Raw genomic sequence first — 144,179 nt, 5'->3', positions numbered from 1 at the left:
AGGATGACACCGGGGTAGGTAGCAAAGTCTTTGCTGATCCCAGCTCTGTTCATCTTGGCTTCTTTTAAAAACACATCAAGCAAGGGTTACTCCAAGCGGAGTCTCCCTTTTTTTCCAAAAATTGGGCCACACAGACACCCACCCCATCAGTGGCAGCACTTGGGCCCTAGTTGCAAACAGGATGTTTTGATTTGCATCAAGCACATTCAAAAATACGCCATTCTTATCCGTCCCCAGGATGACACCGGGGTAGGTAGCAAAGTCTTTCCTGATCCCAGCTCTGTTCATCTTGGCTTCTTTTAAAAACACATCAAGCAAGGGTTACTCCAAGCGGAGTCTCCCTTTTTTTCCAAAAATTGGGCCACACAGACACCCACCCCATCAGTGGCAGCACTTGGGCCCTAGTTGCAAACAGGATGTTTTGATTTGCATCAAGCACATTCAAAAATACGCCATTCTTATCCGTCCCCAGGATGACACCGGGGTAGGTAGCAAAGTATTTGCTGATCCCAGCTCTGTTCATCTTGGCTTCTTTTAAAAACACATCAAGCAAGGGTTACTCCAAGCGGAGTCTCCCTTTTTTTCCAAAAATTGGGCCACACAGACACCCACCCCATCAGTGGCAGCACTTGGGCCCTAGTTGCAAACAGGATGTTTTGATTTGCATCAAGCACATTCAAAAATACGCCATTCTTATCCGTCCCCAGGATGACACCGGGGTAGGTAGCAAAGTCTTTCCTGATCCCAGCTCTGTTCATCTTGGCTTCTTTTAAAAACACATCAAGCAAGGGTTACTCCAAGCGGAGTCTCCCTTTTTTTCCAAAAATTGGGCCACACAGACACCCACCCCATCAGTGGCAGCACTTGGGCCCTAGTTGCAAACAGGATGTTTTGATTTGCATCAAGCACATTCAAAAATACGCCATTCTTATCCGTCCCCAGGATGACACCGGGGTAGGTAGCAAAGTCTTTGCTGATCCCAGCTCTGTTCATCTTGGCTTCTTTTAAAAACACATCAAGCAAGGGTTACTCCAAGCGGAGTCTCCCTTTTTTTCCAAAAATTGGGCCACACAGACACCCACCCCATCAGTGGCAGCACTTGGGCCCTAGTTGCAAACAGGATGTTTTGATTTGCATCAAGCACATTCAAAAATACGCCATTCTTATCCGTCCCCAGGATGACACCGGGGTAGGTAGCAAAGTCTTTCCTGATCCCAGCTCTGTTCATCTTGGCTTCTTTTAAAAACACATCAAGCAAGGGTTACTCCAAGCGGAGTCTCCCTTTTTTTCCAAAAATTGGGCCACACAGACACCCACCCCATCAGTGGCAGCACTTGGGCCCTAGTTGCAAACAGGATGTTTTGATTTGCATCAAGCACATTCAAAAATACGCCATTCTTATCCGTCCCCAGGATGACACCGGGGTAGGTAGCAAAGTCTTTGCTGATCCCAGCTCTGTTCATCTTGGCTTCTTTTAAAAACACATCAAGCAAGGGTTACTCCAAGCGGAGTCTCCCTTTTTTTCCAAAAATTGGGCCACACAGACACCCACCCCATCAGTGGCAGCACTTGGGCCCTAGTTGCAAACAGGATGTTTTGATTTGCATCAAGCACATTCAAAAATACGCCATTCTTATCCGTCCCCAGGATGACACCGGGGTAGGTAGCAAAGTCTTTCCTGATCCCAGCTCTGTTCATCTTGGCTTCTTTTAAAAACACATCAAGCAAGGGTTACTCCAAGCGGAGTCTCCCTTTTTTTCCAAAAATTGGGCCACACAGACACCCACCCCATCAGTGGCAGCACTTGGGCCCTAGTTGCAAACAGGATGTTTTGATTTGCATCAAGCACATTCAAAAATACGCCATTCTTATCCGTCCCCAGGATGACACCGGGGTAGGTAGCAAAGTCTTTGCTGACCCATGACTTGTTCATCTTGGCTTCTTTTAAAAACAATGTAAGCAAGGGTTACTCCAAGCGGAGTCTCCCTTTTTTCCAAAAATTGGGCCACACAGACACCCACCCCATCAGTGGCAGCACTTGGGCCCTAGTTGCAAACAGGATGTTTTGATTTGCATCAAGCACATTCCAAATCCACAAGCATTTACTCTCCCCAGGATGACACAGGGGTAGTAAATTCCTTCTGGATCCATGACTTGTTCATTTTGATGAACGTCAGTCTGTCCACATTGTCACTGGACAGACGCGTGCGCTTATCTGTCAGCACACACCCAGCAGCACTGAAGACACGTTCAGAGACAACGCTGGCAGCTGGACACGACAAAATCTCCAAGGCGTAACTGGAGAGCTCTGGCCATTTTTCTATGTTTGAAGCCCAAAAGGAGCAAGGCTCCAGTTGCACAGTCATGGCATCGATGTTCATTTGGAGATACTCCTGTATCATCCTCTCCAGCCGTTGAGTATGTGTCAGACTTGTTGTCTCTGGTGGCCTTGCAAAAGAGGGTCTAAAAAAATTATGAAAAGATTCCATAAAATTGCTGTTACCGGCACCAGATACGGTCCTACTGGTACGGGTAGACTGGTGAAGATGACGAGACCGTCCCATGTTTGTCAAGTTACAACTGGGAGATTCCCTCCCTGCACCTGCACGGTTGTTTGGTGGAAAAGCCGAGCTAAGATCGAGTAACAGCTTCTGCTGATACTCCTGCATACGTGCGTCCCTTTCTATGGCTGGAATTATGTCACAAAATTTGGACTTGTACCGGGGATCTAATAGTGTGGCAATCCAGTAGTCATCATCACTTCTAATTTTGACAATACGACTGTCATGTTGGAGGTAGTGCAACAAAAAGGCACTCGTGTCTTGCGCAGCCATGCGGACCAAGTCCACGCTGTGTTTGTGGCATAGAGGTGCTACCCGTTCTTTCTTCCTCTGACATCTCCCCCCAACCTCTTTCAACTGAAATTTGACCAAGGTCTCCCTCATCCGCTGAGTCTTCCATGTCCATGGACAGTTCGTCCTCCATTTCTTCATGTTCTCCTGCACCTTGCTCAACATTTCGCCTGCAACTATGCGCCCTTGTCGATCCCTGTTCCCCATGGTCCCATGCCTGCTGCGTTGGTGATGATGAACGTCTGGACCTTGGTGATGTTGTTGTCACTTGCACATATGAATCCTCCTGTAGTTCCTCCCCTTCATGTTGTCCCACCCCCTGACTCCGAATAGTGTTTAGCGTGTGCTCCAGCATGTAAATGACTGGAATCGTCATGCTGATAATGGCATTGTCAGAGCTAAACATATTCGTCGCCATGTCGAAACTGTGCAGAAGGGTGCATAGGTCCTTGATCTGAGACCACTCCATCAGGGTGATCTGCCCCACCTCTGCATCTCGTTGGCCCAGGCTATACGTCATGACGTATTGCACCAGGGCTCTGCGGTGCTGCCACAGTCGCTGTAACATGTGGAGAGTTGAATTCCAGCGTGTCGCCACATCGCATTTCAGGCGATGAACCGGCAGGCCGAAAGACTTCTGTAGCGATGCAAGTCGCTCAGCTGCGGCGCTTGAACGCCGGAAGTGAGCAGACAGTTTTCGTGCCCTGTTCAGAAGGCCATCTAGGCCGGGATAGTGTGTTAAAAATTGCTGCACGACAAGGTTCAACACGTGAGCCATACAAGGTACGTGTGTCACCTTGCCCAGGCGAAGGGCCGCACCCAGGTTTGCAGCATTGTCGCACACGGCCTTACCAGGCTGCAGGTTGAGTGGAGACAACCATTTATTAAACTCGGACCGCAGAGCTGACCACAACTCCTCAGCTGTGTGACTCTTATTACCAAGACATGTCAAGCTAAAGACCGCCTGATGCCGTTGCGCTCGGCTGCCAGCATAGTAATGAGGCGTGCGTGATTCCTTCTGCGCAGTGAGAACGCTGGTGGCCTGACCAGGCAGGCTTGGGGCGGAGGTGGAGGACCCAGATGAGGTGGAGGATGCAGAAGCTGTGGCGGAACTTGGACAGACAGAGGATTGACACACAAGTCGTGGGGACGGCAAGACTTGTGCAGCAGACCCTTCACCATCTATCACCATAGTTACCCAGTGCCCAGTCAGCGACATGTAACGTCCCTGTCCATGCTTACTGGTCCAAGTATCGGTGGTGAAATGCACCCGTTCACACACAGAGTTTCTCAAGGAAGCGGTGATGTTGTGTGCGACATGCTGGTGTAGCGCGGGCACACCTTTCTTAGAGAAGTAGTGGCGACTAGGCATCTGGTACTGGGGCACAGCGACAGACATAAGGTCTCTAAAATCCTGTGTGTCCACTAGGCGGAAAGGCAGCATTTCGGTAGCCAACAGCTTACAGAGGGATAGAGTCAACCTCTTAGCTTTGTCATGGGTCGGAGGAAGTGGCCTTTTATTTGACCACATCTGAGGGACAGAGATCTGGCTGCTGTGTGTAGACGGTGTTGAGTAGGGTGTCCCTGGAAAAGTGCAGGTTTGTGAGGAAAGTGCAGGCGGAGACATGATGTTGCCTTCATCCAACGTTGGTGCTATCGATGTCTGAGAGAGCTGTACACACTCACTTGTTTCCCCTTCCAAACCAACTGACGACCTTACAAGCAAACTGCCTGTTGCGGTTACAGTGGTGGAAGTTTTGCGTGGAAAAACAGGTGTGACAGCTGTCCCCACAGTCCTAGAAGATGAAGAGCGCGCGGATGCACTGGAAGGGGCGGGCGGTGGATGGTTCGCTCCGCTAGCCGGCATTGCAGCACGGTGAGCTTCCCACCGGGACTTATGATATTTATTCATGTGACGATTCATGGAAGAAGTTGTCAAACTGCTGAGGTTTTGACCTCTACTAACAGAATCATGACAAATGTTACATATCACATGAGTTGGGCGATCTTTTTCGATGTGAAAAAAGGCCCAGGCTAGGCAAGGCTTAGAGGCCATGCGACCTGTTGATCCACCCCGAATAATGCTCATAGGCAGAGTGGTGGCTGAGGATGCAGTTGTAGACGTGCTACCAGTGCTCCGACTCTGTCCAGGAAGGCGCAAGGTAACTTCGTCGTCGGTTGCATCCTCCTCCACCGCCTCTGTTGACCTCCTCGAGTGCCTGACTGGGGGTTGACAGTAGGTGGGATCTAGAACGTCATCATCAATTGTTGTGTTCGCACTCCCCTCCCCCTCAGACCGAGCCTCTTCTTGCCCTGACCGAATATTTAAGTTGTCATCCCAATCGGGTATCTGCGTCTCATCTTCATCAGTATGTTCCTCATTGTCTATAACCACAGGTGTTACAGTTTGTGACAAAGGGTCAACATTATGCTCAGAAACTTGGTCCTCACGGCCTGAATCTGAGTCACAAAGGTTCTGGGCATCACTGCAGACCATTTCCTGTTCTGTACTCACTGTAGCTTGGGAGCAGACCTCTGATTCCCAGGCTATAGTGTGACTGAACAGCTCTGCAGACTCAGCCATCTCAGTTCCACCATACTGTGCAGGGCTGATGGAGACTTCAGAGCTGGGAGAAATCAAGTGTGATTGGGATGACAACTCAGAGGAATGGTGTTTTTTGGATGCGGTACTTGAAGTGGCTGAGAGGGCACTTGTTGGACCACTTGAGATCCATTCAAGCATTTTCCTTTTTTGCCCATCATCTACCTTTGTTCCTCTTGTTCGTGTCCGTAAAAAAGGGAGCACATCGGATTGTCCACAATAAGTAGTAGACATCTTACTTTTGCTAGTAGATGGTCTATCTTCAGCAGATGATAATGGAGCTTTGGCACCTTCCCCACTGACAAAACCTTTTTTGCCTTTTCCACCACGCCTCTTCCCCTTTCCACCAGCATCTGTCATTTTGCCACTCATGTTGATTGCGACAAGATTGTGGACTGAAAATGTGGTAGTAAAAATTGAGAGGTGGTGAAGATTGCAGTGGTGGTCTAGCTTTATTAACAGCAGAATAATAAAGAATAAATATCCCTGACAATGTAACTTAGTTATAATTCGTTGGAGTGTGCAACGCAGGCAGACGTGCTGCAAATGTCTTGGCACTAGTGGGACTATAGCAAAGTCCAATAGCCACGTATAGGATGCCACTAGGTACACTGAGTGTGTGCTAGTATAATGGCTTAGTTATAATTAGTTGGAGTGTGCAACGCAGGCAGACGTGCTGCAAATGTCTTGGCACTAGTGGGACTATAGCAAAGTCCAATAGCCACGTATAGGATGCCACTAGGTACACTGAGTGTGTGCTAGTATAATGGCTTAGTTATAATTAGTTGGAGTGTGCAACGCAGGCAGACGTGCTGCAAATGTCTTGGCACTAGTGGGACTATAGCAAAGTCCAATATCCACGTATAGGATGCCACTAGGTTCACTGAGTGTGTGCTAGTATAATGGCTTAGTTATAATTAGTTGGAGTGTGCAACGCAGGCAGATGCGCTCTGCAAATGTCTTGGCACTAGTAGGACTATAGCAAAGTCCAATAGCCACGTATAGGATGCCACTAGGTACACTGAGTGTGTGCTAGTATAATGGCTTAGTTATAATTAGTTGGAGTGTGCAACGCAGGCAGACGTGCTGCAAATGTCTTGGCACTAGTGGGACTATAGCAAAGTCCAATAGCCACGTATAGGATGCCACTAGGTACACTGAGTGTGTGCTAGTATAATGGCTTAGTTATAATTAGTTGGAGTGTGCAACGCAGGCAGACGTGCTGCAAATGTCTTGGCACTAGTGGGACTATAGCAAAGTCCAATAGCCACGTATAGGATGCCACTAGGTACACTGAGTGTGTGCTAGTATAATGGCTTAGTTATAATTAGTTGGAGTGTGCAACGCAGGCAGACGTGCTGCAAATGTCTTGGCACTAGTGGGACTATAGCAAAGTCCAATAGCCACGTATAGGATGCCACTAGGTACACTGAGTGTGTGCTAGTATAATGGCTTAGTTATAATTAGTTGGAGTGTGCAACGCAGGCAGACGTGCTGCAAATGTCTTGGCACTAGTGGGACTATAGCAAAGTCCAATAGCCACGTATAGGATGCCACTAGGTACACTGAGTGTGTGCTAGTATAATGGCTTAGTTATAATTAGTTGGAGTGTGCAACGCAGGCAGACGTGCTGCAAATGTCTTGGCACTAGTGGGACTATAGCAAAGTCCAATAGCCACGTATAGGATGCCACTAGGTACACTGAGTGTGTGCTAGTATAATGGCTTAGTTATAATTAGTTGGAGTGTGCAACGCAGGCAGACGTGCTGCAAATGTCTTGGCACTAGTGGGACTATAGCAAAGTCCAATAGCCACGTATAGGATGCCACTAGGTACACTGAGTGTGTGCTAGTATAATGGCTTAGTTATAATTAGTTGGAGTGTGCAACGCAGGCAGACGTGCTGCAAATGTCTTGGCACTAGTGGGACTATAGCAAAGTCCAATAGCCACGTATAGGATGCCACTAGGTACACTGAGTGTGTGCTAGTATAATGGCTTAGTTATAATTAGTTGGAGTGTGCAACGCAGGCAGACGTGCTGCAAATGTCTTGGCACTAGTGGGACTATAGCAAAGTCCAATAGCCACGTATAGGATGCCACTAGGTACACTGAGTGTGTGCTAGTATAATGGCTTAGTTATAATTAGTTGGAGTGTGCAACGCAGGCAGATGCGCTCTGCAAATGTCTTGGCACTAGTAGGACTATAGCAAAGTCCAATAGCCACGTATAGGATGCCACTAGGTACACTGAGTGTGTGCTAGTATAATGGCTTAGTTATAATTAGTTGGAGTGTGCAACGCAGGCAGACGTGCTGCAAATGTCTTGGCACTAGTGGGACTATAGCAAAGTCCAATAGCCACGTATAGGATGCCACTAGGTACACTGAGTGTGTGCTAGTATAATGGCTTAGTTATAATTAGTTGGAGTGTGCAACGCAGGCAGACGTGCTGCAAATGTCTTGGCACTAGTGGGACTATAGCAAAGTCCAATAGCCACGTATAGGATGCCACTAGGTACACTGAGTGTGTGCTAGTATAATGGCTTAGTTATAATTAGTTGGAGTGTGCAACGCAGGCAGACGTGCTGCAAATGTCTTGGCACTAGTGGGACTATAGCAAAGTCCAATATCCACGTATAGGATGCCACTAGGTTCACTGAGTGTGTGCTAGTATAATGGCTTAGTTATAATTAGTTGGAGTGTGCAACGCAGGCAGATGCGCTCTGCAAATGTCTTGGCACTAGTAGGACTATAGCAAAGTCCAATAGCCACGTATAGGATGCCACTAGGTACACTGAGTGTGTGCTAGTATAATGGCTTAGTTATAATTAGTTGGAGTGTGCAACGCAGGCAGACGTGCTGCAAATGTCTTGGCACTAGTGGGACTATAGCAAAGTCCAATAGCCATGTATAGGATGCCACTAGGTACACTGAGTGTGTGCTAGTATAATGGCTTAGTTATAATTAGTTGGAGTGTGCAACGCAGGCAGACGTGCTGCAAATGTCTTGGCACTAGTGGGACTATAGCAAAGTCCAATAGCCACGTATAGGATGCCACTAGGTACACTGAGTGTGTGCTAGTATAATGGCTTAGTTATAATTAGTTGGAGTGTGCAACGCAGGCAGACGTGCTGCAAATGTCTTGGCACTAGTGGGACTATAGCAAAGTCCAATAGCCACGTATAGGATGCCACTAGGTACACTGAGTGTGTGCTAGTATAATGGCTTAGTTATAATTAGTTGGAGTGTGCAACGCAGGCAGACGTGCTGCAAATGTCTTGGCACTAGTGGGACTATAGCAAAGTCCAATAGCCACGTATAGGATGCCACTAGGTACACTGAGTGTGTGCTAGTATAATGGCTTAGTTATAATTAGTTGGAGTGTGCAACGCAGGCAGACGTGCTGCAAATGTCTTGGCACTAGTGGGACTATAGCAAAGTCCAATAGCCACATATAGGATGCCACTAGGTACACTGAGTGTGTGCTAGTATAATGGCTTAGTTATAATTAGTTGGAGTGTGCAACGCAGGCAGACGTGCTGCAAATGTCTTGGCACTAGTGGGACTATAGCAAAGTCCAATAGCCACGTATAGGATGCCACTAGGTACACTGAGTGTGTGCTAGTATAATGGCTTAGTTATAATTAGTTGGAGTGTGCAACGCAGGCAGACGTGCTGCAAATGTCTTGGCACTAGTGGGACTATAGCAAAGTCCAATAGCCACGTATAGGATGCCACTAGGTTCACTGAGTGTGTGCTAGTATAATGGCTTAGTTATAATTAGTTGGAGTGTGCAACGCAGGCAGATGCGCTCTGCAAATGTCTTGGCACTAGTAGGACTATAGCAAAGTCCAATAGCCACGTATAGGATGCCACTAAAAAACACTTAGTGTGTGCAAGTATAATGGCTTAGTTATAATTAGTTGGAGTGTGCAACGCAGGCAGATGCGCTCTGCAAATGTCTTGGCACTAGTGGGACTATAGCAAAGTCCAATAGCCACGTATAGGATGCCACTAGGTACACTGAGTGTTTGCTAGTAAAATTGCTTAGTTTAAAAAAGTTGTAGTGTGCAATGCAGGCAGACGTGCTCTGCAAATGTCTTTGCACTAGTGGGACTATAGCAAAGTCCAATAGCCACGTATAGGATGCCACTAGGTACACTGAGTGTTTGCTAGTAAAATTGCTTATTTTTAAAAACTTGGAGTGTGCAATGCAGGCAGATGTGCTCTGCTAATGTCTTTGCACTAGTGGGACTATAGCAAAGTCCAATAGCCACGTATAGGATGCCACTAGGTACACTGAGTGTGTGCTAGTATAATGGCTTAGTTATAATTCGTTGGAGTGTGCAACGCAGGCAGATGCGCTCTGCAAATGTCTTGGCACTAGTGGGACTATAGCAAAGTCCAATAGCCACGTATAGGATGCCACTAGGTACACTGAGTGTTTGCTAGTAAAATTGCTTAGTTTAAAAAAGTTGTAGTGTGCAATGCAGGCAGACGTGCTCTGCAAATGTCTTTGCACTAGTGGGACTATAGCAAAGTCCAATAGCCACGTATAGGATGCCACTAGGTACACTGAGTGTGTGCTAGTATAATGGCTTAGTTATAATGAGTTGGAGTGTGCAGAGGACAAGAGGGTACAGTGGCAGGATTGTGGTGCTCTGGGTAGAGGAATGGAAGCCTGCCTTTCTATTCCCTCCTAATGGTGAAATGCAGGGAGGAAATCCCTGACCTGGGCTACACAGACGCTGTTGCTGTTTGCAGGACCTGTCACTTATGGCTCTCTGACCCTGCCGCTTTGAGCCCTTAAAAGGACTGCTAGAATGTGCTCTCCCTAAGCTGTCTAACGCTGTGTATGCAGCGCATACAGCTGTATCGGCTATAGGACTCAGGAGGACGGAGCTGCGACACTGATGTCTGACACCAAAGACGCAGAAGGCAGATAATGGCGTTCGTGAAGAAAATGTCCGGTTTTATAATGCAGGGACATGTGACATGCAGATCCTATCACACATGCCGTTGCTTCTCTGGCTCAAAGTCCACTTAGGTGTGTGTGTGTCTGTGATTGGCTGACATGCTGGCCCGCCCCACAAGACGCGCGCGCTTAGGGAAGGAAGACAAGAAAAAAAAAAAAAAAAATGGCGATCGCCATTATAGAAACAGCAGTGATCTGAAGGCGCTGTTCACGCACACTATACACTGAAATGTGATAATAGTTTGATTCACAGAGTGACTTACACTATTACAGCAGAAACCAAGCTAGGATTTAGCTGTTTTTTGGCTGCTAGAACCGTTCTCGAACGTTTCTAGAACTATCGAGCTTTTGCAAAAAGCTCGAGTTCTAGTTCGATCTAGAACATGCCCCAAAATCACTCGAGCCGCGAACTGGAGAACCACGAACCACGAACCGCGCTCAACTCTACTCGTGACCCTCGAAGGTGAATGTTCCTCGTATCACAGTTGCCACATACAACCCTTGTGGGTTCTCCAGTTTTAGGAACACCATTTAGAGAACTTCCGCAAAGGGGCTATCCAGCCATAGCAGGTGTCCCTGCTCCATCGCAGCTTGCTCAATGAACACCAATTTCTGGGTCCCGATCTTCAAGATGCACCCACGACCACACGGTAAGTTGAAATAAGCCACCTCTCTGGTCGTAACCAATTTCTGGTACCTTGTGGTTGGTTGGTATCAGATTCAGATCAGCACCTTGTTAATTTCGGGCCCACCGCCACTCAGCCCATGTGAGACTGCAACTGGCCAGGTCAACCAGCAGCCGCTGCACTTGAGTCTGCTGTACTTCTCTCTCACTTACATTCTCATGGTCCGCCAGAGATCGCTTCCTCCAACAATGGTGCTTCAGAAGTCTTATAAGAAAAACTGTACCACATCAACCAAGTATCAGAAATTCTCAAAAACCTTTAACTTGCATAAATATATAACAATTGTTAAAATTGTGGAAAGCCAGCAGGTGGCGCCACACTACCACAAATAGCAACCTGCCATTTACACAGCAGTAAAAAAATCAATTCACTTGTGCTAAGGTTAAATGGACAAAATTCCCATATTTAAGAGATATACATGGTTAAGTAAAAATAAATATACAAAAAACCATGTTTTTTTTTTATTTTATGTAGTTAAATAAGATGGTATTATATATAAGCTCCACACAATGTCTACAAAAAAATGCATCTATAAATAGTTATCAAAGTATAATTAATCTTGCAAATATCAATGTATATGTGCAGACCCACTCATAATAACATATAGATAATAACTGACTCTTAAATAGTTATATTGTTACATTTTAGAGACATTAGTACACAAGTGTAGCATGAGGAATGCCAAAATTGGTATGAAAAGCACAATCTAAAATTATTTAAAGGTTATGTTCTGCTGAGTGTGGTGCCCAGGTAAACCCCAGGGTCCCGCATTGTACTCTTTTTCCATTGTTTCATTCATGGGGGTGAACTCATTTTTTGTGCAAGACCATGTACTTTGTTTTTGTGACGCCCTGGCCTATCAGGTCATCACAGGATACTGTGCAATCTGCCCTTCTGCACGGTATCCAATCTTCCTTGGTTACGGGTCCCTGGCCTTTGGTGTTGCTAAGAACAAGCTAATCGAAATCCTAGAAACATGCTGCAACACACTCACTAGACACACCAATGGGTAGCCTGAAGGGAATAGGGCTGCCCACTTGGGGGGTTGGTTAGGGAGGGTCAGGAGTCTCAGGAGCAGTCAGTTGTGTGGTGACTCTCGTGAGGAGAGGTCACAAGTCAGTTGGAGGAGGTCAGGAGCTGGGCTCCTTGTTAATACTAGGTGGCAGACGTTGGTCTGTGCCTGGTAGGAGCTGGAACCCCGGTCGCAGGGGATCATGTCAAGGGGCACGGAACTGCCGAGGAGGGCAGCCGGCGGCTTTGTGCCATCTCCGAGCAGGGGGCAGGGCATGACGAGGTACGTGGACCCTAGACCGGGAAGTAGCTTCAAGCATCCTGGTAATTTACCCGACGAGGACGAAGTCTTCAAGATTCGTTCTCCACCCGCTCCAAAATCGGGGTACTAGCGCAACGAGGGGGATAGGACTCTCTCAATACACAGTCCAGAAAATCCTAAGCGTGAACCCTGAGAGCAAGTTCACTCCATTAGCCATACGGGTGAGCGGGACCTGACTAGTTCTATACTACAGGGGCCAACCAGTAAAGAATGTGCCAAGGGAAAGGTCACAGGCTAACAAGCAACACCATCTGGCACGGGATCCAGGCATGCTCCCTCCCTGCTGCAGCGGTGCTTAGAATTTCGGTTTACAAGTTGTTGGTGTCAGCGTTATTGGACTGAGTGAGTAAGTATTGACCCTTTCCTCTCCAACGGCATCCCCATTGCATCATCACCGAGCTGCGGGGCATTCCCCCCTACCGACGGAGGGGTTAAAAACTTGGCTGCCATCCCATCGCCACCGGGTGCTCCCAACAGCAGCGGTGGTACTCCACCTTACCACACACCGTGGGTGGCGTCACGAACTCTGAACATAAAACCCCCTGTAAATACCCTCCTTTTATTTCGAGTGGCCGCGCGACCCCTCCCGGGTTCGGAGACCCCTCGAGCCACCGCGGATCCGGATCCGAGCAGTCTTGGCTGCTGACGCTGGGGCGGTACATTTTCACTGCCAAAAGTGATTTTGATGCATTTTGGTACAGTTTGTTACCCTAAACTACATGCATTTCCTTCCCTAGCAAAGTCTGAGAATTGAGAAAGGTTGTGCACATGTTGCTTCTTTTTTGCCTGCAGTTTTGGATGCAGATAAAAAGCAGCATGTCAATTCTTTTTTCGTTTTTTCCTGCATTTTTCCATTGAATATAGTGAAAATTGCATGGGCGAAAACGCACTGAAACGTGTCAAAAACATGCCAAAAATGCGTCAAAAACGCCTGCGTTTTTCGGCCAAAGGTGCGGTTTTCTGCTAGAGGGTGCATTTTTTGCTGAAGAAACAAAACTGCAGTGTACGCACATAGCCTTAGGCTTCTTTACTGTGGCCTTTGTTATCAGGTTGTACAAGAAATGACCTTGCTCGCAGTGCCACTTGAAGGAACGTGCAGGCCAGTTTGTAGTAAACAAAGAAATTTGTACACCAAGCGCAGTAAATTGTGCAGGTACATCGTGGTATGGACCTTTTAGCCACTTCCATTTCTTTTAAATAGAATTAACTGTGTCCTAAATATTATCTATATAATATTAATTAATATTAAATATACACTATTAGATGATATTCTAGTTTTATTTCTTTTTCTGGCAGTCAAAAAAGTAAAGTTCTGATTCACTTGTAAATTGCTCACTGTCAAAGCACTATAGTCTCTATCATTTCACCAAATAGAGAGTCCTCACATAGTATAGATATCCACAGTACCCACAGTGCCAGATAGTGCCCTACCAAAATGTGATCTAGCGCTCCAAGACTATGCCAGACAGCACCTCACAGCAATGCCGTATTGTTCCCCACCACAATGCCAAATATGCTTCCCATTGTAATGCCAGAAAGCACCCAACCATATTGCTGTATAGTGTCCCCCCTCAATGCTAGATCGCGACCCACTTCTGTTGTAAACAGGATATGAAACTGCAATGGCGCAATAAAGGTGACTCATTGGTGACTCTACAACAGTTTATTTTATAAAAATAAAGGTTTATTGGCCGTAATGTACAATTACGGAATGTCACAAGTGACAAGTATAAAACAGATGTTTACATGGTAAAAGATGTATAAGCTAAAAATGCGATATTACTACACTTGGTTACACATGTAACACTCAATTACAGATATTACTACGTTATCGTAGTCCTAGTCTATCTGTCAGGAAGGCTCAGTGTCAACCCAGCTTTTGTCACAATTTTCCCAATTGTCTTGATATTTTGGCATGATATTTGTCATGCTTGCTATTTTTGCAATAATCCTTTTGTAGTGTATACACATTACAAAATTATGCTCTAAAAGTTTATTTATATTTAAGTGTACGAGTGTACAGTCTATATATAATGTATATATATATATATATACATATATATATATATAAAAAAATATACTGTATATACTAGAAATAGGCCCGATGCTATCGCATTGGGAGTGCGGTGAAATGAACATCTATCTATGCTTAGTTGTGCTGACAGGAGCAGTGGACATGTGTCACTGTTTGTACTTTCTGGCATATCTGTTGTATGTCATCCCTCCGCATTTGTGTATTGTATGTGTTGTGTTATTTGACCAACCTCTTTCATCCCCTGTCCACTGTCTCTTCCTTGTTGTGTGCTGTATATTAGTATCTGGTGTGGTGTTTCTTGAGCTATGTTCACTATGTGGTGTCTCCCCTGTGTGCTGTGTGTATGTTTACACTATATGGTCTCTTGTTATTGGGGTTCTGCCTGCACTGTTGTCCCTGGTTAGGATGTGGGCACGAACTGCGGCTGCACAGCTGACAGTGCATTGTGGGATACAGTTATATCCGCAACTGGCATTTATGTATATATATATATATATATATATATGTCTGTTTGTGTCTGTCTCTGCCTGTCTGTCTGTCTGTGTCTGTCTCTGTGTGTCTGTGTCTGTCTGTCTCTGTCTATCTATCTTTCCGTGTATGTCTTTTTCTGTCTCTTTCCATGTCTTTCTCTTTCTCTCTGTCTCTGTCTGTCTGTTTGTCTGTCTCTATCCATGTTTGTCTCTGTGTCTATTTCTGTCTGTATCAGTCTCTGTCTGTCTCTATCTCTGTCTCTCTCTATCTTTATGTCTGTCTCTCTCTGTATCTGTCTGTCTCTCTCTCTGTATCTGTCTGTCTCTCTCTAGCTCTGTATCTGTCTGTCAGTCTTTTTCCCTGCCTGTCTCTTTCCCTGCCTGTCTCGTTCCAGGTCTGTCTCTTTCCCCGTCTGTCTCTTTCCCTGTCTCTGTCTATTTCCCTGTCTGTCTGTGTCTGTCTGTCTGTCTCTTTCACTGTCTCTGTCTCATCCCCTGGCTGTCGGCCTCTGTCTGTTGGTCTCTGTCTCTTTGAGTGTCTGTCTCTCTATCTGTCTCTTTCCCTGTCTGTCTTTTTCCCTGTCTCTTTCCATGTCTGTCTGTGTCTGTCTGCCTCTATCTCTTTGACTGTCTCTCTCTATGTCTCTTTCCCATTCTGTCTCTGTCTCTATTACAGTCTGCCTCTTACTCTGTCTGTGCCTATGTCTGTCTGTCTCTCTCTGTTTCTCTATTGACACCTTATTACCTCACACATACGCTTCTTGTACTATGAATGTCTTTTGTTCCTATAGCAACCACTCACAGCTGCTATTAATAACCTATAGATTGTGGCTCCATTGACTTTAATGGAGACAGGTTTGTTGGAGAGTAACTGTAAAGCGTGGGGTTAAATTCTCCCATCAAATCATAGTCTATGATGTTCCCTGAATCACATGGAGTGTCTGTGCAAAAGTTCGTGATTGTAAATGCGACGGTGCAACTTCTTTTAGCGTACATACACACACACACACACACACACACACACACACACACACACATACATACACACACATATACGGTACAGACCAAAAGTTTGGACACACCTTCTCATCTCTAGAACAACTGTTAAGAGGAGACTTTGGCCAGCAGGCCTTCATGGTAAAATAGCTGCTAGGAAACCACTGCTAAGGACAGGCAACAAGCAGAAGAGACTTGTTTGTGCTAAAGAACACAAAGAATGGACAGTAGACCAGTGGAAATCTGTGCTTTGGTCTGATGAGCCAAAATTTGAGATCTTTGGATCCAACCACCGTGTATTTGTAGAAAAGGTGAACGGATGGACTCTACATGGCTTGTTCCCACCGTGAAGCATGGAGGAGGAGGTGTGATGGTGTGGGGGTGCTTTGCTGGTGACACTGTTGGGGATTTATTCAAAATTGAAGGCATACAGAACCAGCATGCCTACCACAGCATCTTTCAGCAGTGTGCTATTCCATCTGGTTTGCGTTTAGTTAGACCATCATTTATTTTTCAACAGGACAATGACCCCAAACACACCTCCAGGCTGTGTAAGGGCTATTTGACCAAGAAGGAGAGTGATGAGGTTCTACGCCAGATGACCTAGTCTCCACAGTCACCAGACCTGAACCCAATCGAGATGGTTTGTGGTGAGAAGGACCGCAGAGTGAAGGCAAAAGGGCCAACAAGTGCTAAGCATCTCTGGGAACTCCTTCAAGACTGTTGGAAAACCATTTCCGGTGACTACCTTTTGAAGCTCATCAAGAGAATGCCAAGAGTGTGCAAAGTAGTAATGAAAGCAAAAGGTGGCTACTTTGAAGAACCTAGAATATAAGACATTTTTTCAGCTGTTTCACACTTTAAGTATTTCATTCCACATGTTTTAATTCATAGTTTTGATGCCTTCAATGTGAATCTACAATTTTCAGAGTCCTGAAGATAAAGAAAACTCTTTGAATGAGAAGGTGTGTCCAAACTTTTGGTCTGTACTGTACATACATACATACACACACACATACACTCAGCTTTACACATTTGAGATAGATATATATATATATATATATATATATATATATATATATATATATATATATACAGTATACAGTACAGAACAAAGGTTTGGACACACCTCATTCAAAGAGGTTTCTTTATTTTAATGACTCTGAAAATTGTAGATTCACATTCAAGGCATCAAAACTATGAATTAACACATGTGGAATGAAATACTTAACAAAAAAGTGTGAAACAATTAAAAATAGGTCTTATATTCTAGGTTCTTCAAAGTAGCCACCATTTGCTATAATTACTGCTTTGCACACTCTTGGCATTCTCTTGATGAGCTTCAAGAGGTAGTCACCGGAAATGGTTTTCACTTCACACGTGTGTCCTGTCAGGTTTAATAAGTGGCATTTCATGCCTTATTAATGGGGTTGGGACCATCAGTTGTGTTGCGCAGAAGTATGGTGGATACACAGCTGATAGCCCTACTGAATAGATTGTTAGGATTTGTATTATGGCAAGAAAAAAGCAGCTAAGTAAAGAAAAATGAGTGGCCATCATTACTTTAAGAAATTAAGGTCATTCAGTCCGAAAAATTGGGAAAACTTTGAAAATGTCCCCAAGTGCAGTGGCAAAAACTATCAAACGCTACAAAGAAACTGGCTCACATGAGGACCGCATCAGGAAAGGAAGACCAAGAGTCACCTCTGCTGCGGAGGATAAGTTTATCCGAGTCACCAGCCTCAGAAATCGAAGGTTAACAGCAGCTCAGATTAGAGACCAGGTCAATGCCACACAGAGTTCTAGCAGCAGACACATCTCTAGAACAACTGTTAAGAGGAGACTTTGTGCAGCAGGCCTTCATGGTAAAATAGCTGCTAGTGTTGAGGATAAAGAATTGAGTATCCAAAAATACTTAATTCAGCCATTTCATAGACTCAGTTATATAGTTCAGTAGATGTGAACTAACACACATATTTGTGAATGCTTTTGTTTCTTACTAACATGTATATATGTATATTGCATATTCAGTGTATTTTCCTTAGACACAGTATATACCAGCACATGTAATTGTAAAGATGGCTGCAATTTCCTGTTTTGCACCCAAGACAGATGGACAAAGGAAATTCCTGGAGTCTGGACTGACCAATCCAAGGAGGATGTTTAGATCTCTCTACGTCATGAAGCCCTGACCTGCGATACTTGATTGGACTAAAACTTTTGTTTACACCCCCTTACTGCTTGGTCTAGAGTTTCTTTCAAACAATAAAAAGGGCACTTGGTCAAGAGCCAGTCATGGAGATAGATGTAACTGACTTGCTGTCCAGTTATTTAGTCTCGTGTGCACACATGACATTTTTAATTAGAAACAGAAGCCGGATCCCGAGAGATCCTTTGAGTCTCATCATCATCGTCATTTTAACCTTGACACTAGGAAACCATTGCTAAGGACAGGCAACAAGCAGAAGAGACTTGTTTGCGCTAAAGATCACAAGGAATGGACATTAGACCAGTGGAAATCTGTGCTTTGGTCTGATGAGTCCAAATTTGGGATCTTTGGATCCAACCACCGTGTCTTTGTGCGACGCAGAAAAGGTGAACGGATAGACTCTACATGCCTGTTTCCCACCTTGAAGCATAGAGGAGGAGGTGTGATGGTGTGGGGGTGCTTTGCTGGTGACACTGTTGGGGATTTATTCAAAGTTGAAGGCATACTCAACCAGCATGGCTACCACAGCATCTTGCAGTGGCATGCTATTCCATATGGTTTGCATTTAGACGGACCATAATTTATTTTTCAGGACAATGACCCCTAACACACCTCCAGGCTATGTAAGGGCTATTTGACTATGAAGGAGAGTGATGGGGTGCTACGCCAGATGATCTGTCCTCCACAGTCACCAGACCTGAACCCAATCGAGATGGTTTGGGGTGAGCTGGACCGCAGAGTGAAGGCAACAGGACCAAAAAGTGCTAAGCATCTCTGGGAACTCCTTCAAGACTGTTGGAAAACCATTTCCGGTGACTACCTCTTGACACTCATCAAGAGAATGCCAAGAGTGTGCAAAGCAGTAATCAAAGAAAAAGGTGGCTACTTTGAAGAACCTAGAATATAAGACCTATTTTCAGTTGTTTCACACTTTTTTGTTAAGTATTTTATTCCACATGTGTTAATTCATAGTTTTGATACCTTCAATATGAATCTACAATTTTCAGAGTCATGAAAATAAAGAAAATTCTTTGAATGAGAAGGTGTGTCCAAAATTTTGTTTGTTCTGTACTGTAGGTATATATATCCATAAAAGACACATATGCACGTTTTTCTCACTATCTGACATTAAATCAGAATAAACCTTTCTGTTTTAGGTCAGTTAGGATTACCAAAATTGTTTATATTTGCCAAATGCCAGAATAATATGTCTAAAAATATAACAACTTTATTTGTATTATTCAATGCATCAATTCATCAGGTAACATACATATAACATACCCCTTCAAGGAGCAGAGGGAAAGAGATACATAGACAAACAGTTATAGGTGGCATGGGAAAACATTATAACTTTGCAATGGAAATGCAGGACGATACAGCTGCACGCATTTTCAAAATGCATATTTAACCAGTAATTTTAAATATCATGCTTAAATAGCTTGTGCTAATGCAAACATAAGAATACATAAAAAGAAAATGCATATGATACTCAGAGTTAACTGTTAACTAGAGATGACATTACTAGCCACCTTTAACTCTGTATACTCCCAAATGTATGTGGTTAAATAGAGCTCCTGACGAAACTGCATGAGCAGTGAAACACTCGTCGAGGAGCACCTGTGAAACATCACTTTAGACCAGTGCAATGGCTGCAGGTAAGCTGGGGATTTAACTTGCACACATCAGATGAACTCCCATAGAATGCATTAGAGTTGCTGTGGTGCCTAGTTGTTATTAGCTGTAGCTGTTTGACTTTTGGTTCTATTTAACCACATGCATTGGGGAGTTAAATAGGCTTACCTGCAGCCATTGCACTGGTCTAAACTGATGTGTTTCATAGGCGCAAGCCTTGACGTGTGTTTCTTTGCTCATGCAGTTTGTCAAGAGCTCTATTTAACCACATGTATTTGGAAGTATACAGAGTTTAAGGTTGCTAGTGATGTCATCTCTAGTTAACAGTAACCTCTGAGTGTCATATGCATTTTCTTTTCATTTTTATGGTTATATTTGTACAAGCTATTTAATGATATTTAAAATTACTGGTTAAATACGCATTTTGAAAATGCATGCAGCTGTATTGTCCTGCAATTCCATTGCAAAGTTATAATGTTGTCCTTTGCCATCTATAATTGTTTGTCTGTGTCTCTTTCCCTCTGACCCATGAAGGGATATGTTATATGTATGTTACCTGATGAATTGATGTATTGAATTATACGAATAAAGTTGTGATATTGTTGAACATATTTTTTGTCCCTTATCCTTTGTAGGTTATAATTATATTCCTAATTGGGACTATTTTTATTAAATACTTTGTAGGTTGTATATATTTCAATAGTATTTTGTACCATTGCCCTTAAACTGTATGACTTGGGTCAAATATTTTCAATATCCTTCCACAAGCTTCTCGATAATTGGTAGGAATTTGGGCCCGTTCCTCCTTACAGAACTGGTGTAACTGAGCCATTTTTGTAGGTCATCTTGCTCGCACTGGCATTTTCAGCTTTGGCCATAAATTTTCAATAGGATTGAGATAAGGACTTTGTGATGGCCATTCCAAAAAAAATTGATTTTATTATCCTTAAGTCACTTTGTAACCAGTTTGGCAGTTTGCTTCAGGTCATCGTTCATTTGGAATATTTCCGCCCAAGCTTTAAGTTCCTGGCTGATGTCTTGAGATGTTGCTTCAGTATTGAAACATAATATTCTTTTCTCATGATGACATCTATTTTGTGAAGTGCACCAGTCCCTCCTGCAGCAAAACAAACCCAATACATGATGCTGCCATCGCCATGTTTCACAATTTTGATGGTGTTCTTAAAAGCTTCTCCCTTTTTCCTCAAATGCAATGATGATCATTATGACCAAACAGTTCAATTTTAGTTTTGGCAGACCGCAGGACATGTCTCTAAAATTTAAGGTCTTTATTCCTTTGTGCACTTGCAAACATTAATCTGGCTTTTTTATGTTTCTATTGGAGTAATGGCTTCTTCCTAGCAGAGTGGTCTTTCAGCCCATGTATATATAGTACTCGTTTCACTGTGGATAATGACAGTGTTACCAGCTTCCGCCAACATCTTCACAAGGCTTTTTGCTTTTGTCCTTGGGTTGATATGCACATGTCTGACCAAAGAACATTCATCTCTGGTACACAGAACCCATCTCCTTCCTGAGCGGTATGATGGCTGGACATTCCCATTTTGTTTGTAGTTGCGTATAATGGTTTATACAGATGAATGAGGCACCTTCAGGTATCTGGAAACTGCACTCAAGGATGAACCAGACTTGTGCAAGACCACTGTTCTGCCTTTTACATTTAACTAGAGATGAGCGATGTTCGAGGTTCGCCAATTTCATGTTTGAGTGATTTTGGGGGGTGTTCGAGTCGTTCGACGAACTCGAACGATTTGGTAAAAGTTCGGTAGTTCGAGTTACGTTCGAGAACGGTTCGATCAACAAAAAGCGTACCTAGTTACTAGCTGGCTTCTCACTGTAATAGTGTGAGTCACTGTGAATCATGATATTATCAAAATTCAGAGTATAGTGTGGGGGGGGACGGGGTTTAGATCTGTGCTGCTGCTGAGTGCTGAAAGAATGCCAATCGCCATTTTTTTTTCTAACCGCGTGTGCAGTGGGGCGGGCCAGTCTGTCAGCAAATCACAGACACACTCACAGCAAAGTGGATTTTTGCCAGACAAGCAAGGGCATGTGTCATAGGCTGTGCATGTCACATGTCCTTGCCCTATAAGACCTGGCCATTTTCCCCGTCACCACCATTATCTCTGTGCTGCGAGTGGGTGACAGTCACTGCTCCCGCTCTCGCTGCTGCTGTGTGCGCTATAGACAGACAGTGCTATCTACACAGTGCTTTCTGGATTAGGGACTACTTGCAATTTCAGCCCTTTTCAGGGCTGCATTACAGCCATTCATAGGCATTGTTGCTAGGCATCTCCGTGCCAACGCTGTGCTGTTCTTTAGATAACAGCGTCTGGCTACATCAGCTCAGGCAATTCCTTGCTGCTTTTTTTCATGGGCAGGTATAGAAACTGAGGCTTTCTTTGCTGTACTGCTACCTACAGCACCTCTGCATTCTACATACCTGCCCATTTTTGCTACGCAATTTTTATAGCAAACAGTGCTGGCACTTAGTGGCATACTAAAAGTGTCTGGGATACTAACTTAGTGTTCCTCTGGTGCCACGCAAGGTACACAACCTCTGCATTCTACACACCTGCCCATTTTTGCTACACAATTTTTATAGCAAACAGTGCTGACACTTAGTGGCATATTAAAAGTGTCTGGGATACTAACTTAGTGTTCCTCTGGTGCCACGCAAGGTACACAACCTCTGCATTCTACACACCTGCCCATTTTTGCTACACAATTTTTATAGCAAACAGTGCTGACACTTAGTGGCATACTAAAAGTGTCTGGGATACTAACTTAGTGTTCCTCTAGTGCAACGCAAGGTACACCACCTCTGCATTTTACACACCTGCCCATTACGCAATTTTTAACTGCAGGTAGTCCAGGCAATCTGTGACGACGGTGCAGGCGTGGATATAATGTTACCTTCATCCAAAGGTGGTTCTCTTGATGTCTGAGAGAGCTCAACACCAGCAGCTGTTTCCACTTCAAAAACAACTGACGACCTGCCAATCACACTGCCTGTAGCTGGTAAAGGGGTGGAAGGTCAGCGTCAAAAAACATGTGTGACTGCTGTACCCACAGTCATAGAGGATGAAGAGCATGCAGATACACTTGATGGGGCAGATGGTGCTTGCACAGCCCCGCTAGGCCGTATTGTAGCACAGTGAACTTCCCATTGCGACTTATGATTAATTTAAAGTTGTGGGCTCCCCGCTATACAGCAAAACCACACACTAGGAAAAGGACTCTAGGCAGTTGGGTTGATAAATGATTGTTTAACTTTCCAAAAATAAACAATAAGAACCATGCATAAAACTAAAAGAATAGAAGAATCTATTCAGAAATCCAAAAGCCTACACCCCTGTGCTGTGACACTCGTAATGGCGATTTATACCCCCTGCTCACCAACTTTTGCATAACTATGGGACTGTCTAAACAGTTGCCTACTACCTGGTAATCCCTCTGCGTAGCAGGAGTAATTGTGTGTGTATGTGTGTGTGTGTGTGTGTGTGTGTGTGTGTGTGTGTGTGCGCGAACACGACTTACCAGTGTCGCATCACAAGAGTTTACAACTTATCTACCTAAACATAGACAAAACCCATTACCCCCCCTGAATACCCTTATTAGCTGGAGCCTCACAGATAAGGCAGATGATAACAGTGTGAAGGCAAACCACACAGCTCAGCAACACAGTCCTGGAAATCTTGTAAAGCAACAGTCAATGCAAACATGTGTCACTGTCCCTCTATGATTTTAACTGTAACTGACAAATTGACAGAACAGAGGCATCAAGGCTCATTGTTTATATAGCTGGCCTAAGCAAAACAGATATTATGTGTTTTGCTAACAAAACAAAGTGTTGCGTGCACGCATTACTGACTGGTCCCAGCCTACCGTACCCGGGTACTGCGGGATCCTCTCCCGGTAAACAGTATAGACAGCACCGGAAGAATGTCAGTCTTCGGCACAGGATGCTGCTCACAGGCGTTACGGTCCTTCTCACCAAACTCCAAAAGGAGTCCCCTCAACAATTCACCAAAGTATTTCCGCGGTGGCTCCTTGCTGTAACGCACACCTTTAGCTTTTCCTTCACTTCACACACAGCACCTTCTCCGCACTCCAAGTCCACAGCCGAAGACCGTTTTGCTATTGCTATAGTGACCAAACAGTCAAAGGCAGATGCAAAAAAAAAGCGTGATGGTGTATTGATGAGCTTTATTCACAGTGAAGGAAACATGCTTATTTGCCGTTCATTGCATGCATGTTGCAGACTACCCACAAGGGGCTGTTATCACTTCATATTCATGTGACAGTTCATGGACGAAGTACTCAGAGTAGTGAGTTTTTGGACTCTACTTAGAGATTGGTGACAAATCTTACAGATGACATGACTTGGGTGATCTTTTGCGATGTAAAGAAAGCCCCAGGCTAGGCATGGCTTACAGCGCATGCGACCTGCAGAGCCACCACGACTTCTGCTCAGAGGCAGAGTTGTGGCTGAGGATTCAGTTGTTGACGTGCTTCCAGTACTTTGTCTCTGTCCAGGAAAACGCAACGTAACCTCGTCGTCAGTAGCATCCTCCTCCACCTCCTCTGCTGACCTCATCGACTGGCTGACTTTGGTTTGAAAGTAAGTGGGGTCTCCAACCTCATCATCACCCTGTGTGTTTTCACTCCCCTTGTCCTGACTCCTCCGAGCCAACCTCTTCCTGCCCTGACCGAATAGTAAAGTTGTCGTTCCAATCAGGTATCTGAGTCTCTTCAGTATGTTCTCCATTGTCTCCACCAGGATGATTTACAGTTTGTACCCTGTGACGCTAACAGGGTTCCCAGTCTCGAGATCCGATTGTCGTCTAACTCGGTTCAAGCTACTATTTGCTTCTGAGCCACCCAGCTCAGTAACCTCCGCCTAACCTTCGGGTTGCCAGCATCTCCTTTTTCATCTAGGAGCACGGTGGACCCCGACTGGTGATTGGGATATATACCACCTTATCCAAATCTGCCAGTCCCCCCCGTAACAGATGGTGTTTCTTCAGCTGATGTTACTGTTGCTTAACCACCAAACTGACGGACACAAACTTTTTTCCCCTTTACAACACACCTGTTCCCCTTTCCACCAGCATATGGCCTTTTTCCACTCATTTTGTATATGACCAAATTTACAACTCTGCAGGGACACCCTACTCAACGCCGTCTCAGCACAGCATCCACCCCTTGGTCCCTCAGATGTGGACAAGTGAAAGACCCCTTCCTCCTAGCCATGACAAAGTGTTGAGATTCACTCTGTGCAGCACTGGTGTTTAGTGGAAAAGCCGATCTAAGATTGCGTACCAGCTTCTGCTGATACTCCTGTATACGTGCATCCCTTTCTATGGCAGGACTTATTATGCCAAATTTTGTCTTGTAACGGGAATCTAAGAGTGTGGCCAGCCAGTAGTCCGCATTCCTTCGAATTCGGACAATCCGAGAGTCATGTTGTAGGTAGTGCAGCAAGAAGGCGCTCATGTGTCTTGTGCATCCAGGAGGACCAAGTCCTTGCTGTGTTGGTGGCGGGGAGGTGAGAATCATGCTTCCTTCCTCTGCCCTCTCCCCCCAACCTCGCACAACAGAAATGTGATCAAGCTCTCACTCATCTACTGAATCTTCCATGTCCATCGCCAGTTCATCCTCCATGTTACGGTTGCTGCGAGCACTGGAGACTATGTCCAGATTTCTTGCTACTGCACATGTGCGAGCGCTGGAGACTAAGTCCAGATTTCTTGCTACTGCACATGTGCGAGCGCTAGAGACTAAGTCCAGATTTCTTGCTACTGCACATGTGCGAGCGCTGGAGACTAAGTCCTATCTTGGAGCCATTGCACATGTGCGGGTGACATCATCGCTGACACGAGGTCACATGTCTCTGACACCTTCTATGCCGATTGGTCGCTGGTCATGTGCTTGTGACGCCTTGCTCGGTGATAGGCCAGCATGACGTCACTCTTGTCGTTCTGGCAGCGGATTGGCTCTGGTGTCCTCCATTTTGGATGAGGCACAGAGTCTATATAAGACCCTGACACACGCCGCATGGCGCTCAGTCCTCTTGGTTCATGCATAAGAGTAGACGCTCTGTGTGCGTTCCTCTAGGCATTCCTCTGTCTATGCTAGGTGAGCGCTACCGGCAGGGTAGCGTTCTTATACCTTACAGCTTCGGCTGCTGTCCGTATCCTTACCTCTTAGGGGAGCGGACATAGGCAGGTGCCTGAGGCACATGGTCTGGCTGGGCCTTGTGATTCGACTCGTAGGTGGACGTTGCCGCTAGGGTAACGTTCCTTATACTGCGTCTGGCAGTTGTTCGTATCCTCGCACACTAGGGGAGCGAACAGAGGTAGGAGCTTTGTGCGGCTTACGCTGCTGTTCGTCTCTTTTGCACCACTAGAAGAGCGGACCTAGGCAGGTGCCATATCTAGTGGTTCGTGTCCTCGCACACTAGTGGAGCGAACGCAGGTAGGAGCTTTGTGCGGCTTACGCTGCTGTTCGTCTCTTTTGCACCACTAGAAGAGCGGACCTAGGTAGGTGCCATTTCGCACACATTGCCTTTGTCTCTGTGATTATTAACAGAGATCATTCCACACACCCTCCAAGTAAGGGAGGAATTGCTTTACTTACTTATTATATCCTTCTGTGAGTTAACAGAGGTATTGCACTCTGCCATAGTCTGCAGCAGAGTCTCTGCACGGTGGACCCTGACTGTCTGATACTCCTTTAAGTTATTATCAGACAGCCCCCCGTAACACTCCATTTCTTCCTGGGCTCCTGCACCTTCCTCAACAGTTTGGCTGATAATATGCACCCTTGTTAATCCCTCTCCCCCACCGTCCCATGCCTGTCGCCTTGGTGCTGCTGAACGTGTGGACCCTGTCGATCTTGTTATCCCTTCCGCATATGACTCCTCCTGTACTTCCCCCCCCCTTCCTCTTGTCCCACCACCTGACACTGAATAATGTTAGAGTGTGCTCCAGCATGTAGATGACCGGAATTGTCATAATGATAATGGCATCGTGAGCGCTTAACATCTTCGTCGCCATTTGTAAACTGTGAAGAAGGGTGCATAGGTACTTGATCTGAGACCACTTCAGCAGCGTGATCTGCCCCACATCTGGATCTCGTTAGCCCAGGCCAACGTATTGCATAGTCATAACGTATTGCAGCAGGACTCGCCGGTGCTGCCACAGGCGCTGCAACATGTGCAGATTGAAATTCCTGCGTGTCGGCAAATCGCATTGCAGGCGTTTAACAGGCAGACAGAAAGACTTCTGGAGCAATGTATATTGTTCATCTGCTGGGTGTGAATTGATGCATTATTATCAACTTTAACAGAAAAGAACTTTCTTATAATAATAAATTATAATAAATAATAATAATTTTGCACTGTGCACTTTATGGTTATGTTTGCTTTTTTATTACTATGATACATTAGTGATACCCTGCTTGTGTGTGCATATTTATTTGTCCTTGTTTGTGTGGCGCCCCTTACCTGGTAAGGCGCCACTGAGTACTGCACCTATGCTGGATGAGTGCGAACAGGTAATCCTAAAGGCTGACTAGGGTGTGTACGCACAGACACATAGTAACCAGGTCTCAGAAACACCTTAGAGGGGACCCTGGGCAGACCCAGGAGGGGGCGTGGCCTCCATATCTCAGCTAGTGATGTGGTGGAGAGGCTGTAAAAGTAGTTTTGCAGTGGCAGTCAGAGAAGGAGTAGGAGAGGAGCAAGCTGAGTCTGAAGTGGAGACGCAGGAGAGCGGACACGCTAGTCAGACCTTGCATGTGTAGTGGCTGTTGGTGAGGAAGAATAGTCACCAGAAGTTAGACAGAAAGACACTGAGGAAGTCAGCTGGTCATATACGGAGACTTCTGGAGGACTAGGCACGCACGGGGAACAGGTCCCTAGAGCCAGACATCCATTTAGTGGTCTGCTAAACCTGCCAGTGGGGTGGACAACAAGTCCCACACCAACCAACACAGAGTCCGAGCATCAGCAGCAAAGAGGGGGCCCATAAGGAGGATTGAGCCTGAGCTATCCACCTTGGTCCTTGTTGCCAGCAAACGGGCCAGAAAGGGGAGAAAAGGCAGATGCGACTTCCCTGGATGAATCCCACGGTACTTTAAGTCAGGGGTTGTCCGAAACAAGAAGTGCTAGAAAGGCGAATCAGCAGCTACCCTTATACCAGCCTGAAGGATACCTGGTTCTCTCCTGGTGTATCTCAGCATCGCCCGGGTACCACTTGACGCACTTGAAAGTGAGTAAAAACCAGTTGCAAGACACTTCGGGACTGAGACTGAGTTATTCTGTGACCTGTAGTTATATTCACATACACCCGAGTCCCTGGGACCAGCCTCACTCTCGGGAGGCCACACCACCCGACTGCAGATTCCATCAGCCCAGACGCTCGTTAAACTGCAGTGGCGGTCACCCATAATCCTGACCGCAAACCGAGAGTGGTGTCACGACTCAGAAGTAACTGACCTGACATACCTGTTGCCAGAGAAGATCCTTAAGAGAAGTCCCTGCAGCGTCCCTGGAGGTGGAGCGGTGTCCCTGAGGCGGCCGCCGTGGCGTGGGGCGAAACATTTGCACATAAGGAATTAATGGTATAATGTTATAATCTACATACAGTTAGGTCCAGAAATATTTGGACAGTGACACAATTTTCGCGAGTTGGGCTCTGCATGCCACCACATTGGATTTGAAATTAAACCTCTACAACAGAATTCAAGTGCAGATTGTAACGTTTAATTTGAAGGTTTGAACAAAAATATCTGATAGAAATTGTAGGAATTGTACACATTTCTTTACAAACACTCCACATTTTAGGAGGTCAAAAGTAATTGGACAAATAAACCAAACCCAAAAAAAAATTTTTTATTTTCAATATTTTGTTGCGAATCCTTTGGAGGCAATCACTGCCTTAAGTCTGGAACCCATGGACATCACCAAACGCTGGGTTTCCTCCTTCTTAATGCTTTGCCAGGCCTTTACAGCCGCAGCCTTCAGGTCTTGCTTGTTTGTGGGTCTTTCCGTCTTAAGTCTGGATTTGAGCAAGTGAAATGCATGCTCAATTGGGTTAAGATCTGGTGATTAACTTGGCCATTGCAGAATGTTCCACTTTTTTGCACTCATGAACTCCTGGGTAGCTTTGGCTGTATGCTTGGGGTCATTGTCCATCTGTACTATGAAGCGCCGTCCGATCAACTTTGCGTCATTTGGCTGAATCTGGGCTGAACGTATATCCCGGTACACTTCAGAATTCATCCGGCTACTCTTGTCTGCTGTTATGTCATCAATAAACACAAGTGACCCAGTGCCATTGAAAGCCATGCATGCCCATGCCATCACGTTGCCTCCACCATGTTTTACAGAGGATGTGGTGTGCCTTGGATCATGTGCCGTTCCCTTTCTTCTCCAAACTTTTTTCTTCCCATCATTCTGGTACAGGTTGATCTTGGTCTCATCTGTCCATAGAATACTTTTCCAGAACTGAGCTGGCTTCATGAGTTGTTTTTCAGCAAATTTAACTCTGGCCTGTCTAATTTTGGAATTGATGAATGGTTTGCATCTAGATGTGAACCCTTTGTATTTACTTTCATGGAGTCTTCTCTTTACTGTTGACTTAGAGACAGATACACCTACTTCACTGAGAGTGTTCTGGACTTCAGTTGATGTTGTGAACGGGTTCTTCTTCATCAAAGAAAGTATGCGGCGATCATCCACCACTATTGTCATCCGTGGATGCCGAGGCCTTTTTGAGTTCCCAAGCTCACCAGTCAATTCCTTTTTTCTCAGAATGTACCCGACTGTTGATTTTGCTACTCCAAGCATGTCTGCTATCTCTCTGATGGATTTTTTCCTTTTTTTCAGCCTCAGGATGTTCTGCTTCACCTCAATTGAGAGTTCCTTAGACCGCATGTTGTCTGGTCACAGCAACAGCTTCCAAATGCAAAACCACACACCTGTAATCAACCCCAGACCTTTTAACTACTTCATTGATTACAGGTTAACGAGGGAGACGCCTTCAGAGTTAATTGCAGCCCTTAGAGTCCCTTGTCCAATTACTTTTGGTCCCTTGAAAAAGAGGGGGCTATGCATTACAGAGCTATGATTCCTAAACCCTTTCTCCGATTTGGATGTGAAAACTCTCAGATTGCAGCTGGGAGTGTGCACTTTCAGCCCATATTATATATATAATTGTATTTCTGAACATGTTTTTGTAAACAGCTAAAATAACAAAACTTGTGTCACTGTCCAAATATTTCTGGACCTAACTGTACATAATTGCCAGTTGTGATGGTAACCCTATTCCAGCATGCACCGCGGCACTGTTAGTTGCGCAGGTGCAGTTCGAACTGCACGAACTGCGCGAGCGCAAATAGCAGCGACGTTACTGCACTTCCCACACACGCAATGCATGTTTACACTGAACACAGACACACACAAATGTCTTCACACACACACACACACACACACACAAAACTGGATACTCACTGAAGTCCCCAGTGCTGCTCTGGCTTCCAGCTCCTCAGTGGAGTGAATATTCAGTGAGTATAATGAGCGGCGATCAGGAGCGGGAGGCAGCAGAGCCGAAGACATCATCGCTGGATACAGGCAAATATAGAAAATCTTTTTATTTAAAAGACCCGTGTTTTCTCTGGGGGAGGGGAGGGGCGGGGGGGAGAAGAGAGAAAGAGAGAATACACACGCACATGTACACAGATGACACATACACACAGCGTACAGCCATATACACTCGGCACTCATAGGGCAAGCACTGTATTAGAGGGTCCACTGGACCGAAGGTACTGTTCACTTGTCTGGGGGAATGAACTGGACTGACCACCGAGTCTTCACTACTGCTACTGAAGGTGGCAGCAGGTAAGGGACAGCTCTAGGGGATCTGCAGTAGCCAGCCAGCTGGTGCCATGGACACAGTACAGTGTTTGGTAGAAGCAGCAGGCCGAGCAGTGGGTCTGTCCTGGATGGATGGATGGATGGATACGGCAGCAGCGACTGGCATGGATACTTTCAGTTGCATGTATCATAGCATACAGCTGGCGTAGATGGTCATAGCAGAAGCCGCAGAGTGCAATGAAACAGAGGTAAAATTCAGCAGCAGAGAGTAGCACAATATCAGCAGCACCACTGAGGACCTTAGAACAAGCAACGTAACTAACTCATTGCCCAGGCACCTCCCTTAAGGGGAAAGTGCCTTAGATAAGCAAAACCATTCAGCCCACCTGAGAGGCACTTCTGGGTCAGGATGCATTGGCCCTTTAAGAAAAGGGGCAAGGCAGCGCGTTCAATCTTTGGGCAGAGCCAGAAAGCCGGTGAGGTGTACACAGGCTTTGGAAGATCGCAGCATGGAGCAGGGACAGGGCAGCCACCGCAGGGTGGCCGGGCAAGTGAGAGAACCGGCGTCCCCACTGGGAGAAGGGGGCAGGACAGTGCAGGGACGCTGGAATGGGCAATACAGGATGTGCCAAAACAGTGGGGCTCCACTGTAAAATGTATTTTTGCTGTTTTGGAAGCTTTTCAATACCCTTAAAGGTGTTTTCTCTGTCTTTGGTTTGGACTCCCATTGAATTCAATGGGGTTCTAAATCGTTCGACAAACTGTTCAGCGAACATTAGGAAGTTTGCCAAAGATCAGAAAACTCAACTATGAGTGGTTCGCTCATCTCTACTTAGAGACAGAAGTTGTGAAAAGTTTATAATATTTTTGTAGAGCACTCTGCCAGAAGGATTTACAGAACAGATACTCTTTAGCGGGAAAAATAGCCGAAAATTGTTAATTAAAATTATTTGGAATGTTATTTAACTTTCCATTAACGAAGCATATGAAAAAGAACAAATTATGTGAAAAGATGTGCAATGCCTTTACACTTTGCATTAAATAAATTGGTAACATATAAAACAATTTTTCTACAGCATGCAAACAGTATTTATCTTAAACGTACTTGACTACAAGAACATGAAATTCTGTAACAGAAATATTCACATTAAAACCTGTATACTAGAACACTTAGATGGGTGGAGATAACTATTTTTCTTTATTCCTCAAACAGTAGAAAGACTAGTTAAACCCACTATAGAGAGGCTATGCATAAGAACTATAATAAAGTTTGAGATCAGAGCAAGATTGCTTGCTTAATTAACTGATATACTTGTGGGGTTTACATTTTCATACCATGGTCACAGTTGCTGAACCATTAAAACAAAGTGAGTTATGTTCTAAAAGGTGAATGCTGAGTGGCATTGCTGGGATCCGTCACATCCTGTGTTAAAACGAGAAGTTAGTGTTGAAATACCATGGTTTCTGCTTCCTTTTTTTTGGAGTCTACTACTGAATTAGTGATAACTAACTTTACTTTGCACTCTCGTATGCAGTAGCCAGTGTGGACTTCATTTGCTGTACCTGTAAAAGAGGCAGAACAGAAACCTACGGTACGATACTGCGAAGAAGTGCAAGTTAACAGGTTAGTAATGTATATTTGTACAGAAATGACTAAGGTCTGCTGGTTATGTTTTATCCATCAAGAACTTTATTTGACTAAATATATTAAGGGGGTTGTCCTCTACTTTTACATTGATGGTCTATATTTAGGATAGATCATCAATATCTGATTGGCCGGGGACCAACACCCTGCACCCCCGCCAATCAACTGTACTTTGTGCCAGTGGCTGCAGCGGGTGACTGGAAATGCTCAGTTCTAGAGCAGCGCTATCAACTGATAGCAGCCGCGGCCGGGTACTGCAAATCAATAGGAGGTGGATGTACAGCACTATGCCACGGCCGCTATCAGAAGATGGGGCAGCCCAAGAACAGAGCATATCCGGCAGGTTACTGCCGCCACCCATACCAGGAACAGTTAATCGGGATGCAGAGGGTCAGACCCAGGCCAATCACACATTGGATAGGCCATCAATGTAAAAAAAGTGGACAACCTCTTTAACTGTAATGTTAAAAATCAAAAATATTGTTCTATTATTTTCAGTCTATTGAATATATACTAACGTATGGTAGCAAAGGTTGTCATGATCCACAACAAATCATCTGGATAAGCTGTCACAGAAGGTTCTCTCAATTAAGAGAATTAAGATAACTGATGTTTTTGAAGTTTTTCACCAATATCATTTGATGTATCAAATGTCACATTTTTTTGCATGCGCTGTGGTAGCCTATTGATATGTTAGGGTACATATAAACTGTGCATTGTGCAGTGTTAAATGACTGCCGTCAGCAACATGTTTGCCATCCGACGTTCATTTAGTAGCTTGTTTAAAAAGGCAAGTAGCGCTTAAATGCCCATTGAACAATCTGTAATAGTGTGTGTAGCCTGCTATTGTGCTTGCTACAATAGGTACTGTTTACACAGACAATGTGCTGCCGAGAACCATGAAATTTTGGACAAATCATGTGAATTTTTTTTTTTTTATTTTAGTGCTGTTCTGAATTAACCTTTGGAAGATGTGTATGATGTTTTGCCATGGTTGCTGGGGATGCTAATCCTAAAAACTGTTGATATTGCCATTTAAATGGTAAAAATATCATTGCTTCTGACTGTTAAAAGTAAATGCAATCAGCCTTTAAGGGGCCCTTTGCACACTACGACATCGCAAGCCGATGCTGCGATGCCGTGCGCGATAGTCCCTGCCCCCGTCGCAGCTGCGATATCATGGTGATAGCTGGCGTAGCGAACATTATCGCTATGCCAGCTTCACATGTACTTACCTGCCCTGCGACGTCGCTCTGGCCGGCGACCCGCCTCCTTATTAAGGGGGCGGGTCGTGCGGCATCATAACGATGTCACACGGCAGGCCGCCAATAGAAGCAGAGGGGCGGAGATGAGCGGGACATAACATCCCGCCCACCTCCTTCCTTCCGCATAGCTGGCGTGAGCTGCAGGACGCAGGTAAGGAGATGTTCCTCGCTCCTGCGGCTTCATACACAGCGATGTGTGCTCCGCTGGAACGAGGAACAACATCGTAACGTCGGTCATTTCCAAATCATGGAAATGACCGACGCAATACCGATGATACAATTACGACGCTTTTGCACTCGTTAATCGTATCAAAAAGGCTTTACACACTACGATATCGACAGCGAGGCTGGATGTGCGTCACTTTCGATTTGACCCCACCGACATCGCACCTGTGATGTTGTAGTGTGCAAAGTGCCCCTAAGTGTTTTGGTTTTAGCTGCACACTGGGGAAAAAGCATTAAACCTCTGTAATGAAGAATAAAAACAAAATGACTTTGATACCTTCACAAAGGCTGCATGCAGTTAACTAATTGACATATCCCTGAAATTAGTGGCTCTACCCCTACTCTCCCCCTATAGGCCGGATGGTGGCTCAGTGGTTAGAACTGTTGCTCTGTAGTGCTGGGGTTCGGAGTTCAAATCCCACCAAGGACAACTGCAAGGAGTTTTTATGTTCTCCCCATGTTTTCATCAGTTTTTTCCTGGTATCAAAGTTTCCTCCCACACCTCAAAGACATACTGAATAGGGACAGTGATGATAATCTCTGTAAAGTGCTGCAGAATATGATGGCGCTATATATGTAGCAAAAAAAGAGCCCACAGCACCCTGGTCAAAAAATTGAGCCACCTGTGGGATCACCACATATTCAGCGGCACAGGGACGCACTTCCAGGTCAAGGGATTATTTGATATAACTTACCATAAAAAGGAAGGGATGACAGCGTCCCACTGGGTGAAATTCAATTCATCTTTATTCCATTGGTTGAAAACAGCAACGTTTCAACTGTTTTGGTCTTTTTCAAGCAAAACCATGCTGGAAAAAGAACCAAACTGGTTGAAACGTTGCTATTTTCAACCAATGGAATGAAGATGAATTGAATTGAACTTCACCCAACGGGACACTGTCACCCCTTCATTTTTATAGCACTATATATGCAGTGAATAATAAAAATAATAATTATACATGCTGCTGTCAAATTACATAGCAAAAACCTGCAGACAGATTCCTATTAGAAAGTTCCTGGCATGCAAAGATATTTCTCACAATCCTCTGTGGCTCCTCTCATTGGCAGAGCACAAGATAAAACAAGTTATCATGAGATCTCACGGTTTAGCTCTGATGCATTTTATAGACAGCAATTACCGATTGGTGACATGATTATAGCTGTTACTGATCCCTAACTGCTGTGTACATAATGGAAATATCATCATACTTCAGCACATATTTACAAAAAAATTATGGCAGTACACACAATATGAGTGATCTATCTTAAAGGGGTTATCCATTACTTTCACAAAAACTACATTCTCCTATGTAAATTAAAAGCAGTTTATACTCGCATCTGGAGCAGGTATTGTTCCAGCGGTGTAGCGCCGGGTCTCCCGTGATATTTTTATGCCATATGAGCCCTACAGCCAATCAGCGTCCGCTAATGGGCCACTTCAATTTCACTTCCTTTGGCCAAAACTAAAATTTGGAAGCAGCAAGAGCTGTTGCTGCTTACTTACTCCCTCTGGATGGCAGTATTGCTCAAAGGGAGTGAGAGTGAAACAGCCCATTAGCAACTGCTGATTGGCTAAAGGGCTCACATGACATAATGTCATGCAAGCCTTGGAATGAGTCATGAGATGTCCTAACATTTTCAAAAGAATGTATTGTATGGTAAATTGTATTTTTTTTTAATTCCCTTTCAGCTGGTATATTGGCACTGCATTAGACATTCATCCCTTAACAGCCACATTTCAGATATCCTGCCATAGCATTAACAAGTGATTTAGCACATTTATGCCAAAGAACGAGGCGTCAGTAGTTCCTGTAAAGAAAAATAAAAGAAAATGTGAATCTTTTTTGTAGAGTAGTGTAGCACCCAGGGATATTGGGTACTTTGTTCCGGGCAGTGTACGTCTTGGGAATCAAAAAGTAGACCTAGCTCAACTACCTTTTTAAAAGAGGGGTGCTCAGGAGAAAATAAGGCCAATGTAAGAGATGTAGCTCCGGCACACCATGCGAGTCAAGGATAAACAATTTCAGGGATGGTGCAAAATAGTTGTTTATTTTAACAAAAAGGAAAAGTCTGTCCAACGTTTCGGTCCTTGATGGACCTTTCTCAAGGACTGATAGGACTGATGACAAAAGCAACAAAAAACAAGTGTTACAAGAGAGGAAATTGTACACATTTCATAAATGGGAAAACATGATTACATACACAAAGTTATAAAAATATCAGTAATCATTACAGAGAGGGGACAATACCCCAAAATATTTTGCAACATAATCCATATGTATTATATCAACATATTATATTAGAATGCATATTCAATACAACAGGATTACCATGTCAGTGATATGAGTGACGTAATACATTCTGGAAAATGCACATACCTCGATATCAATGATCATAAAGTTAGCACCATTGGGAACTGGGTACACTATCCTGAAAAATTGTGTCCTTAAATATAAATAGGAGAATCACAGGATGAAAATTATAATGTGTAACGACTGAAAAATTCATGTTCAGTTAGTCCAGACAGTATTACTTGGTATAGTGTTGATAAGGGCAAGCTGATTACCTTAATAGGACATGTAAAGCATGACATATATGGTACTAGTGGCACTTGCATACTATGGAGTACTCACAGTCAGTGTTGCCCAATTTTTATTAATTTTTATTAATACTTGGTGTCAATAGCATTACTTGTACCTCAAGGCCAGTACCTTACTATCAGCCACCTAGTGTAATTTTTGGGGCTTCATATCTTTGCAGAACTTAGATAGTGGCTTGCGCTTATTAAAACACAGTCTCAGTGTTACCCAATTTTTATTAATACTTGGTGTCAGTGGCACTACTTATGCCTCAAGGCCAGTACCTTCCTATCAGCAACCTAGTGTAATTTTGGGGGCTTCATATCTTACAGAACCTATATAGTGGCTTGCTCTTACTAAAAGACAGTCTGAGTGCCAAAAACCAATGCTAAAATAAAAGTGTTGTCAAACCCTGTTTTCTTTTGGGGCTGAAAGACATTCACAACATCTTTGTCGACTCCTCCAAGTGGTAGTTCGTCCAATAAAGGTACCTTTTCGTTTTTAGACTTACAGAAACAGCTATCGTGGGAAACTATTAACACAAGTTTAACAACGCGGCATGTGTTGTTCCACTGCCTGTAGAAAAGGTCACGTTACAGTATTCACCTTCAAATAATCAAACCAAAAAAATAGGAAAAAGAGGGGGTAAGGACCGTGGGCGAGGTGGTAGTGGTGGTCGCCCAAGCAGTGTGATCGAGCCAAAGAAAAAGGTTCCCGGTTTTTCTACTTCTGCCTTCCTATCCCAATTTTCTTGTCCACGTGGGAAAGCACTCTTGCGCCCTGCACAGTGTGAATAGGTAATGAGTGGCTAGCAGAAAATCCCTCCAGTTACTTGTCGAGTAGCAAATGCCAAGGGTCCAAATAGACTTCAGTAGCCCAGAGGCTGGCCCATCAAATCCTCAGCCTGGTCATCCTTCCTCACAACATCAGTATTCTAAGGAAACATATGACACCAAAGCAGGTTACTCTGAGGAACTGTTTACGGGACCCTTTGACCTTTCTTGCCTCTTGTCGCACAACACCACCAACGCAGGTGAGGCCGTGGTGTGCAGTGATGCACAGATCTTTGAGTACCCAAGGCCAGAAGAAAGCCATTTTGTTGGCTGTGACATGCTGGGCAAACAGGTGGAAGTGTTGGAGGATGATGAGACACAGTTGCCCTCAGGTCAGCCTGAAACCTCCATTCCCTAAGATGTTGACCTTCAGGAATTTGACGACGATCAGGTCGATGATGAAGTGACTGATCCAACATAGACGGGTGGCATGGATTGCGAGAGCAGCAGTGCAGAGGAGCATGTGCCCATAGTCCGCAAAAAGGCTGTTAGACATAGGGTTTCAACCACTGCCAGAAGTCAATCAACTGTGCACATGACACCATCACCTCAGCCATCTCAGTGTCCAAGGGTCCGTGGTGCGATTGTGTGGGAGTTTTTTTCCAAGAGTCTTTCGGACCAAACGGTTGCCATTTGTCAAATCTGTCAGACCAAGCTTAGCAGAGGCAGAAATACCTCCAGCATGAGAAACCATATGTTAGCCAACACACCACTAGGTGGTTGACAGCTCTAGGTGAATAACACGATTTCCAGACTAAAAACTCTGCCACTTCACCTGGGCTGCCTGCTTCCCAAACTCGTGTGCAAGAAGGTGGCTGTTACGGGGGGCTGTCTGATAATAACTTAAAGGAGTATCAGACAGTCAGGGTCCACCGTGCAAAGACTCTGCTGCAGACTATGGCAGAGTGCAATACCTCTGTTAACTCACAGAAGGATATAATAAGTAAGTAAAGCAATTCTTCCCTTACTTGGAGGGTGTGTGGAATGATCTCTGTTAATAATCACAGAGACAAAGGCAATGTGTGCGAAATGGCACCTACCTAGGTCCGCTCTTCTAGTGGTGCAAAAGAGACGAACAGCAGCGTAAGCCGCACAAAGCTCCTACCTGCGTTCGCTCCACTAGTGTGCGAGGACACGAACCACTAGATATGGCACCTGCCTAGGTCCGCTCTTCTAGTGGTGCAAAAGAGACGAACAGCAGCGTAAGCCGCACAAAGCTCCTACCTCTGTTCGCTCCCCTAGTGTGCGAGGATACGAACAACTGCCAGACGCAGTATAAGGAACGTTACCCTAGCGGCAACGTCCACCTACGAGTCGAATCACAAGGCCCAGCCAGACCATGTGCCTCAGGCACCTGCCTATGTCCGCTCCCCTAAGAGGTAAGGATACGGACAGCAGCCGAAGCTGTAAGGTATAAGAACGCTACCCTGCCGGTAGCGCTCACCTTGCATAGACAGAGGAATGCCTAGAGGAACGTGCACAGGGCGTCTACCCTCATGCATGAACCAAGAGGACTGAGCGCCATGCGGCGTGTGTCAGGGTCTTATATAGACTCTGTGCCTCATCCAAGATGGAGGACACCAGAGCCAATCGGCTGCCAGAACGACAAGAGTGACATCATGCTGGCCTATCACCGAGCAAGGCGTCACAAGCACATGACCAGCGACCAATCGGCATAGAAGGTGTCAGAGACATGTGACCTCGTGTCAGCGATGATGTCACCCGCACATGTGCAATGGCTCCAAGATAGGACTTAGTCTCCAGCGCTCGCACATGTGCAGTAGCAAGAAATCTGGACTTAGTCTCCAGCGCTCGCACATGTGCAGTAGCAAGAAATCTGGACTTAGTCTCCAGCGCTCGCACATGTGCAGTAGCAAGAAATCTGGACATAGTCTCCAGTGCTCGCAGCAACCGTAACAGTACCTCCCCCTCAAGGGCCCCCCTCCCGGCGACGCAGGTAATCAGCAACTAAGTCGGGAGCATGGACAGCCTCCTCAGGCTCCCAAGAGCGATGTTCCGGGCCGTAGCCCTCCCAATCTATCAAGAAGAACCTGCGCCCTCTAACCATCTTAGAACCAACTATGGCTCGTACCTCATAGCTAGAGCGAGAGGAATCAGAAGCAGGAGAGTGCACTTCACGAGCGTGAGGTAAAATTGCCGGCTTTAGCAGTGAAACATGGAATTTGTCATGGATCCTAAGATGGACGGGTAACTTCAATTGGTAGACTACAGGATTTACCTGTCGAAGAACCTCATAAGGACCCAGGAAGCGAGGAGCAAATTTGACAGAGCTCACTCTAAGTTTCACGTTTTTTGCAGAGAGCCACACAAAGTCCCCTGGAGAAAAGACAGGAGCCGGGCGACGAAACCGATCGGACACCGTCTTCATACGGTCCTTAGCTGCTTGGATTGACTCTTGAGTCCGATCCCAAACCTCTCTGGCATTAGTTGCCCAGTCGGCCACAAGAGGAGGAGGTGCAGCAGCGGGAAACGGTACCGGTACCCTAGGGTGTTGCCCATTATTGAGTACGAATGGTGTCTGCCCAGTGGCCTCAGCCAGCGAATTGTTAAGGGCAAATTCTGCCCAGGGTAGGAGGGAGGACCAGTTATCGTGGTTCTCAGCAACAAAGTGTCGAAGGTATATAATCATGGATTGATTGGTACGCTCAACCAAACCATTGGTCTCCGGATGGTATGCCGAAGATAGATTCAACTCAATTTGCAGAAGGCTACAAAGATCTCGCCAGAAACGGGAAGCAAATTGCGGGCCTCTATCACAAATGATACGATCTGGCATCCCGTGAAGCCTAAAGACATGCTTGAGGAATAGTTTGGCTAGTACCCTGGAAGATGGGATTCTCGATAACGGTACGAGATGAACCATCTGGGAGAAATGGTCCGTAATGACCCACACAAATCTATGTCCCTGTGAACATGGAAGATCACCCACAAAGTCCATGCCTACCACCTCCCATGGTCTATCTGGCACTGGTAAAGGATGCAAGAGCCCAGCCGGTCTCTGCCGTAATGGACGGTTGCGAGCACACGAGTAGCAGGAACCGACATATCTCTTGACGTGGCTGGCTAAGTGTGGCCACCAATACCACCTCTCCAGTAACTCTCGTGTCCGTCTAATACCAAAATGCCCACCCACCTTTGAGGTGTGGGCCCATGACAGTATATCATTCTGTCGATCAGGCGGAACAAAGGTCTTGCCCGGTGGGATTTGGTCTAACGTCACAGGCAAGAGCATATGAAAAACCCTGGAGGGAAGGATAAGACGAGGTTCGTCAATCTCTTCCTGGGTAGAAAGCATAGAGCGAGACAGGGCGTCTGCCTTGTTATTCTTACTCCCAGACAGATAGTTTATGGAGAAGTGAAAGCGGGAGAAAAACAAGGACCAGCGGGCTTGCCGAGGATTCAGCCGCTGAGCGGTTTGTAAGTACGTCAGATTCTTATGGTCTGTATAGACCTGGAAAGGATGTTTCGCTCCTTCCAGCAAGTGACGCCACTCCTCCAAGGCTAATCTCAAGGCGAGCAGTTCCCTATCCCCAATGGTATAGTTTCTCTCTGCCGGTGAAAAGGTTTTAGCAAAGAAGAAACACGGCCTTTTTCTACCTGCACCGTTCTTTTGATACAAGACCGCACCAGCACCCACTGAAGAGGCATCAACCTCTAAGAGGAAGGGCTTACTCTCATCGGGTCTTTGAAGAACGGGAGCAGTTGAAAAGTGTCTTTTTACTGCCTCAAAAGCCTGAGATGTCTCAGTAGACCAGGCTTTGGGATTAGCACCTTTCTTAGTCAAGGCCACCAAAGGGGCCACCAAAGTAGAAAAATGGGGTATGAACTGCCTGTAATAATTTATGAATCCTAAGAAGCGTTGCACCGCCTTCAAGGAATGAGGTTCGGACCATTGCAGGACAGCAGAGAGCTTCGCAGGATCCATAGCCAGGCCCTCTTGTGAGATAATGTAACCCAAAAAAGGCAATGAGGACTGCTCGAATACACATTTCTCGAGTTTAGCAAACAATGAGTGCTCCCTTAAACGGGAAAGGACACGAACGACATCCTGACGATGAGTCTCCAGATCAGGAGAAAAAATCAGGATGTCATCCAGATACACCACTACTGAGGATAACAGTAAATCCCTGAACACATCGTTTACGAAGTCCTGAAATACTGCGGGTGCATTACATAACCCAAAAGGCATGACGAGGTATTCATAGTGACCGTCTCGGGTGTTAAAAGCGGTCTTCCATTCGTCACCCTTTCGAATTCGTACCAAGTTATACGCACTCCGCAGATCCAACTTTGTAAAAACTTGAGCTCCTCTCAATCTGTCAAAGAGCTCCGAAATTAAAGGTAATGGGTATTTGTTCTTTATTGTGATTGCGTTGAGACCCCTGTAATCTATGCAGGGACGCAAATCACCCTCTTTCTTCCGAACAAAGAAAAACCCAGCCCCCGCGGGAGAGACAGACTTACGAATGAACCCCTTCTCTAAACTCTCTCTTATATAGGTCGACATGGCCTCCGACTCAGGTATCGACAGGGGGTAAACCCTGCCTTTAGGTGGAACCGAACCTGGGATAAGGTCTATGGCACAGTCATACGGCCTATGGGGTGGAAGAACCTCAGCACCCTGTTTGGAGAACACGTCAGCGAAATCCAGATAAGGTGTAGGTATGGGAGAGAGATCAGTAGATGCAACCGCAATGACCTTAGGTGGTAAGGGAAGACATCGGGACTGACATTTCGAACCCCAACTAATAATGCTGTCAGACTCCCAGTCAATGTGAGGAGCATGAGTCCGAAGCCATGGGAGACCCAGAAGGATGTCGTCTATACCCTCAGGCAAAACAAGAAAAGAAATCTCCTCTATGTGACCCTGAGACAGGGAAAGGCGCAAGGGAACTGTCCTCAATGTAATGGAGTCAGACAACATAGTTCCATTAACAACACGGACAGGAATAGGCGCCTCTAACATGATAGAGGGAATATTGTGTCCCTTTACAAATCCTGAGGACACAAAAGTCCCGTCAGCTCCGGAATCCACAAAAGCCATAATAGGCCATGTATTCTCAGATAACGAGAGCTGACCTGGGATACAACACTTAGAGGGTGCAGAAGACGTCTCTAGTAACCCCCCTCTAATGGTTACTAGACCAGGGAGTTTCCCTGATGACTAGGACACTTGTTGGCATAGTGCCCAGCCTGACGACATACGTAACATATAGGAGGACCAGACTTGCGTAGTCTGGAAGACGTATGACCTAACTCCATAGGAGTGGGAGATGTTTCAGATGCTGAGGAAGATGGTAGTGGACCCTCAACAACTGGAATAGCCCGATGCTTAGGGCGTGAGGAAGAGACCTCGAGTCTACGTTCCTTATGGCGTACATCGATCCTCGTTGCTACTGTGATCAAGTCCTCCAGAGAAGCAGGGACCTCACGAGTAGCAAGAGCATCCTTGACATAGCCTGCCAACCCTCTCCAGAAGATAGGAATCAACACCTTCTCTGGCCAATCTAGTTCTGCCACCAGAGTTCTAAAAGCAATGGCATAAGAACTAGTGGATAACGAACCCTGAGATAGATCTAACAGTCTCAGGGCCGCATCATGGGTAACCTGCGGACCCATGAATACCGCCTTAAGAGCATCAAGAAAGTCTTGATGTCTCAGAGTAACCACATCAGAGCGCTCCCATAGGGGAGTCGCCCATTCTAAGGCTTTGTCCTGAAGTAAGGAGATGATAAAGCCTACTCTGGACCTCTCCGTAGAGAAGCGAGAAGAGTTGACCTCTAGGTGTATCTGACACTGACTAATGAAACCACGACATGATCTGGCATCGCCAGAATATCTGTTTGGCAGATCAAGTCGAGGATCATGTGCAGATGTCACCATGGTCTGAGGTTTATCCTCTATACTCTTGAGCTGTGACTCAAGTACTTGTATGTAACGGTGTAACTGCTGATATTCTGCCATAACTGCCAGACCCTTGGCTCAGTCCTAATGTTACGGGGGGCTGTCTGATAATAACTTAAAGGAGTATCAGACAGTCAGGGTCCACCGTGCAAAGACTCTGCTGCAGACTATGGCAGAGTACAATACCTCTGTTAACTCACAGAAGGATATAATAAGTAAGTAAAGCAATTCTTCCCTTACTTGGAGGGTGTGTGGAATGATCTCTGTTAATAATCACAGAGACAAAGGCAATGTGTGCGAAATGGCACCTACCTAGGTCCGCTCTTCTAGTGGTGCAAAAGAGACGAACAGCAGCGTAAGCCGCACAAAGCTCCTACCTGCGTTCGCTCCACTAGTGTGCGAGGACACGAACCACTAGATATGGCACCTGCCTAGGTCCGCTCTTCTAGTGGTGCAAAAGAGACGAACAGCAGCGTAAGCCGCACAAAGCTCCTACCTCTGTTCGCTCCCCTAGTGTGCGAGGATACGAACAACTGCCAGATGCAGTATAAGGAACGTTACCCTAGCGGCAACGTCCACCTACGAGTCGAATCACAAGGCCCAGCCAGACCATGTGCCTCAGGCACCTGCCTATGTCCGCTCCCCTAAGAGGTAAGGATACGGACAGCAGCCGAAGCTGTAAGGTATAAGAACGCTACCCTGCCGGTAGCGCTCACCTTGCATAGACAGAGGAATGCCTAGAGGAACGTGCACAGGGCGTCTACCCTCATGCATGAACCAAGAGGACTGAGCGCCATGCGGCGTGTGTCAGGGTCTTATATAGACTCTGTGCCTCATCCAAGATGGAGGACACCAGAGCCAATCGGCTGCCAGAACGACAAGAGTGACATCATGCTGGCCTATCACCGAGCAAGGCGTCACAAGCACATGACCAGCGACCAATCGGCATAGAAGGTGTCAGAGACATGTGACCTCGTGTCAGCGATGATGTCACCCGCACATATGCAATGGCTCCAAGATAGGACTTAGTCTCCAGCGCTCGCACATGTGCAGTAGCAAGAAATCTGGACTTAGTCTCCAGCGCTCGCACATGTGCAGTAGCAAGAAATCTGGACTTAGTCTCCAGCGCTCGCACATGTGCAGTAGCAAGAAATCTGGACATAGTCTCCAGTGCTCGCAGCAACCGTAACAGTGGCGCTGATGCCTACTTCTCCCAACCTGATGTTGGCCAAACTCAATCATCAATGACATCAGCTTCGATGTCACAGCGTTCCGTTCAGTTGTCCTTACCACAGACCTTTGAAAAGAAGTGAAAATACCCCGTTACGCACTCAAGGGCAGAAACCATAACTGCACACATTGCACGTGTCAGAATTCCGGGATTTCCAGTTTGCTTCTGAAGGATCTTGCCCTTTTCTAACATGGAGTTTTCTGTTCTGTTGCCCTACTTCCTGTTCATCTGTTTAAAAGCCCGCCCCTAGGCTTGGTCTAGTTGCCTGAGTATACTGCTTTCTGTCTACTCCTGCCCTGCTGCTCTTAGTTCCTGATGGCTATTTGGAGCCTGTTGAAACACCCGACACCGGCTTTGGACTTCACCTGGTCTCATCAAGCTGTGCCCGGACTCCGTCTGCCGTCTCTGGTCGGCACTTCTGCCCGGTTCCTTCCGTTTCATATCCACCCTAGGACTCACATCACGTACGGACATTTTTGGACTATACCTGTTGCCCTTTCGTGTCCCGGCTGCTGCGCATTTAGGCCTTCTGGAGTGATCGCCAGACAGCCCCTGTATAGGGGTTCGCTCCTGGTGGTCTCCCTGGGGGAGTCCAGTGCGCGGCCCCGGGAATTCCCCTTTGCTCCGAACCTGGCAGGTATTTACTGTGTTTATGTTCTACTGTGTTTATGTTCTGTTCTGTGTACATATTGTTGGTTGCATATTATAAACGTCTTTGCACCAAGAACCTGTCTCTGGTTGTCATTGCCCTAACGCAATCGAAATCCTCAATTCATACAATAGTATTACAGCACGATTGATAGCCCTTGAGATGTTGCCGTATCGGCTTGTAAGAACAGAGGCTTTCCGCAACCTTTTGGCAGTGTTAGAACATCAGTACTCTGTCCCTAACCGACACTATTTTTCTCGTTGTGCCGTCCCCGTGCTCCACAATCACGTGTCTGCAAATATCAAACGGGCTCTCACCAATGCCATAACAGGAAAGATCCACTTAACCACAGACATGTGGACAAGCGGAAGTGGACAGGAACGCTACATCTCACTGACGGCACACTGGGGAACCTGGTGGCAGCTAGTAAAGAGTCTGAGCCGGCAACATTTCATATTATTCCAACACCCAGAATAGCGTGGCCCACTTCAATCACAGTTTCAGTAGCCTCCTACACAGCAACAACTCCGTCCTCCTCCTACTCTTCATCTGGCTTCTGTGCATCCTCCTCAACATCCGCCGGTGTCCAACCATCTTCAAAGTAGGAGGAGAAAAAGGGTTAATCCTGTGCCATCCGCCAGAATGAGATGTAGAAATGTTGATAGGTTAATAACTCTTTTATTCCATAGGTCTACGTGTTTCAACATTTCTACATCTCATTCTGGCGGATTGCGCGGGATTAACCCTTTTTCTCCTCCTACTTTGAAGACATTTCCACATGGGGCCGCGGCAGCCGCCATTATTTCATGTTATATATGGAGGTTGTGACCCTTCACAAGCACCTTTGGTGAGTGTATTATATTATATATTACCTCGTTGTTTATCTGGTAAGACCCTATCAGCATTTCTGTTTTCTAGCTATATTACTGTTGTCCAACCGTCAACATTATTCCCCAGCTGGGATTTCTACAGCACTGCCTCGGCTAAGCGGCAATACGCTCTACTGAAGCTCATATGTATCGTGACAAATCGCACACGGCACCTGAGCTTTTGAAAGCAATAACTGAGCAGAAAGATGAGTTGCTTGAGTTGTTGGACCTCCGTCCAGGGATGGTATTGTGCAATAATGGTTTAATCTGGTGGCGGCTTTAAAGCTTGGAAAGCTTTTACACATTCCTTGTATGGCCCACGTTGTAAATCTAGTAATTCAGCACTTTCTGAAGAAATACCCTGGAATACCAGACCTACTTACCAAGATACGACGTATTAGCGCACATTTCCGCAAGTCATCTCCCTCTTTTGCTGGCCTGGCAGTGCTGCAGCAGCGCTTACACTTGCCTCGTCACAGACTAATATGGGACCTCCCTACGAGATGGAATTCAACCTATCATATGTTGGCCGAGATCCATGAGCAGCAGAGGGCAGTATCCCAATTCCAGCTGGAACATGCCCGTCAGACGCAGCTGCCAGACATAAGTACTGCCGAGTAAGTGTGGATTGCAGACATTTGTCAGGTCTTGGAGACTTTTGATTACTGTACCAACATTGTGAGCAGTGAGGATGCTGTTATTAGCATTACCAGTCCACTGATTTTTTTATAGAAACCCTGTCTGGATTGTCTGACAGACCAAAGTGTTCATGCACCCGAGCTGTCTGTGGATCCAGACTTCACAATGGTTGCTAGTAATCCACACATCCTCGGCCAACAAGCTCAGGCCACCTTTGCTCAGCAGCATGAGGATGAGGATGAGGAGGATGATGAAGAACAGGAATGCTTTGAAGTTGGCAACCAAGGAATTGACAACCCAAGCTTCAGGGCTGTGCAGCATGAATGGCCTGAGGAGGAGCAGGAGAATGAGAGAAAGACTGAGGAGGAGAGGAGGTTTAGGGAGACAGAATGTTTTCTTAGCAATGGCACACAAAGGTTTCCAGTTCGGAGTCTGGGACACATGGCACAGTTCATGTCACACTGCCTTTCTCATGACTGTCGGCTAGTCCACATTTTGGCTGACAACAAATACTGGTTATGTACCTTCCTTGACCCACGCTACAAAGACAAATTTGCTTCGCTACTTGTGGAGACAAATAAGGATTGTACTGTGGAAACATTCAAGAGGGCTGTAGTGGAGCAGTTGATGAAACGATTACCCTCAGATCATGCTGGCGTCAGAGGTGCATATCATCTCACGCAACAGGATTACAAGAGAGGGCTATGCATAGTAGGAGCAACACAGGCTGGGGACTAATGTGCCAAAACTTTTCCATTTTCCACAAACTGTCAACTGCGAATCAGATAACGGTTGGGGGAACAATGACAAGGAGGGAACAGTTAATAAGATGGTGAGGGACTATGTAGGTGACCGTATCAGTGTGCTTTCAGAGCAGACCTGGGCAAGGGGCGGCCCGCGGGCCACATCCGGCCCGCCTACTCTCTGTGACCGGCCCGCCCGTCTTTAGCCGGTGCAGTGGAGCCGGGCTGCAGCGTTCCGAGCAGGGAGAGATCCTGCAGGTCTGCACAGTCAGTGCAGGCAGCGGAATTCAGGAGTCTTTCCTCTGTTCCCTGCCGGCACTAATTGTCAGTGACACACGCGCGCGCTCTGACGTTGTCAGTACTGCGCTGCGTGTGTTATTTTAAAAGTTCCCGCCTGCCCTGCCGGAGAAGGAGCAGCACAGCAGACGGAATAATTCATGCTGCAGGACCTGCGATGATGTCACGTCCATGTGACTGTGTGGGAGGAGACACAGGATGCCGGCAGAAAGCAAAGATACTGATTCCTGAAGGAGATGTGGACACATGATGACTCGTAATAAGAAAAGAGGGGACATGAGGGGGAGGGGGGCTGCAGGGTGAGTGGCATATGAGGGAAGATGGAGCTGCAGGGTGAGTGGCATATGAGGGAAGATGGAGTTGCAGGGTGAGTGGCATATGAGGGAAGATGGAGTTGCAGGGTGAGTGGCATATGAGGGAAGATGGAGTTGCAGGTTGAGTGGCATATGAGGGAAGATGGAGTTGCAGGGTGAGTGGCATATGAGGGAAGATGGAGTTGCAGGGTGAGTGGCATATGTGGGAAGATGGAGTTGCAGGGTGAGTGGCATATGAGGGAAGATGGAGTTGCAGGGTGAGTGGCATATGAGGGAAGATGGAGTTGCAGGGTGAGTGGCATATGTGGGAAGATGGAGTTGCAGGGTGAGTGGCATATGAGGGAAGATGGAGTTGCAGGGTGAGTGGCATATGAGGGAAGATGGAGCTGCAGGGTGAGTGGCATATGAGGGAAGATGGAGTTGCAGGGTGAGTGGCATATGAGGGAAGATGGAGTTGCAGGGTGAGTGGCATATGTGGGAAGATGGAGTTGCAGGTTGAGTGGCATATGAGGGAAGATGGAGCTGCAGGGTGAGTGACATATGAGGGAAGATGGAGTTGCAGGGTGAGTGGCATATGTGGGAAGATGGAGTTGCAGGTTGAGTGGCATATGAGGGAAGATGGAGTTGCAGGGTGAGTGGCATATGTGGGAAGATGGAGTTGCAGGGTGAGTGGCATATGAGGGAAGATGGAGTTGCAGGGTGAGTGGCATATGAGGGAAGATGGAGTTGCAGGGTGAGTGGCATATGAGGGAAGATGGAGTTGCAGGGTGAGTGGCATATGAGGAAAGATGGAGTTGCAGGGTGAGTGGCATATGAGGGAAGATGGAGTTGCAGGGTGAGTGGCATATGAGGAAAGATGGAGTTGCAGGGTGAGTGGCATATGAGGGAAGATGGAGTTGCAGGGTGAGTGGCATATGAGGGCTGCAGACTGACAGAAGGATGTGAAGGGGTGCAGAGTGTTTGAGAGGGGTAAGTTGGTGTGATATGTGGGCAGGGTGTGTGACATATCGTGGTGTATTGTGTGTGATCTGGGGGGTGCAGGCTGTATGGGGAGCAGGGTGCGTGAGATATGGGGGTGCAGGTTGTATGGGGAGCAGGGTGTGTGAGATATGGGGGTGCAGGTTGTATGGGGAGCAGGGTGTGTGACATATGGGGGTGTAGTGTGTGTGATATGGGGGTGCAGGCTGTATGGGGTGTAGTGTGTGTGATATGGGGGTGCAGGCTGTATGGGGAGCAGGGTGTGTGACATATGGGGGTGTAGTATATTACAGGTGTGCTATATAGAGGTGTATATAGTGGTGTAGTATATGGGGGGTATAGTGATGTAGTATATTACAGGTGTGCTATATGGAGGTGTATATTACAGGTGTGCTATATAGGGGTGTAGTGATGTAGTATATTACAGGTGTGCTATATGGAGGTTTAGTATATTACAGGTGTGCTATATAGGGGTGTAGTGATGTAGTATATTACAGGTGTGCTATATGGAGGTGTAGTATATTACAGGTCTGCTATATAGGGGTGTAGTGATGTAGTATATTACAGGTGTACTATATGGGGGTGTACTATATTACAGGTGTAGTTTATGGGGTGTAGTGATGTAGTATATTACAGGTGTGCTATATGGAGGTGTAGTATATTACAGGTGTACTATATGGGGGTGTAGTATATTGAGTTGTATATTACAGGTGTGCTATATGGAGGTGTAGTATATTACAGGTGTACTATATGGGGGTGTACTATATTACAGATGTAGTATATGGGGTGTAGTGATGTATATTACAGGTGTATATAGGGGTGTAGTATATTACAGGTGTACTATATGGAGGTGTAGTATATTACAGGTGTACTATATGGAGTTATATATTACAGGTGTGCTATATGGAGGTGTAGTATATTACAAGTGTACTATATGGGGGTGTACTATATTACAGGTGTAGTATATGGGGTGTAGTGATGTAGTATATTACAGGTGTACTATATGGAGGTGTAGTATATTACAGGTGTACTATATGGAGGTGTAGTATATTACAGGTGTGCTATATGGAGGTGTAGTATATTACAGGTGTACTATATGGAGGTGTACTATATTACAGGTGTAGTATATGGGGTGTAGTGATGTAGTATATTACAGGTGTAGTATATAGGGGTGTAATGATGTATTATATCGGAGGTGTAATATATAGTGGTGTAGTATAATACAGGTGTATATGGAGGTGTAGTATATTACAGGTGTGCTATATGGAGGTGTAGTATATTACAGGTGTACTATATGGAGGTGTACTATATTACAGGTGTAGTATATGGGGTGTAGTGATGAAGTATATTACAGGTGTAGTATATAGGGGTGTAATGATGCAGTATATCGGAGGTGTATTATATAGTGGTGTAGTATAATACAGGTGTATATGGGGGTGTAGTATATTACAGGTATATGGAGGGAGTGTAGTATAATACAGGTGTAGTATATAGGGGTGTAGTATATTACAGGTGTAGTATATGGAGGGGGTGTAATAATGTAGTATATTGGGTAGAACTGAGGTAATTATATTAGTCCGGCCCTCTAAACAAATCCCAATTTCTTATGCGGCCCCATGGGAAAATTAATTGCCCACCCCTGTTTCAGAGTCTACTGTTCCCTTTAACTATTGGGTTTCCAAGCTCAACACTTGGCCAGACCTTATCTTATATGCTTTGGAAGTGCTAGCTTGCCATGCTGCGAGTGTGTTGTCTGAGCGTGTTTTCAGCTCAGCGGGGTCAATAATAACAGATAGTCACACACGACTATCCACGGAAAGTGAAGACAGTTTGATGATGATCAAAATGAGCCATAGATGGATTGCCCCAGAGTATCTCAGGCTGCCTGTTAACAATACCCAATAATAAGGGTAGCCCCAAAATTTGGATTTCTTAAGTTCAAATAAATTTCATTGTTTCTCATTCAAGACTATTTTGTCTTCTATCATCTAATGAGACCGCAAGGCTAATCTAACTTGTTATGCTGCTGCGATTTAATTGTTTGGCCCAATCATGCAGGGCAATATTTTTCAATCCTTTGTACATTATGCACTTGCACAAGCACTGTCAAGGCTACACTGTCTAGAACAATTGGTCAGGCAGTCTCTATTTGTGTTCTTTATTGATGCTGTGCTCCACGGTGTGTTACACATGGCCCCTTGCAAAATCAGAATTATTTTTAGCTCCTTGGCATTTTATGCCCTATTGCTTATCTTACCAATTTTTTTAATATAAGCTCTTGGGAGCTGTTGGGAGTACCTTATGATGCTTTGCTACATGGTGTCTGAACCACTACGCCCTAGGGGAACTGAATTTATTAAAGTTTTTGGCATGTTATGCCCTGTTGCAAATCCTACCAATTTTTTTAAAAAAAGCTGTTTGGAGTATCTACTGATGCAGTGCTCCATGGTGTCTGAACCATTATCCCTAGGGAAACTGAATGTATTAAACTCCTTGGCATGTTATGCCCTGTTGCTTATCCTACCATTTTTTTTTTTAAAATAAGCTGTTGAGAGTACCTTGTGATGCTTTGCTACATGATGTCTGAACCACTACATCCTAGGGGAACTGAATTGATTAAACGTCTTGACATGTTATGCCCTGTTGCTTATCATACCAATTTATTTAAAAAAAGCTGTTGGGAGTACCTACTGATGCAGTGCTCCATGGTGTCTGAACCATTATCCCCTACGGAAATTGAATTCTTTTAAATCCTCAGTGTTAGATAGTGGAATAAAGCCTGAGTTCCAGAGTGAAACAACTGCCACTTCCCCTGGGCTGCCTGCTTCCCAAACTGGTGTGCAAGAAGGTGGCGCTGATGCCTTCTTCTCCCAACCTGATGTTGGCAAAACTCAATCATCAACAACCACATCCGCTTCGGTGTCCCAGCATTCCGTTCAGTTGTCTATACCACAGACCTTTGAAAAGAAGGGAAAATATCCCATTACGCACCCAAGAGCTGAAACTATAACTGTACACATTGCACGATTGACAGCCCTTGAGATATTGCCGTATCGGCTTGTGGTAACAGAGGCTTTCCGCGACCTTTTGGCGGTGTTAGAAACTGAATTTATTAAACTTCTTGGCATGTTATGCCCTGTTGCTTATTTTACCAATTTTTTTTTTTTTAAAAAAAAAGCTGTTGGGAGTACCTACTGATTCAGTGCTCCATGGTGTCTGAACCATTAAACCCTAGGGGAAATGAATGTATTAAACTCCTTAGCATGTTATGGCATGTTGCTTATCCTACGAATTTAAAAAAAAAAAAGCTGTTGAGAGCTATTGGGAGTACCTTCTGATGCTATGCTACATGGTGTTTGAACCATTCCCCCCTGGGGAAACGGAATTTTTTTAAATCCTCGGTGTTAGCTGGTGGAATAAAGCCTGAGTTCCAGAGTGAAACAACTGCCACTTCCACAGTGCTGCATGCCTCACAAACTGCGGTCTAGGAAGCAAGCGATGAATCCTCCTGCTCCCAACCTGCTTTTTGTCAGATGCAATCATTATCATTGACATCAGCTGCGATGTCCCAGCGTGGCGTTCGTTTGTCTATAAAACATACATTTCTGAAGGATTTGAAACGAATTTGAATAGAGGGCCACTGGAGCTGGTGGTGTTGGTGGAGGAGGAGGATGAGGGCAAGGCCAACACCCAAATGGCCACGTTGGCATTAGCACTATAAAGTGTTATGGAGTAAGTATTACAACTTTCACATTAATCATATAGGGGACGCAAAAAAACTACAAATGACTGCCATCCCTCCCCAATGTATGTTACAGGGCCCACCGGAGAGCCCTAAGATGTCTGAGATTTGAGGACAGCCAGTGGCCCTTCCTACATTTGAGTAGAGGGCCACTGGAGCCAGTGGTGTTTGTGGGGGAGGAGGAGGGCAAGGTCAACATCCCAATGGGGATATTGTAGCTGACCTTTTAAAGTGCTGTTAAATATGTCCAAAAAAAGGAGGTGTGAGACCGACACCAATATAATCTATAAGTTACAGCCCTTTCTAATCGAAAAAAAAGGAAAAATGTAAAAAACGAAATGTGTGAACATATGCTAAAGTGTTTTTTTTTGAGAGGTCGGGGCTTGATTTGACGTTTTATTACAATTATCAGGCACTAGAAACTGTTTCTTAGCTATTTCCCCTCTTTTACTTTGGGTTTGAGAGCTGTTCTGGCGACTACGTAAACACCGCGTGCTGCTCTGAGCACGTTATTTAAAGACACCAGAAATTCAGTGAGGCACCTTCTACAGGCTGTGCCCATACTGTTTCAGCCTTTTTCCATCCATTTCAGCCTTTGTCTCAGTCACCACAGGTCACCGACAGGTCCGACGTAAAATTATTCTGGTTTCCCATAGACTTACATTGGGGGCCGAATATTCACGAATACTCGAATAGCGGCGAGGTATTCGTCGGATATTCGTCAAATCGAATAATAGGCTATTTGATCATCCCTAGCTGTGACTCAAAGTCAGTATCCTCTACCTTTTGCTGTGCCAGCATTTGCCAGCATTAATGGCAGCCTGTATCTCTATCTCTACTTAGTCTGTTTAAGGCATTATTCCCACACTTGATCTAGCATCCACTACTAATTAGGAACTCGGTTGTGACTAACCTGTAGTAGCACTGTTTGGACTGGTGGTTTATCATCCTACATATAACCATAGCTGGCAGCCCTGCAAGTTATTTACTTGTCATCCCTTTCCCGCTGCATATGTGTGGCGCCCCTGACCTGGTCAGGCACCACTGAGTACTGCACTCATGCTGGGGGCAGTACAATACAGGTAATCCAGAAGGCTGACCGGGGTGTGGTTACACAGGCGCATAGTAACCAGGTCTCCCACATGGACCTTTGAAGGGACCTCTGGGGAATCCAGGAGGGGGCGTGGCCTCAATCTCCACTCAAGGGGTTTGGTAGAGAGCCTGATTGCTAAGTTGCGGAGGCAGGCACAGAGGGGAGGGAGTAGTGAGCCAGTCAGTTAGTGAAGCTCGGGGAGAGAGAGAAGTCGCAAGGAGAACCTGGAGGCTGTCACTAGTCAGACACCGCAGGTTCAGTGGTTGCTGGCGGGGGAGAAAGGGCTACCCGGTAGTGCCGCCCGAAAACCACCTGAGGCCGGAGTGCAGAGAGGTGGCTGAGTACGGGGACTGCCGGTAGACCCTGCCCGCACAGGGTTACAGGTCCCCAGAGCAAGGGCCCATTCAGTTGGCCTGCTCAACCTGTAGGTAGGGGGACTTCATACCCTCCACCAAAACACCACAGAGTCCGCAGCCACATAGCAACGAGAGGGCCCATAGGTGACAAGAGGCAAGCAGCTGGGGTTATCTGGTCCAGGCTACAAGCAAACGGGCCAAAAAGTGGCGAACAGGCGGAAGCAACTTCCCTGGGTGACCCCGTAGGACTCCAAGTCTGGGTCACCACAAAAATAAGAGGGCTAGGAAGGCGAGTCAGCAGCCACCCCCTAAGTCAGCCTGAAGGAGCCTGGTTCCCCTCTTGTAACATCACAGCATCGCCCGGGTTACTCACCCCTGCCATCTGAAGTGAGTGAAAACCCTGAAAGACATTCCTGCTGTGCGTGTGAGTTCTTCAGTGACCTGTAATACTACCCACCTACACTGGGCCCTGGGGCTAGCCACTCTTTTGGGAGGCCACCCCATCTAACTGCACCCACCATCAGTCCCAGGTGTCCCTTAAACTGCAGTGGCGGTCGCCCTGACCGCAATACCGAGAGTGGCGTCACGAATCCTATAGAAGTCAACCTACATGTGCCAGAAGGACCCAGGACGCGCCGTCCCTGAAGACCCTGAGACGACCTGAAGGTAATGGGGCACGGGGCGGCACATATGCTTAGTCATTTTAAACCTCCTTAGTGGAGCTGTTCTCCTATTCTTTCCTTTCTGAATCAATGGGTTATTTCAGTTTTAGATAAGGGAACACCAACTGATCAGACAATATAAAAAAAAAAAAAGCAATTGAAATAGAATCCACCCCCCTCGGTCCAGCTCCGGGTTCCCACTGAAGCAGTGACATCATGACTTCAATGTGCATCACTGCTGCAGCCAATCTTTGAGCTAAGAGGCTCTCCTGTTGTTGATTGTATGAGCTGCGGAGCGCATAGTTGAGATGTTACCAGTGGAGTCAAACATAATATTGGAGTAGTGGAGGGAAGCCGTTGCTCAACCAAGGGAGAATGAGAATTATCTCTATTTGTTCTGTTAATACTAACTTAACAGGTGTGGTATACTTTTCTAAAAGTGTAAAATATCTTTAAGAAGGTCCTTGACCTTTCTTGCTTTTCACATTTTCTCTTCCTACATTTACTTTTTTTCTTTGTGTTTAGTTTCCTCAATCTTAAAATACTCCTTTTGGAGTCTTTTGTGTTAGGTTAATTTGTTTTCTACAGTAATTGGTGGTAAATAATTGTTCTTAATGGGAGTTCACACCAAATACAAATATACAGGTGCTCAGTCCACCTTTGGCATGGCCAAACATTTAAGTGCACCTCTCCAGCTACTTATTTTCCCTCTATGTCTATCCCCCTCTTTTATAGAGCCAGAGATGGACAGAGATAGATGAAAAACAAGTAGGAGGTAGGGTGCACTTAAATGATTGGCCCCGCCATGATGCACCGAATGCCTTCTCTTGGTTTAAACAGTATTCTGTGTTGACATTCTCCCTTTAGACTGATAATACACATGAGATATCTGTCAGACGAACAATCGTTGAGCAAATAACAACTTCCTCATACACATGAACACTCTGTTTGGCTGAGAATTTGTGCTTTCAATGGGAACAGAAAGTTGTTGCCGGACACTTCTTGCAATAGCTTACTTCCTCTGAAAATAAAAGGATTGGCTTTAAAATTTTGACTGCAAGGAGGCCCCATACACATCGAATTGTCAATTGCTCATTTTTAAATAAGTAGGTTTCACCAACTTTCATCTAGCGTATACAGTGGCAAGCAAAAGGGTAACAATGTTTTCAACTTTTGACTTTCAAGCTCTATATCTCACATATCACATATCATATTTTTCCAACTGTCATTACACTAACATGATGCAGTTTGAAAATTTGCTTGACCAAGAGACCACTTTGGAAATTAACCTAATAACGCAGTGAGCTATTAGAGACTGTGAGAACAGGTTGTAATTTGTAGTGTACAGGAAGAAAAAGATTTTTCAAACACTGGGAATGGGAGCAAAACAGTAACAATACAGGGAAATGACTAGGATCTTCATATCTAATTATGTTAAATAGTTGTAAGTCAAATTTATGTATGAGATAGCCAAGATGATTGTAAAATGAAGGTAGTCTCATGTCAAAGATGTAGTGGATGGTGTGATATGGAGTCTGAAAGTCAAAAGATAAAATCATTGTTACACTTTATATGTATATGTGGCACTTTATACCTGCATAGTTAGCTTAGTCTATTTCCTGATTTTATTTATTTGATTTGAAAAAAACTCCTGGACTTAACCGTTTACCAACATTGGACATACTGGGTACGTCATGATTGTCAGTACCTTAATGACACATGATGTACACAGCACATCATGCCGATTGAGAGGATTCAGGAGCTGTACCCTGTGATCACCGCTGGGTCTAAGGCTTTTCTTGTAGCTGACCCAGCTTTCACTGCCCGGAGCAGTGGTGCCCACACGGTTCCCAGCAATTTAACTCTATCAATTTTAGTTGGCAAGGAGAAGATCATGCTCCTCTCTGGAGTGATCGGGTCTCTGTAATGTGATTACAGGGACCCGATCACTTCCATGATAATTCTGGGTCATCACCATGAAGACCCTTGGGTTACCCAATTACGGGAAGCCTCGCACACCATGCCAGATGCGCAGTGTGTGAGGCAAAGTGTGAGTGCTGCGAGTGTAGCTATAGCTTTCACAATACAGCAATGTAAAAACTATTTTTCTATCTATAAAATAGTTTTTTTGGTTTAAAAGTGTCAAAACAGTAAAAAACTATTCAAATGTGGTATCACTATAATCATACTCAACTGAAAAATAAAGTTGTCTTATTACCTTTATGGTAGCATATCAGTGTGAATAGCGTAAAAAGAAACACAAAAAAACTTTTCCTGAATTACTGTTTCTACATAATTCTGCTTCACAAAAAGTGGAATAGAACGTGATCAAAAATATTATGTAGCCCAAAATGGTACCAATAAAAACTTCAACTCATCCAACAAAAAAACAAGTGCTCACATGACTGTCGGCAATAAAATAAACAAAAATGTAGCCTTGAAAATATAGTAAAGCAAAAAATATTTATTTTGTAAAAAAACGTTACATGTTAATCTCTGAAAAACATGATTCAGACAAAATTCCCAATGGAAAATTCACTGAAATGAGGCACAGGGAGTCACTTTGAACTCTCGTCTGGCCTGTAGTCTGGAGATGTCCATCTTTTTACTCGTCTTTATAGGGATTGACCAAAGTGCGGTCGTCAACACTTTTATTCACCTTTGAAAAGATGGACACCGGAGTAACTCTGCTGCCTCAATAGTGAATGGATGCATTGGGGATTTGATCTGAATTACGTATTTCAGAGCTATAGATGGAAACCTTGATGTAAGCGCTCAGCATAGAACACAGGATAAATGTGAACCATCTAAAATGTTCTGTACCCAAATTGCCACCAAATAGCATTCAACTCAACCCACAAAAACAAAAGTGTGCACTCAGGTCTGTCATCTTCTAACAGAAATATAGGGTAATGTTAGTGGTAACAAAAAGGCTCTTGAAATACACTATGGCTCCTCGTCCCTCAAAAAAAATCCAGCAAAATCTGCTCTCCCAAATCCAAATGCCCCCTCCCTTCTGAACCCCACAATGTGCCTACACCACAGTTAGCGTCCACATGTTTGGCATTATTGTAGTGAGAAGAGCCAGCTTAATTTACGGGGTACAGGTTTCGTGAGGCATGAGCTGAGCACAATGTTTGGGCTCTACAATGTACTGGGCACAACAAGGATTTGCAATTTTTATTTCTGCAGCATTCACTGTGTTTGACACTGTCAAGGTCGCCACCGGGGATGAGATGGCAAGCGCAGGGATAGCACATCCAAAGGGTGAAGTGGACCCACTGGACCAAAGGGGGAACCCAGACCCACCCAGTCAGGAGAAGGGTGGTATCCAGGGATGGTGGCATCTTAGCCGGGGTTAGGAGACAGCAGGACAGGGGATGGAATAAGGTCAGGCAGGACTTGCATGGAACACAGTACAGTTCGGGAAAGGGTCCAGATCTGGCTACTCCCAGGACACAGGAACGGACTAGGAACTCAGTTGGGTCGGATCAGGAACTCAGGCTGGTCCCAGGACACAGACACACAGGCAGTGTAGATCAGGGATTCAGGCTAGTCCCGGCCATGGAGACAGACAGGAGTACAGGACAACTGACACTGGAAGTCAGCAGGCAAGACTCCAGACATTGGGCAGAGGTCATTATCGGGCATGGCTCCAGGCATCGGGCAAAGGTCCTTCAACATCGGACATCGGACATGGCTCCAGGTATCAGGCATAGGTCGTCAGACTCCGGACATTAAGCACAAATGCAGCTATAGCAGGTGTAGATGGCAGCAGGGTGGTGCAGGCAAATACCGCAGCAAGGTGGTGCATTCACAAACCGTAGCAGGGTGGCACAGGCACAAACTACAGCAGGGCGGTGTAGGCACAGACTGCAGCAGAGCAGTGCAGGCACAATGGGCTTTGAGTATAGCAGGGTAGTGCAGGCACAGTGAGGTTGGACTGCAGCAGTATCGTGCAGGCACATTGGGATTGGGCCACAGCAGCGTTGAGCAGGCACAGTGGGATTGGACAACAGCAGAGTAGTGCAGGCACAGTGGGATTGGACAGCAGAAGGGTAGTGCAGGCACATTGGGATTTGACCACAGCAGGGTAGTGCAGACAAAGCAAGCTTGGAGTGCAGCAGGGTAGTGCAGGCACAGTGGGGTTGGACCGCAGCAGTATAGTGCAGGCACATTGGGATTAGACCACAGCAGAGTTGTGGAGGCACAGTGGGATTGGACCATAGCAGAGTAGAGCAGGCACAGTGGGATTGGACAGCAGCAGGGTAGTGCATGCACAGCGGGATTAGATCGCAGCAGGGTAGTGCAGACAAAGCAAGCTTGGAGTGCAGCATGGTAGTGCAGGTGTCGTGGGCGGAGGAGGGGACGCTGTGCTCTCCCACTGCTCGGGTCCAGCCGCTGCGGCTGCTGCTCAGTGGTGGCTCGAGCGGTGGGCCGGATCCCGGGGACTCGAGCGGCGTTCCTCGCCCGTGAGTGAAAAGGGGAGTTTGATTGTGGGGATTAGATATTGTCCGTGACGCCACCCACGGTTGTGGTGAGATTGGTGACACCACCGCTGCTCTGGACGAAGATCCCGGGAGCGATGACAGGGAGCAACTTGGATGTTAGTCCTCCCCTCCATGGGTAGGGTGATTGGTTGTCCCGGGCCCGGTGAGGGGGTAGGGATGGATGGCAGGCGGGTTACGGGGCCTGGCCAGGTGCAGGGTCGCGGGGGCAGCGCTGTGCCGCACGGCACGGTGGTACTCACTCAGCCAATGATGTACACAGAGTCTCCGGTAAAACAAACGGCTGGATGGACGGGTCCCACAGATGGCTGCGGTGTTTCTCCTCCCGGCAGGTTGATTGTGACCTGCACCTGTGTAGTGTGTACGGTTCCAATGGGTTCCCACCGGTAACACGCTCCCCAGCTTGGATGGGTGCTGAAGGAGCCCCTTTTGCCCGCAGGCTCTGGCCCTGGGAACTTTAGCCTTGGCGGTGACTGTGTTTCCCTCTCTCGGTTGGACTGTTGCCTTCTGTCGGGACTTGGCTGCTGGGAAACCCAGGAGGTTCCCTTCGCTGACGGATTTGACAAATTCACGGCGACTCCTAGCCTTGTCGGGGTCCATAAGCCCCTGCCGGATGGTGCTGGCTTCTCTTTGCGTACTGGTCCAGTACCGCCGGGCCACCACCTGTCCACGGTCCTTACGGCTAACTCCAATAGGCCACTCCTGCAGACGGTCACCACCGTCTACCAACCTTGCTGTTCCGTCCGGGCCACACACCCGGACCAACTTCAGGCTCCTCAACTGCTACTTCCCTCCTTCCACTTTCACTTCCAAACTCTATCTGCCTGCTTTTCCCGCCTCCAGGACTGTGAACTCCTCGGTGGGCGGGACCAACTGCCTGGCCCACCCCCTGGTGTGGACATCAGCCCCCGGAGGAAGGCAACAAGGGTTTTTGTCTGACTTTGGTGTGCCTGACCGGGAGTGTGGGGTGTGTTGGTGTAGTGCTTGTGACGTCCTGGCTTGCCCAGGGCACCACATTCCCCCTTAGTAAAATGCAGACCGTCCGCGGGCTGCCCGTCCATCACCGGTTTTATTTTCACAAACTGGAAAAGATTTAAAATGGTAAACAGGTATTATAAGTGTATTAACTTCTTCCCACATCGGGAGGCACATTACTTAAACGTTGCTAGCGGTAACGGCTTCCGCTCTCTCCCACCCAAGCAACCTGGCCCTGATGCTGCCCCTAAGCAAATGGGCAGCACCCCTTGACCCCAGTCCAGCACAAGTTACCCGAGCGGGTTCTGTCCTTTTCAGGGGACCCACGTCCATGGGGAACCCCTGAAACCCCCGGAGGATCGCCACCGGTTGCGGTAGTGGCGGGCCTGGGCCATTACTTCCCTCCAGGCCCATCCTCCAAATCAGCCTCTCCGGAGGCGGTTACGGTAAAGCCAAGATTTTTATTTCCAGACCACAAGTTCGTGGTTGCCCTGCCAGTTCTCGGGCTTGTCCGTAGTAGTTCCTACGCAGTGGTTTGTAAGGGGTCCCAACGGGGACCAGTTGCCGGCAACGACCGGTTCTAATCAGGGTTTCAATCAGGTAACATCTCGGTAATCATTCACCTATAATTTTCAAAACTTCTAAACGGTACTTTCAACACACACAGACACAGTTCCCCCCCTCTAAAGAGTAGTTTCCCTGTACCTAAGTGGGGGTCTACCTAGGTTAGGACGAGTGGACCTCCGGGGTCCGGTGTCAGTGGTGACAGGCAGTAGGGCAGAGGGAACAATCAGTTCCTCTTCCCTGCTATTGTGTGGCATAGGGGAGCTGGGTACAGGTTCATCCCTGGGCACTGGCTCATGGTTGACCACTTCCATCACTTTCTCATCCACGGGTTGTAGGAATAGTATCACTGGAAGAATCACCGCGCCGTTCTGTGTAGGCCAGTCTCCTGGAAAATCACCCATCATGGTTTGGATTACCTCTTTTGCCTTCTCCGCCGGTCTGGGAACCGGAGCTTCAGCTGTTACCCTCAATGCTGGTGGGCACTTCTTTAGATGGTCCCGGGAAACCGTGGCCAAAGTGCCCCCCTGGTCACGACTGATCTGGTAGGCCTTCCCATTCTCCCATCCTGTGGGCTGTATGACATACGGGGTTTGCTCCCATTGATCATCCAGCTTGCGGGTTCTCCTTTTTCGCTTCAGCACTACATCCCCAGGCTGGAAAAGACCAGCAGACGCCTTCTGATTGAAGCGCTGCTCCTGCTGTTCCCGACTTCGACTCAAGTTCTTTTCAACATATTTCTGAATTTGTCGGTACTGCACCCTCCGCCGAGTGTCCCATTTAGCTGTCGAAGGAAGTGCTTCCGGGGCTTCCAACCCCATGTCCAGATCCACCGGTACCCGGCCGGGGCGAGCCCTCATCAGGTATGCTGGGGTGCATTTCGTTGAGCTGGAGGTGATATTGTTGTGCATATCGACCAGGTCAGGTAGCTTCTCCGGCCACAGGTTCCGCTCTTCTAGCGGCAACATCTTCAGGAGGCCCAGGACCAGGTGGTTCATCTTTTCACACATGCCGTTGGTTTGGGCGTGGTAAGGCGTGGTCTGGATCTTCTTGCAACTGTACAACTGGCAAAATTCTTGGAATACCTCCGCTTCAAAGGCCGGGCCTTGGTCAGTAAGCACCTTCTCAGGATATCCATGTGGTCGGCAGAAATAAGCCTGGAACGCTCTAGCGGCAGTACGGCCGGTCACATCTTTGACTGGGACAACCACCTTGAACCTTGAATAGTGGTCTACAATAGTTAGAGCGTAGGTGTACCCATTTCAGCTGGGGGTGAGCTTTACATGGTCCAGGGCAACCAGCTCCAGCGGTTGATGTGTAACGATCGGGTGTAGGGGCGCCTTCTGGCTGGCCTCGTCTTTCTTTCTCAGCGTGCAAGGGCCACATTCTCGGCACCAGGCCTCTACAGATTCCCGCATTCCACTCCAATAGAACCGCTCCCTCAACAGCATCTCTAGTTTCTTCCATCCGAAGTGTCCAGCACCATCATGGTATACTTGCAGGACGGTGGGCACGTTAGCTTGGGGATCACCAACTGGTGGATCTTCTCATGGGACTTTGGGTTAATCAGCTCACGGTACAACTTCCCTTGGTGTAGATACAGCCGGGTCCGTTCTCGCCACAGGCGTTGGGCTTTGGCTGGGGTGGCAGGGTCTATCCCAGCAGCGCCTTGTTCCACCAGGATCTTGACCAGGCGGACAGCGGGTGCCTGGTCCTGAGCTTCTTGCCACTCCTGGCTGGGCAGCGGGTCCAGGTTTACCCGTTGTTGATGGACATGCACCTTTTCAGTTGGCGGCCGATGAAATGCGGGCAACTCAATCTCTTCGAGGTCGTCGTCCTCGGGCCCTTCTTCCGACAGGTGGGGCATCTGAGAGAGTGCATCGGCATTAACATTGGCACGGCCGGCCCTGTACTTGATGGTGAAATCGTAGTTGGCTAGCCTGGCCACCCACCGCTGTTCCAACGCGCCCAGCTTGGCTGTGTCCAGGTGGGTCAGCGGGTTATTATCCGTGAAAGCGGTAAACTTAGCTGCTGCCAGGTAATGGCGGAATCGCTCGGTGATAGCCCACACCAGTGCCAGGAGCTCAAGGTTGAAAGAGCTGTAGTTCTCAGGGTTCCTCTCAGTCGGTCAAAGCTTTCGGCTAGCATAAGCAATCACTTTATCTTTCCGTCTTGGACCTGGGATAGGACTGCCCCCAAGCCTACATTGCTGGGATAGGTGTAGAGGATGAAGGGGTGGCTGTAATCAGGGTATGCTAGGATTTCTTCTCCGGTCAGGGCTGCTCTCAGCTGACAGAAGGATTCCTCATGCCTTTCTTCCCACACCAATGGGGCTCCTAGGGGTCTACCACCTTTGGTCTGTCCCACGAGGAGGTCTTGCATGGGGGCAGCCATCTTCGTGTACCCCTTGATGAAGCGACGGTAATACCCCACCAGGCCCAGGAACTGCCTCACCTCCCTCACCGTGGTCGGCCTCGGCCAGTCCTGGATGGCGGTGATTTTCTCAGGGTCAGGGGCGACACCCTCTGCACCGACCACATGCCCTAGGTACTGCACTCGGGGTTTCAGCAGATGACACTTTGAGGGCTTCAACTTCATCCCATATTTGGCAAGGGACGCGAACACCTCAGCTAGGTGCTCCAGGTGGGCTTCATATGTCTGGGAATACACAATCACATCATCCAGGTACAGCAGGACGGTCTCGAAATTTAGATGCCCCAGACAGTATTCCATCAGCCGTTGGAAGGTTCCAGGGGCATTGCACAGCCCGAACGGCATGCTATTAAGCTCGCAGAGTCCCATAGGGGTGGCAAATGCAGTCTTCTCTCGGTCTTCTGGCGCCACAGCCACCTGCCAGTACCCACTGGTGAGGTCAAGGGTGGAAAAGTAGTTAGCGGTTCTCAGCGCAGCCAGAGATTCCTCAATGCGGGGCAGAGGGTAAGCGTCCTTATGCATTATCTGGTTAATTTTTCGGTCCCGCCAGTCTGGGGGGCCATGGGGTTCTACTCCTGAGGATTGGCCCGTGGCCCCAGGGGTTGCTCGTTTAACGGACACTGTCGGGAGTAGTGGCCGGGTTTGCTGCACCTGTAACAGATCGGGGGTCCATACCGTGAGTCATTGGCCCTTCTCCGCTGCATCCAGGGGACGTCCTCAGGCCCGTCGGCGAGCTGCATCTTCACTGGGGCCTGGGATCTGGTCGGAGGCTGGAGTGCGGCGAGGATCTTAGCGAGGTCCCCATCCATGCGGCGAACCTGAGCAGCGAGTTCTTCCATCGTTCCGCTTGGGGCTGCAGGTACTGGAGGTGCTGTTGGGGTAGGGGCCACCGTGACGGGAGCAGTCTCAACCGGCCATGGGGCTGGCTCAGAGGCTTCAGATGCGGGGGGTTGCAGAGGTTTGATGGCCCGTTCCTTTAACACGGCAAAGTCCACATCAGGATGTTCTAGGGCCCACAGCCGAAGTTGTTTGCGGTCCTCTGAGGACCTCATCCCCTGCACAAACTGCTCAATTAACATTTTGTTACTGTCCGCACTGTTGATGGTGTCCACCCGCTTCCGTGTGCGGAGTGCGGTTTGCAGGCTCAAGGCATAGTCCCGAATGTTATCTGCGGGCCGCTGCCGGCATTGATAGAACTGCATCCGCAACTCTGCCTCAGTACGGGTCTCAAAGGCAGTCTGTAGCTTCTCAAAGATGGTGGCTACAGAGGACCGGTCCCCCTCGGCCCAGGTCTCTGCCTCTTGCTCAGCCGCGCCGGTTAGCTGCCCCAGCACTAGCGCTGCACGTTGCTTATCAGTCAGGGGGTACAGTTCCAGTAGCGGACTAAGCTTCTTCCGGAAAACCTGCAAGGCATCAGGTTTCCCATCGTACTGCAGTAGCCAGGCAGCTCCGGGCACATAGGGCAAAGAGAACGGCATCACCTGAGCGAGAGTTGGGGCCGCAGCGCCCCCCGCCAGCGCGGCCGGGACCCGGGCAGGCCCATTCCCATCCACGGGTGCTCCCACGACTGCGTCCGCCGCTCCTCCAGCGGCTTCGTCGGGTGCAGACATCTTGTTTCCGTCCCCCTTAGTCTCTTTCCGGCTCCTCCTCTACAGGGGCGGGGTTTAGGCCTTCGCGCCTCCACTGCTCAAGGAGACGCTCGAGCGGGAATTTTTCGCGTCCAAGATGGCGGCTTCTCCAAATTTTCGGCCGGACACCTCCGGCGGTCACAAGGCGCACCTCTACCAGACGGCAGAGCGGTAAGATCCTGTTCGTGATGCTAAGTTGTCGCGGGTGGAGGAGGGGACGCTGCGCTCTCACACTGCTCAGGTACGGCTGCTGCGGCTGCTGCTCGGTGGTGGCTCGAGCGGTGGGCCGGATCCCGGGGACTCGAGCGGCGTTCCTCGCCCATGAGTGAAAAGCGGAGTTTGATTGTGGGGATTAGATATTGTCCGTGACGCCACCCACGGTTGTGGTGAGATTGGTGACACCACCGCTGCTCTGGACGGGGATTCCGGGAGAGATGACAGGGAGCAGCTTGGATGTTAGTCCTCCCCTCCAAGGGTAGGGTGATTGGTTGTCCCGGGCCCGGTGAGGGGGTAGGGATGGATGGCAGGTGGGTTACGGGGCCTGGCCAGGTGCAGGGTCGTGGGGGCAGCGCTGTGCCACACGGCACGGTGGTACTCACTCAGCCAATGATGTACACAGACTCTCCGGTAAAACAAACGGCTGGATGGACGGGTCCCACAGACGGCTGCGGTGTTTCTCCTCCCGGCAGGTTGATGGTGACTGCCTTTCCCTGCACCTGTGTAGTGTGTACGGTTCCAATGGGTTCCCACTGGTAACCCGCTCCCCAGCTTGGATGGGTGCTGAAGGAGCCCCTTTTCCCCTCAGGCTCTTGCCCTGGGAACTTTAGCCTTGGCGGTGACTGTGTTTCCCTCTCTCGGTTGGACTGTTGCCTTCTGGGAAACCCAGGAGGTTCCCTTCGCTAACGGATTTGACAAATTCACGGCGACTCCTAGCCTTGTCGGGGTCCGTAAGCCCCTGCCAGATGGTGCTGGCTTCTCTTTGCGTACCGGTCCGGTTCCGCCGGGCCACCGCCTGTCCACGGCCCTTACGGCTAGCTCCAATAGGCCACTCCTGCAGACGGTCACCACCGTCTGCCAACCTTGCTGTTCCGTCCGGGCCACACACCCGGACCAACTTCAGGCTCCTCAACTGCTACTTCCCTCCTTCCACTTTCACTTCCAAACTCTATCTGCCTTCTTTTCCCGCCTCCAGGACTGTGAACTCCTCGGTGGGTGGGACCAACCGCCTGGCCCACCCACTGGTGTGGACATCAGCCCCCGGAGGAAGGCAACAAGGGTTTTTGTCTGACTTTGGTGTGCCTGACCGGGAGTGTGGGGTGTGTTGGTGTAGTGCTTGTGACGTCCTGGCTTGCCCAGGGCACCACACAGGCACAGTGGGGTTGGACCGCAGCAGTGTAGTGCAAGCACAGTGGGATTGGACCACGGCAGAGTTGTACAGGCATAGTGGGATTGGACCACAGCAGAGTAGTGCAGGCACAGTGGGATTGGACAGCAGAAGGGTAGTGCAGGCACAGTGGGATTAGATCGCAGCAGGATAATGCATGCACAGCGGGATTTGACCACAGCAGGGTAGTGCAGACAAAGCAAGCTTGGACTGCAGCAGGGTAGTGCAGGCACAGCGAGATTGGACCATAGCAGGGTGTTGCAGACAAAGAAGGCTTGGACAGTAGAACGTTGGTGTATAGGCACAGCAGGCTTGGACCATAGCTGAGTGGTGCATGAACAGCAGGCACTCCAGACTTTAGCTTAAAACACAAACAGGATTTTATTTACAAGTACAGGACACAGCAGGTTTACAAGATCAGAACACAAACTGGTACCAGGGGAACACATGAATAGGACAGGTCCAGGGTAGACATCAGCAAGCCAGAACTAATTTCACTTAGGACTGGTGCTAGAGTAACAAGACAGGACATGAGATGAGCCACCACCCTAGCGTTCAGGTTCGATTCGGTTCGTCGAACTGTGGGTGTGTTCGTCGAAGGTTCGACGAACATTCGACAAACAACGTCGAACCCCATTGAAAACAATGGTAGCCAAACACAAACACATACAAACACATAGAAAACACCTTCTAAGGTGTTCAAAAGGTGACAAACAACTCAGAAGACACCACAAACACATGGAAAAGTGACAAATACATATAGTCATGTTGAAAGAAAAGAGCTGGACGAATAAAAGGAGGAGAAGACACAGATATAGGCGTATCATGCCCTTCTAAAATCATGTAAAACACAGAAAGTGGACTCCAACAAGAGTCTCCATTTTTCAATAAATTTGGTCACAGCCACCACTTAAGTGGCATCAATTGTCCCACAGTTGCAAACTTAAAATATTGATTTGCATGAAGCACAATCAAAAATACACAATTCTTTACTCTCCCCAGAATGACACAGGGGTAGAAAAGTCCTTGCGGATCCATGATTTGTTCATTTTGATGAATGTTAGTCTGTCCACATTGTCAGTGGACAGACGCGTGCGCTTATCTGTCAGCACACCCCCAGTAACAGTGAATACACGTTCCGAGAGAACGCTGGCTGCGGGACACGACAAGATCTCCAAGGCGTAAGTGGCGAGCTTAGGCCATTTTTCCAGATTGGAAGCCTAAAATGAGAAAGGCTCCAGTTACACAGTCATGGCATCGATATTCACTTGGAGAAAGTCCTGTATCATCCTCTCCAGGCATTGACTATGTGTCAGACTTCTTGTGTCTTGTGGCCTTGCAAAGGATGGTCTAAAAAATTCATGAAACGATTCCATAAAATTGCTGTTACCACCAGATATGGTGTTGCTGGTACGGTTTGAGTGATGATGACTCGACAGTCCCATGGTTGGCAAGTTAGAACTGTGAGAATCACTCTTTGCACCACTGGTGTTTAGTGGAAAAGCCAATCTAATATTGTGTAACAGCTTCTACTGATACTCCTGCATACGTTCGTCCCTTTCCATGGCAGGAATTATTTCACCAAATTTTTACTTTTACCGGGGATCTAAGAGTGTGGCAACCCAGTAGTCATGTTGTAGGCAGTGCAGCAAGAAGGCGCTCATGTGTCTTGCGCATCCAGAAGGACCAAGTCCTTGCTGTGTTGGTGGCGGTGAGGTGATAATCGTGCTTCCTTCCTCTGCCATCTCCCCCCAACCTCACACAACAGAAATGTGATCAAGGTCTCCCTCATCTGCTGAGTCTTCCATGCCCATCTCCAGTTAGTCCTCCATTTCTTCCTGGGCTCTTGCACCTTCCTCAACAGTTTGGCTGCTACCATGCGCCCTTGTTAATCCCTCTCCCCCACCGTCCCATGCCTGCCGCCTTGGTGCTGCTGAATGTCTGGACCTTTTAGATCTTGGTATCCCTTCCGCATATGAATGCTCCTGTACTTCCTCACCTCCCTCTTGTCCCACCACCTGACTCTGAATACTGTTTAGAGTGTGCTCCAGCATGTAAATGACTGGAATTATCATGCTGATAATGTCATCGTCAGCGCTAAACATCTTCGTTGTCACGTCGAAACTGTGCAGAAGGGTGCATAGGTCCTTGATCTGAGACCACTCCAGCAGTGTGATCTGCCCCACCTCTGGATCTTGTTGCCCCAGGCTATACATCATAACGTATTGCACCAGGGCTCGGCGGTGCTGCCACAGTCACTGCAACATGTGGGGAGTCGAATTGCAGCGTGTCGGCACATTGCATTTCAGCCGGTGAACCGGCAGGCCGAAAGACTTCTGGAGCGATGCAAGTCGTTCAGCTGCAGGGTGTGAACAGCGGAAGTGAGCACATAGTGACCGTGCCCTCTGCAGAAGCCCATCTAGGCCGCGATAGTAGGTTAAAAATTGCTGGACAACCAGGTTCAACACGTGAGCCATACAAGGCACATGTGTCACATTGCCCCGGCGAAGGGCCGCACCAAGGTTTGCAGCATTGTCGCACACGGCCTTCCCTGCCTGCAGGTTGAGTGGATACAACCATTGATGAAACTCGGTCTCCAGAGCTGACCACAACTCCTCAGCTGTGTGACTCACATCTCCCAGACATTTCAACGTAAAGACCGCTTGATGCCGTTGAGCTCTGCTGCCAGCATAGTAAAGAGGTGTGCGGGATTCCTTGTGCGCAGTTACAACGTGCGCGGCCTGACCAGACAGGCTTGGGGCGGAGATGGAGGACCCAGACAAGGTGGAAGAGGCAGAAGCAGTTGAGGAACTTCTACATACAGAGGATTGACGCACAACTCGTGAGGACAGAAAGACTTGTGCAGCAGACCATTCTCCATCTCTCACCATAGTTACCCAGTACCCAGTTAGTGACATGTAATGCCCCTGTCCATGCTTACTGGTCCAAGTATCTGTGGTGAAATGCACCCTGTCCCAGACAGACTTTCTCAAGGAAGCGGTGATGTTGTGTGCGACATGCTGGTGTAGCGCAGGCACACCTTTCTTGGAGAAGTAGTGGTGACTGGGCATCTGGTACTAGGGCACTGTGACGGACATAAGGTCTCGAAAATCCTGTGTGTCCACCAGGCGGAAAGGCAGCATTTCTGTAGCCAACAGCTTGCAGATGCTGAAAGTCAACCTCATAGCTTTGTCATGGCTAGCAGGAAATGGTCTTTTACTTGTCCACATCTGAGGGACCGAGGGCTGGCTGCTGTGCTGAGACGGCGTTGAGTAGGGAGTCCCCGGCAAACTGCTGGTTGGTGAGGAAGGTGCAGGCGGAGATAGAATGTTGCCTTCATCCAAAGGTGGTGCTCTCGATGTCTGAGAGAGCTCAACACCAGCAGCTGTTTCCACTTCCACAACAACTGACGACCTGCCAATCACACTGCCTGTTGCGGTTAAAGAGGTGTAAGGTCTGCGTCGAAAAGCATGTGTGACTGCTGTCCCCACAGTCACAGTGGATGAAGAGCACGCGGATGTACTTGATGGGGCAGATGATGGTTGGCCCACCCCGCTAGGCCACATTGTAGCACAGTGAGCTTCCCACTGCGACTTATGCTTCATATCCATGTGACGGTTCATGGACGAAGTACTCAAACTAGTGAGTTTTTGGCCTCTACTTAGACATTGGTAACAAATCTTACAGATGACATGAGTTGAGTAATTCTTTGCCATGTTAAAAAAGGCCAAGGCTAGGCAAGGCTTAGAGCCCATGCGACCTGCAGAACCACCACGACTTTTGCTCAGAGGCAGAGTTGTGGCTGAGGATGAAGTTGTTGACGTGCTTCCAGTACTCCGTCTCTGTCTAGGAATGCACAACCTAACCTCGTCTTCAGTAGCATCCTCCTCCACTTCCTCTGCTGACCTCATCGACTGGCTGACTATGGGTTGACAGTTAGTGGGATCTCCAACCTCATCATCACCCTGTGTGTTCTCACTCCCGTCGTCCTTAGAGCCAACCTCTTCCTGCCTTGACTGAATAGTCAAGTCGTCGTTCCAATCAGGTATCTGAGTCTCATCGTCATCAGCATGTTCCTCATTGTCTCCACCAAGAGGAGTTATAGTTTGGGAATGAGGGTCTACATTCTGCTCAGAACCTTCTTCATCTGGGCCTGAATCCGACTCACAAAGCTTCTGGGCATCAGTGCAGATCATTTCCTTGTCTGGACTCACTGCAGCTTTGGAGCAGACCTCTGATTCCCAGGCTATAGTGTGACTGAACAGCTCTGCAGACTCAACCATCTCTGTTACCCCATACTCATCAGGGCGGGTGGAGACTTGAGAGCTGGTAGGAAGCAAGTGAGATTGGGGTGACACCTCAGAGAACTGGATTATTTGTTATGTGGAAGTTGAGGTGGAGGAGAAGCCACTTGATGGAGCACTTGAGATCCATTCAAGAACCTGCTCTTTTTGTGCCTCATCTACATTTGGTAACGATGGTCGTGTCCGTAAGAAAGGAATTATATCAGATTGTCCACGGAAAGAAGAAGACATCTTATTTTGCCTGGAAGATGGTCTTTCTTCAGCAGATGTTACTGTTGCTTTACCACCTACCCCACGGACACAAACTTTTTTCCCTTTCCAGCACGCCTGTTCCCCTTTCCAACAGCATCTGGCCTTTTGCCACTCATTTTGTATGTGAACAAATTGGCAACTGTTCGTTGCAGTTAAAAATTGGCTAATAGAGATGGAGACAGGTGGTGTATCTTACTTTACAAGACTGCTACACAGCTTACTTTCACACACTGATACTATGCCCAAGGGATTGCTTGGACTAGCTGCAGTTAAAAATTGGCTACTACAGATGGAGAGGTGGGGTAGCTTTCTTGACAGCAGTGGTACGCCACTGACTATCACACACTGATACTATGCCCAAGGGATTGTCTGAACTAGCTGCAGTTAAAAATTGGGTATTACAGATGGAGAGGTAAGGCAGCTTTCTTGACAGAAGTGCTACGCCACTATCACACACTGATACTACGCCCAAAGGAATTGCCTGAGCTGATTTGGACAGATGCTGTGAAAAACACTTGCACAGCGCTGGCACAGACCTGCCTAGCAAAAATTGCAATGAACTGCTCTAATCTAGCCCTGAAAAGGGATGAAATTACAACTAGTCCCTACTCCCTAAACCGATGTCTCGATTGCACTTTATAACGCCCACAGCAGCAGCAGCAGCGGGAGCGGTGACTGACACACAACCGCAGCACTAAGATAATGGCAGCGATGGGGAAAATGGCCGGGTCTTATAGAGCAAGGACATGTGACATACACAGCCAATGACACATGCCCTTGCTTGTCTGCCAAAAATGCACTTTGCTGTGTGTATGTCTGTGATTGGCTGACAGCCTGGCCCGCCCCACTGGATGTGCGGTTAGGAAAAAGAAAATCGCCATTCTTTCAGCACTCAGCAGTACTGATCTAAGCCCAGTCCCCCCCGCACACTATACGCTGAATTTGGATAATATTATTATTAACATTGATTGACAGATTTACTGTGAAAAGCCTTCTAGTAACTAGCTATGCTTTTGGTGATCGAACCGTTATCGAACGGCAACTCGAACTGTCGAACGTGAAGCTTATCATTCGAGTTCGTCAAACGACTCGAACATCTCCAAAAACAGGTCGAACTTGAGATTGGTGAACAGTTCGATTAGAACACCGCTCATCTCTAGATAGGACCAATAAAGAGCTAAGTTAAAGAACCTAAAGCAACTGCTCGGCCCCGCCCATTAGGGAAGAGGAATTTTTATACCCGATGCCTCCCAGCCATAGGCTTGGGACACCAATTCAAGGTGTGCACACTGCTCCAATATAAGTGGGGAAGGTGAGCACATGCGCCCTCTAAGCTATAACCATGGACCCAGCAGGACAATCTCAGGGCCTGGGGCCTAGGGACCGAGCACACATGGATGGCTGTACGGGACAGCAGAGGACCAAACAACACATGAGTGGCAGTACAGCAGAGCAGGAAACCATGCATGTAACCAAAGCTGGGTAGGGGGAGGAGAGTGCAAGGACACAAAGACACACTGGCACAAGTATGGAACCAGAACGTCACCGTTACAGACACCGTTCGTGTTTCCAAGGTATTAAATTGTCACTACTCCAGTATATGAACTCCCAGAGGGGAGTAATTTCCAAAATGTGGTCACTTGAGGGGGTTTCAGTTGTTCTGGCACTAAGGAGTTCTGCAAATGGAGTCCACAAACTCCAAAAATCAAATAGTGCTGCTTCCCTCCCAGGCCCTGCGGTGCGGCCAAACAGTACTGTAAAGTCACATGGGGTATTGACAAATTCAGGAGAAATTGTGTAACACATTATAGGACCCTTTTTACATATTTCCCTTGTGAAAATTGGAAATCTGGATTTAAAACAACATTTTAGTGGTAAAAATGTAATCATTTTTTCTTCACCACAGCCCTATAATATAACATTTTGTGACACACCTGTGGTGTCAATATGCTCACTGTACCCCTAGAATACATTAAGGGGTGCAGTTTGTAAAATGGGGTCACTTGTTGGGGATTTCTGATGTTCTTATCCCTTGGGTGCTTTGCCAATTTGACATGACACCTGCAAACTATTCCAACTAAATCTGAACTCAAATATGGCACTCTTTCCCTTTTTCACTTTGCACTGTTCCTCAATAGTAGCTTTTGACTACATATAGAATATTGGCATATTAAGAAGAAATTGCACAACAAATGTTATGGTCCATTATCTCCTTTGACGCTAGTAAAAATGAAAAACTTGGGGTTAAAGCAACATTTTTGTGATTAAAAATATATTTTTTCATTTTCACGGCTCAACGTTATAAAATACTGTGAAGCACCTAGGGATTCAAGGTGCTCACTAAACATCTAGGTAACTTCCTTGAGGTTTCTAGTTTCCAAAATAGGGTTACACTTTTTAGGGAGCTCAGGGGCTCTCCAAACACGACATGGCATCCGCTAACGATTCCAGCTAATTTTGCATTCAAAAATTCAAATGGCACTCCTTTCCTTCCGAGCCCTGCCATGTACACAAACAGTAGATTTTCACCACATATGTGGTATTGGCGTACTCAGCAGAAATCACACAACAAATTGTATGGTGCATTTTCTCCTGTTACCTTTGTGAAATTGAAAGATTTGAATGAAGCTAAAGCAACAATTTTTGTGGTAAAAATGCATTTTTTCATTTTCATGGCTCAAGTTGCAAAATTCTGTGAAGGACATAAGAGTCAAGGTGCTCATTAAACATCAAGGTAAATTCCTTAAGGTGTCTAGTTTCTAAATTGTGGTCACATGTGAGGGAGCTCCACTGTTTAAACGCCTCAGGGGCCATCCAAACATGACATAGCATGATTTCAGCTAATTTTGTATTCAAAAAGTCAAATTTTCCATGCCCTGCCATGAACCCAACCAGTAGATTTTGACCACATGTGGGGTATCGGTGTACTCAGGAGAAATTTCAAAACAAATTGTGTGGTGCATTATTTCCTATTACCCTTGTGAGAATAAAAAATTGATGCCTAGAATAACTTTTTTGAGGGAGAAAGTAAAATATTTATTTTTTCCTTCCATATTGATTTATGCGGGTGTCACATGGTACGATCTATCGTGTGATCACACGAGCGATCGTACCCGCCCTCGTCATTTGTGCATCACGGGCAAATCGCTGCCCGTGGCGCACAAAGTCGTTAAACCCCCGTCACACGTACTTACCTGCTGAGTGACGTCTCTGTGGGCAGCGAACATCCACTTCCTGAAGGGGGAGGGACGTTCAGCGTCACAGCGCCCTAACACAGCGGCCGACAATAGAAGCGGAGGGGCGGAGATGGACGGGACGTAAACATCCCGCCCACCTTCTTTCTTCTGCATAGCCGACGGGAGCCGCGGGACACAGGTAAGCTGTGTTCATCGTTCCCGGGGTGTCACACGGAGCAATGTGTGCTACCCCGGGTATGATGAACAACCAGCGCAAAGAAAAATAAATGATTTTTTAAAAATTAACGACATGTCAACGCGCAACGATTTGTAACCGATTTGCCAACGTTCTGAGTCACTCGTAGGTGTCACACGGGACGACGTCGCAAACGATGCTGGATGTGCGTCACGAAAACCATGACCCCGAGGACATATCGCACGAAAGATCGGCTCGTATGACGCCCGCATTAGTTTCTGTGAAGCACCAAAAGGGTTAATAAACTTCTTGGATGTGATTTTGAGCAATTTCAGGGTTGCAGTTTTTAGAATGGTGTCACTTTTGGGTAATTTCTGTCACCTAGGCCTCTCAAAGTCACTTCAAATGTGATGTAGTCCCTAAAAAAGGATTTTATTACATTTTGTTGGAAAAAATTAGAAATTGCTGATAAACTTTGAACCTTTCTAAGTTCCTGAGAAAAAAAAGTTTAAAAATTTGTGTTGTTGTAAAGTAGACAAGTGGGAATTGTTATTTATTAACTATTTTGTGAGACATAACTCTCGGATTTAATGGTATAAAAAAATTCTAAGTTTTAAAATAATGACATTTTCAAAATTTTCACTACATTTCCGATATTTTCTCAAATAAATGCAAAAATAAGATCTTAAATTTTCCACTATCATGAAGTACAATATGTCATGAAAAAAAAAAATCTCAGAATCACTGGGGTCCATTGAAGCGTTCCACAGTTATAACCTGTCAAACTGACACTGGTCAGAATTGGAAAAAAAAATGGCCTGGTCAGGAAGTTGAAAACCAGGCTAAAGGCCCAGTCACACTAAACAACTTACCAGCGATCCCAACAACGATCCAACCTGATAGGGATCGCTGGTAAGTTAATAGGAGGTTGCTGGTGGTGAGATGTCACACTGCGACGCTCCAGCGATCCCACCAGCAACCTGACCTGGCAGGGATCGCTGGAGCGTCGCTACACGAGTTGCTGGTGAGCTCACCAGCAACCAGTGACCAGCCCCCAGCCAGCAGCGCCGCGTGGAAGATGCTGCGCTTGGTAACTAAGGTAAATATCGGGTAACCAACCCGATATTTACCTTGGTTACCAGCGCATGCAGCTACACGTGCAGAGAGCAGGGAGCAGAGCACACCGCTTAGCGCTGGCTCCCTGCTCTCCTAGTTACAGCACACATCGGGTTAATTACCCGATGTGTGCTGCAGCTACATGTGCACAGAGCAGGGAGCAGCGCACACCGCTTAGCGCTGGCTCCTTGCTCTCCTAGTTACAGCACACATCTGGTAATTACCCGATGTGTACTGCAGCTAAATGTGCACAGAGCAGGGAGCAGCGCACAATGCTTAGCGCTGGCTCCCTGCTCTCCTAGTTACAGCACACATTGGGTTAATAACCCGATGTGTGCTGTAGCTACATGTGCAGAGAGCAGGGAGCCACGCACACTGCTTAGTGCTGGCTCCTTGCACTCCTAGCTACAGTACACATCGGGTTAATTACCCGATGTGTGCTGCAGCTACATGTGCAAGGAGCAGGAGCCGGCACTGACAGTGAGAGCGGAGGAGGCTGGTAACGCAGGTAAATATCGGGTAACCAAGGACAGGGCTTCTTGGTTACCCGATGTTTACCGTGGTTATCATTGTCCGCAGAAGCCGGCTCCTGCTGCCTGCACATTTAGTTGTTGCTCTCTCGCTGTCACACACAGCGATCTGTGCTTCACAGCGGGACAGCAACAACTAAAAAATGTCCCAGGACATTCAGCAACAACCAGCGACCTCACAGCAGGGGCCAGGTTGTTGCTGGATGTCACACACAGCAACATCACTAGCAACATCGCTGCTACGTCACAAAAGTTGTTCGTTAGCAGCGATGTTGCTAGCGATGTTGCTAGCGATGTTGCTAGCGATGTTGCTTAGTGTGACGGGGCCTTTAGGGGTAAAGGGTTTAAAATCTCAAAATTTATACTATATATTTTTTCCATCCATCTTGTTTGATTTCTGCAATTTACTTTACACTGTATATGTGCTTTTGTCATACTTCAACTTTAAAACCAAAAAATAATGTAAAAAGGAAAATAAATTGTCCAAGAAAATGCAAAATCTGTTTCATAGAAGTAGTTGCTCTGAAGTATGAAAATAAATTTCTGGATATACTGGTGTTAACGGTGACTACTCATGTACTGTATGTGTATATGTACTGGGGAATAGTTGTCAAAACTATTAAATTATTAGACAATGCAATGGAGACAATCTTGAAATGTGCCAAATGTATCAAAGTAATTCATAAAACTGTCTAATTTTAACTGTATGTAGTCAAGTATTTCAGAGACTGTGAAAAAAAAGGCGCATAGGGTCTTACCAGATATAAAACAATAATATATAAATAGGTTCACTCACCTATAGGGGTTGTGAAAGGTCACAACTCCTATAATTGCATAGTAGTGGGTGGAAAAAGCTGTCCTGAAGAAGTAAGATGAAGTCTTGGAAGGAAAAACCTGTCCTGAGGAAGGGGGTTGCGACCCCTGAAACGCGTTGACCTGTACCTAGCTAATACAATAAAGACTTGGATTTAATTATTCCAGTTTGAATTGGTGATAAGCACGGCGTGATACCTGTTTTTCCTTCCAAGACTTCAACTATATGTAGTCAAAAGTTTACACCGCCTATTAGTTTGCTAAGAGTCCATTAATACAGATGAACCAGCGGCACTAAACTGCCATTGTCAGGTAAATATTTACCAACAGGCGCTCATTTCATAGCCTGTTTACACAGGCAGAATGCAATAGGCATGCACACTGAATAATCTATACTACATCGCTCAGTGTGCAAGGGCTGCCATTGTTCTCGGCAGTGTGAGTCCTGTTTATACATGGCAATGTTCCACCAAGAATGATGATCTTTGACATCCATTTCACCCAATATGAGAGCATTTTGCCTATTCATTGGGCGATCACCAGCCCGTTTACTCTAAATGGTTATTGTGAAATGAGCATTCTTAAGTATGTTTATTATAATCTTTCAGTGTAGATGCAGCTAAGGGCTCATTCAGATGTCCGATTTTTGTCATATCTGTGGTTTTCATGGATAGTAGTCGTACCTGTGATAGTTTATAGGACCATCCACCTATCAATGATTTTTCATGGACCAAGTAGTTTGTGAAAAATTGTGAAGACATGTCAGAGGGTTGGATTCAAATTGTTAATGCAAGTCTATTTGTCCAATAGAAAAATCAGACTAGTTTCGGATGATTTCCAATTGCTCCCAATTTTCATGGACTGTAAGTAGGTGGATAAACAATTCTTTTTTTTTTTCCACGTACAAGAAAAATCTGATGATACTCATCCCACTCTGATCAAATTCTGATCCCTAAAAATCGGTTTGTTTTTTTCCTTCATGGCAAAAATGGACGTCTGAAAGAGCCCTTACTTTTTGCCAGAAATTTACTCCAGAATGTTTGGACATTTTTTGTTGCATTGTAAAACACGTTTCACCACATCCCTTTTCTAATAAGCTATGTCCCTTCTAGAAAGGCCACACCATTTAGTTGGACAAGTACAGTAGTAAAATGTTTCTAAGACATCATAAATATGGTGTAAGTGATAAAAGTTATTTTTTGGGTTCAAATTACAAAATAATTTTGGCACATTAAGCTTAAGAAATTGCCCCATTGTGTTTGACTGTGAATGAGCAAGTCTCAATATCTTTTCACTAGAATGTTGTACAGTTTACTAGTTTTGGGAAATTCTCCACTTTGTGCTGAATTGACACATAATTTTTTTTTATAGTATGCGTAGGTAGATTTAACATAAAGACTATTGCAAAAATAGGAAAATTACTGTCATGTGTCTTTTTCTTGTTACACAAGTATTGCACATAGTATGGTCACATTTTTTGTGCAAGAGGAAGAGTGCTGCTGTGCTGTTTGAGGCATGTACATGCATTTTGTCTACTCTTTCAAGTTATCAAGACACCCAAAATATAGGGTTATAATTAGGGATGATCGAATACCTCAAATATTCAGCTATGCCCATATTCGACAAATAGGTCGCTGCTATCCGACTATTTGCGAATATTCGATGCGCAATGTAAGTCTATGGGAAGCTCGAATAGTTGCCGAATAGCAACTATTCGGGCTTCCCATAGACTTACAATGCGTATCGAATAGTCGCATAGCGGCGACCTATTCGTCGAATATTGCCAAATATTTGTGATATTCAATCATCCCTAGTTATAATATTTCATAGTAATTAAAACTGGCCGATAGTCAGCCAAAAGCAAGTTCAAGTGTGTTTAACCCCTTCACCCCCGGGTGATTTTCCATTTTTCGTTTTTGTTTTTTGCTCTCCTTCTGAGAGCCCTAATGTTTTTTTTTTTTTTTCATCAAGCTTGCCATATAAGGGCTTGTTTTTTGTGGGACAAGGTGTAATTTTAAATGAAACCATGAGTTTTACCATATCATGTACTGGAAAATGGCAAAAAAATTCCAAGTACGGAAAAATTGGAAAACAGTGCAATTGCACAATGGTTTTTGGGGTATTTATTCACCATTTTCACTCTATGGTAAAACTGATGTGTCAGGGTGATACCTCTGGTTGATATGAGTTCGTAGATATCAAACATGTATAGGTTTACCTTTATCTAAGGTGTTAAAAAAAAAATTGAGAAGTTTGTCCCAAAAAAGTAGCACACTTTTTGTGCCATTTTCCACGACCCATAGTATTCTCATTTTTCGGGATATGGGGCTCAGTGACAGCATATTTTTTGCATCTCAAGCTGATGTTTTTAATGGTACCATACTTGCACAGATTCTACAATTTGATCTCCTATTTAGAGATGAACCACCCCCTTGGCGTTCGAGTTCGGTACGGTTCATTTAACGAAGGCCCTGTTTGACGAACGTTCGATGAACCGTTCGACGAAACACTCGAACCCCATTGAAAACAATGGGAGGCAAACACAAACACATAAAAACACATAGAAAACACCTTCAAAGGTGTCCAAAAGGTGACAAAAAACTCACAAGACACCACAAACACATGGGAAAGTGACAAGGACATATACTCATGCGAAAACAAAAGAGCTGGATGAGTAAAAAGAAGAGGAGACACAGATATACGCATGTCATGCCCTTCTAAAATCATGTAAAACACAGAAAGTGGACTCCAACCAGAGTCTCCCTTTTTCCCAAAAATTGGGCCACAGACACCACTTTAGTGGCATCACTTGTCCCCCAATTGCAAACTTGAAAGGTAGATTTTCATGAAGCACAATCCAAATCCACAGGCCTTTACTCTCCCCAGGATGACAACGGGGTAGCAAAGTCCTTGCTGATCCATGACTTGTTCATCTTGGCTCATTGTTTAAAACACAGCAAGGGGACTCCAAGCAGAGTCTCCCTTTTTTCCAAAAATTGGGCCACACACACCTCTTCAGTGGCATCAGTTGTCCCCCAGTTGCAAACTTGAAAGGTTGATTTGCATCAAGCACATTCCAATATATGCCAGCCTTTACTCTCCCCAGGATGACACAGGGGTAGTAAAGTCCTTGCGGATCCATGACTTGTTCATTTTGATGAACGTTAGTCTGTCCACATTGTCACTAGACAGACGCGTGCGCTTATCTGTCAGCACACACCCAGCAGCACTGAAGACACGTTCCGACACAACGCTGGCTGCGGGACACGACAAGATCTCCAAGGTGAAAGTGGCGAGCTCAGGCCATTTTTCAAGATTTGAAGCCCAAAATGAGCAAGGCTTCAGTTGAAAAGTCATGGCATCGATGTTCATTTGTAGATACTCCTGTATTATCCTCTCCAGCCGTTGACTATGTGTCAGACTTCTTGTCTCTTGTGGCCTTGCATTGGATGGTCTAAAAAAAATTATGAAACGATTCCATAAAAATGCTGTTACCAGCACCAGATACGGTGTTGCTGGTACGGTTTGACTGATGATGACGAGACAGTCCCATGCTTGGCAAGTTACAACTGGGAGATTCATTCCGTGCACCACTGGTGTTTGGTGGAAAAGCCGAGCTAAGATTGAGTAACAGCTGCTGCTGAAATTCCTGTATATGTGCGTCCCTTTCTATGGATGGAATTATTTCGCCAAATTTGGACTTGTACCAGGGATCTAATAGTGTGGCAACCCAGTAGTAGAGATGAGCGAACCGGTCGCGGTTCGGCTCGAGGTTGGTTCGCCGAACGGACCTCCCGTTCGAGTTCGGTTCGTCGAACGTTCGACGAACCGAACTCGAACTGCATAGGAAACAATGGCAGGCAATCACAAACACAGAAAAACACCTAGAAAACACCCACAAAGGTGTCCAAAAGGTCACAAACAACTCACAACACATGGGAAAGTGACAAGGACATATACTCATGCGAAAACAAAAGAGCTGGACAAGGAAAAAGAGGAGGACACACAGATATATGAGTATATGCAAGGAAACATCGATTCCATTAATGTGCAACTTGAGCCCTGCTCATTCTTGGCTTCCAATCTTGATAAATTGCCTGAGCTCGCCACGTACGTCTTGGGGATCTTGTCGTGTCCTGCAGCCAGCGTTCTCTCGGAACCTGTCTTCAGTGCTGCTGTGGGTCTGCTGGCAGATAAGCACACGTGTCTGTCCACTGACAATGTGGACATGGCTCTCAGAGGACTTTTCTTCCCCTGGGTCAGCCAGGGGACGGGAAAGGCACGCGTATTTTTGAGAGTGCTTCATGCAAAGCATCTTTTTCTTTTTCAAAAGGGAGCTCAACCGATGCCAGTCAAGTGGGGTGTGTGTGGCCCAGTGAGTGGCAACCAGGGAGACTGTGGTTGGAGTCCCCTCGCTGTGTCTCTAAAAGAACCAAGATGAACAAGTCATGGCTCTCAGAGGACTTTTCTTCCCCTGGGTCAGCCAGGGGACGGGAAAGGCACGCGTATTTTTGAGAGTGCTTCATGCAAAGCATCTTTTTCTTTTTCAAAAGGGAGCTCAACCGATGCCAGTCAAGTGGGGTGTGTGTGGCCCAGTGAGTGGAAACGAGGGAGACTGTGGTTGGAGTCCCCTCGCTGTGTCTCTAAAAGAACCAAGATGAACAAGTCATGGCTCTCAGAGGACTTTTCTTCCCCTGGGTCAGCCAGGGGACGGGAAAGGCACGCGTATTTTTGAGAGTGCTTCATGCAAAGCATCTTTTTCTTTTTCAAAAGGGGGCTCAACCGATGCCAGTCAAGTGGGGTGTGTGTGGCCCAGTTAGTGGAAACGAGGGAGACTGTGGTTGGAGTCCCCTCGCTGTGTCTCTAAAAGAACCAAGATGAACAAGTCATGGCTCTCAGAGGACTTTTCTTCCCCTGGGTCAGCCAGGGGACGGGAAAGGCACGCGTATTTTTGAGAGTGCTTCATGCAAAGCATCTTTTTCTTTTTCAAAAGGGGGCTCAACCGATGCCAGTCAAGTGGGGTGTGTGTGGCCCAGTTAGTGGAAACGAGGGAGACTGTGGTTGGAGTCCCCTCGCTGTGTCTCTAAAAGAACCAAGATGAACAAGTCATGGCTCTCAGAGGACTTTTCTTCCCCTGGGTCAGCCAGGGGACGGGAAAGGCACGCGTATTTTTGAGAGTGCTTCATGCAAAGCATCTTTTTCTTTTTCAAAAGGGAGCTCAACCGATGCCAGTCAAGTGGGGTGTGTGTGGCCCAGTGAGTGGAAACGAGGGAGACTGTGGTTGGAGTCCCCTCGCTGTGTTATACATGCTTTTAGAAGGGCATGACATGGCTTGGAGGTTGACTTTCATAAAATGCAAACTGTTGGCTACCAAAATGCTGCCTTTCCAACAACTGTGGTTATAGGCAATGAGGAACATACTGATGAAGATGAGACGCAGATACCCGATTGGGATGACAACTTAAATATTCGGTCAGGGCAAGAAGAGGCTCGGTCTGAGGGGGAGGGGAGTGCAAACACAACAATTGATGATGAAGTTCTAGATCCCACCTACTGTCAACCCCCAGTCAGGCACTCGAGGAGGTCAACAGAGGCGGTGGAGGAGGATGCAACCGACGACGAAATTACCTTGCGCCTTCCTGGACAGAGTCGGAGCACTGGTAGCACGTCTACAACTGCATCCTCAGCCACCACTCTGCCTATGAGCATTATTCGGGGTGCATCAACAGGTCGCATGGCCTCTAAGCCTTGCCTAGCCTGTTCCTTTTTTGACATAGAAAAAGATCGCCCAAATCATGTGATATGTAAAATTTGTCATGATTCTCTTAGTAGAGGTCAAAACCTCAGCAGTTTGACAACTTCTTCCATGAATCGTCACATGAATAAATATCATAGGTCCCGGTGGGAAGCTCACTGTGCTGCAATGCGGCCTAGCGGAGCGAACCATCCACCGCCCGCCCCTTCCAGTGCATCCGCGCGCTCTTCATCTTCTAGGACTGTGGGGACAGCTGTCACACCTGTTTTTCCACGCAAAACTTCCACCACTGTAACCGCAACAGGCAGTTTGCTTGGTAGGTCGTCAGTTGGTTTGGAAGGGGAAACAAGTTAGTGTGTACAGCTCTCTCAGACATCGATAGCACCTACGTTGGATGAAGGCAACATCATGTCTCCGCCTGCACTTTCCTCACAAACCTGCATTTTTCCAGGGACACCCTACTCAACACCGTCTACACACAGCAGCCAGATCTCTGTCCCTCAGATGTGGTCAAATAAAAGGCCACTTCCTCCGACCCATGACAAAGCTAAGAGGTTGACTCTATCCCTCTGTAAGCTGTTGGCTACCGAAATGCTGCCTTTCCGCCTAGTGGACACACAGGATTTTAGAGACCTTATGTCTGTCGCTGTGCCCCAGTACCAGATGCCTAGTCGCCACTACTTCTCTAAGAAAGGTGTGCCCGCGCTACACCAGCATGTCGCACACAACATCACCGCTTCCTTGAGAAACTCTGTGTGTGAACGGGTGCATTTCACCACCGATACTTGGACCAGTAAGCATGGACAGGGACGTTACATGTCGCTGACTGGGCACTGGGTAACTATGTTGATAGATGGTGAAGGGTCTGCTGCACAAGTCTTGCCGTCCCCACGACTTGTGTGTCAATCCTCTGTCTGTCCAAGTTCCGCCACTGCTTCTGCATCCTCCACCTCATCTGGGTCCTCCACCTCCGCCCCAAGCCTGCCTGGTCAGGCCACCAGCGTTCTCACTGCGCAGAAGGAATCACGCACCCCTCATTACTATGCTGGCAGCAGAGCGCAACGGCATCAGGCGGTCTTTAGCTTGACATGTCTTGGGAATAAGAGTCACACAGCTGAGGAGTTGTGGTCAGCTCTGCGGTCCGAGTTTAATAAATGGTTGTCTCCACTCAACCTGCAGCCTGGTAAGGCCGTGTGCGACAATGCTGCAAACCTGGGTGCGGCCCTTCGCCTGGGCAAGGTGACACACGTGCCTTGTATGGCTCACGTGTTGAACCTTGTTGTCCAGCAATTTTTAACACACTATCCCGGCCTAGATGGCCTTCTGACCAGGGCACGTAAACTGTCTGCAGTGCTCACTTCCGCCGTTCAACCGCCGCAGCTGAGCGACTTGCATCGCTCCAGAAGTCTTTCGGCCTGCCGGTTCATCGCCTGAAATGCGATGTGGCGACACGCTGGAATTCAACTCTCCACATGTTACAGCGACTGTGGCAGCACCGGCGAGCCCTGGTGCAATACGTCATGATGTATAGCCTGGGCCAACGAGATGCAGAAGTGGGGCAGATCACCCTGATGGAGTGATCTCAGATCAAGGACCTATGCACCGTTCTGCACAGTTTCGACATGGCGACGAATATGTTTAGCGCTGACAATGCCATTATCAGCATGACGATTACAGTCATTTACATGCTGGAGCACACGCTAAACACTATTCGGAGTCAGGGGGTGGGACAACAGGAAGGGGAGGAACTACAGGAGGATTCATATGCGCAAGACACAACAACATCACCAAGGTCCAGACGTTCATCATCACCAACGCGGCAGGCATGGGACCATGGGGGACAGGGATCAACAAGGGCGCATGGTAGCAGGCGAGATGTTGAGGAAGGTGCAGGAGGACATGAAGATATGGAGGACGAACTGTCCATGGACATGGAAGACTCAGCGGATGAGGGAGACCTTGGTCAAAATTCAGTTGAAAGAGGTTGGGGGGAGATGTCAGAGGAAGAAAGAACGGTTAGCACCTCTATGCCACAAACACAGCGTGGACTTGGTCCGCATGGCTGCGCAAGACACATGAGTGCCTTCTTGTTGCACTACCTCCAACATGACCCTCGGATTGTCAAAATTAGAAGTGATGATGACTACTGGCTTGCCACACTATTAGATCCTCGGGACAAGTCCAAATTTTGTGACATAATTCCACCCATAGAAAGGGACGCACGTATGCTGGAGTATCAGCATAAGCTGTTACTCGATCTTAGCTCGGCTTTTACACCAAACAACCGTGCAGGTGAAGGGAGTGATTCTCCCAGTTGTAACTTGACAAACATGGGACGGCATCGTCATCTTCAACAGTCTACCCGTACCAGTAGGACCGTATCTGGTGCTGGTAACAGCAATTTTATGGAATATTTTCATAATTTTTTTAGACCCTCCTTTGCAAGGCCACCAGAGACAACAAGTCTGACACATAGTCAACGGATGGAGAGGATGATACAGGAGTATCTCCAAATGAACATCGATGCAATGACTTTGCAAATGGAGCCTTGCTCCTTTTGGGCTTCAAATCTAGAAAAATTGACAGAGCTCTCCAGTTACGCCTTGGAGATTTTGTCGTGTGCAGCTGCCAGCGTTGTCTCTGAACGTGTCTTCTTCAGTGCTGCTGGGTGTGTGCTGACAGATAAGCGCACGCGTCTGTCCAGTGACAATGTGGACACACTGACGTTCATCAAAATGAACAAGTCATGGATCCAGAAGGAATTTACTACCCCTGTGTCATCCTGGGGAGAGTAAATGCTTGTGGATTTGGAATGTGCTTGATGCAAATCAAAACATCCTGTTTGCAACTAGGGCACAAGTCCTGCCACTGATGGGGTGTCTGTGTGCCCAATGTTGGGAAAAAAGGTAGACTCCGCTTGGAGTAACCCTTGCTTGATGTGTTTTTTAAAAATGATACAAGATGAACAGATCTGAAGGCAAGATGAAGGCAACATCATGTCTCCGCCTGCACTTTTCTCACAAACCTGCATTTTTCCAGGGACACCCTACTCAACACCGTCTACAGACAGCAGCCAGATCTCTTTCCCTCAGATGTGGTCAAATAAAAGGCCACTTACTGCGACCCATGACAAAGCTAAGTGGTTGACTCTATCCCTCTGTAAGCTGTTGCTACCGAAATGCTGCCTTTACGCGTAGTGGACACACAGGATTTTACAGACCTTATGTCTGTCGCTGTGCCCCAGTACCACATGCCCAATCACCACTGCTTCTCCAAGAAAAGCATGCCCGCGCTACACCAGCATGTCGCACACAACATCACCACTTCCTTGAGAAAATCTGTGTGCGACAGGGTGCATTTCAACACAGATACTTGGACCAGTAAGCATAGACAGGGTCATTACATGTCACTGACTGGGCACTGGCAAACTATGGTGAGAGATGGAGAAGGGTCTGCTGTACAAGTCTTGCCGTCCCCACGAGTTGTTTCAATCCTTGTTCTGTATGTAGAAGTTAATACACTGCTTCTGCCTCTTCAACCTCGTGTGGGTCCTCTACCTTGGCGCAAACCCTGTGTGGTCAGGCCACCCTTCCTTGCAACTGCGCACAAGGACTACCACACACCTCCTTACTATGCTGGCAGCAGAGCTCAATGCCATCAGGCGGTCAAAGCTTTACTTTGAAATGTATGGGAAATGTGAGTCACACCGCTATTACAGAGAATAGTAGTCAGGCAGGGTCAAAACATTAATTGAGGAACAGGAACAGAATGGGACGGCCAGGAAAGAATCAGAAAACAAGCAGAGTTGAAATGCGTATCGGCCAACAAGGTACATAAACAGCAAGCAGGAAAAGTAGTCAGGTAACAAGCACACAAAATCATAAAACTGAACTGGGGGTAAAATTAACCAGAGGTTCATAGCTATGTCTGGCAGTGGTCTGCAGACAGGATGGGCATAAAAAAGGGTGTGGTGTCTTCCCATTGGTTGTAGCTGAATGATGGTATTTCATCTGTGAGATACCCACCAGCTACATTCAGCCAGAGATTCTGCATCTGTCAAGGTAATGCAGCCCAGTGGGTGAGCATAACCTGCGTCCACCTGCGCCGCTGGCATCGACTACTCTCACATCATCAGCACTATTCATGAAAGGAACACGTTGTCACCTGGCAACCGGAGTACAAATTGACGGAGCGGACTACGTTGGTGACTTAACAGCCGTGTGCGGCAATGATGCAAACCTGGCTGCGGGCCATCCTCAGGGCAATGTGACACACGTGCCTTTTAGGGCTCACGTGTTGAACCGAATTCGCCAGCAATTTTTAAAACACCATCACGGCCTACATGGCCTTGTGCAGTGGGCACGCTCGCTATGTGCTCACTTCCATCGTGCGCACACAGCAGCTCAACAACTTTCATCACTCCGGAAGTCTTAGGGTCTGGCAGTTAAACGCCGTAAATGCGATGTTTCGACACGCAGGAATTGGAATCTGCACATGTTGCAGCGTGTGTGGCAGCACCGCAGAGCCCTGCTGAAATACGGTAAGACATATAGCCTGGGATAACTTGATCCAGAGGTGGTGCAGATCACGCTGCTGGAGTGGTGTCAGATCAAGGACCTATGCACCCTGCTACACAGTTTTGAAATGTCGACGAAGATGTTTAGCACTGGCAATGTCATTCTCAGCGTGACAATTCTGGTCATCTACATGATGGAGCACACTGTAATTATTATTCTGAGTCAGGTGTTGGGACAAGAGGAAGGGGAGGAAGTACAGGAGGAGTCATATGCGGAAGGGATAACAAGATCTACGAGGTCCAGATGGTCAGCGGCACCTATGCGGCATTCATGGTGAGGGAGAGGGATTAACAAGGGCGCATAGTATCAGCAAAAAGTGTTGATGAAAGTGCAGGAGCCCATGAAGAAATGGAGGACGAACTGGCGATGGGCATGGAAGACTCAGCAGATGAGTGAGAGCTTGCTCACATTTCGGTTGTGCGAGGTTGTGGGTAGAGGGCAGAGGAAGGATGCACGATTCTCACCTCTCTGCCACCAACACACCAAGGACTTGGTCCTCCTGGATGCACAAGACACATGAGCGCCTTCTTGCTGCACTACCTACATGACCCTCGGATTGTATGAATTTGAACTAATCCTGAATACTGGGTTGCCACACTGTTAGATCCCCGGTACAAGACAAAATTTGGCGAACTAATTCCTGCCATAGAAATAGACGCACGTATACAGGAGTATCTGCAGAATGTGGTACGCAATCTTAGATCTACTTGTCCACTAAACACCAGTGCTGCACAGAGTGAATCTCAACGCTTTGTCATGGATAGGAGGAAATGGTCTTTTACTTGTCCACATCGGAGGGACCGAGGGATGGCTGCTGTGCTGAGATGGCGTTGAGTACGGTGTCCCTGCACAGTTGCACTTTTGGTCATATCCCAAAATGAGTTGAAAAAGGACAGATGCTGTTGGAAAGGGGAACAGGTGTGTTGGAAAGGGGAAAAAAGTTTTGGTCCGTGGATTTGGTGGTTAAGCAACTGTAACATTTGCTGAAGAAACAACATCTGTTACAGTGGGACTGGCAGATTTGGATAAAGTGGTATATAATCTGTGACCGCTATATAACGAAAATTAATAAGAAAAGAAAGAGAAAGGTATATATCCCCATCAGCAGTCAGTGTCCACCGTGCTCCCAGTTGGAAAAGGAGAGGTTGGCAACTTGAAGGTTTGGTGGAGGATACAGAGCTGTGTGGCTATGAAACTAATAGTAGCCTGAACCGAGTTAGACGCCATTCGGATCTGGAGACTGTGAGCCCTGTTAGCGTCACAGGGTCCACATGCCCACCCAGCCCAGGAACTCCCTGTTAACAACACAGGGGCCATTGAGTACGCTGACCGTGTGCGTAGGGGCCACACCTGTGGACAGCAGGCGCATCAGCAGCAGCAGGCCTGTTAATGCCACTGGGCTGCACAAGCAGGACTGTTAGGACAGGAGCTGGTCTTAACCGTTCTGCGTTACCAACTGTGGTGGTGGCCTGCATCCACCACCCGATCCCTGCCTACCTCTGGCCTAAAGCCGCAATGGGTTCAACACATGGAGGTGTGCTCTTTCGGAGCATAATAGAAGACTGCGCACCTCCTTGTTGGCTCCAGCCCCTTTTATAACCTGGGTCCGCCCCAAACCAGGGTGAACCACAATGCACCTCCTGGAGACAAAAGTAGAGTGACACGTCATGAGTGGCATAACTAGCGTCCTATTTGGAAACGCAACTTCAATGATGACCTCATGGCTGCCATGACCCAAACACCTCACCAGTCATCGTCTGAGCATCAATAATGCGGTGACAAGTCATAGGTGTGGGCCTCTGCAAGCCATTTGGGAGGACACCTGATGCCCTGTGGTCTATATGGGACCCCCACATCAGGGCCAGGGCCAAAGAGTTCATTACCGGACCTAGTCTCTGATGCAGGAAGTGCCTGAGCATGCTCAGTAGCATGAAATACAGTCTCTGAAAAAAGACTATCAGCTTTAGCATGGTGTCTATGCCCAAAACAGGACTTAGACCCGGCACGGAATGCAAGCACCTGTGCAAAGAGGCTTTTCACACTTAGTGTGGGAGCATGCGCTGTATCCCGAAATGAAAACTTAGCGTCAGGAATGGCACAGTCAGGCTGAGCATACTCACTAGGCGAAACACTGTAATTATGCTGCAGCTGGGGTACATCGGCACACGCATGCGCACTAGCTGCCTCTCCACACTTAGACGTGGAGGGGAAATTTGTCTTGGAGATGCTGTCTATGAACAGAAGGAAAAGCTAAAGGAAGCCTGACTTTCTATCCCTCCGAATTATGAAATGCAGCAATGAATTCCATGAGTTTGCTATAACATTAGCGTAGCAAAATGTGCATGAGGGTGTGATGTAGAGGTGCTAGAAATAGCTTGTCACCAGTGGGGCACTAATGGAATACAACAGCCAGTTCTATGATGCCACAAAATGGCAGTATTTTGTGCTATCATTATAGCTTATTAAAAACAGAGCACGAGGTTGTCATGCAGAGGTGCTGCACATAGATTTGCAGTAGTGTGAATTGACAAAAGTACAATAGCCACGTTTAGGATACAACTAGGTACAGTGAGTGTTTGCTAGTAAAATTGCTTAGTTTAAAAAAGTTGTAGTGTGCAATGCAGGCAGACGTGCTATGCAAATGTCTTTGCACTAGTGGGACTATAGCAAAGTCCAATAGCCACGTATAGGATGCCACTAGGTACACTGAGTGTGTGCTAGTATAATGGCTTCGTTATAATTTGTTGGAGTGTGCAACGCAGGCAGATGCGCTCTGCAAATGTCTTGGCACTAGTGGGACTATAGCAAAGTCCAATAGCCACGTATAGGATGCCACTAGGTACACTGTGTGTTTGCTAGTATAATGGATGAGTTTAAAAAAGATAGAGTGTGCAATGCAGGCAGACGTGCTGCAAATAACGTTCCAATACTGTGAATTGACAAAAGTACAATAGCCACGTTTAGGATACAACTAGGTACAGTGAGTGTTTGCTAGTATAATGGCTTCGTTATAATTAGTTGGAGTGTGCAACGCAGGCAGATGCGCTCTGCAAATGTCTTGGCACTAGTGGGACTATAGCAAAGTCCAATAGCCACGTATAGGATGCCACTAGGTACACTGACTGTTTGGTAGTATAATGGCTGAGTTTAAAAAAGTTAGAGTGTGCAATGCAGGCAGACGTCCTGTAAATAACGTTCCAATACTGTGAATTGACAAAAGTACAATAGCCACGTTTAGGATGCCACTAGGTACACTGACTGTTTGCTAGTATAATGGCTGAGTTTAAAAAAGTTAGAGTGTGCAATGCAGGCAGACGTGCTGCAAATAACGTTCCAATACTGTGAATTGACAAAAGTACAATAGCCACGTATAGGATGCCACTAGGTACACTGACTGTTTGCTAGTATAATGGCTGAGTTTAAAAAAGTTAGAGTGTGCAATGCAGGCAGACGTGCTGGAAATAACGTTCCAATACTGTGAATTGACAAAAGTACAATAGCCACGTTTAGGATGCCACTAGGTACACTGACTGTTTGCTAGTATAATGGCTGAGTTTAAAAAAGTTAGAGTGTGCAATGCAGGCAGACGTGCTGCAAATAACGTTCCAATACTGTGAATTGACAAAAGTACAATAGCCACGTTTAGGATGCCACTAGGTACACTGACTGTTTGGTAGTATAATGGCTGAGTTTAAAAAAGTTAGAGTGTGCAATGCAGGCAGACGTGCTGCAAATAACGTTCCAATACTGTGAATTGACAAAAGTACAATAGCCACGTTTAGGATGCCACTAGGTACACTGACTGTTTGGTAGTATAATGGCTGAGTTTAAAAAAGTTAGAGTGTGCAATGCAGGCAGACGTGCTGCAAATAACGTTCCAATACTGTGAATTGACAAAAGTACAATAGCCACGTTTAGGATACAACTAGGTACAGTGAGTGTTTGCTAGTATAATGGCTGAGTTTAAAAAAGTTAGAGTGTGCAATGCAGGCAGACGTGCTGCAAATAACGTTCCAATACTGTGAATTGACAAAAGTACAATAGCCACGTTTAGGATGCCACTAGGTACAGTGAGTGTTTGCTAGTATAATGGCTGAGTTTAAAAACGTTAGAGTGTGCAATGCAGGCAGACGTGCTGCAAATAACGTTCCAATACTGTGAATTGACAAAAGTACAATAGCCACGTTTAGGATGCCACTAGGTACACTGACTGTTTGCTAGTATAATGGCTGAGTTTAAAAAACTTGGAGTGTGCAATGCAGGCAGATGTGCTCTGCAAATGTCTTGGCACTAGTGGGACTATAGCAAAGTCCAATAGCCACGTATAGGATGCCACTAGGTACACTGAGTGTGTGCTAGTATAATGGCTTCGTTATAATTAGTTGGAGTGTGCAACGCAGGCAGATGCGCTCTGCAAATGTCTTGGCACTAGTGGGACTATAGCAAAGTCCAATAGCCACGTATAGGATGCCACTAGGTACACTGAGTGTTTGCTAGTATAATGGCTTAGTTATAATGAGTTGGAGTGTGCAACGCAGGCAGATGCGCTCTGCAAATGTCTTGGCACTAGTGGGACTATAGCAAAGTCCAATAGCCACGTATAGGATGCCACTAGGTACACTGAGTGTTTGCTAGTATAATGGCTTAGTTATAATGAGTTGGAGTGTGCAACGCAGGCAGATGCGCTCTGCAAATGTCTTGGCACTAGTGGGACTATAGCAAAGTCCAATAGCCACGTATAGGATGCCACTAGGTACACTGAGTGTTTGCTAGTATAATGGCTTCGTTATAATTTGTTGGAGTGTGCAACGCAGGCAGATGCGCTCTGCAAATGTCTTGGCACTAGTGGGACTATAGCAAAGTCCAATAGCCACGTATAGGATGCCACTAGGTACACTGAGTGTTTGCTAGTATAATGGCTTCGTTATAATTAGTTGGAGTGTGCAACGCAGGCAGATGCGCTCTGCAAATGTCTTGGCACTAGTGGGACTATAGCAAAGTCCAATAGCCACGTATAGGATGCCACTAGGTACACTGAGTGTTTGCTAGTATAATGGCTGAGTTTAAAAAACTTGGAGTGTGCAATGCAGGCAGATGTGCTCTGCTAATGTCTTTGCACTAGTGGGACTATAGCAAAGTCCAATAGCCACGTATAGGATGCCACTAGGTACACTGAGTGTGTGCTAGTATAATGGCTTAGTTATAATTCGTTGGAGTGTGCAACGCAGGCAGACGTGCTGCAAATGTCTTGGCACTAGTGGGACTATAGCAAAGTCCAATAGCCACGTATAGGATGCCACTAGGTACACTGAGTGTTTGCTAGTATAATGGCTTCGTTATAATTTGTTGGAGTGTGCAACGCAGGCAGATGCGCTCTGCAAATGTCTTGGCCCTAGTGGGACTATAGCAAAGTCCAATAGCCACGTATAGGATGCCACTAGGTACACTGAGTGTTTGCTAGTATAATGGCTGAGTTTAAAAAACTTGGAGTGTGCAATGCAGGCAGATGTGCTCTGCTAATGTCTTTGCACTAGTGGGACTATAGCAAAGTCCAATAGCCACGTATAGGATGCCACTAGGTACACTGAGTGTTTGCTAGTAAAATTGCTTAGTTTAAAAAACTTGGAGTGTGCAATGCAGGCAGATGTGCTCTGCAAATGTCTTTGCACTAGTGGGACTATAGCAAAGTCCAATAGCCACAGATAGGATGCCACTAGGTACACTGAGTGTTTGCTAGTATAATGGCTTACTTAGAATGAGTTGGAGTGTGCAGAGGACAAGAGGGTACAGTGGCAGGATTGTGGTGCTCTGGGTAGAGGAATGGAAGCCTGCCTTTCTATTCCCTCCTAATGGTGAAATGCAGGGAGGAAATCCCTGACCTGGGCTACACAGACGCTGTTGCTGTTTGCAGGACCTGTCACCTATGGCTCTCTGACCCTGCCGGTACGAGCCCTTAAAAGGACTGCTAGAATGTGCTCTCCCTAAGCTGTCTAACGCTGTGTATGCAGCGCATACAGCTGTATCGGCGATAGGACAAAGGACGGAACTGCGACAGTGATGTCTGACACCAAAGACGCAGAAGGCAGATAATGGCGATCGTGAAGAAAATGTCCGGTTTTATAATGCAGGGACATGTGACATGCAGATCCTATCACACATGCCATTGCTTCTCTGCCTCAAAGTCCACTTAGGTGTGTGTGTGTCTGTGATTGGCTGACATGCTGGCCAGCCCCACAAGACGCGCGCGCTTAGGGAAGGAAGACAAGAAAAAAAAAAAAAAAATGGCGATCGCCATTATAGAAACAGCAGTGATCTGAAGGCGCTGTTCACGCACACTATACACTGAAATGTGATAATAGTTTGATTCACAGAGTGACTTACACTATTACAGCAGAAACCAAGCTAAGATTTAGCTGTTTTTTGGCTGCTAGAACCGTTCTCGAACGTTTCTAGAACTATCGAGCTTTTGCAAAAAGCTCGAGTTCTAGTTCGATCTAGAACATGCCCCAAAATCACTCGAGCCTAGAACTGGAGAACCACGAACCACGAACCGCGCTCAACTCTACCCAGTAGTCATCATTACTTCTAATTCGCACAATCCGAGGGTCATGTTGTAGATAGTGCAGCAAGAAGGCGCTCATGTGTCTTGCGCATCCATGCGGACCAAGTCCTCGCTGTGTTTGTGGCGGCGAGGTGATAACCGTGGTTCCTTCTTCTGACATCTCCCCATAACCTCGTTCAACCGAAATTTGACCAAGGTCTACCTCATCTGTTGAGTCTTCCATGTCCATGGACAGTTCATCATCCATTTCTTCCTGGGCTCCTGCACCTTCCTCAACAGTTTGGCTGCTACCATGCGCCCTTGTTAATCCCTCTCCCCCACCGTCCCATGCCTGCCGCCTTGGTGATGCTGAACGTCTGGACCTTGTAGATGTTGGTATCCCTTCCGCATATGAATCCTCCTGTACTTCCTCCCCTTCCTCTTGTCCCACCCCCTGACTCCGAATAGTGTTTAGCGTGTGCTCCAGCATGTAAATGACTGGAATTGTCATGCTGATAATGGCATTGTCATAAACATCTTTGTCGCCATGTCGAAACTGTGCAGAAGGGTGCATAGGTCCTTGATCTGAGACCACTCCAGCAGTGTAATCAGCCCCACCTTTGCATCTCATTGGCCCAGGCTATATGTCATAATGTATTGCACCAGGGGTCGACAGTGCTGCAACAGTCGCTGCAACATATGGAGAGTCGAATTCCAGTGTGTCGGCCCATCGCATTTCAGCCGGTGAACCGGCAGGCCGAAAGACTTCTGGAGCAATGCAAGTCATTCAGCTGCAGGGTGTGAACAGCAGAAGTGAGCAGATAGTGACCGTGCCCTGTGCATAAGACCATCTAGGCCGGGATAGTGATGTTAAAAATTGCTGGACAACCAGGTTCAACATGTGAGCCATACAAGGCACGTGTGTCACCTTGCCCCGGCGTAGGGCCGCACCCAGGTTTGCAGCATTGTCGCACACGGCCTTCCCTAGCTGCAGGTTGAGTGGAGACAACCATTTACTAAACTCGCTCTCCAGAGCTGACCACAACTCCTCAGCTGTGTGACTCTTATTTCCCATACATTTCAACGTAAAGGCCACCTGATGCCATTGAGCTCTGCTGCCAGCATAGTAAGGAGGTGTACGTGATTCCTTGTGCGCAGTTAAAACGTGGGTGGCCTGACCAGGCAGGCTTTGGGCGGAGGTGGAGGACCCAGACCGAGATTGAGGAGGCAGATGCAGTGGAGGAACTTCCACATACAGAGGATTGACGCACAAGTCGTGGGGACGGCAAGACTTGTACAGCAGACCCTTCTCCATCTCGCGCCATAGTTACTCAGTGCCAAGTCAGCGACATGTAATGCCCCTGTCCATGCTTACTGGTCCAAGTATCGGTGGTGAAATGCACCCTGTCACACACAGAGTTTCTCAAGGAAGCGGTGATGTTGTGTGCGACATGCTGGTGTAGCGCAGGCACACCTTTCTTGGAGAAGTAGTGGCGACTGGGCACCTGGTACTGGTGCACTGCGATGGACATAAGGTCTCAAAAATCCTCTGTGTCCACCAGGCAAAAAGGCAGCATTTCTGTAGCCAACAGCTTGCAGAGGGTGAAAGTCAACCTCTTAGCTTTGTCATGGCTCGGAGAAAATGGCCTTTTAATTGTCCACATCTGAGGGACCGAAATCTGGCTGCTGTGTGGAGACGGTGTGGAGTAGGGTGTCCTTGGAAAACTGCTGGTCTGTAAAGAAAGTGCAGGCGGAGACATGATATTGCCTTCATCAAAAGTTGGGGCTCTCGATGTCTGAGAGAGCTCTACAACAGCACCTGTTTCCCCTCCCAAAAAACAACTGATGATGACCTGCCAAGCAAACTGCCTGTTGCGGTTAAAGAGGTGGAATGTCTGCGTAGAAAAACATGTGTGACAGCTGTCCCCACAGTCATAGAGGATGAAGAGCGCGCGGATGCAGTTGAAGGGGCAGACGGTGATTGGCCCGCTCCGCTAGGCCGCCTTGTAGCACAGTGAGCTTCCCACTGGGACTTATGCTTGTTATTCATGTGACGGTTCATGGACGAAGTGGTCAAACTAGTGAGTTTTTGGCCTCTACTTACAGATTGCCGACAAAGCCTACAGATCACATGAGTTGGGTGATCCTTTATGATGTCAAAAAAAGAACCAGGCAATGCAACTATTAGAGCCCACGCGACCTGCAGAGCAACCCCGATTTGTGCTCAGAGGAAAAGTTGTTGCTGAGGATGCAGTTGTTGACATGCTTCTAGTACTCCATCTTTGTCTAGGAAGGTGCAAGCGAACCTTGTCGTCAGTCTCATCCTCTTCCACCGCCTTTGCTTACCTCCTTGATTGCCTGACTGTGGGTTGACAGTAAGTGGGATCTAGAACTTCATCATCAACCGTTGTGTTTGCACTCCCCTCGCCCTCACACCTAACCTCTCCCTGCCCTGACTGAATAGTTAAGTTGTCATTCCAATCTGGTATCTGAGTCTCATCGTCATCAGAGGTGTTACAGTTTGTGAATGAGGGTCTACATTATGCTCAGAAACTTGTTCATCAGGGCCTGAATAAGACTCACAAAGCTTATGGGCATCACTGCAGACCATTTCCTGGTCTGTACTCACTGTAGCTTGGGAGCAGACCTCTGATTCCCAGCCTATATTGTGACTGAACAGCTCTGCAGAGTTACCCATCTCTGTTACACCATACTGTGCAGGGCGAGTGGAGACTTGAGAGCTGGTAGAAAGCAAGTGCGATTGGGGTGACAACTCAGAGGACTGGTTTTTTTTGAATGTTGAAGTTGAGGTGGAGGAGAGGCCACTTGTTGCAGCACTTGAGATCCATTCAAGCATGTTCTTTTTTTGTGCATCATCTACCTTTGTTACAGTAGTTCGGTTCCGTAAAAAAGGGAGCACATCGGATTGTCCACGGAAAGTAGTAGACATCTTACTTTTGTTTGAAGATGGCCTTTCTTCAGCAGATGTTACTGTAACTTTACCACCTCCCCCACAGACACAAACTTTTTTTCCCTTTCCCACACGCCTGTTCCTCTTTCCACCAGCATCTGTCCTTTTGCCACTCATTTTGTTTGTGACCAGATTGGGCATTTAAAATGTCATAGCAAAAATGGAGAGGTGGTGTACAATGCAGAGGTGGTCGAGCTTTATTGACAGCTGAAGAACCAACATTGATTATCCCTGACAATGCAACTATGGCCCTAAAACTGTCAGCACTGTTTTCTCTAAAAAATTGCGTAGCAAAAATGGGAAGGTGTGTACAATGCAGAGGTGGTGTACCTTGCGTGGCACCAGAGGAACACTAACTTAGTATCCCAGAACAATTTTAGTATGCCATCAAGTGTCAGCACTGTTTGCTATAAAAATTGTGTAGCAAAAATGGGCAGGTGTGTACAATGCAGAGGTGGTGTACCTTGCGTGGCACCAGAGGAACACTATGTTAGTATCCCAGACACTTTTAGTATGCCACTAAGTGTCACCACTGTTTGCTATAAAACTTGCGTAACAAAAATGGGCAGGTGTGTACAATGCAGAGGTGGTGTACCTTGCGTAGCACCAGAGGAATACTAAATTAGTATCCCAGACACTTTTAGTATGCCACTGTCAGCACTGTTTGCTATAAAAATTTCGTAGCAAAAATGGGCAGGTGTGTACAATGCAGAGGTGGTGTACCTTGCGTGGCACCAAAAGAACACTAACTCAATATCCCAGACACTTTTAGTATGCCACTGTCACCACTGTTTGCTATAAAACTTGCGTAGCAAAAATGGGCAGGTGTGTACAATGCAGAGGTGGTGTACCTTGCGTAGCACCAGAGGAATACTAAATTAGTATCCCAGACACTTTTAGTATGCCACTGTCAGCACTGTTTGCTATAAAAATTGTGTAGCAAAAATGGGCAGGTGTGTACAATGCAAAGGTGGTGTACCTTGCGTCGCACCAGAAGAACACTAAGTTAGTATCCCAGACACTTTTAGTATGCCACTAAGTGTCACCACTGTTTGCTATAAAAATTGTGTAGCAAAAATGTGCAGGTGTGTACAATGCAGAGGTGGTGTACCTTGCGTGGCATAACTCACACTATTACAGTGAGAAGCCAGCTAGTAACTAGGCACGCTTTTTGTTGATCGAACCGTTCTCGAACGTAACTCGAACTACCGAACTTTTACCAAATCATTCGAGTTCGTCGAACGACTCGAACACCCCCCAAAATCACTTGAACATGAAATTGGTGAACCTCGAACATCGCTCATCTCTACTCCTATTATGACATTTTGTGCAAAATTTGCGATGACAAAAAACGTAATTTTAGCGTTTGGAATCTTTTTTGCCGCTACTCTGTTTACCGATCAGATTAATTGATTTTATATTTCAATAGATCGAGCATTTATGAATGGGGCCATACCAAATATATGTATATATTTTGATTTTTTTAACAGTTTAATTTTCAATGGTAGCATGGGGAGAAATTTGAACGTTTAGGTTTTTTTATTTTTTAACAATTTATTTACTTTTTTTATTTATTTTACTAGTCCCCCTAGGGGACTATGAGGACCAGCAGTCTGATCGCTGATTCATTTCTGTTGATTAGAGCTGCACAGCTCTGATCAGCAGAAATGCTGCGTTCCTGTTAGAGCAGCTGCTCTGTGGTTGTAACAGAAAGTACGTCATGACAGCAACAGGAGTCATCACATGACTTGTCACTACCATGGCAACCATTGGCTCCCCGTGATCACACCCTGGGCCTTCAATGACGGCAGGGAAAGGCGATTTCCCGGGCTATAGCCATTTAAATTGTGTTGTCACATTTTGACAGCACAATCTAAGGAGTTAACAGGCATGGGTGGATCACTGAACCACCCATACCCATTAGCTGCACGTCTGCTGTTCAAATCAGACATGTACAGGGATCGTCACCAGCTTACCGCAGCGGCCGGTGGTGGTTACCCCTTCTTGATTTAGCATGTACAGGTATGTCCTCGGTCATGAAGGGCTTAAAATTTGTTTAACAACATTTAGAGTAGCCTGAGAAATATTGGGGGATATAGTCTGGTCAGATGACACCAAAATTAAATTCTTTGGATGCTATAACACACACCATGTTTGAAGGAAAAAATGCACTGCATATCACCTAAAATCATGGGCGAAGCTCAGTAATTTTTTGTCCTATTGAAGAAAGTGTACAGCAAAGAGAGCTCAGCTGCAGAAACATAAAGAGCAAAGCAGAGAAGTGGACTATAGCTGAGTTTTTGATATGTATAAAAATGATTTTTATATTTTGTTTATTTTCTCAGTTTTAATTGTAATAGATGGAAAATAGGACCTATAAAAAGGGGAATATTAAAGGGAATCTGTCAGTAGGATCAACACTCATAAACTATCTATATGGGAATGTAAGTCATAGAAAGCTGAATAAACTGACACCTTTGTAGGGTGTCGTGGGGTGGTAGTCGTGGATGAAGAATTAACTCCAGATACCCCGGCATGCAATGCTCAGTGCTTGTTGGATGTGTGGACTTAGGTTGTGTGTGGGTTGTGTGCTTGTGCACTCCACATGCCGCCGCTATTCTAGGCTGCCCAGGACAATAAGACAACTCGCGAGATGAACAGTTCATCTTAAGCAACAATTCTTTATTTAACAGTTTCAACAGTTCTTCAGTTAAAACATCACACAGGAGCTAGCCAGCACATATCTTCCAATACAGTCCATTTTACAGCACATCATTAGACACATTTTGAACTTCCACTGGGTTATACCTGATGTTACTAGCCCTGTGAGTATCAGCACAACCCAGTCCAACACAACAGTACAGTTTCTGATGGACACCCTCCCTGCCAGTAATCCCATGTCTAGTCTCCTTAATGGTCCCATCACTACCATAGTAAAACCTTATGCTCCCTGATAGTGATGAGCGTACCCGTGGATATTCGGGTTTGCAGGACAAACACAGGTTAAAATAACATGTTCAGTATGGTCTCCCACCTGTGACTGCAGGTGAACTCATTAAAGTTAAGGTCCAGTCACACTAAGCAACTTACCAGCGATCCCAACAACGATAGGGATCGCTGGTAAGTTGCTAGGAGGTTGCTGGTGAGATGTCACACTGCGACGCTCCAGCGATCCCACCAGCAACCTGACCTGGCAGGGATCGCTGGAGCGTCGCTACACAAGTTGCTGGTGAGCTCACCAGCAACCAGTGACCAGCCCCCAGCGCCGCGTGGAAGATGCTGCGCTTGGTAACTAAGGTAAATATCGGGTAACCAACCCGATATTTACCTTGGTTACCAGCGCACGGAGCTACACGTGCAGAGAGCAGGGAGCAGCGCACACTGAGCGCTGGCTCCCTGCTCTCCTAGTTACAGCACACATCGGGTTAATTACCCGATGTGTGCTGCAGCTACATGTGCACAGAGCAGGGAGCAGCGCACAATGCTTAGCGCTGGCTCTCTGCTCTCCTAGCTACAGCACACATCGGGTTAATTAACCCGATGTGTGCTGCAGCTACATGTGCACAGAGCAGGAGCCGGCACTGACAGTGAGAGCGGCGGAGGCTGGTAACAAAGGTAAATATCGGGTAACCAAGGACAGGGCTTCTTGGTTACCCGATGTTTACATTGGTTACCAGCCTCCGCAGAAGCCGGCTCCTGCTGCCTGCACATTTAGTTGTTGCTGTCTCGCTGTCACACACAGCGATCTGTGCTTCACAGCGGGACAGCAACAACTAAAAAATGGCCCAGGACATTCAGCAACAACCAACGACCTCACAGCAGGGGCCAGGTTGTTGCTGGATGTCACACACAGCAACATCGCTAGCAACGTCACAAAAGTTGTTCGTTAGCAGCGATGTTGCTAGCGATGTTGCTTAGTGTGACGGGGCCTTTAGTCACCTCACCTAAGTTGAACTCATTGAGTTTAAAGAGATATGCATCTCCTGGCAGAAAACCAAGGTTTTTTTGCCAACAAATGCAAATTTAGTGTTGGAATTTATATACTAAATTGCTGCACTAAATCTGCATCTTCTACACAGCCTAAAGTGAGAAAATAGGTGCTACAGCAACATTTTTGTGTTAAAAAAATTCAGTATGATGACTTATTGTTATTAAATTCTATGAAGTACCTGTGGGCACAATATGCTAACTATTCACCTTAATAAAATCCTTGAGGGGTCTAGTTTCCAAAATGGGGTCACTTGTGGGAGGTTTCTGCTGTATAGGTACCTTAGGGGCCAGTGGCAAAACTAGAGTCCCATGGTCCCCGATGCAAAGTTTGAGCCTGGGCACCTTCACTTGTTGGTCAGATGTATGGGTCATTATAGCGTTCTAAATCGTATAAAGGTATATGAGTTGCCCCCTCCCCCTTTAATGTGTAGTATTGACCCCTATCCTGTACTAATGTCCACCATCCTGGGCCACTTCCTGGTAAATATGTCCCCCATACTGGTGCATGACCTCAGAATGGCTATGGAATATATGGCCTTATCTTGGTATATATGTACCCTATCATGGTCCATCCTTTTATATATGGCTTCATCCAGGTATATGTCCCCATCATGGCTATATACTGGTATATATCTCCTCATCATGGCCCCTCCTGGTATATGTTCATATCCTGGCCCCATCCAGATATACATCAACATCCTAGCCCCATCTTGGTATATATATGTCCCCATCCTGGTATATATGTCCCCATAATGGCCCCATCCTGGTATATATGTCCACATCCTTGTATATATGTCCCCATCATGGCTCCCGTCCTGGTATAGATGTTCCCATAATCTCCTTACCTGGTATATACAGTTAGGTCCAGAAATATTTGGACAGTGACACAATTTTCGCGAGTTGGGCTCTGCATGCCACCACATTGGATTTGAAATGAAACCTCTACAACAGAATTCAAGTGCAGATTGTAACGTTTAATTTGAAGGTTTGAACAAAAATATCTGATAGAAATTGTAGTAATTGTACACATTTCTTTACAAACACTCCACATTTTAGGAGGTCAAAAGTAATTGGACAAATAAACCAAACCCAAACAAAATATTTTTATTTTCAATATTTTGTTGCGAATTCTTTGGAGGCAATCACTGCCTTAAGTCTGGAACCCATGGACATCACCAAACGCTGGGTTTCCTCCTTCTTAATGCTTTGCCAGGCCTTTACAGCCGCAGCCTTCAGGTCTTGCTTGTTTGTGGGTCTTTCCGTCTTAAGTCTGGATTTGAGCAAGTGAAATGCATGCTTAATTGGGTTAAGATCTGGTGATTAACTTGGCCATTGCAGAATGTTCCACTTTTTAGCACTCATGAACTCCTGGGTAGCTTTGGCTGTATGCTTGGGGTCATTGTCCATCTGTACTATGAAGCGCCGTCCGATCAACTTTGCGGCATTTGGCTGAATCTGGGCTGAAAGTATATCCCGGTACACTTCAGAATTCATCCGGCTACTCTTGTCTGCTGTTATGTCATCAATAAACACAAGTGACCCAGTGCCATTGAAAGCCATGCATGCCCATGCCTTCACGTTGCCTCCACCATGTTTTACAGAGGATGTGGTGTGCCTTGGATCATGTGCCGTTCCCTTTCTTCTCCAAACTTTTTTCTTCCCATCATTCTGGTACAGGTTGATCTTTATCTCATCTGTCCATAGAATACTTTTCCAGAACTGAGCTGGCTTCATGAGGTGTTTTTCAGCAAATTTAACTCTGGCCTGTCTATTTTTGGAATTGATGAATGGTTTGCACCTAGATGTGAACCCTTTGTATTTACTTTCATGGAGTCTTCTCTTTACTGTTGACTTAGAGACAGATACACCTACTTCACTGAGAGTGTTCTGGACTTCAGTTGATGTTGTGAACGGATTCTTCTTCACCAAAGAAAGTATGCGGCGATCATCCACCACTGTTGTCATCCGTGGACGCCCAGGCCTTTTTGAGTTCCCAAGCTCACCAGTCAATTCCTTTTTTCTCAGAATGTACCCGACTGTTGATTTTGCTACTCCAAGCATGTCTGCTATCTCTCTGATGGATTTTTTCTTTTTTTTCAGCCTCAGGATGTTCTGCTTCACCTCAATTGAGAGTTCCTTAGACCGCATGTTGTCTGGTCACAGCAACAGCTTCCAAATGCAAAACCACACACCTGTAATCAACCCCAGACCTTTTAACTACTTCATTGATTACAGGTTAACGAGGGAGACGCCTTCAGAGTTAATTGCAGCCCTTAGAGTCCATTGTCCAATTACTTTTGGTCCCTTTAAAAAGATGAGGCTATGCATTACAGAGCTATGATTCCTAAACCCTTTCTCCGATTTGGATGTGAAAACTCTCATATTGCAGCTGGGAGTGTGCACTTTCAGCCCATATTATATATATAATTGTATTTCTGAACATGTTTTTGTAAACAGCTAAAATATCAAAACTTGTCTCACTGTCCAAATATTTTTGGACCTAACTGTAGGTCCCCCATAATTGCTCCATCCTGTTATACATGTCTCCAAAATGGCCCCATCCTGATATATGTCCCCATAATGGCCCCGTTCTTGTACATATGTCCTCATAATGGTCCCATCCTTGTATATGTGTCCCCATAATAGCCCCATCCATATATACATGTCCCCATAATGGCCCCATCCTTGTATAAATGTCCCAATAATGGCTCCATCCTGGTATACATGTCCCTATAATGGCCTCATCCTGGTATAGATGTGCCCATAATGGCCTCACCCTGGTATATATGCCCCTATAATGGCCCCATCTTTGACTATAGGTCCCCACAATGGCCCTAACCTGGTATACATGTGCCCATATTGGGCCCATCCTCTTATACATGTCCCCATAATGGCTCTATCCATGTTTACGTGTCCCTATAATGACCCCATCCTTGTATACATGTCCCCATAATTGCCCCATCCTGTTATACATATCCCTATAATAGCCTCAGTTGGTTTTATGTCCCCATCTTGGCCACATCCTGGTAAATATTATACCCCCGGGCACCGCACACAGTAAACAAAATAAACAATTTGACTCCCCTGCTCCCGACTACCTTGGTGTCCTCCATTGATAATGGCATGCTGCAATGTCACTGTCATGCACAGCGTGCATACTTAAAGTCAGCTGCCAGGTGCTGATATATTCTCTGCTCCCCATGCCCTCGATTATAGGCGTGGGGAGCAGTGAATATTTACAGCCTTAATCGGTGGCCGGCACGGTTCTCTGTGCTGCCATGTATTTCAGCTGGATGCGCACCCTCGGATGTACATCCAGCTGAAACAGGTGCTTAGACCGGCGGGCCCAATGTACCTCCGGGCCCGGTCGTGGTTACAATCGTTGTGACTGCAATAGTAACACCTCTGTTAGGGGCCTTAAAAATGCAACATGGTGCCCGCAATTTATTTCAGCTTTTCCAAAATTCAAATATTGCGTTTTCCGTTCTGAACCCTCTCGTTTGTCCAAATAGAACCTTCTGACTACATGTGGGGTATCACCGTGCTCATCAGAAATTGAGTAACAAATTGTGGGATCCACTTTTTGGTGTTACCTCTTGTAACAGTGAGCTAAAGCAACATTTTTTGGGAAAAAAAAATAAAATTTTCAATATGACGACCTATGGTTATCAAATTCTGTGAGGTACTTGTGGGTTCAAAAATTTTCAATATACCCCTTAATAATATCCTTGAGCAGTCTAGTTTCCAAAATGGTGTCACTTGTGGGCGTTTTCTGCTGTTTAAGTATCTTAGTGGCCCTGTAAATGTTACATGATGCAGGCTTTCTATTTCAGCCAAACTTGCTTTCCAAAATTCAAATGGGGCTTCTTCCGTTCCGAGCCCTCACGTTTGTCCAAACAGAGGTTTATAATGACATCTGAGCTCATAAGAAATTGGGTAAGAAACTGTAGAGTCCAATTTTTGGTGTTGCCTCTTGAAAAAGTGAGAAAGTTGGTGTTAAAGCAACATTTTTGTACCTTAGGTGCCCTGCAAATGTAACATGGTGCCGGCAGTCAACTTCAGCCAAATTTGTGTCCCAAAATTCAAATGGTGCTTCTTCTGTTCCGAACATTCTGACAGAGATTTCTGACCACATGCTGGGTATCAGTGTGCACAGACAAAAGTGGGCAACACATTTCGGGGTCCATTTTTTCATACTATCCCTTGTAAAAGTGAAAAAAATTGAGGGTAATGCAACAGTTTAGGTAAAATGTACATTTATTTATTTCTTCATTCCACTTTTCATTCATTCATGTGAAGCACCTGAAGAGTTAATAAACTTCTTAAATGTGATTTTGAGCAGTGTGAGGGGTGCAGTTTTTATAATGGTGTCACTTTGGGGTATTTTCTGTCACCTAAGCCTCTCAAGGTCACTTCAAATGTAATCTGGTTCCTAAAAAATGGTTTTGTAAATTTTGTTGGAAAAATGAGAAATTGCTGATGAACTTTGAACCGTTCTAACTTCCTAGCAATAAAAAAAAAATCAAAAATTGTGCTGATGTAAAGTAGACATTTGAGAAATGTAATTTATTAACTATTTTCTGTGACATAACTCTCAGATTTATGGGCATAAAAAGTTTGAATATTACAAAATTTTTGACATTTTTTCGCTAAATTTTCAGATTTTTCGTAAATGAACACAAGAAATATCGTACTAAATATTATCAATATCATAAAGTACAATGTCCCTAAAAACAATCTCAGAATAACCAGATCCCATTGAAGCATTCAAGAGTTATAACCGCACAAATTGACACTGGTCACAATTGTAAAATTTGGCCTCGGCATTAAGGTCAAACTTGGCTCCGTCATAAAAGGATTAATAGGTATAGTTGTATACCACTGCCACCTAGTGCATTACTTTAGTAACTCCCGTCTGTATCCATTTAGTCTTATTTGTATATTTTTATAGTGTGAGTTTGCTTATGTTTAACCAGGGTTGCTCAGTATATTCTGTCTATATCTCCTAGTTACATTTTTAATCAATAACAATTATAGTTTGTTTATTAATAGTTTCACTTCCGCTTTTTTTGGTGTTTGTATTCTAATTTGTCAATATTATTTGTATAGTGGAATATCAATATTTTTGATAACCACCATACCGTCTGCCCTTATGAATCATGGTCTATATCTTTTTTGTCCCCTGTCCACTGTTTTCTCTTACTCTCTATATCTCCACACTGACCATTTGCCATGCTATCCTCACTCCACCATTACTCCCCTCATTCATGCTGCCCTTTCTCCATATCAATTCTGTGACCCCTCTTTACTAGAGTTGAGCGCGGTTCGCGGTTCGTGGTTCTCCAGTTCTAGGCTCGAGTGATTTTTGGGCTGTTCGAGATCGAACTAGAACTCGAGCTTTTTGCTAAAAGCTCGATAGTTCTAGATACGTTCGAGAACGGTTCTAGCAGCAAAAAGCAGGGCTTTTTACAGCTACAGTGTGCAGGAGCCATCGCTGGCAGCCTGCCACAAGCTGGTAACCAAGATAAACATCGGGTATCCAAGCAAAGCGCTTTGGTTAGTAACCCGATGTTTATCTTAGTTACGTGCAGGAAGCCCACACTTCCCGCTCAGCTCACTCCGCCCCCTCCTGCCCGCGGCATGTATACATACATATACACACACACACACTCTCACTCACGCACACCCCCCCCCACCCTCCCAGCTACAGTGTGCAGGAGCCATCGCTGGCAGCCTGCCACAAGCTGGTAACCAAGATAAACATCGGGTATCCAAGCAAAGCGCTTTGGTTAGTAACCCGATGTTTATCTTAGTTACGTGCAGGAAGCCCACACTTCCCCGCTCAGCTCGCTCTGCCCCCTCCTGCCCGCGGCATGTATACATACATATACACACACACACACACACACACACACACACTCTCACCCCCCCCCCCCGCTCGGCTTACCTGCGGTGATGAAGTCCCGCCATCCCGACCTCAGCGCTGTCACTGTCCTCCATGGCCGCCGCTTGTCACATCACCTATCGCTTCCGACCCAAGACTGACTAGCGGTGACGTCACGGACCTCTCACGATACTTGATGTGAAGGCGCCGGTCATTGACCTCAGTGACAGGGGCTGTCAGTGTGCTGGAGATCAGCGCAGGTAATGTACCTCGCTGACAGCAGCACTTGTCATCCCCTGCAGTGACCTGGGCTGACCCATTGATGTTAGCTCAGGTCACTGCACTGCTCTCCCAGCCAATGGGGAACATCCTGCTCTTCATTGACTGGGACAGTGTGGATCGTCATGGCAACCCCTTGGATTACACCAGACCTGGATTTGTTTTTCTTTCTAATAAATTGGTTAAAGAGGGAATGTTTTGGGGAGTGTTTTTTCAAATTAAAATGTGTTTGTCGTCTATTTTTTTTTATTACTGACTGGGTTGGTGATGTCGGGTATCTGATAGACGCCTGACCTCACCAACCCCAGGGCTTGATGCCAGGTGACATTACACATCTGGTATTAACCCCATATATTACCCCGTTTGCCACCGCACCAGGGCGCGGGATGAGCTGGGGCGAAGCACCAGGATTGGCGCATCTAATGGATGCGCCACTTCTGGGGCGGCTGCGGCCTGCTATTTTTAGGCTTGGGAGAGTCCAATAACCATGGACCTCCCTAGTCTGAGAATATCAGGCCCCAGCTGTCTGCTTTACCTTGGCTGGTGATCCAATTTTGGGGGACCCCTACGTGTTTTTTTTTTTTTAAATTATTTATTTAATTTAAAATAACAGCGTGGGGTGCCCTCAGTTTTGGATTACCAGCCAAGGTGAGGTTGCCAGCTGTGGTCTGCAGGCTGCAGCCGTCTGCTTTACCCTAGCTGGCTACAAAACTAGGGGGAACCCTACGTCATTTTTTTTTTCATTTTTTTGGCTAAATACAAAGCTAAGCACCCCTTAGTGCCACATGAAAGGCACCAAAGGGTGCTCCACTTTTTCTCCATTTATTCTCCACTTTTTCTCCACTTTTTCTCCATTTTTTTCTCCACTTTTTCTCCACTTTTTCTCCACTTTTTCTCCACTTTCTCTCCACTTTTTCTCCACTTTTTCTCCTCTTAATCTCCACTTTTTCTCCTCTTATGCTCCACTTTTTCTCCACTTTTTCTCCACTTTTTCTCCACTTTTTTCTCCACTTTTTCTCCTCTTATGCTCCACTTTTTCTCCACTTTTTCTCCTCTTATGCTCCACTTTTTCTCCACTTTTTCTCCACTTTTTTCTCCACTTTTTCTCCTCTTATGCTCCACTTTTTCTCCACTTTTTCTCCACTTTTTCTCCACTTTTTCTCCTCTTATGCTCCACTTTTTCTCCACTTTTTCTCCTCTTAATCTCCTCTTAATCTCCACTTTTTCTCCACTTTTTCTCCACTTTTTTCTCCACTTTTTCTCCTCTTATGCTCCACTTTTTCTCCACTTTTTCTCCACTTTTTCTCCACTTTTTCTCCTCTTATGCTCCACTTTTTCTCCACTTTTTTCTCCACTTTTTCTCCACTTTTTCTCCTCTTATGCTCCACTTTTTCTCCTCTTATGCTCCACTTTTTCTCCACTTTTTCTCCTCTTATGCTCCACTTTTTCTCCACTTTTTCTCCTCTTAATCTCCACTTTTTCTCCTCTTATGCTCCACTTTTTCTCCACTTTTTCTCCACTTTTTCTCCACTTTTTCTCCTTTTATGCTCCACTTTTTTCTCCACTTTTTCTCCACTTTTTTCTCCTCTTTTTACTCCACTTTTTCTCCACTTTTTCTCCTCTTATGCTCCACTTTTTCTCCTCTTATGCTCCACTTTTTCTCCACTTTTTCTCCTCTTAATCTCCACTTTTTCTCCTCTTATGCTCCACTTTTTCTCCACTTTTTCTCCACTTTTTCTCCACTTTTTCTCCTTTTATGCTCCACTTTTTCTCCACTTTTTCTCCACTTTTTTCTCCACTTTTTTCTCCACTTTTTCTCCACTTTTTCTCCTCTTATGCTAAACTTTTTCTCCTCTTATGCTCCACTTTTTCTCCACTTTTTCTCCACTTTTTCTCCACTTTTTCTCCTCTTATGCTCCACTTTTTCTCCACTTTTTTCTCCACTTTTTTCTCCACTTTTTCTCCACTTTTTCTCCTCTTATGCTCCACTTTTTCTCCTCTTATGCTCCACTTTTTCTCCACTTTTTCTCCTCTTAATCTCCACTTTTTCTCCTCTTATGCTCCACTTTTTCTCCACTTTTTCTCCACTTTTTCTCCACTTTTTTCTCCACTTTTTCTCCTCTTATGCTCCACTTTTTCTCCACTTTTTCTCCACTTTTTCTCCTCTTATGCTCCACTTTTTCTCCACTTTTTCTCCACTTTTTTCTCCACTTTTTCTCCTCTTATGCTCCACTTTTTCCCCTCTTATGCTCCACTTTTTCTCCACTTTTTCTCGACTTTTTCTCCACTTTTTCTCCACTTTTTCTCCTTTTATGCTCCACTTTTTCTCCACTTTTTCTCCACTTTTTTCTCCACTTTTTTCTCCACTTTTTCTCCACTTTTTCTCCTCTTATGCTCCACTTTTTCTCCTCTTATGCTCCACTTTTTCTCCACTTTTTCTCCTCTTAATCTCCACTTTTTCTCCTCTTATGCTCCACTTTTTCTCCACTTTTTCTCCTCTTATGCTCCACTTTTTCTCCACTTTTTCTCCACTTTTTCTCCACTTTTTCTCCTCTTATGCTCCACTTTTTCTCCACTTTTTCTCCTCTTAATCTCCACTTTTTCTCCACTTTTTTCTCCACTTTTTCTCCTCTTATGCTCCACTTTTTCTCCACTTTTTCTCCTCTTATGCTCCACTTTTTCTCCACTTTTTTCTCAACTTTTTTCTCCACTTTTTCTCCACTTTTTCTCCTCTTATGCTCCACTTTTTCTCCTCTTATGCTCCACTTTTTCTCCACTTTTTCTCCTCTTAATCTCCACTTTTTCTCCTCTTATGCTCCACTTTTTCTCCACTTTTTCTCCACTTTTTTCTCCACTTTTTCTCCTCTTATGCTCCACTTTTTCTCCACTTTTTCTCCACTTTTTTCTCCACTTTTTCTCCTCTTATGCTCCACTTTTTCTCCACTTTTTCTCCACTTTTTCTCCACTTTTTCTCCACTTTTTTCTCCACTTTTTTCTCCACTTTTTCTCCACTTTTTCTCCTCTTATGCTCCACTTTTTCTCCACTTTTTCTCCACTTTTTTCTCCACTTTTTTCTCCACTTTTTCTCCACTTTTTCTCCTCTTATGCTCCCCTTTTTCTCCACTTTTTCTCCACTTTTTCTCCTCTTATGCTCCACTTTTTCTCCACTTTTTCTCCACTTTTTCTCCACTTTTTCTCCTCTTATGCTCCACTTTTTCTCCACTTTTTCTCCACTTTTTCTCCGTTCTTTTTCTATGGTCGGTCTACCCATTAGCTCTGCCATGCATACTGTAGCTCTACACCTACTGCACATGTTACTTTATGATTGACATCTCTTTCGTACCAGAGCTGTCTAAGCCTACTCTGACCCCATATTTGTCATTACTATATTGTCCTTGTACTGTATTATGACATTTGTATCATGTGTTTCATTTCTTGCTGTGTTGCAATTTTTTTGCTGCATCCCAATTGTACCTCTACATTGTTCGAGTTTATGTTATTGTTCTCTCACTCTTATGTGATACTGATTATTGTCATTTTTCATGATTACATGCAGATAAGTCCAATCTGACGAAGGCTCAGGCCGAAACGTCATTTGTAACTTGTTTTGGACAAAAACATATATGCTTATGAAAAAAAAAATTTCTTAATACGGACCAATAAAGAGTGATTTTGCATTACTATCCATTGTGACTTACTGACTTAGTCTGGGAGATATAGAGTGCCGAGGTTACTCACTAATTTTATCTATTATTACCTCTGAGCACCTATATACCAGTGAGCAGAGCTTCCTCTACAGTAGTTCTCCTGATTAGGCATGCCCTTACCTCATGAGCAGGGCATTGCAGCTTTGGTAGCAACCATTACGACATGGACTCTGCTGCTGTGGACCCGGGGAGAGTGAGTGCAGATTCATTGCACCCACACTCCTCACATGAAGGGTCCGCACTCCTAGAAAATGGGGGATACATTCCCTGAGTGTCTCCCCCCCATATTCTAGACGGTCCAGAGTTGTCGTGGGACCCCTTTATTTTTTTTCTTACAATAAATTGGTGAAAGAGGAAATGTTTTGGGGACTGTTTTTTCAAATAAATTTCTTTTGTCGATTTTTTGTTTTTGTTAGTACTGACAGTTTATGATGTTGGGTATCTAATAGACGCCATGACATCACAAACTGCTGGGCTTGATCTCAGGTGACTTTACAGCTAGTATCAACCCGATTTATTACCCCGTTTGCCACTGCACCAGGGCACGGGATGAGCTGGGGTGAAGCGCCAGGATTGGCGCATCTAGTGGATGCGCCACGTCTGGGGTGCCTGCGGCCTGCTATTTTTAGGCTGTGAAGGCCCAATAACTATGGACCTTCCCACCCTGAGAATACCAGACCACAGCTGTCCGCTTTACATTGGCTGGTGATCCAATTTGGGGGGGACCCTACTTTTATTGTGTAATTATTAATATTTATAAAATAATTATAAAAAAGAGCCTGAGGGGACCTCCACATTGGATCCCCAACCACGGTAAAGCTGCCAGCTGTGGTTTTCAGGCTACAGCCGTCTGCTTTACCCTAGCTGGCTATCAAAAATGGGGGGACCCAACGTAATTTTTTTTTTTTAACTATTTTTTAAATAGAAAAAATTAATGGGCTTCCCTGTATTTTGATTGCCAACCAAGGTAACGGCAGGCAGATGGGGGTGGCAACCCATAGCTGTCTGCTTTATCTGCGCTGAGAATCAAAAATACCGCGGAGCGCTACGTCATTTTTTTAAAGATTTATTTTTACAGCACTGTGATGTCCAGCAATCAAAATACAGGGAAGCCCATTTTATTTTTAGTTATTTAAATAAATAATTAAAAAAAATATATATGGGCTCCCGCTGCATTTTTTGTATTGCTAGCTAAGGGTAATCCAAGCAGCTACTGGCTGCTAACCCCCACTGCTTGGTGTTACCTTCACTGGCAATGGAAAATCCAGGGAAGCATTTTTTATTTTTTTTGCCAAAAAACTACAAAAAAAGGACGTGAGCTTCGCCATATTTTTGTATGCTAGCCAGGTATAGCAGGCAGGTGCTGGAAGAGTTGGATATAGCGCCAGAAGATGGCGCTTCTATGAAAATGCCATTTTCTGAGGTGGCTGCAGACTGCAATTCGCAGCAGTGGGGCCCAGAAAGCTCAGGCCAACCGGTGGTGCGGATTCCAATCCCCAGCTGCCTAGTTGTACCTGGCTGGACACAAAAATGGGGCAAAGCCTACGTCATTTGTTTTCTAATTATTTCATGAAATTCATGAAATAATAAAAAAAGGGCTTCCCTTTATTTTTGTTTCCCAGCCAGGTACAAATAGGCAACTGGGGGTTGGGGGCAGCCGTACCTGCCTGCTGTACCTGGCTAGCATACAAAAATATGGCGAAGCCCACATAATTTTTTCAGGGGGCAAAAAACTTCTGCATACAGTCCTGGATGGAGTATGCTGAGCCTTGTAGTTCTGCAGCTGCTGTCTACTCACTGTCTACCATTATCAGCTATAACCCCCACACTCTCTGCCCTTATGAACCCTTGGTCTTTACCATGGCTGTTATCTCTGCACTGTTTTCTTTATATCTCCACACTATCCTTTCTCCATGCTATCCTCTCTCCATTCTCCCCCATTTAATTCTGCCCCCTCTCTATCAAATCTTTACACTATGCCTAATACTGGTCACTATGATGCACTCTCCAGACTTTACACCCTCCTCGCACTGTCGCCCTACACAGTAGGATGGTCCCCACAACCGCCCACACAGTATGATATCCACCACAGCACCCCATTTTAAAGTATGGTCACCACCACCACATCCCTGCATACTCAGACCCTGAGTATGTCACCGACAGTTACTCCCCAGAATAATGTGCCCAACAGCCTGCCCCCAGTGTAATGTTCTCTACAGCCAGATCCTAGTATATTGTTACTTACAGTGAGCCCTCAGTATAAGGTCTCCACAGCCTGCCCCATTATAATATCTTCCACAGCCACCCCAGTATAACGTCCAACACAACACCCTCAGTATATCGTCCTTGTAGCCAGCCCCTTAGTCGAATGTCACTACAGCCAGTCTCAGTATAATGTCACACATAGCCATCGCCCATTATAATGTGACCCATAGCCAGCCTCGCAGAATTATGTCCCACACTGTCAGTCCCCAGTATAATGTCCCCCCCAGCCAACTCCTAGTATAATGCCCTCCCCTTGGCAGCTCCCAGTTTAATGTTCCCCACAACCAACCCTCAGTATAATATCTCAACAGCCAGCCACCTTTATAATGTGTCCACATTCAACCCCTAGTATAATGTCCCCCACAGCCAGCTCCCAGTGTAATGTTTACCACAGCGAGCCTCCCAGTATGTCACCCACAGCCAGCCCCCAGTATAATGTAGCCCACAGCCAGCCCCCAGTATAATGTCCATCACAGCCAGCCCTCATTAATAAGGCCCTCACAGCCAGCCCCTCAGTATAATGTCTACCATAGCCAGCCCCTCAGTATAATGTCACCCACATCCAGTCCTTCAGTATGTCTCCCACAGCCAGTCCCAATATAATATTCCACATCCAGTCCTCCCAGAATAATTTCACCCACAGCCAGCCCTACACTATGTCACCCAGAGCCAGACACCCAGTATAATGTTGACTCCGCCATCCCCCATTATAACAGCCAGCCCCCTGTATAATGTTCCCCACAGCCAAACTCCTAGTTTAATTTCCCCGCAGCCAGCCAACAGTTAATGTCCCCCCTCAACCAGCCCCCCAATATAATATCACCCCAGCCAACCCCCAGTATACTGTAGATGTAGAGTCTCTCTATAATTATATCAACCACAGTGATGGGTTGGAGGATGTGAAATTCTAATTGAACAAGAGCAATTTGTATAAGACAAGTCTCTGTGCTCCTTGGTCCTGGAGCTTTTGCAATTCATCTTGACCCATAATTTTTTTCTTTTTAAGGACAGATTTTTACTCCAGAAACGTGGAGCTGTGTTGGACTTGGCCTGTGCACCGTCATATGCTAACCTCTTTCACGAATTTTGGGAAAGAGAGATTTTTGGTTATAGTGCATACACTGCCTCCAATGCACAGTCATTGTTTGTCCAGTCTTTTTGCCCTCAAAATATTGGTGTTTAGGTTTGTGAACACTGAGGATTTTTGCAACATGATGGTGGTGGTGGTGGCTGTCCTAATTTTTATCAGTCCATGTACAGTGTATATGCTTTATTACTGTAGGGTGAGTTCCTGAAGAAGGGATAGTTGTACCATAATATTTTTGAAAGAATGCGAAGTGTAAATATAGACAATGGGGTGTAGGAGGCCGTTTCTTTCTTTTTATTAGCTTTCTTTATATATATATATATATATATATATATATATATATATATATATATATATATAATGTATATATATGTCATTATACAGGAAACAAAGTTTCCTAACATTTTGTCCTTTAAAATCCATTGTATCTTTTGGATGTGTATGTTTTATTGTCAGTCTGTTAAAGTGCTGTAAGGGGTACTTTACATGCTGCGACATCGGTAGCATTTGCTAGCGATGTTGAGCGCGATTGCACCCGCCCCCGTCGCACGGCCGATATGTGGTGACCGCTGCCGTAGCGAACATTATCGCTATGGCAGCGTCACATGCACATACCTGCTCTGCGACGTCGCTGTGACCGGCGAACTGCCTTCTTTCTAAGGGGGCGGTTCGTTCAGCGTCACAGCGACATCACAGCAGCGTCACTGAACCGCCGCCCAATAGAAAAGGAGGGGAGGAGATGAGTGGGCAGAACATCCCGCCCACCTCCTTCCTTCCTCCTTTTTTGATGGACGGAGGTAAGGAGATATTTGTTGTTCCAGCTGCGTCACACATAGCGATGTGTGCTGCTGCAGGAACGACAAACAATATTGTAAATGCAGCAGCACCGATATTATGGAAATGAACGATGTGTCAACGAGCAACGATTTTGCACGCTTTTGCACTCGTTGATCATCGCTCATTTGTGTTACACGCTGCGATGTTGCTACCGGCGCCGGATGTGCGTCGCTAACGACGTGACCCCGATAATATATCGGCAGCGATGTCGCAGCGTGTAAAGTACCCCTAATACTCTCACAACAATGTTTCCAGCTGAAACCTGAGAGTCAGAGATGCATCCAGGCATTTTCCCAATGCTGTTCCTATTCCATTTCAGTGGTGGTTCCATCTATCTTAGTAGACATGAGCAAACCAGTTCGATAACAGTTCACAAATTTCAAATTCGGTATGAACGTTAGCTGGTCCGGTTCAGGCTCAGTAACTTTAGCACTGTTATGGTCATTGGGGGGCGGTGACCATCTGGGGGTGGACCCACTGGACCATGCACTGAACTCCCCCAAAGGAGCAACCAGCAGCGAACCCCTACACAGGAATTGTGAGGTGCTCCAAATGAAAGGCCTAAATGCATGGCAGCCAGGGACCAAAGGTGATAGTCTCTTATGGACAGTAAGAGTCACAGTGTCAAGTGCAGGAGTTCTCATGTGGTAGCACAGAAGCATAAGCTGAGATGAGACGGCACTGTGGTGATGGCTCAGGCTAAGGGGTACTTTGCACACAAGCCGATGCTGCGATGCCGAGCGCGATAGTCCCCCGTCCCCCCCTCCCCCCCGACGCAGCTGCGATATCACTGTGATAGCTGCCGTAGCGAATATTATCACTACGGCTGCTTCACATACACTCACCTGCCGTGCGACGTCGCTCTGGCCGGCGAACCACCTCCTTATTAAGGGGGCGGGTCGTGCGGCGTCACTGCGATGTCACACGGCAGGCGGCCAATAGGAGCCCACCTCCTTCCTTCCGCATTGCAGCCAGGACGCAGGTAGGAGATGTTCCTCGCTCCTGCGACTTCACACACAGCGATGTGTGCTGCCGCTGGAGCATTGAACAACATCGGACCGTCGCGTCAGTGTAATTATGGAATTCGCCGACGCTATACCGATGATACGATTATGACGCTTTTGCGCTCGTTAATCGTATCATCTAGGATATACACACTACGATGTCGAGAGCGACGCAAGAAGTGCGTCACTTTCGACATGACCCCACCGACATCGCACCTGCGATGTCGTAGTGTGCAAAGTACCCCTTAGGGACACTTTGGTATAGAAGATACAGACGTGGTGGCACTCTGGTGACTGTTCAGACATGACGGCACACTGGCAATGGTGGAAAGCAGGCTCTAGGACAAGACAGAGGTTAGCAACAGGACACTGGTACAGGGATAGGCACAGTAACATGCAGTGACCTGAGAATTAGCAACGTACTATAGGTAATGTTGCTCAGGTGCCTCCTGTCAGGGGAGGCAGTTTTAATTACCTTTAGGGTAATAGATGACCTCATGTATTGCTTCTGGTTAATGGGACACTACCCCTTTAAGAAAGGGGATGTGGGCGCGCTTGCACCGTATGGGCACTTATGGAAGCCCTGTGTGTGGCCTGGAAGCAGGCAGAGGTTGCAGCAGACTTCTGGACGGGGAGGAGGGAATGGAGCTGCCGGATAGGTGAGAGGGAGGATGCCCCTGCCGTGGTCTTAGAGCGTGGATGCATGGAGATACCACGCTGGGACCAGATGCTGCAGAGCCACTGGAGACGTAAGAGGGGGGATGCCCCCATTAGAGTGTCGGAGCGGGGGAACACTTTGACTCCACACTGAGATTGGGACTGGGATCTACAAGCACTTTCCCCAAAAGTCGTCAATGTTTGGTTTTGCTGGATTACTGATTGCGTTTTAAAATAATGCATTTTTACTAAAATGTTATGTCTTTGTACAGGGCCGGCTCCAGGGTTTTGTGGGCCCCAGGCGGAAGAGTTTCAGTGGGCCCCATCCACACGCAGGCACACACATGCACAAATACGTACACGTACATATACATATATAAAGACAAACTCACAAAAATACATATAAATAGACAAATATATACACAGTCATATACACTGATACACATCATACATGCATACAGACACATTCCCGCTTGTCTCCATCCAGCTCCTCCTTGGCATGTGGCTGTGCTGCATGATGGCCGTCACTAACAGACATGGCCGTGCACAGTGCACACTGACACTGCAGTATATACATCACAAGAGGGGCTGGGGGCTACAATATATACATCACAGGAGGGGCAGGGGGCATAGACATTACTTTACATTACTGGAGGGCACTGATGTTACTGAAGTAGCAAACAGCTCTGGGGTATACACATTACTGGCGTGGGTTGTATAGTGTACTGGGGGGCTGCACATATGGCTCTGGGCGGCAACATGCACAGCTCTTATCAATACATACACACACACAGTTCTGCAACACACACACACATATGCACCCTGATAGCACTGTTGCACACATCTCTGCTGCATATGTACAGAAACAAACCCACACACACAGCTCTGCTGCATATATATATACACACAGCTCTGCTGCACACAGACACACAGCTCTGCTGCATACAGGCAGAGACACACACACAGCTCTGCTATATACATATATACAAACACACACAGCTCTGCTTCAAACACACACAGCCCTGCTGCACATATATATATATATATATATATATATATATATATATATATATATATATATATATATATATGTATATATATGTATATATATATACACAGCTCTGCTGCACACAGACACATGCAGCTCTGCTGCATACAGACACACACACACACACAGTTGTGCTAAATACAGACACACACAGCACCTGTATGCAGCAGAGCTGTGTGTCTGTGTGCAGCAAAGCTGTGTGTGTGTATATATATATATATATATATATACACACACACAGCTCTGCTGGGCGCACACACACACACACACACCAACACACAGCCCTGCTGCATATATATATATATGTATATATATACACAGCTTTGCTGCACACAGACACACAGCTCTGCTGCATACAGGCAGAGACACACATACACACACACATCTCTGCTATATATGTATCTGCTGCATACAGACACATACACACAGCTCTGCTGCATACAGACAGACACACTATCATATCAATCAATATCATCTGATCGGTTTGCTGAAAGGCAAAGCAATCAGATGATGTGTCAGGTGTTCAAGGACCTGAATCACATGAGACAGCTGATTGTATAAAAGCCGTTTATACAAATAGCTGATGCATCAGTAGAAAAAAAAACAAAAACTACACGCTTCTGTGCAGATTCCCATTCGATCGCTGCAGGACCCGGCGATAATCAGCTGCTGCGGTCACCTGATAGCATCAGCTGATAGTTTAAGCCGGCTAGGTGGTAAAAAGCCAGCCTCACCACTGGACTTATACGATCAGCTGATGCAGTCAGGTGACCGCATCAGCTGATCACCGCCAAGTCCTGCAGTTATCGGATGTGTCCCGGGAGTCTGCAGACAGGTGAATATGATATTTTTTTTTGTAACGCCTGCCTGGAGCCACAGACTCAGACTGGCTATCTCTAACTCTCTAACTAACTATCTCTGGCAGTGGTCACATGAGAGGAGGGGGAATAAGAAGAGTGTGGTGTATTCCCATTGGCTGCAGGTGAATGATGGCAACTTCAGCTGGAAGACACATGCCACCTAAAGTCAGCCAGTAGTACTACAGGTTTTAGGGAAACCCAACCTAGTGGATGAGCGGAGCCTGTGCTCAGCAGAGCCACGGGCACTGACTCCTCTCCCATCACCAGCACTATCCATGGTGGTAACACGGCGATGCCTGGCGATCAGAGCAGAAGTCGCAGGAGCGGACTCCAGTGGGGACATGACATTTTTCTACTGTTCACTTTTGATTTCGCAACTACTTCCACCTCCTGTCTGGACATGGCACCGGACAGGAGATGGAAGCAGGGGTGGCGGAACCGGGAGGATCCACTCTTCTGTGTTTAGCAACACAAGGAATCCTCTTCCTGTACACGTAATTGTACTACCCACCCCTTGCGTTTATAACTGCGTTTATAGTCATAGAAACGCTTACGGTAAGTTCACACACTGCGTTTTCTTGACGCTGCGTTTTTGTGCGTTTTTTCCCACAACAAAACGCACAAAAACTCAGCATCTTAAAAACACATCAAAAAATGCATTTTTTGGCGTTTTTGGCTGCGTTTTTGCTCACTGCGTTTTTATGCGTTTTTAAAGATTGCTGAAAAAAAAAAAGGTCTGATGTAATTTCCTTCTTCAATATGTTCTTCATTCTCCACTAGTGTATGCAGGAGAGCAGACAGCTGCAGAACTACAAGGCTCAGCATGCTCCATCCAGGACTGTATGCTGGAGGGAAAGACACGGGAAAGCAGAACTACAAGGCTCAGCATGCTCCATTCACTAGTGTATGCAGGAGAGCAGACATCACCCACAGACATACAAGGCTCAGCATCCTCCATCCAGGACTGTATGCTGGAGGGAGAGGCTGAGGGAGCAGAACTACAAGGCTCATCATACTTCATCCACTAGTATATGCAGGAGAGCAGACAGCAGCTGCAGAACTACATGGCTCAGCATACTCCATCCAGGACTGTATACAGGAGTTTTTTGCCCCCCATAAAAATTACGTGGGCTTCGCCATATTTTTGTATGCTAGCTAGGTACAGCAGGCAGCTACGGGCTGACCCCAACCCCCAGCTGCCTATTTATACCCGGCTGGGAACCAAAAATATAGGGAAGCCCTTTTTTTTTTCAATTATCTCACGAATTTCATGACATAATTAAAAAAAAAAAAAGACGTGGGCTTCGCACAATTTTTGTGTCCAGCCAGGTACAACTAGGCAGCTTTCTGGGCACCCCCGCTGCCTAGTTGTACCTGGGGTACAGGGTGCCCAAGCTTTCTGGGCACCCCCACTGCGAATTGCAGTCCGCAGCCGCCCGGGAAAATGGCGTTTTCATAGAAGCGCCATCTTCTGGTGCTGTATCCAACTCTTCCAGCTGCCCTGGTGATGGGTGGCTCACTGGGTAATAATGGGGTTAGGGCTAGCTGTATATTATCAACTGGCCCTAAGCCCGAAATTCATGGTGTCATGCCAATATTAGACATGGCCACCATGAATTTCTAGTAAAGATAAAAAACCCCCAGAAAATTACAGAAAAATATTTTTATTAGAGATAAAACAAAACACAATTAGTGACTCCATTTTTATTGAAATAAAGAACCCCCTTCGCAGTAATCCTGGGTCAAGAGTCCCACGCCATCAAATCCGGATCCAATATCATCTGATCGGTTTGCTGGAAGGCAAGGCGATCAGATGATGTGTCAGGTTCAAGGGCCTGAATCACATAACACATCAGCTGATTGTATAAACGGCTTTTATACAATCAGCTGATGCATCAGTGCAAAAAAAAATACTCACTTCTGTGCAGACTCCCGTCTGATCGCTGCAGGGGCCGGTGGTAATCAGCTGATGAAGTCATCTGACGGTAAAAAGCCGGCCTCACCGCTGGACTTAGACTGTCAGCTGATTCTCTCAGGTGACTGCATCAGCTGATCATCGCCAGGTCCAGCAGCCATAGGACGTGTCCAGGGAGTCTGCACACGGCCGGAGCAGGGATGGCGGTAACAGGAAGAGGAGCTGGGAGCGGACATGTCGGGAGTCTGCAGACAGGTGAATATGATATTCTTTTTTTCTACTGTTAACTTTTGATTTCGCAGCTGGTTCCACCTCCTGTCCGGACATGGCGCCAGATGAGAGGTGGAAGCAGGGGTGGCACCACCAGCTACCCGTGTAACAACGCTGTGCTTGGTAACCAGGGTACACATCGGGTTACTAAGCAAAGCGCTTTGCTTGGATACCCGATATGTACCCTGGTTAACAGCACACGCTGCTCTCAGGCTGCAAGCGCTGGCTCCCTACACACGTAGCCAGGGTACACATCGGGTTACTAAGCAAAGCGCTTTGCTTGGATACCCGATATGTACCCTGATTACCAGCTTACCGTAGGCTGCTAGCGCTGCTCCCTGCACACGTAGCTGTAAAATGCTACAGTTACGCTTTTGGTGATTGAGCCGTTATCAAACGGTAACTCTAACGGTCGAATGTTAAGCAAATCGTTTGAGTTCGTCGAACGGCTCGAACATCGCTAAAAACAACTCGAATTTGAAATTGGCGAACGGTTCAATTCGAACAATGCTCATCTCTAGTAGTTAGTACAGCCTGCTGTAAATTCGCTAGTGAACTAGGTAAAAAGGTATTGGCAGTTTTCATTGCTTACTCAAAATTATGCCGTCAATCACATTTGTAGGTATGGTTGTTTAGTACTGCCTGATGTTGATTTGCTAGTGAACTAGGTAAAAATGTCTTGGAAGTTTTCAGTGTCTGCTCAAAATTATGCAGTGAATCCCGTTTCTAGGTATTGGTACTTTTTAGTGCCTTCACAATATTGCCAACTTAGGCAGGAAATAAATAATTTATCTTTTGTGTCAGGTGTCTGACAGATGTGTCCGTAGGCTTGCAAAACATCTGTTTGAAAGGGGAAGGATATATCAACCATGAGTGGTAAGTCATGACGAGGTTGTGGAGAAAGAGAGAATAGGTGAGGTGATGTAGGTATACATGTGGGAAGCTCTGTTAAGGTACCGTCACACTAAGCGACGCTCCATCAATCCCACCAGCAACCTGACCTGGCAGGGATCACTGGAGCATCGCTACACGGGTTGCTGGTGAGCTGTCACACAGGCAGATTTCACCAGCAACCAGTGACCAGCCCCCAGCCAACAGCGACGCGTGGAAGCAATGCTGCACTTGGTAACTAAGGTAAATATCAGGTAACCAACCCGATATTTACCTTGGTTACCAGCGCACACCGCTTAGTGCTGGCTCCCTGCACTCCTAGCCAGAGTACACATCGGGTTAATTACCTGATGTGTACTCCAGCTTCATGTGCAGGGAGCAGGGAGCCGGCACTGACAGCGTGAGAGCGGCGGACGCTGGTAACGAAGGTAAATATCGGGTAACCAAGGAAAGGGCTTCTTGGTTACCCGATATTTACATTGGTTACTAGTGTCCGCAGACGCCGGCTCCCTGCTGACTGCACATTGAGTTGTTGCTCTCTCGCTGTCACACACAGCGATGTGTGCTTCACAGCGGGAGAGCAACAACTAGAAAATGGTCCAGGACATTCAGCAACAACCAGCGACCTCACAGCAGGGGCCAGGTTGTTGCTGGATGTCACACACAGCAACATCGCTAGCAAGTCGTGCCTCAGCAGCGATGTTGCTAGTGATGTTGCTTAGTGTGACGGTACCTTTAGTCAAAGCTCTAGTGAGCAAACACAAGATCATCCTATCCCAAGAGAAATGAGAACAATGTCCGTCATTGGACAGTCTACTCCACTAGATTTCTTTGGCAGCGGCACATCGTTTCAACTTCCAAATGAAGCTGATAAACCGCATGTGCTAGAGTGGATGGCAAACGCTGCATCAAGTAGCCTCTCCTCTTCTTCCTGCACCTCAACATCAGAAATAGTTTATTCCTCAGAGGTGCCACCCCAATTAAACTTGTTTTCCACCGCGTCACAAATCTCCAACTGGCAAACTGACTATGGGGATCCACACAAGGGTGAGACTGAAGAGCTGTTCACACATTCTATCCAATGGGCATCAGAGGTCTGCTCCAAAGATTCCCAGACTCAATAAGAGGAAAGCATCTGCACCAATGCCCAAAATCTTTGTCGGTTGGATCCTGGCCCGGACGAAGTAGGGTCCGAGCAGGATCCCAACGCTCATCAACTAACGTTAAACCTTGTGGGTGGAGGTGATGATTATGAGACTCAGATACCTGAGGCGCATGTGTACTGTTATGTGATGTCATGTCAGGAAGAGGAGGAGTCAAACAACATAGAGCATGACGATGTAATTGTAGATCCCACTTGGTGTGAACCCATCCTAAGCCACAACTCTGCCTGTGGCCAACAGCAGTCACAGGTCAGCAGTTTGCAGGAAGGGTTGCTTAGCCTGGGCCTTGTTTGAGACCTTAAAGGATGACCCCATATTGGTTATCTGTCAATGTTGTAAACAACAACTTAGTAGAGGTAAAAATTCAAATAATTTGACTACTAACTGCATGGACTGGCAAATGAACAAGCAACATGCATTGCTATGGGAATCTTACTGCACTAAAATGCACAATACCGGGCCTACCCAACCACCAGCCACCAAATCAACTGTTCTTGCTGCTTCTTCCTCCTACTTCAACACGGTTGAAACTTTTCTCACAAAGGTCTCTGATGGCAAAACCTCCACTTGTCTACAGACTAAAGTCATGGTGAGTGAGAGCCCATCAGCTGTTAGGGAAGTGACCATGCCTGGTTTTTTTGACCCATGTGAGACACCGAGGCCACATCCTGTGTGTTGCATGGACCATACCTCCCTGCTGTGCAAACACACGATGGGGAAATGGGGGAAATTGATGTCACTGTCCTGCTGTCTGCCTGAAAGGTTTTCAATCTCAAGACTCCTAAATGGTTCTCCAAATTGTCTTTTGTCTGTATTGCCAGGGTTATGGGAGCAAGAGGCCTATGCCTGTCACTCATACATCTCTTGATTTTTTAAATTAAAATGCTATCCCACATCCTGTGTGTTGCATGGACCATATTTCCCTGATTTGCATACACACTATGGAAAAATGGAGTGGGAATTGATGCCACTGTCCAGCTGTCTGCCTGCAATATTTTTAATTTCAAGACTTTACGATGGGTTTCCAAATTGTCTTTTGTCTGTATTGCCATTGTTCTGGGAGCAAAAAGCCTACACCAGTCACTCATGCATCACTTGATTTTTAAAATTATAATGCCAACCCACATACTGTGTGTTGCATGGACCATACTTCCAAGGTGAGCAAACACACTATGAGGAAATGGGGGGAGAAACAAATAATGCCACTGTCCTCCTGTCTGCCTGAATTGTTTTTAAATATCAAGACTCCAAGATGGATCTTCAAGTTGTGTCTCGTCTTTAGAGGCAGGTTTTAGTGAGCAAGAGGCTTACGCCTCTCACTCAAGCATCTCTTGATTTTTAAATAGAAAATGCCAGCACACATCCTGTGTGTTACATGGACCATACTTTCCTGGTGTGCAAACACAATATAGGGAAATGGGAGGGGGGCAATTGATACCACTGTCCTGCTGTCTGCCTGAATGTTTTTTGAATATCAAGACTCCAAGATGGGTCTCCAAGTTGTGTATTCTCTGTAGTGCCAAGTTTCAGGTTCCTGGATCATGGGGTCTACGCTTGTCATTCATGCATCTCTTGATTTTTTTAAATTGTAAATGCCAGGCCACATCCTGTGTGTAAGTTAACGCAACCAGGCAGTGATTACATTAATATGCATTGGAGAACGCAGTCACACAGCTGCAGAGTTGTGGATTACTACAGGCCCAGTTTGATCATCGGCTGTTTCTAAGCTGCATTTAACATGCGCCTCATGAATCAGGAGCGCCTGACTAAAGTACACCCCTTCAACAAGACCAACATGATCAACGCCACACTTAATAAATCAGGCCCAAGTATTTAAAAGTTCCTCAACTGTAAATAAGAAAAGGGACCTTGTATAAACAAAAAAGGTTGCTTAGTAATATGGTAATTTTAAAGAATACAAAATGCAATAAAAAAACAATTGTGGATTTTTTTCCTGCAATTTTACCCCACTTAGATTTTTTTCCATGTTATCGTATGTTAAAATGAATGCTGTCATTCAAAAGTAAAACTTATCCCACATTAAAATGACCACAACTATGTCAACAGAAAAATAAAAAAGTTATGGTTCTTTTATGGAGGAGAAGAAAAGACAAAAGCTGGAATACAAGAACAGAAATTTTCCATGTCCTTCCAGTGTGTTGACTACTAGGATAACCCCTTCTTAAATTCTTTATTAACCCTTGTAAAATAAAAATAACAGTTACCTCCCCTATAGTTGACTTTCCAATAATGTCAGCGCCGGTCTCCTGGAGCTAGTGTCACATTGTTATTCTACATGTACCCTGCATCAAATTAGTGGCTGCTATTGAACTTCAGTGTTGGGCTGTGACTTCCTTCAGACAAATCTTGGATGTCTATGTAGTATTTAAGAAGGGGCTGTCCTAGTAGTGGACAATCATTTTAACTGGTTAATGACTAGAGTTGAGCGCGGTTCGCGGTTCTCGGTTCTCCAGTTCGAGGCTCGAGTGATTTTGGGGGCTGTTCTAGATCGAACTAGAACTCGAGCTTTTTGCAAAAGCTCAATAGTTCTAGATACGTTCGAGAACGGTTCTAGCAGCAAAAAAAACAGCTAATTCCTAGCTGGCTTTCCGCTGTAATAGTGTAAGTCACTCTGTGACTCACACTATTATGACATTTCAGTGTATAGTGTGCGGGAACAGCGCATTCAGATCACTGCTGTTTGGATAATGGCGATCGCCATTTTTTTTTTTTTTCCTTGTCTCCCTTCCCTAAGCGCGCGCGTGTAGTGGGGAGGGCCAGCATGTCAGCCAATCCCAGACACACACACAGCTAAGTGGACTTTTAGCCAGAGAAGCAACGGCATGTGTGATAGGATGTCCATGTCACATGTCCCTGCATTATAAAAACGGACATTTTCCTCCAGCACGCCATTATCTGCCTTCTGCGTCCTTGGTGTCAGACATCACTGGCGCAGCTCCTATCGCCGATACTGCTATATATGCTCCATACACAGCGCTGTACAGCATAGGGATAGCACTTTCTATCAGTCCTTTTAAGGGCTCATACCGGCAGGGTCAGAGCCATAGGTGACAGGTCCTGAAAACAGAGTTTAACAGCTACACAAGATGACAGCGTCTGTGTAGCTAAAATCAGGGATTTCCTCGCTGCATTTCCCCATTAGGAGAAATAGAAAGGCAGGCTTCCTTTCCTCTACCCAGAGACTCACAACCCTAGCACTGTACCCTCCTTCCCTTTGCACACTCAAACTCATTGTTACTAAGCCATTATACTAGCAAACACTGAGTGTACTTAGTGGCATCATAAAAGTGGCTGTTGGACTGCTGTATTGCCCCAGTAGTGCAAAGATATTTGCCTGCATTGCTCACTCAAACTCATTGTTACTAAGCCATTATACTAGCAAACACTGATTGAACCTAGTGGCATCCTAAACGTGGCTATTGGACTTCTGTATAGTCCCACTAGTGCAAAGATATTTGCAGCACCTCTGCCTGCATTGCACACTCAAACTCATTGTTACTAAGCCATTATACTAGCAAACACTGAGTGAACTTAGTAGCATCCTTAACGTGGCTGTTGGACTGCTGTATTGCCCCAGTAGTGCAAAGATATTTGCAGCACCTCTGCCTGCATTGCACACTCAAACTCATTGTAGCTAAGCCATTATACTAGCAAACACTGAGTGAACCTAGTGGCATCCTAAACGTGGCTATTGGACTTCTGTATAGTCCCACTAGTGCAAAGATATTTGCAGCACGTCTGCCTGCATTGCACACTCAAACTCATTGTAGTTAAGCCATTATACTAGCAAACACTGATTGAACTTAGTGGCATCCTTAACGTGGCTGTTGGACTGCTGTATTGCCCCAGTAGTGCAAAGATATTTGCAGCACGTCTGCCTGCATTGCACACTCAAACTCATTGTAGCTAAGCCATTATACTAGCAAACACTGAGTGAACCTAGTGGCATCCTAAACGTGGCTATTGGACTTCTGTATAGTCCCACTAGTGCAAAGATATTTGCAGCACGTCTGCCTGCATTGCACACTCAAACTCATTGTTACTTACTAAGACGTTATAATACCAAAAATTGAGTAAACTTAGTGGCATTCAAGAAGTGGCTGTTGTACTCCATTAGTGCCCCACTGGTGCCAAGCTATTTCTAGCACCTGTGCAGGACACCCTCCTGCTCTGTTTTTAATAAGCTATAATGATAGCAAAAAATACTGCCATTTAGTGGCATCATAGAACTGGCTGTTGTATTCCATTAGTGCCCCACTGGTGCCAGGCTATTTCTAGCACCTGTGCAGGACACCCTCCTGCTCTGTTTTTAATAAGCTATAATGATAGCAAAAAATACTGCCATTTAGTGGCATCATAGAACTGGCTGTTGTATTCCATTAGTGCCCCACTGGTGCCAAGTTATTTCTAGCACCTGTGCAGGACACCCTCCTGCTCTGTTTTTAATAAGCTATAATGATAGCAAAAAATACTGCCATTTAGTGGCATCATAGACCTGGTTGTTGTATTCCATTAGTGCCCCACTGGTGCCAAGCTATTTCTAGCACCTGTGCAGGACACCCTCCTGCTCTGTTTTTAATAAGCTATAATGATAGCAAAAAATACTGCCATTTAGTGGCATACAAAAAGTGGCTGTTGGACTCCTTTATTGTGCCACTTGTGCCAAGCAATCTCAAGCACCTCTGCATTCTACCCTCATGCACATTTAGCTATGCTAATTTTATAGCAAACTCAGGGAATTCCTTGCTGCATTTGATCATTAGGAGGGATAGAAAGTGAGGCTTCTTTTACTGTCCTGGTACCCACAGAACACGGCCACTGTACCCATCTGTCCACTTTTGCCACGCTATTTAATTTGCCCAAAGAGCTGACTCTTTTTCTGCCATCCTAAAATTGTCTGGAATACTAAGTTAGTGTTCCTTTGCTGCCAAGCAAGGTACAACACATGTGCATTCTACTCTCCTTTCCATTTCTGGAATGCAATTATTAACTGCAGGTAGTCCAGTCAATCTGTGACGAAGGTGCAGGCGTGGATATAATGTAGCCTGCATCCAATGATGGTTCTCTCGATGTCTGACAGCTCAACAATACCTTCTGTTTCCACTTCCAAAACAAGTGATGACCTGCCAATCACACTCCCTGTTGCGGGTAAAGGAGTGGAAGTTCAGTGTGAAAAACCATGTGTGACTGCTGTCCCCACAGTCACAGAGGATGAAGAGCACGCAGATGCACTTGATGGGGCAGGCGGTGGTTGCACAGGCACGCTAGGCCGCATTGTAGCACAGTGAAATTCACATTGCGACTTATGCTTCATTTTAAGTTGTGTACAGGGTGGGCTACCCAGTATGCAGCAAAACCAGGCAACAGGAAAAGGACTCTAGGCAGTTGGGTTGATAAATGATTGTTTAACTTCACCAAAACAAACAATAAGAACCATGCATACAATTTAAATAATTGAACAATCTATTCTGTTGCCTACTACCTGCTAATTCCTCTGTGTAGCAGTAATTGTGTGTTTGTGCGTGTGTGTGTGTGTGTGTGTGTGTGTGTGTGTGTGTGTGTGTGTGTTTGAACACGACTTACCAGTGGCGCATCACAAGAGCTTCCAAGTTATCTACCTAAACATAGTCAAAACACATTACCCCCCCTGAATACCCTTGTTAGCTGAAGCCTCACAGATAATGCAGATGATAACAGTGTGAATGCAAACCACACAGCTCTGCAACACAGTCATGGAAATCTTGAAAAGCAACAGTCAATGCAAACATGTGTTGCTGTCCCTCTATGATTTAAACTGTACGTGACAATTTGACAGTGCAGAGGCAGCAAGTCTTATTGTCTATATAGTCGGCCTACCCAGAACAGATATGTGTTTTGCTAATAAAACAAAGTGTTGCGTGCCCGCATTATTGTCTGGGCACAGCCTACCGTACCCGGGTACTCTGATGTCCAGTTTCCAGAAATACAGACTTTACGCTCCTCTCACGGTAAACAGTATAGACAGCACTGTAAGAATGTTGGTCTGTGGCACATGATGCTGCTCACTGGCATTACGGGGTTCATCATCAAAGTACAACATGACTCCCCTCACAATTGAACGAAGTGTTTCCGTGGTGGCTCCTTGCTGTAACACACACCTTTAGCTTTTCCTTCTGTTCATAGACAGCATCTCCAAGTCCACATCCGAAGAGCAATTTGATATTGCTATAGTGACCAAACAAAGGCAGATCCAAAAAAACAGCAGCCCCTTGTGTGTAGTCTGCAACAATGCATGCAATGGCAAATAAGCATGTTGCATTGACAGTGGCTAAAGCTGAGCAATACACCTTCACGCTATCAATTCATATCCATGTGACACTTCATGGAGGAACTACTCAAAGGTGTGAGTTTTTGCCTTCTACTTACAGATTGTTGACAAATCTTACAGATTCCATGACTTGGGTGATCCTTTGCGATGTCCAAAAATTCACAAGCTAGGCAAGGCTTACAGCCCATGCGACCTGCATAGCCAACACGACTTCTGCTCAGAGTCAAAGTTGTGGTCCAGGATTCAGTTATTGACGTGCTTCCAGTACTTTGTCTCTGGCCAGGAAGACGCAACGTAACCTCGTCGTCAGTAGCATCCTCCTCCACCTCCTCTGCTGACCTCATCGACTGGCTGACTTTGGTTTGACAGTAAGTGTGGTCTCCAACCTCATCAATAACCCTGTGTGTTTTCATTCCCCTCGTCCTGAGTCCTCCGAGACAACCTCTTCCTGCCCTGACCGAATAGTAAAGTTGTCATTCCAATCAGGTATCTGTGCTCCTCATCATGTTCCCCATTGTCTCCACCAGGAGGATTTATTTTTTGGAAATGAGGGTGTAGATTAGGCTCAGCACCCTTCTTCATCGGGACCTGGATCCCACTCACAAAGCTTCTGGCCATCTGCTCAGATCATTTCCCCTGTCTCATGGAACTCGCTACCTCAACACGTCAGATTATCTGCTACACCTGCAAGCTTCAAACTGAATCTGAAAACTCATCTGTTCAGAAATGACTATAACCTTCAATGACACCACCACCATACGTACTTGACGCTCAACCTACACCACTCCTACTGACTCCTCCCAAAAATCCTTTAGAATGTAATCCCGCAAGGGCAGGGCCCTCTTCCCTCTGTACCAGTCTGTCTATAGTTACTTGTATATGTATTCTGTATGTAACCCCCTTCTCATGTACAGCACCATGGTATCAATGGTGCTCTATAAATCAATAATAATAAAAATAATAATAACTTCCTTGTCTGTACTCATTGCAGCTTTGGAGCAGACCTCTGATTCCCAGGCTATAGTGCGACTGAACAGCTATGCAAACTCAACCATCTCTGTTACCCCATACTCAGCAGGGCTGGTGGAAACTTGAGAGCTGTTAGGAAGCAAGTGCGATTGGATTGACACCACAGAGGAATGGAGTATTTGGGATCTTGAAATTGGGGTGGAGGAGAGGCCACTTTATGGAGCACTTCAGATCCATTGAAGCAGCTGCTGTTTTGGCCTCATCTACATTTGTTAGCGATGGTTGTGTCCGTGAAAAAAAGGATCATATCAGATTATCCATGGGAAGAAGTACACCTGTTCTTTTGGATGGTATTTGTTGTTACAAAACCTGTAACCTGAAGCCTGCTGTGGTTTCATTTGCGCCCAGGCGTAAGCTGCCATTTAGGGCTGTGCCTTGGGTTGTCCAGCTGGCTGCTTTCTCCTCCACGTCTAAGTGTGGAGAGACAGCTAGTGCGCATGCGTGTGCCGATTTACCCCAGCCGCAGCCTAACTACAGTGTTTCGCCTAGTGAGTATGCTCAGCCTGACTGTGCCATTGCTGAGGCTAAGTCTTCATTTCGGGATACAGCGCATGCTCCCACACTTAGTGCGAAAAGCCTCTTTGCACAGGTACTTGCACTCCGTGCCGGGTCTACGTCCTGTGTTGTGCCTAGACACCATAAAGCTGATAGTCTTTTTTCAGACACTGTATTTCATGCTACTGAGCATGCTCAGGCACTTACTGCATCAGAGACTATGTCCGGTAATGAACTCTTTGGCCCTGCCCCTGATGTGGGGGTCCCATATAGACCACAGGGCATCAGGTGTCCTGACGATGTGGCCAGGCCACTCCCAAATGGCTTGCAGAGGCCCGCCCCTATGACTTGTTACCGCATTATTGATGGTCAGACGATGATTGGTGAGGTGTTTGGGTCATGGCAGCCATGAGGTCATCATTGAAGTTGCGGTTCCAAATAGGACGCTAGTTATGCCACTCATGACGTGTCACTCTGCTTTTGTCTCCAGGAGGTGCATTGTGGTTCACCCTGGTTTGGGGCGGACCCTGGTTATAAAAGGGGCTGGAGCCAACAAGGAGGTGCGCAGTCTTCTATTATGCTCTGAAAGAGCACACCTCCATGTGTTGAACCCATTGCGGCTTTAGGCCAGAGGTAGGCAGGGATAGGGTGTCGATGCAGGCCACCACCACAGTTGGTAACGCAGAACGGTTAAGACCAGCTCCTGTCCTACCAGTCCTGCTTGTGCAGCCCAGTGGCATTAACAGGCCTGCTGCTGCTGATGCACCTGCTGTCCACAGGTGTGGCCCCTACGCACACGGTCAGCGTACTCAATGGCCCCTTTGTTGTTAACAGGGAGTTCCTGGGCTGGGTGGGCATGTGGACCCTGTGACGCTAACAGGGCTCCCAGTCTCCAGATCCGAATGGCGTCTAACTCGGTTCAGGCTACTATTAGTTTCATAGCCACACAGCTCTGTATCCTCCACAAAACCTTCCAGTTGCCAACCTCTCCTTTTCCATCTGGGAGCACGGTGGACACTGACTGCTGATGGGGATATATACCTTTCTCTTTATTTTCTTAATAATTTTCGGTATATAGCGGTAACATAGTATATACCACCTTATCCAAATCTGCCAGTCCCACTGTAACAGATGGTGTTTCTTCAGCAAATGTTACTGTTGCTTAACCACCAAATCCACGGACAAAAACTTTTTTCCCCTTTCCAACACACCTGTTCCCCTTTCCACCAGCATCTGTCCTTTTTCAACTCATTTTGGTATATGACCAAAAGTGCAACTCTGCAGGGACACCGTACTCAACGCCATCTCAGCACAGCAGCCAGCCCTCGGTCCCTCAGATGTGGACAAGTAAAAGACCATTTTCTCCTATTCATGACAAAGGTCTCGAAAATCCTCAGTTAAAAAGGTTGGAAAGGCAGCATTTTGGCAGCCAACAGTTTCCAGATGCTGAAAGTCAACCTCTAAGCCATGTCATGCCCTTCTAAAAGCATGTAAAACACAGCGAGGGGACACCAACCACAGTCTCCCTCGTTTCCACTAACTGGGCCACACACACCCCACTTGACTGGCATCAGTTGACCCCCATTTTCAAGCTTACAAAGATGCTTTGCATGAAGCACTCTCAAAAATACGCGTGCCTTTCGCCTCCCCTGGATGACCCAGGGGAAGAAAAGTCCTCTGAGAGCCATTACTTGTTCATCTTGGTTCTTTTTTCAAAAGCGAGGGGACTCCAACCACAGTCTCCCTCGTTTCCACTAACTGGGCCACACACACCCCACTTGACTGGCATCAGTTGACCCCCATTTTGAAAAAGAAAAAGATGCTTTGCATGAAGCACTCTCAAAAATACGCATGCCTTTCGCCCCCCCTGGCTGACCCAGGGGAAGAAAAGTCCTCTGAGAGCCATGTCCACATTGTCAGTGGACAGACACGTGTGCTTATCTGCCAGCAGACCCCCAGCAGCACTGAAGACTGGTTCCGAGAGAACGCAGGCTGCAGGACACGACAAGATCCCCAAGGCGTACGTAGCAAGCTCAGGCAATTTATCCAGATTGGAAGCCTAAAATGAGCAGGGCTAGAGTTGCACAGTAATGGCATTGACGTTTCCTTGCATATACTCATATATCTGTGTGTCCTCCTCTTTTTCCTTGTACTGCTCTTTTGTTTTCGCATGAGTATATGTCCTTGTCACTTTCCCATGTGTTTGTGTTGTGTTGTGAGTTGTTTGTCACCTTTTGGACACCTTTGAGGGTGTTTTCTAGGTGTTTTTATGTGTTTGTGAATGCCTGCCATTGTTTCCTATGCGGTTCGAGTTCGGTTCGTCGAACGTTCGACGAACCGAACTGGAACGGGACCTCCGTTCGACGAACCGACCTCGAGCTGAACCGGGACCGGTTCACTCATCTCTATTAATGACCAAGGCTGATCTGCAAGATTAGGACATGCTCTGAGTCTCACAGACCGGGTACATGAATCTAAAACAGATATGTGCGTATGCATCATTGAAACTCTATGGATCCTATTTATGTGATATCCAGGAAAACAAAGGACAGCATTGGGAATATTGCTTAATGTCTCATTCAGACATCCATAATTTTCACATACTAAAAAACAGTCCAGAAAAGTGTCATCAGTGTTTTGGATTTGAGTTTTACCAGTGTTTGGTCAGTATGACAATTTTTACCATTAGTGTTTCCTCCGTGATTTTCACATACAATAAAGAAACTCAACAGCTTTTCCTATTCACTGCAAAGTTTATCACAGAGAGCACACTGATTGCACATGGCTGCCGTCTCTGTGATTTTCACAGACCGATAGACAGGGTCGGCCATTTATATGGATGCACCAAAATAAAATGGGAATGGTTGATGATATCAACTTCCTGTTTTTGGCTTATTAGTATGTAAGAGGGGGGAAACTTTTCAAGATGGGTAGTGACCGTGGCGGCCATTTTGAAGTCGGACATTTTGGATTCAAATTTATTTTTTCCAATGGGAAGTGGGTCATGTAGCACTTCAAACCTATTGAGAATTTAAAAAGAGAAACAATGGTGTGCTTTGTTTTAACATAACTTTATTTTTTCATTAGTTATTTAAAATTGTATGCCCACTTATAAAATATGCTCAAAGTGCTGCCCATTGTGTTGGATTGTCAATGCAACCCTCTTCTCCCACTCTTGACACTCTAATAGCAACAGAAGAAATGCTAGCACAGGCTTCCAGTATCTGTTGTGTCAGATGCTGCACATCTTGTTTCTTCACAGCATAGGCAATTACCTTCAGATGACCCCAAAGATAAAAGTCTAAGGGTGTTAGATCGGTGCACCACCATAATGTGGTGGTGCACCATCACATTATGGGTGTCAGGTACGAGCATTCCTACATGAACAGTGTCCTGGAAAGTGGATTGGTCATTGTGGGCCAGTTTAATGGCCACCAAGGTCTCTCAATCTGCCTTCAGATGACCTCAAAGATAAAAGTCTAAGGGGGTCAATTGTCTATGTTGTGAAGATACAAGAGGTGCAGCATCTGAAACAATGGATACTGGAAGCCTGTGCTAGCATTTTTTCTGCGGTGTTGCTACCAGTGTGTGAAGAGTGGGAAAAGAGTGTTGCATTGACAATCCAACACAATGGGCAGCACTTGGAACACATTTTATAAGTGGTCATAAAATTGTAAATAACTAATAAAAAAAAAAGTTACATTAAAACCAACCACACCATTGTTTTTCTTTTTAAATTCTCAATAGTTTTGATGTGCTACATGACCCTCTCCCCATTGGAAAAAAAGAATTTGGATCCAAAATGGCTGACTTCAAAATGGCCACCATGGTCACCACCCATCTTGAAAAGTTTCCCCCCTCCCATATACTAATGAGCCATAAACAGGAAGTTGATATCACCAACCATTACCATTTTATTTAGGTGTATCCATATAAATAGTCTACCCTGTATAACTCTGATAAAAAATGGAAGCATCACTGTGAATTTTTTTTGCAGATATATGGTCTGAAAAAAAAACCCACAACAGGTAAATAGCACCATAGAATTTAATAGGCACGTGTTCTATTTCTGAAAATTACAGACTCATATGTACGTGATGTAAAGATGTCTGAATGAGGCCTTATTATTATTGTTGTCAGATCAGAAAACATTATCATAGTACAAAGCTCGCCTGGATAAAGTAAATTGTGTGTGCAATGGTTGAAATTTTTCAGAGTGGGGGGTTTAGTAGTTAACACCTTATCTAAATTTCTGTCTTTGATCTCGCTTTCACATGTTGATATTTAGTTAATAATGAAAAACAATGGTTTTGTCTTACAGAAAAGAAGATGTGGGCAGAATTTATGTTGATGATCTTTCTGTGTATGCCTGTCTACACCAAAGGGGCAAGTGGTTGTGACCAAATAGATGGAACTACACTCCTTTGGTCAAATTTCAACAACTGTTCAGATGTAATTTTAAAAGAAAAAAGCATCAAAGATATTGTAACAAATGGGGAAAGTCAATATGGTAATGTCTCAAAACTGGATCTCTCCTACAATTCAATCAGAGTTCTTCCTGAAGGATTTTTATCTAATGCCATTAAATTGTTACAAGTTAATCTACAGAGCAATAATTTAGAACGTTTGCCAGAAGATTTTCTCATAAATTCATCTAAACTGCAAATTCTTAAACTGGAAGATAATCAACTGTCTGAAATTCCTACAAGTGTTTTCCATGATACTCTTCAGACTCTGACTGTAGACTGCCAGTGTCCTTTGGTCAACAACATACTGCAAATAATTAATGGTTCAAAATACCCAAACCTTAATGCAACATGCAAATTGTCTTCAGAGTTGACTAACCCACGGGACTTCTACGAACAAAACTGTAGCAACCAATATTTGGCCCTGTACATTGTTTTACCAATCTTGTTAATAGCTTTGATTGCTGGAGGAATTTCTCTGTACATGTGGAAGAGGAAAAGAAGTTCATCCAGTTTCGAAAGCAAGGATGCTGCAGACATGTCACCTGTTCATGGGCAACCACGCTACATGGCAACAAATATAGAGGGCACTGCAACAACTCTAAACCAAGGCCAGAAACAAGATTATGAAAATGTTTTTGTTGGTTACTTGCCATCCACTGAAACAAAACCTTATGGCTATTTGAAAAATGAGCATGAACCAGGCGCTCACAGGTAGGTTTTGATTTAATCTCTGAACCTATTACTATTCTGAATTATTACACTGACCTTTATTTGAAAAAAAATATATATTCTGCTGACCTAAGTATTTTTGCTAATTCTACCCAAATCAAAGGTACTGATTGCAGATAGAATGTAAAAAAAATGCAATACATCAAATTATTCCACAAGTGGGAAATGTTTCATTAAAGTTTTAAAGTTGAATATCAGGGGTGATATGAAATTCTGAGGAAACGATAGAACATAATATATTTGTTCCATGGAAAAAAAGGAATCTATCGTTTAACCAAGTAGTTATAAAAAATTGTAATTGTTATGGAAATTGTCTCTTCAGGGAGGAAGTAGTCAAACTCTAGTGCCACTTATTGGAAGTAACAATCCTAAAAGTCAAAAGTGGCCCTTTAACAAGCCTTTTCATATGCCTCAGGATTTATGCCAGATTAGAACCTCAATTAGCAGACACCATGTGGGAACCTGACACAGCAATCCTTTGCAAGGAGAATAGCTTTCCCCTTAGATCCCGTCTAAAGGCTGCTTTACACGCAACGACATCGCTAGCGATGTCGCTGGTGAAAGCACTCTCCCCCGTCTGTTGTGCATCACGGGCAAATCGCGACCCGTGGTGTACAACATCGCTAGGAACCGTCACATTTACTTACCTGCCTAGCGACATCGCTGTGGCTGGCGAACCGCCTCCTTTCTAAGTGGCCACCCAATAGAAGCGGAGAGGCCGAACATCCCGCCCACCTCCTTCCTTTCTCATTACGGGCAGCCGCAGGTACGGTGATGTTCCTCGTTCCTGCGGTGTCACACATAGTGATGTGTGCTGCCGCAGGAACGACGAACAACCTACGTCCTGCAACAGCAACGACATTTGGGATTAGAATGACATGTCAACGATCAACGATTAAGTGAGTAATTTTGATCGTTAATGGTCGTTCGTGCGTTTGACACGCAACAACGTCGCTAACGAGGCCGGATGTGTGTCACGAATTGCCTGTCTATATCAACGGGGCAAGTGGTTGTGACCAAATAGATGGAACTACACTCCTTTGGTCAAATTTCAACCACTGTTCAGATGTAATTTTAAAAGAAAAAAGCATCAAAGATATTGTAACAAATGGGGAAAGTCAATATGGTAATGTCTCAAAACTGGATCTCTCCTACAATTCAATCAGAGTTCTTCCATCAACATAGCCATATGAGGGCTTGTTTTTTGTTGGATAAGGTGTTCTTTTGAATTAAACCATTACATTTACTATATCATGTAGAGAAAACAGGGAAAAAATTCCAAGTGCAGTGAAATTTCAAAAAAGAGCAATTCCACAGCTGGTTTTTGTTTTTTTTATAAACCATGTTCCCTATATGGCAAAACTGGCTGGGCAGTATGATTCCTTAGGTTAGTACGAGTATGTATGTACCAATGTATAGTTTATTTTTTATTTAAAATTCACAACTTTGTCAATAATAAACATTTCTCTTTTGGCATCATTTTCCAAAACCTATAAAATGTTAAGTTTTGGATATTTAGGGCGATATGATGGCTTATTTTTCTGTCCATAAGCTGGCATTTTTACTCATAATATTTTTGGGTAGATTCAATTGCCTTTTATTGCATTGTATTGTAATGTTGTGGTGGCCAATAAAATGTATTTTTGGTGTTTACATTTTTTTTTCTGTTACGCTATTTACCAATCGATTAATTTATTTTATATTTTAATAGATCAGATATTTCTGAATGCAGTGATACCTAATATGTATGGGTTTTTTTGTTTCATTATTTTAATTTCAATAGACCAAAAAGTCCCAAGACCCAAGCCATGACACTCCCACCACCATGCTAGACTGTACGCAAGACACACTTGCTTGGCTCCATCTGAAACAAATAAGTTTATCTTAGTCTCATCAGCTATGCATAAAAATATGATGCAGTGTGCGGTTTATGGTTTGAGCAGTGACAGGCTCCCCCCCCCCTCCCACACCTCACCTCTTCAACCTATGTAACAATGCTGGCAGAACTCAAACTTCTATTTTGAAAAGATAACCTCTGTATATGACCCTGAGCACATGCTCCCAACTTCTTTGGTCGACCAAAGCAAGGCCTGTTCTGAGTGAAACCTGTCTTCTAAAACCGCTGTCTGGTCTTGGCCACAGTGCTGCAGCTCAGTTTCATGTTCTTGATAATCTTCTTATAGATTAGGCCATCTTTAGGTAGAGCAAAAATTCTTTTGTTCATATCCTCAGAGAATTCTTTGCTATGAGGTGCCATGTTGAACTTCAGTATGGGGAGCGTAAAAGTGGTAACACCAAATTTAACACAACTGCTCCCATTCACACCTGAGACCTTGTAACACTGAGTCACTTGACAGCGTACACTGTTATACAAGCCATACACTGACTACTTTATATTGTTTTAAAGTGTCATATCTTTAGTGTTATTCCATGAAAATATATAGTACAATATTTACAAAAATGTGAGGGGTGTATGCACTTTTGTGACATTCTGTATACAGTTGCAACCACACGTTTATACTCTATCTAAAAAAGACACATCTGCATGTTTTTCTCACTATGTCATGAAATCAGAATAAACCTTTCCTGTTTTAGGTCAATTAAGTTAAGAACCAAAATTATTTATATTTGCCAAATGCCAGAGAGAGAGAGAATGTTTTAAGGCATTTTCTTACTTTCTGCATAGTCAAAAGTTTACATACATTTCCTTACAATTTGGTGCCATTGCCCTTAAACTGTATGACTTGGGCCAAACATTTTGGATATCCTTCCACAGCTTCTCACAATAGTTGGTTGGAATTTCTCCTTACAGAACTGGTATAACTGAGCCATGTTTGTAGGTCACCTTGCTCCCATCGGCCTTTTCGGCTTTGCCCATAAATTTTCAATAGAATTAACATCAGGACTTTCTGATGGCCACTCCAAAACATTGACTTTGTTATCCTTAAACCCCTTTGTAACCAGTTTGGCAGTATCCTTTGGGATATTGTTCATTTGGAAGACCCATTGCTGTCCAAGAGTTAAGTTCCTGGCTAATGTCTTGAGATGTTGCTCCAGTATTACCACATACCCTTCTTTTCTTATGATGCTATCTATTTTGTGAAGTGCACCAATCCTTCCTGCAGCAAAATAACCCCCCAACTTGATGCTACCATCCTGATTTTTCACAGCTGGTATGGTGTTCTTAGGCTTCAAAGCTTCTCCCTTTCTCCTCAAAATGTCACAATGGTCATTATGGCCAAACAGTTCAATTTTAGTTTCGTCAGACCACAGGACATCTCCAAAAATTAAGGTCTTTGTTCCTGTGTGCATTTACTGTACATACATTAATCTGGCTTTTTAATGTTTCTTTTGGAGTAAGGGGTTTTTTTTGGCAGAGTGGCCTTTCAGCCCATTTTGATACAATTCTTGTTTCACCTTACCAGCTTCTGCCAGCATCTTCACAAACTCTTCTGCTTTTGTTCGTGGGTTGATATTCACATGTCTGACCAAAGTTTGTTTATCTCTGGTACACAGAACCCATCTCCTTCCTGAGCGGTATGACTGCTGGCCACTCCCATCTTGTTGGTACTTGCGCATAATTCTTTACACAGATGAACTAAGCACCTTCAGATATCTGGATATTGCACCCAAGCATGAACCAGACTTGTGCAAGTACACAATTCTCTTCCTACGATCTTGGTTGATTCTTTTGACTTTCCCATGAAGTTACACAAAGAAGCAATGTACTTCAGGTGTGCATTAAAAGAAATCCACAGCTGTGTCTCTAATTAACTCAGATGTTGTCAATAAACCTATCAGAAATTTCCAAAGACATGACATCACCACATGGGAACAGAAGAAATCAAGGCACTGCCAAAATTGTCTACAACGTGTATTTATTTAATGTGCATAACAGAACGTTTTCGGTCCAATATGGACCTTCCTCAGTAGCACTGTATACAAAGATAACATAAAGGTCAATGCATGATTTGAATATACAAAACAAAAATTTAAAATTTGTATACAATACAAAGGAATTTTCCAAAAAGTGAAAATTGTGAAAGATAATAATAATATTTCTTATATAATAAACAATACTTAATTCACAGAAAAAAAACATAATTTAGATGTTAGTAAACTACATATGATGGAAGAAAAAAGAAGAAGAAAAGAAGGAATGAAAAAAGGGGGGAAAGGAGATAGAAGAGGAAAAAGAGAGAAGAATTGAAGAGTGAGAAATAAGCTGAAAGGAAAAGGAAAAAGAATGGGAATGATTAGTATGATTATGTGGGATGATAGATGGGGGATGCGTTTTGAATGTTAGTGTGGACTCTACGTGTTCAGGAGCGGATTGAAGGCATAATTAGGTAGTAATGGAGGGTATAGTAAGACTAATGTGGAGTGATGAGACAAGATGGGGATAAATAAGTACGACAGGGAAATATAGAGGTGAATGGATGCTGTGTGTATATAGATACCAGTAATATAGAGATGGATACACGAGGTGGTTTAATATAGGAACAGCCATAGATCATGTATATATATATATATACATATATATATATATATATATACACATGTGCATGTGAAAGGGGGAAGAAATAGAAGATAAGAAGAAGAGATGGAGATAAAGAGCAGAGTTCATGTGGGAAGTGTACTTGGCATGATGTACAAAAGGGGTTAAAATGTAATAAATGTAGTGTGATAAGAAAATGTGGTTTTGTATATATAGGCATCAGTAATATGGAGGTGTGTGTATGGAATGATTAGATGTAGTGGTAACCATGGATCGTGCATATGTATAATAGCGCCAGTGTGCTTACCATAGGTGAAGTGGAGTACCACCTATGGTAAGCACACTGACGCTATTAATTCTAAAACCCACTGCAGATAGCTCCTCCGTTCATATGCCACCATCTGCCACAATATTTCCTCCTTGCTTCCTCTCCTATTCTTATGCTTCTTGATCTCTGCTACTTCACTACACATTAACCCCTTCTATACATCATGCCAAGTACACCTCTTACATTCACCTTTACATATACATATACCTTACAAGGTGTTTACTGCTGCTGGATTCAGTGCTTCAAGAGCCATTACACACAGATGTATCCAGGACATGAGCTACAACATTCTGTTGCATTCCTTGTGTTAAACCACTCATGACCAATAGACAACACCAGAAGCATCTTACCTGGGTCAAGCACAAGAAGAACTGGACTGTTGCTCAATGGTTCAAAGTGTTGTTTTCAGATGAAAGTAAATTTTGCATTTTTTTTTTAAACCAAGGTCCCAGAGTTTCAAGGAAGAGTGGAGAGGCCCCAATCCAAGCTGCTTGAGGTCTAGTGTGAAGTTTCCACAATCAGTGATGGTTTGGGGAGCCATGTCATCTGCTAGCATAGGTCCACTGTGTTTTATCAAGAAGACCAAAGTCAGCCCAGCCGTCTACCAGGAAAATTTAGAGCACTTTATGCTTCCCTCTGCTGACAAGCTTTTTGGAGATGAACATTTAATTTTCCAGCAAGACTTGGCACCTGTCCACACTGCCAAAACTACCAATACCTGGTTTAAGAACCACAGTATCACTGGGCTTTATTGGCCAGAAAACTTGCCTGACCTAAACCCCATAGAGAATCAATTGGGTATTGTCAAGAGGAAGATGAATGACCTAATAATGCAGATGAGCTGAAGGCTGCTATCAAAGCAACCTGGGCTTCCATAACACCTCAGCAGTGCCACAGGCTGATCGCTTCCATGCCACGCCACATTGATGCAGTAATTCATGCAAAAGGAGCCGCAACCAAGTATTGAGTGCATTTACTGTACAGACTTTTCAGTACGCCAACATTTCTGAGTTTAAAATGATTTTATCAGTTGGTCTTATATAATGTTCTAATTTTCTGAGATAATGACTTTTCGGTTTTCATTGACTGGAAGCCATAATCATCAACATTAACAGAGATAAATACCTGAAATAGATCCCTCTGTGTGTAATAACTTTATATAATATATGTGTTTCCCTTTTTCTATTCAATTACTGAAATACATAATCTTTTTGATGATATCCTAATTTATTCAGATGCACTTGTATGTCACACTAATATATTTGAATGCCAAATGAAGTTGATGGCAGACAATTATTTTGACTACATCATAGGAGAAAACAGGAGGGTGCATATGAAAATATTTTGTATGTACTGTATATACTGTAACAACATACACTATTTTTAATGGATGGTTATTTCAAATTATTCATTTGACAATAATACTTTTGATGGGATTACCACTTGAAATATATTCTAGGTATGATTTCTAAGTGCTCATTATCAGCTTTAACATTGTTTTCTTCCTTGCATCAACAGCAAACATACAACAGAAGACGATATATATCTGGAAAGTGATGTCAATGAAGGTGACCAGCCTATTTACACAAACACCCAGGGGATTTATTATAACTACTCAGAACCTAAACTAGTGAAAAACCAGAGCAAAGAAGAAGATGTGTACATATTACCAGATCAGTAAAGTAAACCTTGTCTTTAAGAGGCGGCATGTACATGGGTCAAATATTATGTTACGACAATTGTATACTTGTGTTATTGTTTTGACATTTGTGATCTATTGTAATAAATTTGCATTTTTCCTGATTAATCTTTTAACTTATCATTTTATGGCTATTATTAATTCTTCACAATCTGCATGCATTTGCATATCTCCCAACCATCCCAGATTCAATAGGACTGTCCTGTTTTAAGGTCTTTCCCACTGATTACAGCTCTTGTCCCAGTTAAAGCACGAGCAGAGCATGAATTAAATTCCTGCTGTGATTTCCCTGGATGGAAAATCTTTGTCCATAGGTAGCAGCTCTACCCTTGAGCTACTGCCTGCCTAGGAGGATTTGGTAATCTTGACCTGTATTACAGACAGAAGAAGCCACAAATTATCCAGTTACATAGATCGATCGATTGATCGATCGATAGATAGACAGATGGACAGATAGAAAGAGGGATAGATAGAGGGATTATATATATATTTATTGGAGCAAAATAATATATATATATATATATATATTATTTTGCTCCAATAAAACTACTATAAAGAAATAAGAAAAAAATGACAAACATAATTTTATTTTTCACCTGTCCTTGGAATCAAACCAGCAACTTTCAAACACATAACAGCAGCTGCAGCTCTCAAAGCTGTGGAGCAACAAGCTTTGATGATGTCAGAGGAAGGATTTTACATAGATGAACCTGCATTGCAGCCTCTGATTACGCAGAAGATAGGAATGCTTTGTACAGAGCAGCATCACAAGGTCCTGTATTCTAGAGGGAGAGTAAAAGATTTTTTTCTTCTAAAAATAAAATTACTAAAATAATTAAAAAAAAATAGAATAATATAATTTTGATTGAGCTTTTTTATAAAACAATATACATCAGAAAGCAATAAATAACATGAACATATTTGGTGTCCCTGTAATCGTAACAACCCGTACAACACAGCGATCAGATTATTTATGGGAATCAGTAAATGACAGAAAAAAATAGTGCAATTGATTGATTCTTTTTTTCTATCAAAACCCATAAAAAATGTAATAAAAATATATCTCTGAGGCTGTGTTCACATGTAGCATAAGTGTTTTTTCTGCAGCACACAACACAATAACAATCTTCTCTGATTATTGTGTGTTTGCTGTGTTTTTTATGCGTCTCCAAGATATTTGATACATGTTTGGAGCAGATGTGAATCCGTGTTTTTAACGCTTTTTTAATACTACAGAAAAGCTTTGATTCTGATTTAAAATGAAACGGCAGGTTGTTTTTTCACTTGGATTTTTTTCAAGCCCCACAAAGAAGCCTATAGAGAAAAAAAACACCAAAACCGCAGAGTGGAGCAATGTATGTAGCTGCACTGAGGGCAGAGATTTAATGACGTCTCATCCACTTTGCTTGGACATTTAGGCTATGTGTCCACGTTGCTTTTTACCTGCTTTTTTGCTGCTTTTTCAACTGCAGCGTTTAATGCCAAAATGCATGTGTTCTGCTTTTCAAGCAAAGTCTATGGGAATTTGGGTTTCTTGTGCCCACTATGCAGTTCAAACTGCAGCCTTTTTCTGGCAGAAATTTGGGCAAAAACTCTGCTTTGCAGTTCAAAACGCAAATGGCAAAAACAATTGACATTAGTCCGTATTCACATGTAGCGTAAATGCCGGGTTTTTCAGCTGCTTGTTTGCACATAAATGTTGCTGTATTTAATTGTCCAAGCAAAGTGGATGTGATTTCAGGAAAAGACGCTGCTGAATTCTGTTTTTTTTTCTCTAGAGGTTTCTATGTGGAGCTTAAAAAAATGCATGTAAAAAGCTGCAGTTACTTTTATAAGTGCAGAATCAATGCTTTTCTGTACTATAAAAACACTTAAAAACAAAAACGGAAATAATGGAGAAAAGGCATAAAAACATGCAGCAGCAATGCAATAGTCAGAGAAGATTGTTATTGTATAATTTGGTGCAGATCCTGCAAAAAACACCGGATTTATGCAACGTGTGAACACAGTTTTACAGCCACAAAAAAGTCACATGTCATATAGTGACGCTTATATAAAGATGAGAAAGTTCTGGCTAATACAACTATGAATGAATGAACAGTCCGGGGCATCTGCTGAACATCCCTCACTGCCAACTGGGTGTGGTTTGGGGGTGTGGTTAAAATTTGCTTCGGTGCACCACATACTTTGTCCCTCTTTCTATTTTTTAAAAGTTGGGAGGTATGCATTTGTAGGGCAAAGTGAAAATTGTAAAACTATCATTCAGTTATTTCTTTTAGACATCAAC

At 45.6% G+C, this 144,179-nt stretch overlaps 1 protein-coding gene across 1 annotated transcript; it reads left to right on the top strand.

Moving 5' to 3' along the window:
- The first annotated feature begins 32,228 nt into the window (after window positions 1–32,228).
- On the top strand, window positions 32,229–142,372 carry LRRC25 (leucine rich repeat containing 25). Its single transcript, XM_075337849.1, has 3 exons — window positions 32,229–32,316; window positions 134,491–135,349; window positions 141,712–142,372. The coding sequence occupies exons 2-3, from the start codon at window positions 134,499–134,501 to the stop codon at window positions 141,872–141,874; spliced, it is 1,014 nt and encodes a 337-aa protein (XP_075193964.1). The 5' UTR covers window positions 32,229–32,316; window positions 134,491–134,498; the 3' UTR covers window positions 141,875–142,372.
- The last annotated feature ends 1,807 nt before the right edge of the window (window positions 142,373–144,179 follow it).

The sequence above is a fragment of the Anomaloglossus baeobatrachus genome, chromosome 1, assembly GCF_048569485.1.
Source record: "Anomaloglossus baeobatrachus isolate aAnoBae1 chromosome 1, aAnoBae1.hap1, whole genome shotgun sequence".
In the NCBI taxonomy this organism is placed as follows: Eukaryota; Metazoa; Chordata; class Amphibia; order Anura; family Aromobatidae; genus Anomaloglossus; species Anomaloglossus baeobatrachus.
The sequence above is the reverse complement of the archived record's forward strand: the minus strand, read 5'-3'. Positions and strand labels throughout refer to the sequence as shown.

Excerpts from the sequence above, each read along its gene's own strand:
- LRRC25 (XM_075337849.1), top strand. The coding sequence starts at position 134,499 with ATGTGGGCAGAATTTATGTTGATGATCTTTCTGTGTATGCCTGTCTAC. Across the intron at positions 135,350-141,711 it reads CATGAACCAGGCGCTCACAG|CAAACATACAACAGAAGACG; the intron begins GTAGGTTTTGAT and ends TTGCATCAACAG.